Source organism: Protopterus annectens, chromosome 8.part1 (genome assembly GCF_019279795.1).
Source record: "Protopterus annectens isolate FY-2018-M chromosome 8.part1, PAN1.0, whole genome shotgun sequence".
Lineage (NCBI taxonomy): Eukaryota > Metazoa > Chordata > Ceratodontiformes > Protopteridae > Protopterus > Protopterus annectens.
The window spans coordinates 60539191-60683369 of NC_056742.1; positions in this window are offsets into that span (position 1 = coordinate 60539191).

Consider the following 144179-nt stretch of genomic DNA (forward strand, 5'->3'; position numbering starts at 1 on the left):
ATATTTGATTGAGGAAATTAAGAATTGTACTGCATTATTCCATAGAAACTGCTCAAACTAAGTTGGTTTATTTGAGAAATAATGAGTTCCAGTATGATATCCTAATTATAGCCCTCAAATTCTTAGTGCAAGAAATCTGGAGAAAGCCTTACAAAATAGAGGGAAAAAAACCTAAAATAGGGGCAGATTTTAAATATTGCTCTTATAAACTTAGAAAGTTACTAGAGGAACAGGGATTATGTTAACATATGTTTTTTGAAGAATTTGAAGTCAACCTTAAAAAATGTGTGTCATCATTTGGTAACTTCAGTCCTGAGATCAGTACAATGATTGGATCTATATTACATTATCAAGAATCTAAAATGTCGAATAGCACAACAGAGAAAGTGCCGGAATGTCAAAGGTCTGTTTTTGAGACCACAGTACAGTGAAGATTGGGATATTTGCCCTTTCCACACTGTAGTGCAATCTCAGATTTGGAATATATATTTAGTGAGGGGTGTGGGAGGCACAGCCTCCCCACAATACTGAATTCAAGTTTTGGCATTTTCGATCTTGTGAGCATTCAACATTTTGTGTCTTTGATGTTATAATATAGATGCCAATGATTTGCCAGAAAACCACAAATTTTATGTGGAACACAACAAAAATATGGGACAAAAATCTGGACATTCTGCAAAAATCTGGAAAGTTAGGAGATATGATCCTAATTAACAGATATCCTAGTCCAAATGTTGAAGTAGTTATGTGCTCAGTGGATATGATTTCATTACGAGGGATGAACTCATATAGTCACTTAAAAGAGATTATCATAACAGTGGCTGACTGTGTCAAGTCCAGGGTATTCCAATAATTTACTGACTCACTTTCCCTATCCTCTCCCAATTCCTGTATTTTTCTTAATCTCCTGTCAACTCCTTTTTCTTTCTCTAAACTTTTCCACAACCAGGTGTACATTATATTCTTTGTCATCTCAGTATAAGTGTCTTATTTATATTTTCTGATAATTACTTTCATTTATTTATTTACTTTAACAGGTTCTTTTCATGTAAATATCATGTACATATGTTTTGATAACAACTTTCTTTACTTGTTTACTTAATCTCTATATAATAGAATAATAATTTCTAATATGATAGTTGGATTTTTAACTTGTATGGGTCTCTCAATTTCTATTGTTTTCTCCAGGTACCGCTCTGAAAAATGAGCTAGCCCAGTGGGGCTAATCCAGTTAATAAAATGTAACTAAAGAAAGAGAATCCTAATGACAGATGACTTACGTGAGCAAGTCCAAACAAATTAAGTTTGAAGGAAAATCAGAAAGCTCCAATCACTTTGTGTATAGGTTTGTAAGAATAGTGAGGTCATTTATTATATTATTAAGTAGCCATTGCTTGGTATCTTCTGCAAAGATACAGTCAAGTTCAGGATGGGTGTCGACACTGATAACATGGAGCGTCCTAGTGCTTCTTTCCCTTATAGCTATTATAGGCTCATTTACATTGACTGAAGGGAGATAAATAGTACACAATCTACAGGTGAGGTGATGTGAGGAACAGGAAGTTAATTATGTTCTTTATAAGTACAGGCATACTGGAAGAGGTCTTCAGAAGATTCAGTTCACTTGAAATATGTAGCTTAAGTAGTAATTTTGAAATTACTATTGCATATTGAATTTTAGGAACTTATCTAGTCTTCTTTAATGTAGTAACATTTAATATACACTTTTATGAATACTATTTTGGTTATCCATATTTTAATCACAGACATTAACACCTGAAAGACATGGAGTAGGGAAAACATCTCTGCCACATAATAGAATGGTCAATATTGTATGCCACATGTTGGTCATAGTTAATACAGAGAGATACAGGATGGAGAAAATACTAAGAAAATCAGGTACGTTATTCAAAACTAAAGACATTCACCTGATTTTTGATTTGTTTCCTCCATTCTGTCTCTCTCTCTCTCTCCTACCCTAAACTGTACAAAACTTTTTTTTTATTTAAAAAAAAAAAAAAGAAAAGAAAAACGGAGCAACAGAGACTGTCTTTTCTCCATTGTTTCTTTTCCAAATCACTGATGTACTGTGTATGCATGCGAAAGCAAGTCCCATACGCATATGCAGTACATCAATAAAGGCAACAAGATATTACCAACCTCGGAAGGACAGCATGGCACCATTATACAAAGACATTCTTTAAAAAAGTATTTTTTTTTTAAATAATGTCATTGTCATTATATAATAGCAATAACCAACTCCATGGTGTGGTATATTAAGATTTACCCATGGTTGGCTTTATTTAATCACTCGGGTTACACCCACATGAATAAACCACACCAGCCATGGGTAAATCTTAATATACCACACCAACATAATCGGCTATTGCTTAAATAATCATAAACAAAAAAAACCAAAAGTTAGAAATAAGTGAGTGAGTCAAACAAATGACTAAAAGCACAGCAAACCAGAGTTTTTTTTTTTCAAACTCCAGGTTCAGCCTAACAGCTCTTCAAAACAAAATGGAATCCTTCATCATTCACAAAGAGTTTTATGAAGAATGTAGCTTATACTTTGAAGGTATTGCATTAAAATGAAATCAGCAACTCCCTGAATCGTGACACTAAAGGTATTGCTTCATTCAGGCTGCAGGTAGTAAATGCATTTAAATGAATTGATGCCTTTTGAGCTTCGGGTCATATGGTTGTTTCACAGTGGATGAAATACATTTCAAATGTGTCCACTAAGGTGACCCTACAGTGGTATGGTCTATGTCAATTTTATCAAGATGTACCACTAAATCTATTTTTTCTAATGTATTCTCTACTGTTCAACACAAATTTCCCAGTACATCAATGTACCAATGTATTTGAGCATATAAGGTATGGATACTGCAGTACTTGAGCAAGCAGTTTACTTGGTTTTATAGTTAGATAGCAAAAGTAGACTCTATAATGGGCATTTCTTTGAAATAAACACGTCAGCTATTACATACATCTCACCACACAGACATTGAAAATACATGCATATCTGCACATGAATACATGCATATACTCACAAATTTAGTGCCATTCATCAGCCTCGCACCCAGAAACACACCAAAAAAGTGAACTTTTTATGTATGGGACAAATCCTCCAGACTGCCTTTAGTGATGACTATTACCATATGTGAGACTAGAATAAGTTCCATTTAAAACACTGAGTCATAGAATCATCCAGCTGCTACCACTCTTACAATACTCACAGCTTTTAATCTCTCATTACACACACACACACACACACACACACACACACACACACACACACGCACACATAAACTTCTAATCACTGGCTCATACACACACACTGACACCAGGGCGCACACTCATGCTCCTGAAATGTGTCCTATATATATATATATATATATATATATATATATATATATATATATAAGTAAAACATTTTCTTTATAGAGCAGCATTTACTTATCAGTAAGCACACATGCTCATACACACATTTTTGGTGAACATGTGTACTTGACTAGTACACATACTCAGTGATTCTTTACTCTCAAGCAGTGGATTTCAATCAGCCAGCACTAAACCATCAAGGATAAAACAAAGAATTGCACCCATTCATTCCTGCAAACAAGCAACACTCTTAATTCAAAGTATGTTCTTGCAGGGGTCTAACCTCATGGATTACTAGTGCAGACAGATTCCGTCTCATGTTGTTACTTTAATAATCTTTCTTCAAAGCCATCCCAGCTCACATAAAGAGAAACACTGTACTAGCAATTTTTAAAACATTTCTTTCTTTGAGATATCATGACCTTGAGGAAACAATAGCACAAAGTGATTGAAATAAAACACATTGCTACATTTTGTAGGAAAAAGTCAAAAAATGAGTAAACAAACTTAAACAAAATGAGAACAAGCATAGTACTTTTGTGGAAACTGAATGAATGACATGCATACCTATATTATGGATGGACACTGGAGTAACCATGCTAGTTGAAGAGTAATTTTCAGTAGAAGTATCCCTTTTGACACTACAACATTCCTATCTCTTTTTACCAAGTTCCTCAGTGGAATTCCTTTTTCACGTTGTCACTAATATTCTGCTCACTCTTTTCCAGAATCATCACAGACCAAGGAATAAGCTATGCAACAGATATTACCATAAGACTTCACTGTATACATCCATACTGAAATTTGTTAACAAAGTTTGTATTACTACCTGTTCTCCAAAGTACTAATGAGTTTCTTACTGACTTGAGGTTAGAAAACTTTGAATTTACTCATTGGGCTTTCTCAAGTTATCTGCCTAAGAGAAAAAAACGTTAAATGGGAATGTTTATAATTCTCTTTTTCTGCTGTCTATTCTGGAGTGTGCAAGGAGCCTGCACTCATCCTAACTATTTTAAGTATTTGTAATTGAAATTTGGTGGATGTGTGGTAAATCCATCCTGATGTGATACGTAACTAATTAATTTACACGAGTAACAATGAGAAAGGCCGTGTTATTTTATGCAGGCAGTTCTAGAGCCGATCCCATAACTAAATACCATATGCTGCTGCCCTTGGAATGCCTCATTAGCATTTAGCATGGCTGCAAGGACAGCTCATCATGATGCTACATGTCTTCATAATGCAGCACCATGGTAGGGCTGTCTGTGAATCAAATATAATGATGCTGCATGTCTTCATGTTGCAGCACCATGGTATGGTTGTCTCTGAATCAAATATAGTGATGCTGCATGCCTTCCTATTGCAATACCATAGTAGGGCTGTCTCTGAAAAAATTATAGTGATGCTGCATGTCTTCCTGTTGTAGCACCATGGTAGGGCTGTCTCTGAATCAAATATAGTGATGCTGCATGTCTTCCTGTTGTAGCACCATGGTAGGGCTGTCTCTGAATCAAATATAGTGATACTGCATGCCTTCCTGTTGCAACACCATAGTAGGGCTGTCTCTGAAAAAATTATAGTGATGCTGCATGTCTTCCTGTTGTAGCACCATGGTAGGGCTGTCTCTGAATCAGATATAGTGATGCTGCATGTCTTCATGTTGTAGCACCGTGGTAGGGCTGTCTCTTAATTAAATATAGTGATGCTGCATGTCTTCATGTTGCAGCACCATAATAGGTCTGTCTCTGAATCAAATATAGTGATGCTGCATGTCTTCCTGTTGTAGCACCATGGTAGGGCTGTCTCTGAATCAAATATAGTGATGCTGCATGCCTTCATGTTGCAGCACTATGGTAGGGCTGTCTCTGAATCAAATATAGTGATGCTGCATGTCTTCATGTTGTAGCACCGTGGTAGGGCTGTCTCTGAATCAAATATAGTGATGCTACATGTCTTCATGTTGCGGCACCGTGGTAGGGCTGTCTCTTATTTAAATATAGTGATGCTGCATGTCTTCATGTTGCAGCACTATGGTAGGGCTGTCTCTTAATTAAATATAGTGATGCTGCATGTCTTTATGTTGCGGCACCGTGCTAGGGCTGTCTCTTAATTAAATATAGTGATGCTGCATGTCTTCATGTTGCGGCACCACGGTAGGGCTGTCTCTTAATTAAATATAGTGATGCTGCATGTCTTCATGTTGTAGCACCACGGTAGGGCTGTCTCTTAATTAAATATAGTGATGCTGCATGTCTTCATGTTGCAGCACCATGGTAGGTCTGTCTCTTAATTAAATATAGTGATGCTGCATGTCTTCATGTTGCAGCACCATGGTAGGGCTGTCTCTGAATCAGAAATACTCACCATGAGGTGTACACCTTATGTACTAGTTGTAGCAGCAATTCTGAATAGGGCCCTTAATCTTTTCAAAAATGTTTAGACTGTATGTAGTTTTTACCTTTGTATTTATTTGTTATTAAGGTTACCCTCCTTGGGCCTTCACAGGAACTGCAATACCTTAAAGTGGACTACCCTTTTCAGCTGGCTACCATTGTGGCCCTTACAAAGGCAAGCAGATTAGAAAATGGCTGAAGATGTTTGCATATTACTCCCATAAAACTGAATAAGTCCTCAATGAAAAATATTATTAAGAGGGCTTTGATCTTCAAATTTGTAAAATAATTTACCTATGCCATCTCATCTTAAGATAATCCTTTCCTTTATCTATGTGTTCACTAACCTAACACTTTTTCATAGGCCAGTCTGTATTTCTACATTTATTTTCATTTTCTTTGTGACTCTATATTTTAGCTGAGCCATGTAAATGTCAATTTCTTTCAATGCACTGCCAAAATCTGTGGTGCAGACATCAAAAGTGGTTGCAAAGTGTCCTAAAAGTAAGACAGAGTAGTTTTTCATTGAGAGGTCATAGTGTATTCCTTTGAATTTATTTTCATTACTACCAGTATCTAAATAAAAAGCTGTTTGTTATATGGAATGTAAATGAAAAGTCCCCTATATACCCCCATATGGGCAGAACATCCTCCACATAACCAAAACTTATATATACCCACTCCATGATCACACAATGTGGAGAAACTCTCAAAAATGGCACACACCAGTCTAGAGGAATTAGTTGTTTACCTCTAACATGAGTGAACATGTGACATACATGCTTTGCATATCACTGAGACATATAGACAAAATGATTAGCAAAACTCGGGGTGTACCTAATGACCTCTGCCTTTTAGAAATTCATCCTTTCTGATTTCACTTTTAAATATCTCATCTTTTTCTAGGCAGATGATGTATCTTTAAGAGCTGTACTGCTGCTGACTGCAAAACTTTTTTTTGGCCTTCTTATTTCAACAGAAAGGCGAGTAAGCTGCCCTAATAAATAGTTACAAGGGAGGTTTATTAACAACACTATTCATTATCAGTTCTGACAGTGCAGATACCCTAAGGAACAAAAGGGCCACATACAGTAAGAAGGACCTTAGAAGAATCAACAAAAATCAATGAAGTAGAGAGGCCTACTGTGGCTAAATGAAGCCATAACTATGCAAAGATAATCATGAAAAAGAATGACTGTTTAATAAATTACTTCTCATACAATGTAGTTGAAACAAAGCAAGATTTATCATAATTCTTTAAGATGTGGCCTATGCTTTTTTCCTTAGGTTTACCATCAGTGAATGCTAACAAAAAAGCTGGCAGTATTGTCAGTGAGATGAGAGACAGAGCAGGGCAGCTTGAGTAGAAATCACCCAAGGGAAAATTACAACTAGATAAAGTTTTCAACAATAAGATTCCAGAGACTGCTGACTGGATGGAGGGTCGATATTTAAGTCTCAGTACAAATTTGCTTCTGTTTTATACAAGTCCCATGCAGCGGCTTCCACAGCTGCATGCTGTAAACAAGAAACAAATCTATTTCTCTCCATGATGCTGATGCTGTGATAAAGGTGCCCAAACATAAGTCGAGCACAGATGTAGAGTCTCACCTGAGCATAGTGGTGCCCTCCATTTGGCCTCGCTAACTTAATATCATAACAGTGAAACTACTGGTCTCCTGGTAGTTTACTGGCTAAATACAGAGGCTGTTCTTCCAGCAGATCTGACAACTCAGATCGAAGATGTATCAGGGGCCCAATTAAGAAGACACATCTTATCAAGGAGCTTATTTCACATACCATAATACAAATAGCAAATAAAAATTTAATGTTTTAATAACTCTGAAACAAAGAAGGCTGTTGATATAGGATGCCTAGAATTTTCATAACTGCTATCAGGGCTGTGATAGAACTGCTACAGTAAAACTCAGCAAAACATCACATAAGCTCTAAGCAATGATGCATACATATTATTAAATTTAATTTTTGATGGGCATTTAATTGTGATATAGGGATTCAGCTAGGCCAAGTTTCTCTTTATTAAATAACACATAAGAATTTTTAGCAAATATTCAACTGAATGAGCACTTATATTTGTGATATGTTTATGTGATTGCTAGGTTTCAGAAATTGTAATAATCTCTGCATTGATAGTGAACTCCCAAGCTGCAACCTTGAGCATAATACATTATATACAAACAAATGCAAGTCTGTGAAACTTAGAACCATTGATTTAGTTAAACTAAAGGTGATCAAACCCTCTTAAAAAGACTTCATTGCTTCACTGCTGCTTTAACAATAATCCATGACTGAGTGCTGGGATTACTCATGTTTGGCATGGTATATATTGCTAACATTTAAAAATGAACGTTTTTTTTTTTTTTTTTTTTTTACTAACGACATTGAGAGTTGAGTATGCATGCAAGTGTGTGGTGTGGAAGAACTACTGCGGCAGGGCTAGCCACTCAGCAGTGAAAACCTTGGCTCTAGATTACTGTCAGTGTTGAGCAGACACCCTGACTCTATGTGCAGAAATGGGAAAAAGGGGTGATGGATGGATGGATTGCATCTATAAACTTGGTTTTTGGCTTGCTTGCTTCAACAGACTTTTGCATCTGTGGATAGTTCCTTAATACATTATGCATGTGTAAGGCATATACTTTCCAAGTATTTCACTTTGTTTTTGTTCTACTTTTCCTGTGTGCTGCAATATGCACTTCAAACTAATGCAAAGTACAGACAGTCCCTAATGCACCCAAACCTCCAGTGATACAAAGATGCTTTACATTGTTGGTGGTTCTCTTTAAATATGAGGATTTCTGTTACCTACATTCCTGTGTATCACTATAGCACCTGTATTTATTCTGGGGAGTAATGCTGGTTTGTAATAGGCAAACTGGCACCTCTGTCCAATCAACAAATGTGTTTAATATTAATCACCCAACATTGTATAATGTGCATTATTTAAGGATGTTATTACAGAGTTTACATTTGTATCTTTCTGTCTAAAGGCATTCCAGTGCAATCTTACATTAAAACATGTGTAAATGCAAAAATGAAACTTCCTGATAAACCACGTACAATAAAATTCTGGACCAGATAGACGCACTATTATATTATGAAGAAAAGACTGATAAACTAGTCAACTGTCATTGGTGTATTGAATGTACATACATCTAGGAAATGTCTAATTTAGATGGAAAATTAAATCCGAGGTTTACTGTTCCATTATGCATTATGTGTGGTATTTTACAATTTTTTTTCTTTATACTGCAGCTTTGGAAGTCCAGCTACATTCAGAAGACTCCTTTTTTAATATTCAGGGAAATGTAAAAGAGTTGTATAATTGTACGCACTTATGTCCATAAGAAGCCATAGAAAGTATGAGTATTTAAAGTGAGAAAAAGGAATCTATCTTCAAAACAGAAGGCTATGACAGATAATACCTGTTTTAACAATTTAGAAAAAATTGGAAAATAAAGTCTGATGAAAAGATAGAAAGATGACTTGGTAAGCAAAGACTGATGCTATAGAAATTGGTAAGAACATGTTTTGCATTAAGGTTTTGTTTTATTTATAAAACAGGAGTAAATAACAGTAGTCTAATAATAATTATAAAGATGTAACTGCAGGAATGGTGTTAACAAGTATAATAAAACTAGAGTTGCTCAAAAGTAGTGCAAACAATGTAAGCTACAAGATAAAGCAATTATTGCCATTTGTTGTGGCAGCCAGTCAGCTATAGCATGCAAGATGTTAAACAGCAAATGTGATTATTTCTACCCACTGGAATTTATGGACAATATATTTTTTTTAAAAAGAAAAGGCAAAATAAATTAAAAATATAGTAGAAATTAAGGAACACGTGCAGGACATTGATGTGTAAAGAGACAAACTTGGTTATTTATAAAAGAGAGAAGTCCACTTTCTTTAATGTGAGAATTGAAAGGAAAGAAATAAAACAAAATTAGACTGAAACACTAGAACATTTCTATTTTTCTGTTATATGATTCCAAGCATGTTATATAGGTGTATTCACAAGTAACTGTGAAACTAATTACAGAGCTATGACCCTAAAGAGTTAAAATAAAAGACACTTAAAAATGACAAATGAAGACTTTAAAATACTAAAGAGATGAATGTAAAAAGGATTGCTTGAGTGTTTGGTATATAAGAAAACATTTGTGAGAAAGATTAGGCATACTCCACTGAGAAAAAACAGAGAAAGAGATTACAGTAACTGGCGCTTTCATAATCTACAAAATGGCATGATCTTAGTTAAATAAAGGGCCAAAAAAGACATCAAACATTTACCTGAAAAGACTATTAGACCCAAACTTAAATACGTTTAAAATCCAGTTGTGGATAGTCAAATGTGTTAATATAGCATGCAACTAATGCTACATAGGCAAACAACACAGCGTGACAAAATAGAAATGAATAAAGAAATAATGACACATGAGTGGACAGATAGCTGCCCTTTTATGAGGTAGGAAAGGTGAAATGGAAACTTCATAAATGGAGCCAGACATGCACATAGCTGAGAGTCAAAGCATAAGTGCTGAGCTGTGAATTCAAGATGTGTTTTGTGAAGCATGCTAGAGTACTAATGTCAAGCAGAGCAGGTAGCCTGAGCTGTTACCTGTATTGGCAAGCTGCCGGTGTTCGCAGCAAAGGAAAAACGGTATCAGCACGGGAAAGGCAGTGAATGGTGGAGACCATACGTGGTTCTTTAAAAGGCATCTAAAGGGGAGAGTAGTAAAACAGAAAAGGAAGATACTAAGCAGAACACCACATAATGGGAACATTGTAAGGTAAAGCAGGATGGGGGAGGATCAGCTGTGTTTCTGTTCAGCAAAGAACCCACATGTGCATATAAATATGTGTGAATAAAGAGAAAGAAAAGGGGGATGGACAGTGAATACAGACATCAGGCCTCACAGACACACGCATAATAACTTAGACAAGCTGAGGCAGATGAGGGCACACAAGGAGAAAGACATGAGATCCATCCACAGACATATAAAGGGCACATAAATAGCTGCAGATAGGAGCTGAGACAAGCAACCTGCCAAATGGCCCTAACAGATATTAATGGAACACATCTGGTGATGGTACTAGTTAAGCTTGTCTGGTAGCAGGGGCAAAACTCGTGCTTTGTGGTCTGAAGAGATAGGTCAGGTCATCTGCTACTCATTGCAGAAGGGGTAATTGGATATCAACCAGTGGCTCATCACAGTGTTGAAACACAGCTTTCACCACATGCTTCAGCTCTATAGCAGACATAGCTGATGACAGTGATGGGCTACCTACCAAGAATGAACAAGTGCACTCCTTGGAAAGCCTCAGTAGAAATCAGGGCTGAGGTCACAGTTGGCCATGGCTGACATTTCTTATATTCAGCTGAATCACGAGTCCTATACAATCGAGACAAATTAGAAAAATCTGACAATAGTGAGAATTACCCAGAGGTGTAATGGCAGATATTGGCCAAGAGAGGGCATAGATGCCACAAATTCTTCTGACTGAAATCTCTGCTGCCTCCTGCAGCAGCTGTCAGCACTCTCTGCCTCTACAGAAAGGCAAAAGGGATAGGTAAACAATTGCTTAACACATATAGTATGAGAATGGGCAAATGTCAGTCCAGCAGTGCATCTCCACAGATACAGGCAGGGAAGGAGAAACCTGAAACCATTCTCATGGCCTAATACAGGATTAAAGCATGTTGGCCATGTGCAAAGAAGCAACAAGCAGCCAGGTTTCCACTTTGCAGGACTTTATTGTATACTATTATAATTAACTAATAAGCAAAGGTGACTATGCTAATTTGAATAGTTGCTGTGAAGCAGACACTGCTACGTTAAACCCTCATGTGTGCAGTGATACATAAGCATGAAGGGGTGCCTATTAAGCCGCAGAGTCACCGCAATATGACCAGTCCAGGAAAACAAGGCTAAGATACCTATCACCATCAGCACACACAGCAGACAAAGTCTCCCAGATTAGCCCACCTGGAATCTCTTGGGATCCTTCAGATAAAAAAAAACACCAAATAAGGAATACACCTGCCACAACCAAAAAACATCGATCTATATATATAAAATTTAGTATAGTATATAGTATACATAAAATACTTAATATACAATTTAAGTTGTCCTTGCCTAACCTCTGTTTCTCACAAAGGGACATCTCCTGACCAATAGCAATGCAAACCAACATATTAGTGCCTGTACTGTCCACTGGTACTTGGAGTTCTGGTTGCTGAGGACAGCAGTTGTCCTCGATTTCACTACACCTCTGTCTTCCTGAATAGACCTGCTAAAGGCTGCACCAACCATACCCTGAACTGTCTGTAGAAGAGACAGGGCATTACTTTTGTTGTCCAATGCATTCCACGGGTGTTCTCTGTGTGGCACTAATATAAGCAGCTAACTCCATGAATGTATAGTAAACAGATATGGAAGTATGAGACTCATGGCTTACACAGTACTTCGTCCTGGCCACTTGTAGATGCACAAAATAAGCATGTTACATGAAGACACAGGTGTACACAGCATGCTGATGACAACATAGCTATACTTTATTTTACTGGTACTCTTCTGCAAAATTTAGCTATTCATAAACAAAGGCAGAATATATCCTCAGTGGCAAAAATAAGGTACAAACCAGTAGCAGAGATAATGGGAGAGACACCATTTTGTATTGCAGAATGTGTGTTAATGAAAAACAAGCAGCAGACTTAGTTTAGCACCTCAAAAACACTAATAACACAGAAGCAGTGAGTAGGAGCACATTTTTAGTGAAGACCTGAGGAGAAAAGCTCCAAAGTGTTACAAAATATTAGAACAATAATGTTACACTCTTTAGTTTTTCTTTTTTTGTTTATTTTATTTTTAAAGTTTAAATAATTATAACAAAGTATGCATAATATGAAAACAGGGGTTAATGCAAGTTATATGACATTGTTTTAATATTTACAGGAATGTTAGCCATTTTTTAGAGAACATAAAGGTAAGTTTGTATAAGGCAAACAGGAATTGCAAAGTAAAGTGTGAGAAAAGCAGGTCTATGATATATTTTGAAGGTATGCCGTGGAGAGAAAATGATAGATGTAAGGAAGTGAGTGAAGGATTAAGAATTAGGAGATGTAAGGTATGAATAGGTATCTGTTCGGATCTACTTTACCTTACCGACAGCACACTTCACCGACACACAAAACACCGAACCCTAATGACCGAAACCACAAAACACTGACAATACACAAAACCGGACACAAGCACACCGACACTAACAACGTAAACTACACATCATACACAACCACATATCCACTAACCCTGACCCAAACCCTAACCCTAAGGTCCGACACTACCGCACAGTTACCCTACCCGCACCCTAACCCTAACTCACTTAACCCACCCCTACACCTAAAGACTGTCACTATCGCACACTTAACCTACCTGCACCCTAACCCTAACTCACTTAACCCACCACTAAACCCACAGTCCATCACTATCGCACACACACCCTACCCGCACCCTAACACTAACTCACTTAACCAGCCCCTAAAATTACGGTCCCTCACTATCGCACACTTACCTGTCTGCTCCCGAACACAAAATCCCTCATTCTATCGCACACTTACCGAGTCCGTCGGGTTCTCGTCTTGTCAGTCATCTGCGTTGTCGGTGATTTCGGCCCGTCAGATTCCTCGTCGGTGAAGTGAGATGTTGGCGATCTGAAGGTGATCCATCTGTTCACATTTAGGGATATAATTATCCTGGTGCTGAGCAACAAGAAAGTCAATTTTTGGCTGTGAAGTCTTTCAGAATGGTTTTGAAGGAAGGGAATGTGGGTATTCACCTGATGGATACAGATAAGGACTTCCAGAACTTAGCAACATGGTATTAGTACAGACGATGCCCAGCAGATCTGATAGGTTTGTAGACAGTAGTCTTTGGTCATTGGATGGTAATAACTGACTGGGACACAGTATAATAGAATGCTATTTAGTGTTGGACAAGCATCTGAATTCTAGATAATTTTATAAGTGGTAAAAGCTGTTATTTTTTAGATGATAGTGCAGCTGTAATCAACTTAGGCTTTTTAGTGCTATACAGTGGTGGATTCTGAAAGGGGTATTTGCTGCACATTTAGCATTTTTTCTCATAGTTTTCATTTTTGGGATGCCTGAGGATGGGAACATCTTTAAGTAGTGTGGGGAGGAGATAAGTAGTGGCAAGTGTAGCTTTAATTGAGTTGGTGAGAAAGTTTTTGGCTCTAAAAAGCATCCCTAGTTTTTGATGATTTTTATTCTTATGAAATTTTGTATATGTGGGTCAAATTTAACATTACCATCCACTATCATCCATAATAATTTGCTGTGAAAAGTGACTTCAATGTTTGTATTATTGAGAGAAGACTTATTTTTTTTTCATGAGAGTTGAATTTAGGGAAAAGGTACTAGTATTATTATTTTTTTTAGGGTTGAGCATGAGCTGAGTTACAACACCATATTTCAGTTGCTGTTAAAGCTTCCTTAGTAATTGTTTTGGAGGTGCGTCATATTACCAGATGTAAAGATGAGCTTTGAGTCATCTGCATACTTTATTTGGGAGGAATGCTGTGTGGATATGTTGAGGGTGTTGATGAGAATCTTAGTGAGAAGAAGAGCAATAATAGAACCATGTGGTACACCAGTTGGGAATGGGAATTATGGAGAGAGGGTGGAGTCCCATTTTACTGACTGATACCTACTGGAGAGGTAACTTTAGAACCATAAAAGGGTAGGTTAAAGAGAACTAATGAGGACATTTGAAGTAAAGTGTTTGTGATAAACTGTGTCGAAGGCTTTAGATAAGTCTAGAATTAAGGAAGATACTAGTTTGCCATTATATCTAGCTTTTTTGGCAGTATCTATATAGTGTAGAAGTACTATGGAAGGATGAAAGCCATGCTGTTTTTGAACACATTTTTCAAGTATTTTGGAGAGAGGGGCAGAAATTGTTAAAGGTCTACAGTTAGTAATGTCTGTTGAATTTCTTCCTTTTACAGAGAGATGATGTATAACTTTTTTCCAGAGAGAAGAATCGTTGGATTCCTGGACAGACCTATTTATAAGGATTGAGACAGGGTAGGCAATGCTGTCAGCTGCTGTTTTAAGGTACTCACTTGGAAAGCCATTAAATAAATAAGAGCATGGTTTGAGTTTGTTTAATAGCAGTTTTATATAGGATTTGGGCACACGTTTGAAGTTCCACCCTTGGGTCAAATTATCACTCAAAGTAATAGGTTTGTAGCCAATACAAAGCAATGAACAGAGTGTTACAAAGTAGAACAGATGTTCTTACATTTCTTGAATCCAGAAAACTGTCAGCCAGGGAGACTATGCAATGTGCATAGACAGTGTAATCTATTGGCCAAGAAAAAGGACAGTAGCCAACTTAGTAAGTGGTCCTTAGAAGGCAAGGACTACTCTTTCAGAGGGGGGCATGCTAAAGCCAATTTCCAGCACAGGCAGACAAGTATTTGACTAGCTGAAATAATTACATCGCAATGTTCATCAAGCTGAATTTGTTTACAGTGTACAAAGGCAAAATTCACAGTGAAAATGTTTGGGAATTAGCCATCGTGCAGAGGTCCTACAGTATTGGAGTCAGATATAATGACCACAGGCTCTGAAAGGAAAGAAAAGAGAAGAAAACTACTAAACTGTCATATATGAGGCAATAAAGTTAGTTACATGTTGTTATAAATTAACAAATATACAACATAAACCCCATCATTTGCACAGATGTCTACATGATTTTTGTAAGATACATGTATGATATCACACATATTTTCATATAGAATGCTACTTGTAACCAAATGCAGTGAATGTAACATTAAAGAGAAGGTGTACTCATGTTAAAACTGGTATTTATAGCTGTATGTTTCTGCTCTCATGTACATGCTCCCATAAAACTTAGCATGGGTCTGGCAGCTCACTATTATTAGACAACAAACTCCCTACTACAGACAGCCCTAGCATGCATAGCCTCCCCATTTGGAACCCATGGCACTTGTGCTTCTGTTTACATACACTCAGCACAGAATGTTATTGGCTCACTTATACGTGACAAATCACGCTTACCCTGACATGCAGCTCTAAACAGCATGTAGATCATATGAGTCCCCCACATTATACCAGTTGTAGTATACCCCATCTTGTCGCAATCTGCCTGCCTCCATTCATTGGTAATGGAACTGTCTCTGTATACCCATAAGTCTTTCCAATCTATTTGTCCTACCCCTGTAAGTGTACACAGATGCTGGACAAGTTCACCCCTGGAGTGAATGACCTCTTGCTAAAGGCACTAAGGATACACAATGGCTGTTTGGATGAAGGGTGCCTAACAGCCTCTTTGTGACTGTGTGTGGTAAATAGGGATGCATGGTATTAGTGCATTTGTAGGAACTGCACATATGTCTGTATCAACTGCAATTGCATTACATAGTATGAAGGATTAAATAGAAAATAAGTGAACTAGCAGCAGAATAGAAGGACAGAGAGAGGATTGTCCACTATGAAACTCTACACTCAAAGGAAAAATAATTTCTGGACACATTTGAAAGGAAAAGCCCAAGTATGGCTTCAATATATGCTACACAATATGATAAAAAGGAATAACATAAAATAGGGCAAATCACTGCTACCCCTTACTATTAACTCTGAAGTGGCAATACCTCAGAATAATGGAGAAATGTTTTGTTTCTTGACTGATTTGTATTGTCATCTGAAAGTTAGCATTGTTTTTGTTTCTTCTTTATTATAAATTATTTAGTTACCTCCAAATTATGGTATTATTAAGAGGCATGTGCAGAGTGCAGAGAGATTATCTTCTATTGTGGGAACTGGTGGGATTGTTTTCCCTGCAAAAGCATATTTTCATTTTTTCACCAAGATTTTAAGTTTCAGCCTTAACTGCACTGCCCAACTTCTGTTCAGCTTTTTGAGACACAGCAGTCATGAAGAGATAGTTGATGAGGTATAATGTAAATAAATAATGTAGACGTACCTACATATTCACATCATTGCTAGATAATTTTATTAAGTGTTTCGGCTTGTGTTAGTGTGTACGCAAAAGATATATCATATACACAGACTAAACACTCCTTTTCACGCAGAGTCAGGTGGCCCCAGGCAGTGAAACATTCTTGCCACAGTTATATAAAGCAAGCATGTTGTTTTATTAAACATTACTTTGAAGGGAGCAAAATTGTACTTCTGTTATCTGACACACATCACTGTATGACAAATACGTAGTCAGAGATCTTAGAATACACACTAAAGCTAAAAAAGGCAAACACTGTGTGTGTGTGTGTGTGTGTGTGTGTGTGTGTGTGTGTGTGTGTGTGTGTGTGTGTGTGTGTGTGTGTGTGTGTGTGCGCGCGCACGTGTGTGGGTGCATGTGTGTGCTTGGCATGTTTTTTAGGAAAAATTGTAACGTATAAAGAAAAATAGACACTGCCTATGCACTGGAGGTACACTGATGAATCCTCTGAATGACAACAGAGGTAGAGAAGGAAAACTATTACATTCACAGGAGGAGGGAACATTAAGTGCACACACTGCTAACACATTCACACTTTTACAAGCATTAAACCTTCTGCAAAAATATCCATGTACATACATTTGCAGAATCATACCCCGCACATACAAACCCGAATACAGCCAATAAAACAGACATAGCCTGCATCATCATATGCCTCGATATGGTATAACCACATACTCACAAAGATTATAATCTATCTTAGAATGATAAATTTAATGTAATTGAAGGTCCAAACCAGTTGCATACAATGAACAAAAAAAAAACTCCATTGAGGAACAAATTAGTGCAGAGAGTCCAACTAGAAAGGAATTTCTCTGGATAAATAGGATAATGGCAGTCAGGCATATGAGCAGTGCCAAGCTGGCAGGGAAGAGTCATATAGAGGTGGGTGATGCACACAAAGGCAGATATGTGCATTTGTTACCAAGGCTACATGACATTGTTTAATGTGGATAACTAACCTCAGCATTGGCTACTACCATGAAGCAGAACCTCACCATCTTATAACGCAGACAGGTGCACTATATGGGCAGTATATCCTGGTAGACAGCAGTGCACGGAAGCATATTCCTGTCAACCCCTGAACTATGACAGTAATTTGTGTGCTATTATTGTATATGCTGGTCGAGGAAGAGTTATGTTTAGAAACTAGCTGCTTTGCTACTTTTTTTTTCTGACATTGTGAGCCCAAAACAATGCACTGCAGATATGCCTTTGCTAAGAAAGATGGTTGTCATTCATATCACTATGCCTGCCATACGGTACTCAATGCTCACCAAACTACTGTACCTGCAAATTCATGAAGCATGACCTTCTTATTGCAGGCAGATATGCATCTCATTACAGAGCTGTATTCCTGAGAAACTGAGCAGAAATCTCTAGTTTAAAATATATTTTTTGATAAATCCTTGACTAATGCAGACCTGCCATCTCCATGTGCTGTGGTTCCATCCTTTTTCCTGTCAATGGTAAGGGGTATTTTTGTCAAATTATGTTGTACATCTGTTTGGCATGATTGCCCCTTGCCACTATACTACTATTAGTCATAGTCAAATGGTGGTAGCTTTTCATCCACATGGTAGATTTGTGCCTCATACAGCAAGTGGAGCAACAGCAGGGTATTGTCTGAATAGCCACTAGTGTCTTGTAAGCCACTAAAGTCTCAAAGTCCTTCTGTACACAGCTAGATCAGCAAAGTAGTAACTGCATTTGTGAATGAGTTGCTACAGCAATGTCATTCCATGTTACTCATGTCTTCCTCTGCATTATTTCTCATTTGGAAATGAATAACTGTACTGTATGACACTGGATATCCCAGATGTTTTCTAAAGTAATTCTTATATGAATGTTGTACATTAACATCTGGCTGTATTTTTCCTAATGGCATGCAACTAAGAGCAACCTCAAACCAGCCAAAGCTGTTTGTTTAAACTGAAAAACATTTTTTTTTTTTTTTTTTTTGGAATAAGAACTCCACCCTCGCAAATCCTTTATAGTAGATATTTTGATCTACATTTTACCTTGTTTAAACATACTATGGTTGCACATCTGTCAGGGGAAGGGAAAGACCTTGCAGGGAGGAAGCAGAATTCCCACATAGCCATGCAGTAGGTCATCTAATAGAAAACAGACGAGACAACTCACGTCAGGGAAAAATAGGGAGATTTCACTTGAGTAGAAAGGTTATTATTTGACAAAAACTTCTTCCTGAACAATGCACTGCATGGACTTCATCAGTTGATCCTTTGTTAGTCACTCATTTCTCATACCAGCCTCATAGAAAATAGTACTAAGAGCAGAAAGAGAATTCAGAGTTATATAATTTGCAAACAGTTTAATGTGGCTTCTTTAGTGCGCATTCATTGATCAGGTTTCACAAGACACATTTATAAAACAAGGGCTTTTATTTTCATTTTACGTGTGTACACAGTGTACCATCCTTCAGGGAAGCATCCTCAGCTCCACTGTTCACTTGAGAAACCATTATGAAAAGTGCTACAGAGGAGAAGCTGAGACACAAGGCTATTGCCACAGTGATGCAGAGGTAGCATTGTTGCCTCACAGCAAGAGGTTCTCTCGTTCGATTCTTGACTGGAGTACGGGGAATGCCTTCTGTGTGGAATCTGCATGTCCTCCCCGCAGTTGGGTGGCATTCGAAAGACATGCGTAAATGGGTGTGCCTTCGTTGAAGGTTGGACATTGAGCTGGCACTTCGGTGTTCGTGAAAATCTTCTGCCAATCATTAGTGGACCGGAGTTCCGCTGTGGCGACCCCTAACCAGGAAAAGCTGAAAGACAAACAGCAAAGTGTACCCAAGGCTAATGGTAACAGAATAATGTCAAAAGTGGGACTGCTGTGCAGACATATAGATTATGAAATTATACTACCAGGTGTGTCCATACAAAGGTACCTGTTTTGATCACTGTAAATTAGATTTTTAAATGAAGGATGAATACATGATGCATTTGCATAACATAAGCCATTAAATCTACTTTATACCTAACCTGTCAGTTCCAGCTGAGGGTAATTTAACAAATTGATCAGTAGAACCCCTTTTTATTTTTATTTATTTATTTTACATTTGTTAACCAGGAAAGTCCGACTGGATACATATCCATTTTCAGCAGAGGCCCGAGGAGAAAAGCTCCAATATTATCAAAAACATTTAGTAACAAAAACATGTAAGAACAGATGTTAAATAGAAATAATAGTGTAGGTAATAAGATGTTTAAAATATAGGAATGTATTATTTAATAAAGATAAAAATATAGGTAACAAAATGTTTAAAAATATAGAAATAGAGCTGTTACAAGGTTTAGATAACAAATTGAGGAGGGGGAAGCATATTGAAAAGCGTTCTGAAAGTTAGCAATGGCTCAGAGATAGAAGACAGTTATAGGTTACTAAAAGGTATGATAGAAAGGAAAATTCTTTGAAGAATTGAAGTCAGAGAGGACTTTCTATTGGTAGGGGTAAGACTGAGCGATAGGAAAATTCAGATAGAAAGCAGGGGGAAAGGAGTAGAAGGGTATAAGGAAGGGGTTGTTTAGTGGAGGAGGTTGTTGAGGGAGGAGTTGGTATACACTTCAGTGAAGGAGGAAAAAAAGTTGGTTATTTTGTTTATGGTTAGTTTTAGTTTCAAAGGGCTTAATTAGTTAGTTACTGTGTTTTTGGGTTAGTTTGAGTTTTGAAGGGAGTGTAAATATTGTTACTTTTTCAGTATTATTTGTGTTTATTTCAATCTGGGTTTAAGCATGGACATAGCCAGAGTTTGAGCATGTGTGTCTTTAGTGCCTTTTTGAACTGAGGCAGGGAGCTGTTAGAGGTTATTTCTGGAGGAAGGGAGTTCCATTTTTTTCCAGCAGAGTTGGAGAAAAGAGAGTCTCCAGCTGAGTTGTATGACTTGGTAGTTTGTACTAGCATTCTGCTGGAAGAGCGGAGGGATGTTAAGTTGTTATAGGGGGTGATGATTTTAGTTAGAATCGGAGTACTGGTGGGTTAGTAGAGGATTTTATGAACAAGTATGAGTTGGTTATAGTATATTAGATTTGGTAGTTCTAGCCAGCCTAGTTTTTGAAGATTATTACAATGATGGGTTCTGTATGTGGAGCCTATGGCGAATCTAGCAATATTGTTATAGCAGCTGGTGATTTTGTTGAGATTTGATTTGGAAAGATTAGTAAGGATGGGTGAGGCATAGAGAAGGGAGGAGAGAAGATGTGTGCGAGCTATGGCGGTTCTGGCAGTTGGGGTTAGAAATTTCTTTATCCTATACATGGATCCCTTCTTCTGGTATCACATGCGTTTGTTTTACCATATCATCATTACTGATGATGGGCTTCTCTGGCACTGAACATTTTACCAGGCTTGCCCATCCTGTTAGACATTATCATGTAGGAGTTTTGCATGGTATAAGTTGTATTGCCATACCAGAAGGACCAGTAATGGACATTGAGAGAATACTGACTACTCTGGTTTGAGAAGTCTAAGTAAGTGGACCACAGCAGGAGGGGTTCCAGTTTTATGCCACAAAAAAGGGGGAAACCTTAGCACCACACAAAGGAAATACCTGCAGCATTTTACTCAGTGAAGGGACTGAGTACCCACTCAGCAAAGAAACCCACCTTGGCTGTGAAAGGAATATTGATTTCCTACATTTTAGCTCACTTGAAATACTCTCTCTCTCTATATATATATATATATATATACATATATATATTTATATATACATATATATATATATATATACATATATATATATATATATATATATATATATATATATATATATATATATATACACACATACATATATATACATACACACACATACATATATATACATACACACACATACATATATATATATGTACACACACATGCAAAGAAAATCCGTACAGCCGTACTTAATGTCTGGATGATGGAAATAGAATTATACATGAAATGCAACATCATTGTAAGACTAACACTTTCCTTAGATGCAACCAGCATACAATAGCATAACAGTGTGAAACAGGCTAGTAAAGGAGAAAAGGGCTCTAGTGGAAATTACAATAAGAGCAAGTGCCATAATATTCTCAACTGAATGTTTGACAGAGAAAACATCCTTCTTTTTCAGAGAACAATCCTCACTGCATCTGCCAATGTTGAAGGCAGGAAACGCCAACCTCATCTATGTCCACTCTAAGGCCACACCATCTCCAGAAAAGGAAATTACACACACCATTATTTTATTCCAGTGCTTGGAGTTTTATATTTGATTAAGACAGTTATAATAGTTCATTTACAATTGTCAGAGTGTGCCCGAGAACAATGGGGAAAAAGCATTGTGCTTTAAATGAAGGCTAATTTCCTGTGTGCTCTTTACTTCAATGCCTGCTATTAAGTCTTCCACTGCTGGTGCTTAGGCAATTCATTGCCCCATGCTGGTGTCATCTTTTTAGTGGGGTCCTTTATCCACATAACCATAGAGGTAGTTTATGCCATTTCTGGTATCCTACCAATGATAGCATTTCTACTGAGACCCAAATTCCACTTCTTGTGGCTGCCGTGAGCACATATGTTATAATGTGGGCATAATAAGCACCTCCTTATGTCTGTGTGCGTTTGTACATGCACTTCTACTTGGTAGTGAGGGCTGTCATCAGCATCCTGGGGCTGCCAGAGTTATGACCATTTTTGTGCTGAAAAAATCTTAACTTTTATGATGGGAGTGAGGACATGTGGGTCAGCATTGGCCATTTATTCCCGCACTCCACTGTCTGGCTCTTCCTTTGCCACATCTGACATTCAAACACATATTGTCTTGGCCAGAGGCAGGACTACATCCCTACATAACACAAAACCAGACTTCAGTACATGATCAGAACTGTTGAATGTACATAGGCTGATGAATACAAAATAAATAATAAGCTATATAAAACAGTTCTAACACTACACTGCAGATTTAACGTATAAGAAATCACTCCACATGTATATATGATGTAATATTCTACTATGAAAGTCAATGCTAGCAGAAAGAATGAGAAAAGCTTGAAAAAGAAAACCCAGGGATACACATCAATGGGATACACAAACACCGTCCCATCAGTCCTACTGAATGTCCCACAAAACAAAACAGAATGCAAAACACCTGTTATATCTGAGTAGGTATTATTAAACAGCAATATGAGAAATGTGAAGTTGGCAGTGGACTAGTGACTGAACAAGAACTAATAAACGAACAGAACTTTGTCAAAGGATAGATGGCTCATTACAAGCTGAAACATGCAAATAAAAAACATTGAGAAGAGTAAATCAAAAAAGGGACAGGGAATTGTTTTCAATGATGGTGCATTTACAGTTGTGTGTCTCTGTAATAAGCATAGAACCTGAGTAAGTTACTAGATTTGTAGCTCTTGCTCAAGCTGTTTGAATGCACTATTTAAAGTATTCTTGGGTATTTTAGGATAATGAAAACTTGAGATGGTGATGACAATTAAGGAGCCCAGTGTGCTCTTTGGTCTAATGTGTCACCTGACCAGTGTTGATTTCCACTAGGATTTCTTACAGTAGCTTGAAAACTTGCATCAACAGGGCATTCAGGCATCCAATTAAGACTTAATCTTTATATAATGAAATGTACTCAGCCCTTTCAATTTTGGGGCGTCTTTTAGCCAAACCATTAAATGTGTCACAAAACTCTAGAAGCGGCTTTTGTGCTAGGGTTAGCTACTGCAGACTCTGCGTACATGCATAGATGATGAATTCAGCTCTAACACAAGGTGCAGGGAAACTTGAGATTCCATATTAATAATGTGCCAAAATGCTGTGCAGATTGCACAAAGCATCAAACCTACTGTGCCAGGTGAATGCTATGCGGCACAGGAAAGACACGTTGGGATCCATGTAGCATTTCCTTTTCAAAGCCTGACATCATCATTGGGAAACACAGTTTGTTCTAGCCAGTGCCACAGTCCTAAAACAATTTCAGTGTCATCTTATATGTGCATCAGTTACAGATCAAGGATTGAGAAGAAGAGCGGGGCTATCGCATTTAATTCTGAAATAGTTTCTTGGTGCTGGAGGGAACAGAAAAATGGGGTAATTCTTAAAGCAGATATACATTGAAATGTGAAGTATTTGCATATGGTAAATTGTTTAGCACTTTTGAAAATATGCAACTACTTGTTATAAAACCCGTAATCAGTTTTTTACCATAAAATAATAGCATAAGTACCCCATGGAAGACAGATGTGAAATCAGGCAAAGCTGCATCTTAATCTGACTTAATCATAAGCAATCAATTTTCATTGGACTTCAGCCTCTCATAACCTTGATTCTGTCAGTCACTTTGTGTATAATCTGCTCAGGATACTAGTTTGAATGTTTTTTCTGTCTGTCTCTGCTTCTCTCTCTCGCTCTTGCTCTCACACTCCATTTATTTGATTTGTACATTTTATTTTAATTTGTTAATTTTTTTACTTCAGGTACTGTCACGCTATCACTTACTCAAAGACTGGCATGCATGCATGCATATACAAACACACACACATACACACACACACACACACACACACACACACACACACACACACACACACACACACACACACACACACACAGAGCAGAGAGTATGCCTGTTTGTTGATTGGAAATTAAGAAGCATAATTTAAAATTAATTAATTTAAAGGGGTGTGTATGACACTCATCCTCTCTCCTAAGACCTTTTTCTCAAAAAATCATTTAAAGCAATTCTGGGAAATACTTTGCTTGGTAATAGGTTAAGGCCTGCCCTAGAAGTGTAGCATCATTCTTGAAGAAATATGCATATGAAGTCATACTTCCTGAAGTCAGACTTTAGTTAATATCGTATTTATATTTTTTGATTCAGTTTTAATTTAATTTACATCGACATTTAAGTAATCTTGGTCTGTATGTGACCTACTGATATTTTCAAAAAAGACTAAATATCCACCTTCGATAACTGATTTACTGTAGCACTTTTATAGAAAAATGTTCTGCTAAAGACCATTATCAACAGTTATATATTTGGCAGTATTTTTAAAAGTCTTCATAGCAGTTCCTAATTTCAAGCTGTTACAAGAGGGTCCTTGGGGATGCACCACAGTTAATCTAGGTACTAAATTATGAATTAAATTATGAAAAGTAGTTCTGTCTTTTGTTACAGGGTATATTTTTAAACTGTTTTATGGTGAATTAAGAAGTGGATAGTTGTTACAGTGTTACCATATGAATAATTAATAGCAGTCTTTTCTGACAAGTAAAAAAGTAAATGTTTATGAATTGCATTAAATATTTCTGCCAAAAAGGTACCATTAAAACAGACTGCATTTTCTCTGTTAAAATAAATAAAAACTAGTGTGCAGAAAAGCAGCTGTAACAAATCCATCAAATATTTCATATATTTAGAACTATATGGGCAATTTTTTTTTTTTTTTTTTTTTTGTATTTTGTAGCTGGTGACCTAGAGTATCTCATCAGCTTTTAGTATCTGCTGCAGCCTTTCAATGTTAGAACTGTTTCCTCTTCAGCTAACTTGAATATTTTTTTAAACTCCTCTTGGCAGTGTTACTAAAGGGTCACCTTTACAGTAAACAACCTATTCTTTACAAATGTAATATTACTTTATTTAATTATTTATGTATTTTGATTTATTTACTTTTTTAAGAAATATTATTTTTTTAAATAGGTTGTTTTTAAACTCCTCTTGGCAGTGTTACTAAAGGGTCACCTTTACAGTAAACAACCTATTCTTTGCAAATGTAATATTACTTTATTTAATTATTTATGTATTTTGATTTATTTACTTTTTTAAGAAATAGTTTTTTTTTTAAATAGGTTGTGTGAACGGTCACGTGCTATGAATTTCACCACTGTCCTTAACAAGACGCATTGTAACTTCCATACTTATGTCCAGTTTTGTCAGAATCTACCACATATCTACCATTTTGCTCTTCTAGTTTTTGCTAAGTACAAGCTTTTTCACAGAGATTTCACTCACTCATGTATACAGTATAGTCTTCCATATACCCAACCCTTCCTTAAGCTTTTTTTTAGATTCCTCATACCTATTGGACATTTATAACAAGATAGCATGAATGGAATCGCATAACCACATGCTTGGAGAAGTGAGAAAGAAAAAAAAAGCATAGTTCTTGTTTTACCACACTTAGACTTCCTGGACCAAGCACTAATCTGACCCTCGGCTATGAGCAGCAGAAAAGGAATCATTGTGTTTATATACGAAGGCAAAATTTTGACCCATACTTAATGCATTCAGATATTTAATTTCTTTATTGCTCTGTTTGCATAGCAAACTGCAACATATTAGGCAGAATTTAAATATTATAAAATATATATTTTTTCAAGTTCAAAAAGAAATTCGAACTTCAGGAGAAACCTCATAGTATTGAAATCAATGTTCCTGCTTCTATGTATAACAAACATCTTAATGAAACTCTCTAGATGTAGCTAAGCCTCTTAGCTTGTGGAGCACTCATAACAAACTTAATGGAAAAATCACAGAGGAAAGCCCTCAACTGGACAAACTACACAAATTACAGTCTTATACAAACTCATTTATTTATTTTATTTATTTATTTGCATTTGTTTACCGGGATAGTCCACTAGGCCATAATGAGCCCATTTTAAGTAGAGGCCAGGGGAGAAAAGATCCACAATTAACAAGAAGCAATACATACAGTGAATACATAACAAAAAATACATAAAGTGGCTACAAATGCAATGAATACATTAAAAGAGTAAATACAGCAGAGGTAACATTTATTAAGTGATTGTATTGCAGGAATAATAACAGAATATCATGAGATTTAACAAAGGTAAAGGAAAAAGACACTGAATAGAAGATTACTGAATGGAGACATAGTGAGGGTTACACCTAGCATTAAATATATACTACATTTTAAACATCATTGTCAGCATTAGGTATTAATGTCAGTATGGAACATAACTGACAGTAAAAAGTAGAGAAGCTACACCTGGAATTAAATATAGTACATTTTAAACATGAATGTCAGCATTATGTAGAGGCAGTCAGGTTTTAAAGGAAGGAGACAAGGTGCGTGTGCAATTCCAGGTGGAAGGTAAGAAGTTCCAAAGGGAAGTTTTGAAAGTTTCAGGATTTTGAATAGTTCTAATAATCAAAGGTAGGGCATTCGAAGTTTTGGCTACTGAATATGAATATAGAAGCTGGCTAGCTGGTAGGTTTGTTTTTTGTATCAGCAAGAGGTGCTGATTCTTGGATCTGAGAGAGATATTTGCCTGGTAGAAACCGAATATCTGGATAAGAGCAGGACAGTCTGATGGTTTAAAGATTATTTTGTGTGCAGTTGTTAGTTGTAGGTAGGAGAGGTAGTGTCATAGTTCTAGCCAGTTGAGAGAGTGAAGACCAATACAGTGATGGGTAAAGTATTTGGAGTTAGTGGCATACTTTACAATAATGGTATAACATGACTTGAGTTTAGTTTTAGGGATGATTGGAGATTAGTAACTAGTGGTGCATTATATAGTAGGGATGGTAGTAGGTAAGTGGAAGCTAGAACATGTTTTGTGGAAGGAGTAAGAAGGTCTTTATACCTATAAAGAAAGCCTAGTTTTTGGTGAGTTTTGCTAATGCTATGGTGTACATGTAAGTCAAATTTCAGGTGTGATCACTCCTAATAGTTCTGTATGGGTAACAACCTCGATAACTGTGTTATTCTGTGAAAGTATACAGAATTGGGTTTTGTTTAGGGGTGTCAACTTCTGAGGGGTGAAGACCATGAGCTTGTTTTTTCTAGGATTAAGAGAAAGGTGATCATTCTACATCCAGGACTCAGAGTTAAAGGCCAGTTGTGTTATTTGCTGTAGATCAACTATGGAATTGGAGGTGCTTATAATGGTCGAGTCATCTACATATTGAATAAGCGTTCTTTGATCAAGTGATAAGTGAAGACTATTAAGAGAAATGCTGACAAACAGGGGTCCTAATATTGTACTTGGGGGATCTCTGGTAGAGGTGTTTAGAAATGGGGAGAAGGGATTTTGTCATTTAATAGCCTGTTGTCTATCAACTAAGTAGCTTGAGAACCAGTTAAGAGAAGAGGGGGAAAGGCCAGCTTTAAAGAGTTGGGTTAGAAGTAGTGAGTGAGATTCAGTACCAAAAGTTTTTGATAGATCTAGGAATAGGGAGGAGGCAAAATTTTACCAGAGTCATGGGCTCTGTTGATTGTTTCCATAAAAGATAAAAGGGCAGTTATGGTGTCATGTTCTGGCCTAAATCCATGATGAGTAGGAGATATGATTTGGTTGTGAAGAAGAAAATTTAAAATTCAAATATGTATACATTTTTCCAAAATTTTAGAGATGTGAAAGAGAATGACAAGAGGTCTGAAGTTAGATATATCAGTATTATAGCTGCCTTTATGAAGAGGGAGAATATATGCTTTTTTCCAGATTTTAGGGAAATAAGATTCTTGGATAGATCTATTTAGAAGAATGGAAGTAGGGTAGCTAATAGTTTCAGCTGCTAGGTTTAGGATTTGTGTGGGCAGATTGTCAGGAGCATTAGAGCAAGGTTTGTGTTTGAGAAGTCTTTTTACTGTGGAGTTTGGAATGGGTGTAAAAGTGAACATAGGTGAACAGTGAGAAGAATCGGAGAGTGTAATGGAAGTGGAGCTGGACGATAGTTTTGATGGAGTTGCCATGTTAGAGCTTCTATGAGCTTGTGGAAAAGAGGCAGTGATATGTACAATGGCATTGATAAAATGAGGATTAAAGACAGTGGCTATTTCTTGAGATATTTTATCAGGATGAGGACCTGGGTTGCTCTTTGTGCCAAGATGTAGTAGTGTTGAATAGAATTCCAGAATTTTATAGGGTTTAACTTATAATTTTTCTGAATTTGACATAGTAATATTTTTTGTCTTTGTTGACTAGTTTTTTACTTGCTTTCGAAGTTGTTTAAATTTCAATAGGTCTGGAGGGTTTTTACTTGTTAACCATTGCTTCTAGCTCATGTCTCAGGCTTTCATTAGTTCTTTAGTGACTTTAGTCAGCCATGGGGCATGATTTACTTTAATATGCTTTAGACTGATAGGAGCAATGCTATTTAGAGTTTGTAGAAATATTGATTTGAAGTAGTCAACTGTATTCTAAAGGAAGAGTTTTTAGCATGTACCAGTTAATCTTTTTCTGAATATCTATAAAGCTTAATGGGTTGATTTTTGTTAGGTTCTTTATTTGTTTGTTCTGATGTTTTGTATTTTTTTGTTAAATGAGGGGGCAGTATGGTAGCAAAGGCTGGGAGGGGGTTGCTGCAGGTGTTTGGAAGAGTTCCAGCAGAGGATTTTTTTTGGGGGGGGGTCATTGACTAGAATCCAATGTAAAATGGAGCTACATTATCATTATTACTGGGTCTGGTTAGGGAAGTGATAAGCTGTGTAAAAATTAAAGAGATTGATGTTTAAAGATGGGGTGTCAGGGCATCGGTCTAGCCAGCTGATACTTACATCACCTAAGATAATAGTTTGATTGCAGATATTGTTGGAAATCCAGGCAAAATTTTCCTCCAGTAGGGGTATGTAGTTACCTTCTGGGTATATACATGCAGGGCTATGCTACATAATTTTTATAGTTTGTTATTTTCCTGAAGGAAATAAGAATTTTGGTAGTGGCAAACTGAGGAATAGAGTTTTTTTTAATATATGGAACTATTATCGGAGTTAGGAAAGAGTAGTGCTATACCACCTCCCTTTTTGTGTGGTCTGTCAGGTCTTATAGTTGCAAATTTTGGAGAGAGAAATTTGCAGTCCTTAATGTGTGGTTTTAGCTAGGTTTCAGTAGCAGAAATGATATCAGGTTGATTATGGGAAATGCATTCCTGAAAGCCTGGGATTTTATTACAAATGCTTTGTAAGATTAAATTGACCATATATAATGATTTGTGGGAATTACTGCTTTGAGGTTGTGCAGTGGTGATGACTGAAGGGGGCCCAGGTTTGGGGGGTGGACATCTCCATATAATGGTAAGTTGTTAGCTAGAAGGAGTAATGCTGTAGGTGGAGTCCTCTGAAGTGTTTGGTAAAATAAATTTGTAACTTTTTGGTAATAGTTGTAGTAGAAGTAATGGCAGTAGCAGTAGTACAATGTCTTGGCTATGTTTCTGTGGGAGTATTTTTATTTTGTGCAGGAGCATAGGTTTTCTTTGATAGAAGCTGGGAGATACGTCTGAGTATCCTTCAGAAAGGTACGATAGGTTAGATAATGGAATTGTGGTTGCTGTTAATTTGGAGGGCAAGGAAGTAAGGCTAAGAGCTGTTAAGGATTGTAGGGAGTGGAAAAGTTTAAAGAGAAGTGAGGAAGGAGGTGCCACAATGCTATTTGAAGGCATTGTCGGAAGGTAAGCAAATTTAGAAGAATTGTAGTAGAAAGGGTCGGGGAGGTGAAATAAGAGTAAGTTGTGTAAACAGAGTGAAGAGAGTTATAGTAGAGAGCTGGGAAGGGGAGGAATGGTGAGTGGGATAAGGAGTAGATATTTTATTTATTTATTTATTTATTTATTTATTTATTTATTTATGTATTTATTTATTTATTCATGTATTTGTTTGGAAAATCTCACTTTATCTTCTCTGTTTTATAACCACATGCCTTGGTTCTGAAGAGGTTGACCTATTTCAGTCTAATTATCCTTAATTTTGTATACAGAGTTGTGATTGATTCTACTTTAGTTTTCTAACTCCACTTCAAAACCCCAGAGTTTGAGAACACCAAATTCTTATTTCTAATATACGATTTATAAAACTGAGGTACTCCCTGAATCTTGAAATATTTGGCACATGCAAAATCTCTGATTAAATAACATTCATTTGGAAAACATAAACTTTACACCTAATTTTTTCATGGGTAATCATTCATAAGTGGCAAGATGTTCAGGTATTGTTTTATGGTTTCATTGCCAGTTTTTAACTGAGAGGATGCAGGAAGACTAATAGGACATCAGTGAAAGCAGAGTGCATTTTTGGTCATTTTGTGGACAAATGATTTCACAACTATTTAATTGTCTCTCAGCTGAATCAAGCAGCTACCTTTCAAAAGTGGAATATATAGACTGGGTGGTAATCGGCATGTCTCTCAGCTGAAGCAAGCAGGTACCTTTCATAATTGGAATATATAGACTGGGTGGTAATCGGCATGTCTCTCAGCTGAACCAAGCAGGTACCTTTCTTAAGTGGAATATATAGACTGGGTGGTAATCGGCATGTCTCTCAGCTGAAGCAAGCAGGTACCTTTCATAAATGGAATATATAGACGGGGTGGTAATCGGCATGTCTCTCAGCTGAATCAAGCATGTACCTTTCATAAGTGGAATATATAGACTAGGTGGTAATCGGCATGTCTCTCAACTGAAGCAAGCAGGTACCTTTCATAAGCAGAATATATAGACTGGGTGGTAATCGGCATGTTTCTCAGCTGAATCAAGCAGGTACCTTTCATAAGTGGAATATATAGACTGGGTGGTAATCGGCATGTCTCTCAGCTGAAGCAAGCAGGTACCTTTTATAAATGGAATATATAGACTGGGTGGTAATCAGCATGTCTCTCAGCTGAAGCAAGCAGATACCTTTCATAAGTGGAATATATAGACTGGGTGGTAATCGGCATGTCTCTCAGCTGAATGAAGCAGGTACCTTTCATAAGTGGAATATATAGACTGGGTGGTAATCGGCATGTCTCTCAGCTGAATCAAGCAGGTACCTTTCATAAGTGGAATATATAGACTGGGTGGTAATCGGCATGTCTCTCAGCTGAAGCAAGCAGGTACCTTTCATAAGTGGAATATATAGACTGGGTGGTAATCGGCATGTCTCTCAGCTGAATCAAGCAGGTAGCTTTCATAAGTGGAATATATAGACTGGGTGGTAATCGGCATGTCTCTCAGCTGAAGCAAGCAGGTACCTTTTATAAATGGAATATATAGACTGGGTGGTAATCAGCATGTCTCTCAGCTGAAGCAAGCAGATACCTTTCATAAGTGGAATATATAGACTGGGTGGTAATCGGCATGTCTCTCAGCTGAATGAAGCAGGTACCTTTCATAAGTGGAATATATAGACTGGGTGGTAATCGGCATGTCTCTCAGCTGAATCAAGCAGGTACCTTTCATAAGTGGAATATATAGACTGGGTGGTAATCGGCATGTCTCTCAGCTGAAGCAAGCAGGTACCTTTCATAAGTGGAATATATAGACTGGGTGGTAATCGGCATGTCTCTCAGCTGAATCAAGCAGGTAGCTTTCATAAGTGGAATATATAGACTGGGTGGTAATCGGCATGTCTCTCAGCTGAAGCAAGCAGGTACCTTTCATAAGTGGAATATATAGAATGGGTGGTAATCGGCATGTCTCTCAGCTGAATCAAGCAGGTACCTTTCATAATTGGAATATATAGACTGGTTGGTAATCGGCATGTCTCTCAGCTGAAGCAAGCAGGTACCTTTCATAAGTGGAATATATAGACTGGGTGGTAATCGGCATGTCTCTCAGCTGAATCAAGCAGGTACCTTTCATAAGTGGAATATATAGACTGGGTGGTAATCGGCATGTCTCTCAGCTGAAGCAAGCAGGTACCTTTCTTAAGTGGAATATATAGACTGCATAGTAATCGACATGTCTCTCAGCTGAATCAAGCAGGTACCTTTCATAAGTGGAATATATAGACTGGGTGGTAATCGGCATGTCTCTCAGCTGAATCAAGCAGGTACCTTTCATAAGTGGAATATATAGACTGGGTGGTAATCGGCATGTCTCTCAGCTGAAGCAAACAGGTACCTTTCATAAGTGGAATATATAGACTGGGTGGTAATCAGCATGTCTCTCAGCTGAATCAAGCAGGTACCTTTCATAAGTGGAATATATAGACTGGGTGGTAATCAGCATGTCTCTCAGCTGAAGCAAGCAGGTACCTTTCATAATTGGAATATATAGACTGGGTGGTAATCGGCATGTCTCTCAACTGAATCAAGCAGGTACCTTTCATAAGTGGAATATATAGACTGGGTGGTAATCGGCATGTCTCTCAGCTGAATCAAGCAGGTACCTTTCATAAGTGGAATATATAGACTGGGTGGTAATCGGCATGTCTCTCAGCTGAATGAAGCAGGTACCCTTCATAGGTTCATAGGTTCATAGGTTCATACTAGGCTATCTGCCTAGCCCATAGTTTTCCCTTTAGTATGGGGAACTATACCCATTATTTTGCTGTGCCTCTGTTGAGCAGTGACACTGAGGTAATCCCTGGGGTATATCTGCGATCTCCCATCCATTGGTCAAGATTTCTCTTGAACAAGGCCAGCGAGGTGCTCTGCCTCACATATACCGATTTTATTCCACAGCATAAGTCTTGGTGATGAATCTATCCTCCAGGGATCTAGATTTTTGAGGTGAAGCATATTCATCAAATCTGGGTTTGACATGGCCTTGTATGTTAGGCAAAGGTCACCTCTGAGCAAGTGTGACTGAATAGAGCTGGAGTTCTTTCAGTCGGGCAGCATAGGACAGATGTTTGAGACCCTTTATCCTTTTGGTGAGGAACTTTGTGGCCTCTCCAGCTGCTGCAAGTGTCGGGTCAGATACATTCGAATGGGGCATTGTACTCAATCATTGGTCTGATGAGTGATGAGTATAGGAGACTATGACCTCCCTTGATCTAGATGAGAATCCCTTCATGATAAGGTGGGCAATGTAGAAGGTCTTCCTAACTACTTTAGCTACATGGGTGTCGAATGACAGACTACTATCAACCTGGGTCCCCAGGTCCCTGATAACTTCTTCTGTACTCAGTGGATTGCCACCTATTTGGTAGCTAATGACTATGCATTTTTGGCATTTAACTTTAGGCCATGGCTCTGGCACCAGTTATCCGTTTCTGTGAGACCCTTCTGAAGGATATCTGTGTCAGATGTGCAGTCATCTGCAAACTTTGTCAGCCATAACCTCCCTGTGTTGCTTTGTACTTAGAAAGTAAATGCAAACAAAAGTGAGCCCAGGACTGAGCCCTGTGGTACACCACCACTTGTGACAGGCTTTGGGTCAGACGCCAGCAAACTCTGACCCTGTGGGTTCTGTCACTCAGCCAGTTTGCAACCCATCTTGTGATGTATGGATTAACATTTAAGTTCAATGATAATCAATGGCTTTGGTGACTGTTTCAAAAAGTCAACCAAGTTTAGAAGGCATGATCTGCCTTTGACAAAGCCAAACTGGGATGGATCCAAAGTCTGCAAATTCCCTATGTCTTTATTTATGAGGTCCATTATGATCCTCTCCATGGCTTTGCAGATAAGGCTTGTCAAGCTAATGGGCGGTAATTTCCAGGGTGGACCACAGTTGCAGTGCGCCACTCCTGGAGGCCAGAGGTAAGACTATGATTAAACAGCTGTCCTAGCTGTGGGTTTAATTGACACCATCAGGTCCCATGGATGCTGTGTTTTTGCTTTGGAGAGAGCAGTTCTCACTTGAGATGTTTTGGTATAGATATCTCTCCTTTGTTTGCACTGAACCTGTCAGCCAGTATGTTGGCAATGTCTGTAGGATCAGTAATCTTCTCATTCATTTGAACTAGTTCTGAGCATATCTGGGAGTTTCCTCCCAGGTTTCTAACATAGCTAAAGAAGGCCTTATGATTGTCTTTTGAGTCTTTAGCTATTTTTCTCTCAAAATTTGCTTTGGATGATTTTTGAGCTCTTAGTTTTTTACTTATAGTGATCAGCGGTGTCTTACCTTTTTTTTTTTTTTTTGCTCTATCTTGTAGTAGCTTCCTCCTTTTGTTGTAGAGTTTGTTTATGGCTGGGGTAATATATAGACTGGGTGGTAATCGGCATGTCTCTCAGCTGAATCAAGCAGGTACCTTTCATAAGTGGAATATATAGAGTGGGTGGTAATCGGCATGTCTCTCAGCTGAATCAAGCAGGTACCTTTCATAAGTGGAATATATAGACTGGGTGGTAATCGGCATGTCTCTCAGCTGAATCAAGCAGGTACCTTTCATAAGTGGAATATATAGACTGGGTGGTAATCGCATGTCTCTCAGCTGAATCAAGCGGGTACCTTTCATACGTGGAATATATAGACTGGGTGGTAATCGGCATGTCTCTCAGCTGAATCAAGCAGTTACCTTTCATAAGTGGAATATATAGACTGGGTGGTAATCAGCATGTCTCTCAGCTGAATCAAGTAGGTACCTTTCATAAGTGGAATATATAGACTGGGTAGTAATCGGCATGTCTCTCAGCTGAAGCAAGCAGATACCTTTCATAAGTGGAATATATAGACTTGGTGGTAATCGGCATGTCTCTCAGCTAAAGCAAGCAGGTACCTTTCATAAGTGGAATATATAGACTGGTAGGTAATCAGCATGTCTCTCAGCTGAAGCAAGCAGACACCTTTCATAAGTGGAATATATAGACTGGTTGGTAATCGGCATGTCTCTCAGCTGAAGCAAGCAGGTACCTTTCATAAGTGGAATATATAGACTGGGTGGTAATCGGCATGTCTCTCAGCTGAAGCAAGCAGGTACCTTTCATAAGTGAAATATATAGACTGGGTGGTAATCGGCATGTCTCTCAGCTGAAGCAAGCAGGTAGCTTTCATAAGTGGAATATATAGACTGGGTGGTAATCGACATGTCTCTCAGCTGAAGCAAGCAGGTACCTTTCATAAGTGGAATATATAGACTGGGTGGTAATCGCCAAACCTGTGGCAGTGCTATTCTTTTCTTCATTCACAACATGTTTGCATAGCATTTTTCAGAGGTTTACATACGCCGTATGAGGCATAGGTGCAATCTTGTCATTTGCATCTCCCACACTTCATTAAATTACCTCTGGTATTGAACATATGGTAACATGCATTACTGAAAGCATGGTATAACTTTGTTTTAGGGCCTTGTAGCAGTTCTGATTCTGTGCAGCCTTCTGTGATTTGATCAGCATGTACCTTTGCACAGAAACAAAACAATATATGACATAGGTCATGAACTAACTCTTTGCTTAAATACATTCTAATATGATTTTCATAGTTTATTGAAAAATAAACATAATAAGCATTTTGGTGGTCCTTACAGATTACATTTCATTTTGTGTGGGTCTTCGTTGGGTACAGAGGTTTCGTCTCATATTCTAAATACATACAGTAGGTTGATTGGACACACTAAATTTCTTGTACGTGTGTGTGTGTGTGTGTGTGTGTGTGTGTGTGTGTGTGTGTGTGTGTGTGCGCGCGCGTGTGGGTGTGTGTGTGTATGTGTGTTTGTGTGTGTGTGGCATACCTTTCAATCTGTATACACTGAAAACAGGAACAGAGGCTGTTGAAAAGTAGGAATATCTGGCTGAAAATATGGGTATCAAATTAGTGTGACATTTGAATACCCAGCAGCACATAACTCTTCTAGCTTCCCCTAGGAATGTAGGATACTACCCAGAAACATATGTACAAATCTGAGAGAAATAAAAGTACTTTATCAATGAGACAGGGTAAAAACTATAGAAGTTAGGAAAAAACTATTGGAAAACATTTCTGCAAATAACTCCTCATGACAGTTTTCCAGATCATTAAAATAAAACAACTCCCTGAAGTGAGTTACCAAACCAGTTTTACAAGTGATATAGTAGATGTGTTTAGCATTTTCACCCAAATGAAACTCCCTCCTAGTGTAAAAAAAATAAAATTAAAGAAGTATATAATACTCACTTTTCTCTTCAAGACCATATTTTTCGCAAAAGAATTAAATGGCAGAGACACACAAAAGATATTCTAAAGTTTGACATTGTAAAATAGTAACATGGCAATAGTCAAAATCTGTTGGCAGAAATGGAGCAAAGAAAATTAAAAATCATCTCCACTTTCTAACAGGAGTTATAGGCTGGATAGACTTGTACTGATATTTAGATTTTCAAATATTCATTAAAGCTTCTTTCTCCAGTTTCTTGGACTTTCACTAGACGCCTGCTAACAACTATTGACAGACTCTGTAGGAACTTTACTGGTGTGCTGTCATACTCTTGAAAATAGGAACCAAAGAAATTGGAACTTGTTAATTCAGGGCCTTGACAGCACCCATAGAGGCAGATCCATGTTTCAGCATGGAATAAAGGAAGTTTGCCAGCAAGCTATTTAAACAAGTTTCCCTCCAACCAAACTGGACTTTTGCCTACAAAGGAGCCAGCATGTATGTGCATGGAAATATGTTTATTTTATTTTTCTCCCTCAGACAGTGGATACAGAATGTATGACTATTTCTCACTGCTTGTTAGGGAGAAAAGACTCTGATACAAGGAAAAGTTGTTCCCTTGAGATTACTGATAAATGTAAAAGGAACTCTATGTAACATTTGGACTTACCAGTGTTATAACACATGCCTGACTACAGTACTTAGAAATAGTGTGTGATTTTGCTGACTTGTCACTACTGTAAAGAAATTTCATTTGTATTCATTAATGCCTACTCCATCACTAAATTAACTCATTTCTAATATTGTGATAAATTATATCTTTATACAAAATCCAACCTGTTGAATGCAAACTTTTTTTAATTTTTAGCTTGAGTGGAACCAAGACCAATATACTTGGAAAGGGGGCAAATAAGTATTGAACCAGCTGATTCTCACCCATAGGAATATGTTTAGCTTATAATATAAAACTAATCCCTTTCGGCTTTTCCCAGTTAGGGGTCACCACAGCAGAACTCCATTCTGCTAATGATCGGCAGTGGATTTTTATGGTGCCAAGGTGCCAGCCCAACACCCAACCTTCAAAGAAGGCACACTCATTCATGCACGCACCTACCTGCATGTCTTTAACATCACTCGACCGTGGGGATCATATGCAGACTCCACACAGAAGGTGCTCCAGCTGAGAATTGAACCAGAGAACCTCTTGCTGTGAGGCGACAATGGTAGCTGCTGCACCACCGTGGCCTACATTATAATATAAACTATTATATTGCAGGTTAATTGTTCTCTGACACCTACTTCACAAAGATATGGTATAGATGAATTTTCAGTCCTCTAAGCTATCCATGGGGGGGTGTATGTGTGTGTGTGCGTGTGTGTCTGTCTTACTGTGTGCACCCATCCAGCAAATGACAGACATCCTATGCAAAATTGCTTTGCTGTCTTGGTTCTTTTGAGTTCTGGCATAGTTTCAAGCTCTTCATTCACCCTGGATGAATAAATTAAGTATCAGAGAATGAGCAAATTAAACCTCCATTTATTTTATTTACCCAGAGCATACACCATAGGTTCTTATTAATAACTAGAATTTTATATCAATATAAGAAGTGAAGTGAGTGTTTTGCTTTGCCTGACTGGTAAAACAATCTACATCCAAATTAATGTCAGTCCATTTACTTTGGTAAAGTCACTCAGGAAGAACGTTTACCCAGAGCAGCTTTGCTTCCTGTGAGATACCAGCACATACATAACATAAACTTTGTCAGATATTTTTTGTTCTTGCATCTTGTTTGTCAGGTTATTTTTATGAATCATTATACTGGAATTCCATTAGTTGTGTCTGGTCATGGAAGCAATGTATTAACAACAGATAGCCAATTACTTAATATAAAACTTTGCAACTTAGTAGCATTCTTGTTACCACCATGCATTTCACTGCCAAATCTTGCTCCCGCACCCTGTGCACTACAGTCAGCAACATACCACTATGCCATATAAGCTGTGCATCCATCTTGCAAGTGAATATCAGAATTATATTTTATAGATATCCAAAAGCACTGCAGTTTGTTTCGTATAATTTGCGGTCATTTGATATGTAGGAATGGGAAGAACCTAGGGTATTGGTAAGAAAAACTGCAGTATAAATTTATGCTAAATCACCATCTGTGAAATACTGCGACAACAAAATATGCACCAGCATTATTCTCCACTATTAAGTAAGAGTGTCTTGCAATGTTCTGCTGCCAGCTGCTTCATACAGTGCTGCTGCATTACATGGCTGTTATTGAAAATAATAGAAAACGATGGTGATATTTTTAGCTGTGATGAATGTTTTCAATATATCCCTAGCAAAATACTTTGCAGATCATTATGGACATGTATCCACAGATTTGTCAGTTGTTGTTGGCATCTTTAGAATATTTCTTCTTCATTTCCTTTATATCACAGTACATTTTTGCTGCTGGACCATTTTGTGTGTTGACAAGAGCTCCAGTGAAAAAATGCTTTAAAACATCTAGGTGGTATATATACCTCAGACTACAATTACATTACTTTGTGTGTTTACAAATATGTGTTTCTAAACCACATTTTGTGAACTACAGTGACTTATGTCACCACACATTCAACAGAAGTAGTATATAAGCTCATAACAAGGTAAATTACTTTGCTTTACATTTCTTTGTGATAAAAAATAATGAGAGAAAATTTATAGATTTGTATATAGTCATATACAGATTTTCCCCCACAAAATGAACAACAAAAAAATATCACATATAAAGAAACTTATAATGTGATGTACACATCACAGTAACTTTTCTGGCTTCAGAAACCACCCTAACATTGTGCTTCATAATGCTCTAGCATGAACATGTTCACCGTCACATAGGTCTCGCCCCTCAGCTATGCTGAATGCTAACGAGACATTCCAGGGGAGAGACATGCTAATTAGCCATGTGCTGTCTCCTCGGAACCCCCTCTAGGAAGGCATCTGCACAACTGAGCAGTTCAAAAAATCGTTAGCACATATATATAAGCACGGCCATTCAAACATGTTGTGTTACACTGCCTGCTATTACCATGATATGGGAATCCATTGTTGGATGGAGTTGCTAGACATCAGAAATACCATATACTGAAGTGCCTTAACACCTCTGATAGCATAGTGGGGATCAGGATGGGGGAGATCACTAGATCTCAAAGATAAAATGGAGATAAAAGTACCTTAACTGCACAATGCAGATCAGGGATATGGGAGAGGGGCACCATTAGACACCAGAGCATACTAGACAGGTGCCTTAATGGCACTTCTACTATGATGGGGGGGGTTTGGAGGATCCATGGAAGGACAGACAGTCCAAAATCAGGTATGGGGACTGTGTCTTGTGTGTCTGTGTGTGTGTGCTTGTGTGTGTGTGTGTGTGTGTGTGTGTGTGTGTGTGTGTGTGTGTGTGTGTGTGTGTGTGTGTGTGTGTGTGTGTGTGTGTGTATGCACGCACGGGCGCGCGCGGAAGAGTGACTGAGGTAACGACCATCCATGTGAGCATCAGGATACTACTGCAACATACAGATCAGCAATGATCTGCAAGTCATGGTAAAAAATGTGATTCAGAGATGCAAATTAGCTGTTAATGTGGTCTTACTTTATAGCAGTTAATGTGTCTCTGAATTGTAATATGACATACAGTGGGAACAGAACCTTTTTAGCCATGTGGCTCATGCTAGGTCCTTTAATGAATCCTCAGGCCTGTTTCATAAAAAGGTCATGTAATACAGCAAAACAAGTCTAAAACTAAAATAAATTAAAAAGTAGGAAGATGCCTTCAGCATTTCTAATTTGTTAGTATTTGAAATTTTATGTGCCAAAAAAAATAAGCTCATATTTTAAAGTATGCTATACAAAAGCATTAAGCATATCAAGAGATGATAGATATTTCCTCTGTGAAGACACTGATTGTATGACAGACATAATGCCCTTTGAAGGATAGTATGACAATTACTCTGTGCCCAAGGCAAATTTAGGGTTTTTCATTTATTCTTTCTTTCAGAAACCAGCTACTTAATTAATCCACTTCAGGATCATAGTGAGGTGGAGCCTGTCTCAGTATTCAGGAGATAAAAATGTTAAGTAACTAATCTTGAACAAGTTGACAACCTACACACACACATACACACACACCAACACCAACACACACACACACACACACACACACACACGCACACACACGCACACACACACACACACACACACACACACACACACACACACGCACACACACACACACAATCATATCCCACTCACAAAGTTGAAGACTGTAACACAGGACAAAATAATTGAAAATGAAAATGCAGGCAATCCAGAAAAACAGCAGTATGCATATATGAACAGATAAGTGTATGTGGTAACTGACACAGGGACATCAGTTTACATATTAATGTATAAAATATAGACGTTAAGGCCAAAGACAGAAATTCAGAAAGCAAGACAATAGCATCTGCATACAATTAAAATACAGCGCTACCTATTAAATGATTTGAAAAAGAAATGAGAGTGGACTGAGTCTGTGCAATATCTTGTCTCATTAGTAAGTTATCTGTCTCAACTCCACAGGGTCCATAGTTCCTTATTGACTTGCAGTCATTTCCTCTGTTTGCATGTTCTTCTGGGGCCTGTAAGGATATCCTCTTGCTACTCCACATTCCTCCACCCTCTTTAATTTAAAGTTCAAAATTTTATAAAAATTAATTGCATTTAACCTTGTGTTTGTGTCCTTGATTATGGTGTTAAAAGGTCTTAGGGCCATCAAGCTTATACAGTTAACAAACGTTAAGTAAATATACATGGAAATAAAAGGTAGAGCAAAAAAAAAAAATACTCTTATACCAGAGGGAAAAGACTCCAGTCTGTTCTGTTGCACTGCATCTCAGCAAAGAATATCGGCCTGAAAAAGTGATGATTTGATTCTACAGAGAAAAGATGAAAGTGGGGAAAAAAAGATAAAGTACCATAAGAGCATGAACATGCTAGATGGTACAAAGCAGGAAGGATGAGTGGACAAGAGCAGAAGGGGGGAACAAAACAAAGAATAGGATCGGGATAGGTAGTTACTAGGCTAACTGCCCTTGTGAACCATTTAAGCCTATCCAATTTCCCTTCAATAGGTGAGAATCAAACATTGTACCCTGTGACTGTGAGATAAACACTTTAACCATTATACCAACCACCAAATTCCAGTATGGATGGAAGAGATTAGCAAAAATACAGCAGATAGATGATGACACTAGGAGCCAGGAAAGATGCATACTGTATACAATTCAGCATTCCTTAATGTTCTACTTTTCCAACATAGAGGGAAGAAGATCCTTTGATCCATCAGTCACCCAAGGGATTAGGTTGACTGGAAGCATTTGGGGATTATCAGTAGGGTCTCTTTCCTAATTATGTATGAAATTGTGAAGGGTGAGAATAGGTAGGCACAAAGGAGGAAAGGTAGATATGTTGTGTAGTATGTGGGATACAGTGAGGTTACAATGGAATGAAATTATCGTGGAAAGAGGGTTTAGTAAAAAAGTGGCATCTGGCAAGAACATGAGTTATATTATAGCATTTTTTGAGGATCTTTCTGTTCCAGTTATTAGCAGGCAAAATGCATCTACTAGCTAAGGAGCTGGACATAAGTGCATATAAAATGGCTAGTAGTAAGCTGGGTGGAGTAATGGCAAAGAGAAGGCTTTATGGCTACAGCAACCTGTCTCAGGCAGAAAGGCATATCAGAAGAGAAAACAAAGCCAAAGGCAAGGTAAGAGAAGGGCAGATGGTGCTGATACCAAAGTCATTTCATTGCATGGGTATATACATATATATATAGTTCTGTCCTACATCTGGGGGAATATTCCCTTTCACCTGGATATTGTACAATCTTGGAGTAAATATATAATATTAGTAGGGTATTTGTGGGGTGCAGGGAGACTTGCACTTAGTAATCCCTGCTGCATGCATAGAACATGTCAATGTTTGTAGTTTTAACTTTCCTGTGTTGATATAGTTGTTGTCGGCTTATAGTGGTCAATAGATGTGTCAATTGTATGATATTATTCCCAGTTGTGGTTCCTGGCATTGACTGACATCAATGTAGTTGTATGTGGTTACAGATGTTAAAGACCTATACACACACACACACACACACACACACACACACATATGTATATATATATATATATATATATATATATATATATATATATATATATATATATATATATATATATATATCAAGTATGTGTGCATGATTTTTTTTTATTGTATCTCGTTTTATTTTATATGTCACCCTAGAGCACTCTGTCTTTTTCTCTGCTAAATCTGTAAGTTATTACATCTCATTTTTTATGCTTTGTTTCTTCATTTGGGGGGTTGCTGTTACTTGTGTCTCCATGAGCATTCATGGTGTTCTCACATTTCCTCCTACATCACCAAAACAGTGTCAACATTTAGTTCTGTTTTGTACCTTATGCTCATATAGAGATGCCATATCTGCAAACTACCCTGCTCCTCTTCTTCCAACATCACAAAAAGATATTGTATGAAAGAAGAAGAAGGAAAGATTTAGATAAGATCATGATGCTGTAGAACGTTTACAGTATTTAGAGCATTAATAAAGTCTCCATTGCTGCACTATTCTGAAGAAGGTTGCTTTCTAAAGAAAAAAAATCGCCAATACATAGTAACATGAGAAATTTTACTGGGATATAGAACTGCTCTCTACCACTTCAATTTATTGAATGGCAAATAAAAATGGATGTGCATGTGTTCTATTTACATACATTCACTGTGCACTTCCATAAACATACATATCAAATTTCTCAAAACAATCCCAGTAGATGCAACGTCATTACATACTGTTTATTTCCATGGTAGTGATGTCAGAAGGCATTGGCCTTTTTTGCCATAGTTTCTAGTTAAAGTTCTGCTTAAACCTGAACTGGAGAAATATGGTAAGCACTACTACCTTAAAAGTGAGCTGGGACATAACATATAGACAGGATAGGTTTCATAATGAAGGAATATTCAGCAGGAACTGGCAAGGATGGTAGGCTATAGTAGTAAATGGCAGGAGCTTGGTGAATAAGATGGAGGAAATGAAAAACATTTTAAGGAGCAAGATAGGCACAGCAGGGATAAACGGGTCCTGAGTAAGTGAAAACACGGGCAAGGCCATGTAATACGTGTGCTACAAGCAGTACAGAAATAAAAGGGCTTAAAGAGGAAAGGGAGCCTAAATGAGTCCTTGGCCAGGAAAGATTCCTGCAGCTGTGGGAAGAGCTATCTAGATGCAGTAAACTTGCAGTAGCAGTTTGGGACAGGACAGATTAGACAGAGTAAGTAGAGGTTGTAACACCTCTCATTTAGCACAACCATTCACATATATGGTTCTGTATGAAATGAAACACAATCAGAAAAAAAGGAAAAATATAAGTCTGGCAATAGATGGGACTGATTATAGAAAATAAAAGAGAAAGTCCTGTATGAAAGTAGAAAAGCATTGGTGCAGGAAATTGTGGAGAAAGCTAAGAGATGGCTCCCACTGAGACCATTGCGGATGACTAAGGTCAGGGAACAGTGAGGTCTCTGTCATCCATTAATGGGTGCACATGACTGGAAATGCCCTGAACAATAGTATGAGACCCACTTCTATTCTTATTTCTGTAATACAGACATCTTTATTTTAAATAACACCGGCAATGTTATTGTAAAGAAATATATAGTCACCAATTAATGATATTTAGAATTAATTCTGCAAGTAGCTAATCTCAAACACACACCCAGTTTAATCTTTTCCTTGCAACCATCATGCTATAAATAGATTCATTGTTATTGCACATTATTTGTTTATTCAGTAATTAACCAATTTAAATTTTATCTCTTTTTTTTTTGTTAAATACTGTGCTCATGTAAAAATTTAAAAATATTTAAAAATCATGTAAATAAACTCATGTATATTTTACGATGAATTTATAAATGTATATCATCTATAACTTAAGTGTGGAGCTTTTCTTCCTTGACCTCTGCTGAAAATGCATTTTAACCAGTCAGACTTTTCCCGATCAACAAGACAAATAAATGAATGAATTAATTAATAAAAATGAATCTATGTCTGTTCTTTCCTCTCCCCTCATCTTTAGAAACCAAACTACAGTTATTGCATACCCAAGACAGAGTAAACTCTGGGCAAATGCCACGAAATTCATGTAGCTCTTAAGTACTGTGCCTCAGTTCCTAATTCGCATTGTTCACTAACTGGACTGACTTACGCAAGAGTGTTTCAGCCTTGGAAGAACAGAAAAACAGCCAGTCACTCAATCTCCTCAAATAGAGTTTAGTTTGATTATATGGGTTCTCCCTTTTTAATTTCTCCAAATCTTTTGGGTTTCTAATACCATCACGGGAATAGACCCCATACCTAAGTCAAAGTACAATTAAAGTTTGTGAAATTAGTATTGTTTCACTCGTTGATGTCAGCCAAAAGTGCTCTTCGCAGCACCCACAATGTGCCCAGTAATGACAACTTCTGCAATTCGTATGGAGTTACATGTATTGGTAGCAGTTCTAAATATGACTATAGCTATATGTTTTTCAGGATGTGCTGTGCTCTAATTTGTCCTGACTCCTTAGGATTACAACAATCAACTGCAAGAAGAAATAGTGAAAGCCTCCACATTCATCATTCAGTAAAATAGTTGGTCTATCCATACCCCTTCCAGATTTTTATACATACTACTACAACCTTTTGGATAACAGTTAAAATAAATCAGATTACATCTGAGAAAGAAGCTTCTGAATTTTCACAATTTGTCAGACATAGCTAATGCATGCTTCCAACTATGAAACTAGTAATAATAAGGAAATTAGAAAATTAAAACAAAAGTAACAAAAAATTGCCAAAAGTAAACAGAAGCAAGATTACCATTTTTCTCACATTATGTTTGGAGTTGTAATAATCTGTCTGTCTCCAGTGTAGACCCACTCCTTTGCCTTCTCTCCACTCATGCTTACTCTGCTCTCCTACCCTACTCCCAATTCACACTAAACCCCACATCCTCTATATTTATATTATTGAAAACTCCTCCGAAAACCGCATCACCCTAGCAGATGACCATTCACCATTCCTCCAATTCCCAGTCTCAAATATAATTTCTTCCTAGGTAAAGCCCACTCTCAAATATCACTTTCTCCTAGCTTAATCCCACTCTCAAATATCACTTTCTCCCAGGTAAAGCCCATTCTCAAATATCACTTCGTCCAGTACTCACACTCTCAAATATCACTTCTTCCTCGGTAAAGCCCTGCAGATATCTACTCCTATGTGCTCCTAGTACATAACCAATTATTTCTCCAGTACTCTATACACCTCGAGTGCACCTCACTCTTCATTCTACTCCAGGAACAAACACATAATCATGTCACTCCTATACCTCGCCATAATCATAGTGTTAATAATATTTTCACACATCACATCATATCCCATAAAACTAATGACCTGCAACTCGATCTCCATCAACAATCAAACTTCCACCCACTATTATGCAATGCATTCTTTATCTCTTCTAACTTGTTCAGCATCTTCTATTTCCACATCTTTAAATACAGCAGCTCCCATTGCAGCTAACATATCCCAAGATCACAAACAAAATAAAAGAATAAATCCAAATTTCAACTCCCTGAAATGCACATTTCTCCAACTATAAAGTTATCTGGCAACATGTAACTCAAAAAAAAAAAAAAACCTAACATTCTACAATATCAACATGCAAAGTTTTTGCAACAAACTCACAGATATACATGCTTGGATGTCTATGCAGTCTTCTGATATTTTAATAGCCACAGAAACTTGGACTGAACCAGCCATTAACGATGAATGTGTACTACCACAGGCTACAATGTCATGAAGCCAGCAGATTAAAGACAAAAAGCAGTTAGAGTTGCAGCAATATATAAAAAAAACACCTTAGAGACAGCCCCTCAGGATTTTATATACTCCATTTTCAAAAAACAAAGAACTAATTGCCACCTCCCTCAAAATTAACAGCCAAAAGTCACTAATCATGGGTGGCTTTTACATTCTCTCAGAAAACAATATCCTATCTTTCAAAGACATATTATATTCAACAATATTCAACAAAAGACCAGCATTATGGGAAACATAAATATAGACTCACTCCCTTCACAAATAGTCCATCTAAAATACAACTGTACAAATTCACACTAATGATCAACTCCCCAATGAGAATGAATAAAAGCACTTCAAGGGAAACTATATTAGAGTGGGTCCTAACATTCTTATCCAAAAACATAGCCTGCACAGGTACCTTGCCTCAATCAATAATTGACCACCTCCCACTTATGCCATCAGGCACAGTAAACATAGCCCCCACAAACACCACAATGGCAAAGTCAGAAACCTCCATACTGAGACTTTCAAAAATATTCTGACCTCCTAAAACTGGAACATATTAAATTCTTCCACTTGACAAGGCTGTCTAAAGATTCAGTGCAACATTCCTAAATTAGTTATGCCCCCATCAGATCAAAAAGGGTAAAAGCCAAACATGTCCCATAGCTAAGCAAAAACACCAGGACAGCTATGAAATCAAGAGACATCTTGGAACAGTTGTGTCTATAACAACCCCCCCCAAAACTAGCAACATTACAGATAACTAAGGAATCTCTCTAAAAACAAAACAAAAATAACAAAAATGTACTATAGCAGATTTGAGGATTATAGTGAACATAGCCCTACGTTTTTCTATAGTTCTATCAATAATCTTTTAAACCCAGGCAAAGTTAGCCAGCCTACTCCAAAAACTTCCCAAAACAATGAAAGCACAGCCACTCTGTTCAGCAAGCATTTCATTGAATCTGTTGCTACACTGGTTAAACACCCAGAATCCACCTCTCTCCATCTTACCACCCAATCCAATCCTCAACCCCCTGCTTCACCCTCAAATCAATACATAATTCAGTTATTAAGAAACATTTAACAAAATTAAAATCTACCATTATAGCCCCAGATAATCTCCCTGTAGAATATTTTAAAATTACAACTGGATCCATTGCATATCCAGTATCTATCCTTATCAATCACGCCATTAAAGAAAATAATTGTCTTCATTTGTGGAAAGCATGCTTTATCATGCCCCTTCACAAAGGCAGCCCATGCACTGATCTAACTAACTACTGACCTACAGCCATACTCTCAACCTTATCCATAATCCTATAGAAATGCATTATAGACAGCTAGTAGAATACATCTCTAACAATAGCATCTCAATATCCCAGCACAGCTTTCAGCCAACCATAGCACTACCATTGCTAAAACACTATAGAATCTCAGATAACTTTGTTGCCACTCTGTTTGTATATACACCAAAATCTTTGTCACCATCTGTCACCAGCTGTTAGACAAGTTATCCAGCACACATTAAAGTGGTTCCACATGCTACCTACTTTACAGAGGGCAAGTTATTAAATGGCAACAATAATTCACCCTTTTTATTCTCATCTTCACAGGTGTCCCACAGGGTTCCATTCTAGGCCCCTTTATCTTCAACCTATTTATTAATGGCCTGCCCTAAGCCACCAACAATTCTATAACTATAAATTACACAGATGACTCCACATTAATCTGCTCTGCAAAAATGCTATCTTTTCTCAAAGAATGAACTCAACAACCTTACAGTCCATAGAAAACTGGCTTGAAGACTCCAGTCTCCTTTAAAATAAAAACAGCTAAGTTAATGCTATTCACTCCTAAGCAGTTCTCCCTCCAAAAGCCACATCATCAGAAAACTACACCAGAATCAAACTGATGCCCTACACCAAGCTCTTGGGTATCACAATAGATGAACACATCACACTCAACTAACACATTCATCAAACAACACAAAACCACACCAGACATTAGGGCCTTTGTATAGAGTCAAACTACCTGTTAGATTCAGCAAGAGAAGATATTGCTAGAATGTATGTACTGCCTACCCTTCTGTATGCTACCCCCTAGTTACTAACCTATACTACACTTAGGCCACTATACGTTAGCAGTGTTACAAAAAATCACCAAATTTGCTCTGGATCAGTCTTGCAGAGCCCAGCATCACACTGCTACTAAACAACTACAATGGCTAGAACTGCAGGATGTACTCACCCATACCCATCTAATAACTACCCATAACCTGGTATACTCACCAGACACACACCTAAACTTATGTCATATCATACAACAATACCCCCCAATAGGGCTTTTCCCTTCATCAATAAAGTCCAACTCACCATATCCAAATCTACAAACAAAGCAGGCAACTCCTTGTACTCCAGCTTAATATTGAAAAATAGCCTTCCCCGCCTAATAAGACAAACTGACAACTTAACAACCTTCAAAGAAAAAAAAAAAAACTTTAACCAACAATAGGCTATGTCCATGTCCCTTCTATCTACCTTCACACAATCATGGCAGTACATACAATGTCTGCCCTTCGATCTCTGCATATCAAGTCAGCATTTTTTCTGCAGTTATACTTGAAAAACTGCATTAGTTGAACTAGTAAGACTGCGCATCCAATCTATATATACTATGTTGAAATGTGTCATTTTCTTCCATATGAACATTGCCAAATCAGTTTTATTCATATAATAATGCACTTGCACAATTAAACTCACTGTTGAGCCTAAACTACTATTTATATTTCCCTATGTCACTTGAACATTCATTGCTATATCTTGCCTAGTCTTCTGCTATGTTATACTTTCTTTTTCATATTACATTTAACTATATTTTGGAGCTTTTCTCCCTAGGCCTCCAAGGAAAAGGACCAAAGATGCCAAAACAAACTTTCTTATTAATCAAATGCTAATTAAATAAGTAGATCTAGGCTGAGAAGGTCATAGTGGTAGTCAGAAGGCTTCTTTGCTGCATTCTATGAGAAGCTTGGTCCCAACTTCCAAACACTATAGTATCACTTTAAAAAGCAGTACAGATACCCCAGTATGAGCAATATATGCAGTTTTGAAGACAATACAAGACAAGGACGTTTCTGGAGGGGGTACTGGGAAAGTTACCAAAAGTCTTAAGTAGACTGTGTGGTTTATATTATGAGGAAAGACTATGAATATTAGTAGTCTATGGTCTGTAAACAAAAAGGGATGGATGGGAAATATGATTTATAAGATTTCATTAAGGGCATGTCTAACAGTGGAGCTGAAGAGGAGCAAGTGGGATCCTCAGGTACAGACTGAAACAGTCAGTTTTTTGCTGAACCTGATGATGTGAGGAGGAAGTTTTTCACAGAAAGTATGGTTAACTCAGGCAATGATTTATTTGATTGGATGGTGGCCTCATCAATAGATTAAGCAGTAATGTATGATGCAGAGGGGAGGAGATCATCAGCGGCACAGTCCGAGATATGGAGAATGAGGAAAATGTCTCCTTGTCACAAGGGTAAGACCCATAACTGTGGTATCAATTATAAAGAATGCATTTCGACAATAAAACAGGGAATTTTGAAAATCTTTATTAAACTATTAAAATGTTTTTGAAATGGGACTTCAACCCCGTATGCTCCACCCCCATTCCCGAAAACCTACTACTTCTAACTTCTAACTTCATAATCACTGTACATTGGATGAGGTGAAATATTCTAGCACATAAAGAGTTTACGTATCTTTCACTAAACTCATACTTGCAGTCTGCTGTTCCAGTGATCACATATATGGCTCCCCAAAATATTAGCATGAAAAATGGATGGACAAATCGTTAATTTCTGATCAGTGTATGTATGTATGCATCTGTTGCACCAACCCACAGGATATTAGAGAGGGGAGCATTGTTAAGGGCAAGCTAAAAAGTTCTTTACCTAGACATTGCAACTAGTGATGACACTGTGGATACAGAAAGCGTAACAGATACCGCTGATGATAGTGCACACTTACACATACTCACATTCATAACACACATACTCACTCTCTCACACACTCACACTCTCTCACACACACACACACACACGCGCACGCACACACACAGCACTGTCAACACCAACCTCAGGTTTATGCAGTCCTGGAAAAGTTCTAACAGTAAACTGCCTATAAAGAAACAGCAGCTTATGGTTGGTAGAATGTTAGATTAAACTTTAGTAGGACTGAACAATGTAATAGTGTAAATTTCTAACAGTTTAATATGCATACTATGATTGAAGTGATACAAATGGTGTTATATAGCATAATAGTTGCTTATTATTGCCCATTCAATATCATCCCAGTGTAAAAAAAAAAAAAAACTCTAGCAGAACTTTGCTACGGTTTATACATGAAACTATTTAAAATTCAAATTTAGCAAATGTGTCAGAAAGAAGCATCAAAGGATTTTGTTGTTCCGTAATAAAAAAAAAGACAGAGAATGATTAAAAAATGCTGTTGTTATGGATGTAAACTTTGTTGCTACTTAGATTTAAGTTTGTTATTTGTTGGAAAAATTAAATACTGCTTAAAAATAATTAAAGATTCTAATAATGCTAGTATCTGCTTAATTAGAGGTTAATAAGTGCCATTTGTTTTTCCTAAGAAGAATAGCAGTCAATTAAGTAATACATTTAAAGGGAGCATTTTGTTTAAGTAGCCAGTTATACTTTTACTTACCCAGTGGGTAGTTTAATTTTCAGCTGCCTGCTCAAAAAGGGGATGTAGGAGATCAACTATGATGTATAAAATTAATGCAAGAAGGTTTCAAATAGTGGAGTTTTAAAATTAGAGATGTTCAGGCAAACAGAAAAAACTACATGAAAAAGATCTCTGTGGGAGGCATAAAAGAACATGATGATATATTCATCATCAGTGTTTTGTTCCTCATCTTAGAAGTATATTTTAAAATATGGGACATATGACAAGGACATATCATATGGCAGGAGACTAGTCAGAGCCAATGTATGGATGCTTCATGCGTCATATTCATTTGAAGCCTAGTTTTTCCTTACCATCGTCTTTACCTCCAAACATCCATATAAAGAAGTTATTTGTATGTTTTTTTATATGTTAAGGCTTCATAAAATGGACAGAGTTACTATTTTAATGATAAGGTTAGCACTTGTTCAGCTTTCTATCACTGCATGTATTTTGATGTGTTTAATTTGTATGTAATATGACTGAATACTTTTAGCTGTGATAAAAAATATTTTTTTAAGAGTAAGATGTATGCCATTTATGACTGATTGGGAGAGTGATAACCATCTAATTGAGATGGAATGTTGGAGATACGGGGGAGGACAAAATGAATGCTGTGGATAGTACCTGCAGCTCCATTAATCACTGCTGAAGAAAGCTAAATTCTGCTTCTGTACAGAGGCTGAAAGATGCTGCACCCTCTTGAACTCGATGGAAAAAAAAAAAGAAAAAAAAGGGTGCTACGCACAAAAAGCTCTTCAGCACTGTACAACAGATTTTTTATAATATTTTTATTTATTTACTTTAGTCCTTCCCTGGCAGCTGCAATGAGAGTCTTCACAACACCAGTTTGAATCCCCTGAACAGGTGTGAGGTGCTATGGGGTACAATGAGGAGATGATAGCAGCTGCCAGCAAAGGTAAAAAAATAAATACATAAATAGATAATGCAAGTGCTGTTTACAGTGTTTCGTACATACAACCATTTTTAGTATTCAGTAAAAGGAACAGCTTGATCCAAGCGTTAGCAGGAGCTGATACTTCAAAAATGTAAGTCCAACAAAAACGATGTAAGGCAGATATATTAAAAGCCACTGTTTATTCCAAGAGATAAGCGCTTTCGCATTGCTGCTTCATCAGATCTCATACAAATGTACATAGTATGCTTCACATTAAATACTCTAAAAATCAAATCAACACTTCTACATCTATTAGCATTTAAAAGGGAAATGCTCTCATTAACTCTTCTGAAACCAAGAAACTATCAGAGATAACTAGTGAATATATAATCCACACAACAAGGAAATGTTGGTTAAACATGATTTGATTTTTAGAGTATTTAATGTGAAGCATACTATGTACATTTGTATGAGATCTGATGAAGCAGCAATGCGAAAGCACTTATCTCTTGGAATAAACAGTGGCTTTTAATATATCTGCCTTACATCGTTTTTGTTGGACTTACATTTTTGAAGTATCAGCTCCTGCTAACGCTTGGATCAAGCTGTTCCTTTTACTGATTATTTTTTCATTTACAGATCCGAGCGCTAACCTGCAACAAGATAGGATTTTTTACTCAGTGTGCATTTTTAGTATTCGTCTGCAGGAGTTGAGCAGGGTGCTGCTTCTTTCAGCTTCTCTACTGAATTTGACTTTGCCTTTCTTCAGCACCGACTATTGTAGGAGTTGCTTGTGTGCGTTGCAGGCATTTTGTATGTAACCTTTGCATAACATTCTGCTGCTGGCATCTATTTTATATGTCTGATTTTATTCCTAGATAATGTTGTGGTATGGCAACCTTAAAGGTATGAGCTGGGAAGTGGGATGGTGGATTTCCTGCATCATTCTCACAAATGGCCTTATGTAGTCTGTTATTAGAAAAGCTCACACTGTTTTTGCAATTGATTGGGGGGGGTGCTGGATAAAATGTTCAATGTGACTTTCAATTTATGTTTAAAATAACCATATTATCATTTGAAGAACATAAAAAGAGTGTGATATCCAAACTGTCTATTTACTACAATTTTATGCGTAATGTATCGTGTGATTTATTACTATTCTTCCAACACTCTGTGACTATTGACTGTTGAAATACAGACAAATAAAACCAGATCAAAGAGAAAGATTGTTAAAGATGCTGTTTTTATTACCGTTTCTCACATAATGTGGATTCATAACTTATGATATTTTTTGTGTATATTTAGTAAGCATTTTAATGGATCTTTCTGAATCTTCACTCTCACCATTACATTTATAAGAAAAAACTAGCCTTGAAAATAGTTTAATTTATCCTTCTATTTACTAAAGAACTAAGCAGATGTTTTCGTCACTTTAAACTTTAAAATCTCCATGGATAATTCTTTCAAAACCAGATGTTTGTTTTTAATTCTTACAGAATACATTTGAACGTTTCTTCAAGTGGGTCACATGTTACTGTTTTTATAGTTTTCTCGATCTCTTTTTTTGATCCCCTTTTTCTGATTTTTATGTGGCTTTCTTTCTTTATCTTCCAGTGTTTTCCTCTTTTGCTCACATTGGGCTATATAAGGTCTTGCTTCCAACTTCATCCAGTTTTCTCCTCCCATCTGGTTACTTTCAGCACTACTTCTGGTAAACCTTATATGTCCTGCTATATATATTTTTTTCACACTGGAATTTCAAAATGGCAAATAAAACTTCCAGCCACATTACCAACAATAGCTTTTGTCTTCTGTATCACCATACTCCTTTTGTCATTGGTCAGGTGTCATTTCAGTTTATAACACCTTTGTTTAGTAAGCTACAATCATAATTAAAAGGGAAGATTTCTCTGTTTGCTTTCCCTTTCTTCACTCATTCAGTTTTGATGCACTTTATTCAAAACTAATGGTGAAAACTTGGATCAGAGCAAATAGTCAGCTCTCACATTAGTAAAGAAAAAGAAACAAGAGGTGAGTAACAAAAAAAAAAAAAAATTCAAAAGTGTACATATATGGCTTCACTATGTTAAAATATGTACTCAAATGCTGACACTTCTCTTGGTCCAAGTACCGCTTAAAACAATGATACCTAACTTGTAAAACTAACATAAACACATTCCTTTGTTTAATTTGCTGGCTTATAAATTTACTACCTGATTTTTTTTCAGTCTTCATTTTTAAAGATGCTTATTAAAATTCATTGTTAAGAAAGTGCCATAGTTAAATTTAATAGGTTCTACACTTTCAAGAAAAGAGCTGGATGGCACTATGAGGTACATGCCCAAAAGAAAATAAAGGTTTAAATCAAAATTTGGCATACATCATTGAAGTACTTATCATCATGTACCACTTAAGACATGTTTTAGAACATAAATCTTGGGCATAGCCAAATAGAAGGTCTACACTGCCGTGACTAACTTGCTTGTTTTCTACCTACAATCACTGTACTGCTATTCTTTGTATCCTGTCTGGACTATATGGTTGTATCAGTGAAATGTGAAGCATGTATTTTCATTTTGCACTTGTACCTGAGATTGAATCAATATTTGTGTCTGTACATTGTACGCTTATCTTACAGTTATTTATATATGTGGAGGTTTACTCCGTGGGCCTCTGCTGAAAAAGGACATTTTCTCCAGTCAGACTTTTCCTGTAAACAAATGTAAAATAAATAAAAATGCATTTCAAGTCCCAGTGTTAGCCCTTTCTTTGGTTATTTCAAACATTTAGTATTTTGATTACTCAGGGCACTCTTGTGAATTACATGTGGTACCACTGTATTGCACAAAAAGTCCCTCTGACACTTCTATAATTCAACATCTGCATTCATTTATTTTATTTGTCCTTCATTGATTAGGTTAGTGTCACTAAGCTAGAGAAATTTGGCCAGGCTATCAAGGAACTTTAGATGTTGTGAGGTATTTCACATCCTCCCGAACTATCAACCTCAGCAGTGAGACACCCCTCTTAGTGTCAGCAAAGGAAGCCACACTTGGAAGGGCAGCACACACACCCCGACCCCCCACCATGATGTACTGCAGTGTCAGTAATCCATTGACCTGGTAGTGGAATAGAACTCACAGCCTTCTGCACCAAAAGTGAGTGTGCTACTTGTTGTGCCACTGATACTATATCATTTGTGTTGATCATAAGAAACAGATTATATCCGTTGATCAGTTTGCAAATGCCTGAATTTGCTAAAAGAAAAAAAATAATATTAAATCAGATATATTCTAGATTTAATAATGAAAATTATTTTTTTTAGTACACCTCATGTATTCAGAATGCAGTGAGTAATGCAGCTGAACAACAAAAAGCATAACTGATTCTGCTTTTAAGAGGTACATTTTTGCTGCATAAAGTACTTGTAATATACCTCATAAAGCTTTTACTAGAAAGGCTCACCCTGACTCTGCTACAGTTTGCTGTGAGGGAAAGGTTAGTTTGCTTTTTATTTGTTTTATTCCTTTATTGCCTTTTTCTATTTTGAATACTGTGATTTGTTTTATTTACCTTGTGTTTTACTTGTATGCTGCTTTTAACTGCATATTAAAACTTGAAAAGAGACCACAGCTCTGTCTCTTGTGAGTCATGCAGAAATTGTTTTCCGCACCCTCCCACCTGGTTACTGTAGTGTTCTTAAACACCACTGTCTTTCTAGTTGCCTTCCCCTTATGTTAATTTGACCATATATCTCATTTCCCCTCTGCTTTTACTGGCTTATGTGAGTAAGTTCAAAATTATCATTTTGTGAAATCACTCCTCTTCAACTATTTAAATGTATTAGCCATCCTACTGTATTTCATAGTACCAGAATGCAAAAGTGACCACCCCCTTTCAATCTATCTTGCTGTTTTAAAAATACTGATTCTCCACTAAAACTTAACTTTTTAGACAGGTAAAACTTAAGTTACCTACTTTCACATCTAACTCCTCTAGTGCACACTGCGGTGCTTAGGATAAACCATTTTTTTCATAGGTTCATAGGTTCATACTAGGCTATCTGCCCAAGGGCATTTATAAGCCTAGCCCATAGTTATGTGGCTTTCGCCACCCCTTTAGTTTGAATAAAACTATGCCTATTATTTTGCTGTGCCTCTGTCAAGCAGTGACACTGAAGTAATCCCTGGGGTATATCTGTGATCTCCCATCCATTGGTCAAGATTTCTCTTGAACAAGGCCAGCGAGGTGCTCTGCCTCACATGTACCGGGATTTTGTTCCACAGCATAGGGAGTCTCTGGGTGATGAATCTGTCCCTCCAGCACGCTCTATTAATAACCGTGTCAAGGTTTAAGTCTCCCGCCCTTGTGGTTCTGAGGGATCTAGATTTTTTGAGGTGAAGCATATTCATCAAATCTGGGTTTGACATGGCCTTATATGTCAGGCACAGGTCACCTCTGAGCAAGCGGTATGAGACTGAAAAGAGCTGGAGTTCTTTCAGTCGGGCAGCATAAGACATATTTTTGAGACCCTTTATCCTTTTGGTGAGGAACTTTTGGGGCCTTTCCAGCTGCTGCAGGTGTCGGGTCAGATACATTCTGAATGGGGCATTGTACTCAATCATAGGTCTAATGAGTGATGAGTACAGGGGCCGATGACCTCCCTTGATCTAGATGTGAATCCTTTCATGATCAGGTGGGCAATGTAGAAGGTTTTCCTAACTACTTTAGCAACATGAGTGTCAAGCGAAGGCTACTGTCAACCTGGGTCCCCAGATCCCTGATGACTTCTTCTGTGCTCAGTGGATTGCCACCTATATGGTAGCTAGGGGTAACCTTGTTTTTCCCGAAGGGTATGACTATGCATTTCTTGGCGTTTAACTTTAGGCCATGGCTCTGGCACCAGTTATCCATTTCTGTGAGGCCCTTCTGAAGGATATCTGTGTCAGATGTGTTTTCGACTATGGCGCCCAGTTTGCAGTCATCTGCAAACTTTGTCAGCCATAACCCTCCTGTGTTTGCTTGTACTTCAGAAAAGTAGATGCCGAACAAGAGTGGACCCAGGACTGAGCCCTGTGCGACACCACTTGTGACAGTCTTACCTTTAAGCATCCCTGTGCCTAGCACTTGTTTTAATACCTGCTGGAAAGCACTAGGAAGTCTTAAACTGATACAAGCACTCAACTCTCCTTGTTAATAAGGAGAAATTAATTGTAGACACTAAACAGCCTATAATTGCAAAGTACCTTGCTAAGGTAAGGGAAAACAGCTCTTGTACTTTACAAAAACAAAGCACCAAACCAGGCATGTCCAAGGGTCAGCTTCCGGTGATTTCTCCTGTCCACCTGGTGAATCTGAGCATACTTGGGCAATACAGCAATTGCCACATGTACACAGACAACCCTCTCCTCCTACCACCCAACACTACAACCTGCAAAAGATGCACTTACATAGCCAAACTGGAAGCAAAGCTCTCTCCACCCAAGATTGTGCTAGACAGTCAAGAGGAGAAGGTTAACATTCACACTACACCTCAAGCAACACATAGCCCTTCTAATCCCACACTACCAACACCCACACATAGCAACACTAAACCCACATATGTGGAGGCCATTAACGGTAACCTGCCCAAGCAACATGGACCTCCGAAGCTGAAACGCAATCACAACCAAAGTGTCACAACTCCAGTGTGCCACCCAACAACAGCCCCTAAGGCAAGACAATGTACCCAACACTTTAGTCATAGGTGACTCTATAGTCAGGCACACTGATGTCCCACTCACCAGGCTGAACAAGGAGAAAATTACAGTCAGCTGCCTGTCGGGTGCCAGGATCCACCACATAATGCATGCACTCAAGTCACTCCACAACAAGTACAAATATGACTCTGTCATTGTCTATGTTGGAGTGAATGACTTGAGACATACCTCCCTGTACATGAAAAGAGACATGGAAGTGCTCTCGGATCATGTGGCCCAGGCATGTATGACCCTAGCCCTGAGTAGCATCCTGCCTTCACCCAGAATGATACCACAGTATAAGAACAAAATGATTGACTTCAACAGCTAGCTAAGCTTTTGGTGTCATTCAAAGGGGATTCAGAATCTGTCTGCCTGGGATGACATTAGCGACAGACCACGATGATTTGCCAGAGATGGCCTGCACCTGTTGCCCCTGGGATTCAGGTTACTGGCTAAGGCTCTTGCCACCCCTATAGTGCAAAGGACAAAACAATCATCATAACAGGTACAAGCATGCAAAATCTGAGGGTAATGCTACTCAGTGCTAGAAATCTAAACATCAAAATGCACTCTGTCAAGGCACTCCTAAAAATGGAGACCATCGATATCTGTGCAGTAACTGAGACCTGGTTCAAGGCTCCAAAGAGAACCCCTGCAATACCAGGCTACAACTCTTACTACACTTTTCGGCCACCAAACCAGGACCGAAACACTAAAGGTGGAGGAGGAGTGTCCATATTCACCAAGGATATTCACACCACCAGGCTAGTTGCCCAACACAATGTGTCTGAAATTCTCCAGGTGCAACTAACACTAGGTAAGACTACAATCCAAATTGTAGCTTGCTATAGATCCTCCACTATGCCCCAAGATTCTCACTACACCTTTCTAAACATACTGGAAAATATTAAGATACAACCAAACACCTTAATAATGGGTGATTTCAACTACCCTGCCATTAACTGGGCAAACTACTGATGTACCAACACCTTTGCCCAACGGTTCTTGGAATTCATAAATTCCAATGCCCTGGATCAGCTAATCCATAGTCCCACCAGGGGCTCCAATATCCTAGACCTGGTCATTACCAACATGGGAAATCAATGCTCCACACCTATGGTCACCTCCTCATTGGTCAGGTCTAACCATAACCTAATCACCCTTGACATCCACATCCCACCCCCAAACCCCAGTAAGGAAACCTCCATAAAAAAACTTCTCCAAAGTCAACTTCATGCTACTCAAGTCAGAAGTGACAAACTTCATGACACCTATGCAGACAGGAACTGAAAGTTTGACTGCTGAATCCTACACTAAGGCACTATAGAAGCACATCCACTCATGCATGAATCGTGCCATCCCCAATAGAACCAAGGTGGTCTCCTCCAAAAAAAGGAAGCCAGTCTGGTGGTCCCTTGCCATAAACAAACTTTACAACAAAAGGAAGAAACTGTTGCAGAAAAGAGGAAAATCCTAGGATGCAAAAAACTCCCTTACCAGCCTCATTAAGAAGCTGAGATCCCTCATAAAATCCTCCAAAGCTAGTTACAAAAATAAAATTGCCAAATATTCCAAACACAACCACAAGGCATTCTATAGCTATGTCAAAAATCTAAATGGCAATGCTCAGATCTGCTCTGAGCTACAACAGAATGGCATTAAATATACTGATCCCAAGGATATTGCCAATATCCTGGCAGATCAATTCAGTGCAAACTTCACCCCCCTTTCACCCCCTAAAGGGCCCATCTCAATACCGAAAGATTGCCAAATTCCAGTAATAATGGCCACATAGGTAAAAAACGCACTCTCCAAAACTAAGAATACAGCATCCATGGGACCAGATGACATCCCAGGCTGTGTACTACATGAACTACAAAATGAACTGCACCTCACCTAAGTGTCATGTTTAATCATAGCCTCACGTCAGGCTTCGTGCCCACTGAGTGGCGCACAGCTACAGTTATCTCACTCCAAAAGGGGTGATCCACCTTGGATCTCGGGAACTACGCGCTATCAGTCTGATGAGCCTGATCTGCAAGGCCATGGGACATATTATCAATGAACTTATAAAGAAAGACATTGGCAACCTTCAAACACTGGACAGCACACACTTTGGGTTCATGAAGGGCCAATCTTGTCTCCTGAACCTGATTGACTTCTTCAAATCAGTCTCCAGAGCCGTGTACAAGGGTAAGGTGGTCCACACAGCCTATCTGGACCTCACCAAGGCCTTTGACACCATCCCCCACTCTGGAATCATAGATAAACTTACTAAGCTGGGCATTAATCCCTACATCACTTGATGGGTTGCCAACTGGCTTACTGACAGAACCTACACTGTAAAAGTAGCCGACTCCAAATCCAGCTCCAGACAAGTGACAAGTGGAGTACCTCAGGGTTCAGTCCCGGGACCGCTCTTGTTTGGCATCTACTTCTCTGAAGTACAAACCAACACTACGGGACTCTGGCTAACAAAGTTCGCAGATGACTGCAAACTGGGAGCCATTATTGAATCCCCAAATTATGTGGATATTCTACAAAAGGGCCTTACAGAAACAGATGATTGGTGCCACAGCCATGGGCTCAAGCTCAATGCCAAGAAATGTATAGTTATCCCCTTTGGGAAAAAACACGTACCCATGAATTACCACATAGGTGGCAGTATACTAAACACCGAAAGTGTGATAAGAGACTTAGGGACACAGGTGGACAGTGGTCTCACCTTCGATAACCACATAGCCACAACAGTCAGGAAATACTTTTATGTGGCACACTTCATCACTAAGGGCTTTTTATCCAGAAAAATGGAGGTCATTGGCCCACTGCACTCATCCCTCATTAGACTCATTATAGAATACAATGCCCCATTTGGTATGTACCTCTCAAGACATCTGCATCAAGTGGAAAGGCCTCAGAAATACTTCACTAAAAGAATCACAGGCCTAAAGCAGATGCCCTATGCTGACCATCTAAAAAAACTCCACCTATACTATGTACATATTGTCTACTCAGAGGTGATCTCTGCTTAACATACAAGGCCATGTCAAACCCAGAGCTGTTGGACATGCTACACTTAAAGAAATCCCAATCCCTCAGAGACACACGTTACAGGGATCTAAACCTTGTTATCACAATGAACAAAACATGCTGGAGGGATAGGTTTCTGACCCAGAGACTCCACAGCCTCTGGAATAGACTGCCCATACATGTCAAGCAGAGCACCTCTTTGGCCCTCTTCAAAAGGAACCTTGATAATTGGATGGAAGATAGGAAATTCACCCCGGGGATCATGTCAGTCACCCTGATAGACAGGAGTCCAGGGAAGTAAATACTGTAGGAAGAAATATCCAGGGAATTGTTATGGCTAGGCATTGTATAGGCCCTAGGGCTGATAGCCTAGTACCAAACTATGAGCCTATGAACCTATAAACTCAGTAGGTTTTCATAAATAATTTTATTTTCATATTTTTTTGTTCCATTGCAAATAAATATGAATTCAAAATTAATAAAATGCTAACTTGTTTGAAGTGTTTGTGCACACATGAGAAGGAGAATCTGAAACAAACAATTCTTAAATCATTAACTTTAACCACCGTATATTACCATTACTTATAAGGATCACTCCTCTTTAGGAACATTTTAGTTTTCTTATGCTTTGTTTAACTCATCTTCTGTTAATACACAGTACTACAATAACATAGAAATGTATCTTGCAGGACCTTATTTCAATAACCCACAAAAAGAATGTTCTTAGTGGCTCCAGTTTAACTTCTTGTACTATATCTAAGACTAATAGTAACTATGATTTGTCAGTGTGTGTGATGGAAAAAAAGACAAAACATGACCTACTTAATTTTTTGCTTCTAATGTTGAGCTTGTTATTTTGAATAGCAAAGAAAAGCTTGTAACAACAGTGCTTTTTGAATCATTGAAAGAAAGTGCACAAAGTAGTAAAAGACTTTTTGTTGTTTACTCATTTTTATTTAGATGTAAATCAGATTCTTCTCATTTTCACTTCCTAATGTTTCCGCCCTCTCAGTAGTGAAAACATCCAACTCTACAAACAATGAAATAGTAACATGTAGTCTGCCAGACATTGATTCATTAAAAAAGGGCATAGCTCCATTTACTCATAATGCATATGTTCTTTTAAAATGTGTTCATTGAGCTTGGGATAGCTTATCACTATTTCTAATTTTACAAGCTAAAATCAACTTTGGTATATAGTACTTAGCCCCTCAATTGTGGCTTGACAACAGAGCAGTTGCAATGAGGTATCTTTATTTACAGTGCATAAGTTAAGATCAAAGAGGTCATTCACAATTAGACTGGGGCAAAATGTTTCATTTAGCACTGTTTTCCCTGATATGTTTATTAAAAAGTACTTTAGGCTGGGCTGTTAAAGATAATTTGGGGCATTTCTTTCTGTAAATAAATCTGAAGAATAAGTGGTTACGTTTTCAACTTACTCTTAACTAAAATGAGTTCTCAAGTTAAATTATTTGTGCTGCTTCAGATTTTAACATTGCAATCAGTAAAGCTTTAATATGGACATTTTGTAAAACTATGAAATTCAAAACTAGAAAAAACAATTCAGCATCAATTTGTAGCCAACGAAAGGATAGATATAGTAATAAACCTCATAAAATTCAAGTTTTATTTGGTGTCATGAGTGAAAGTGCCTTTTCAGACATTTGCCATTTTTTTCCTTAGCATCCAGATTTTCAACCCTTACTAAACACAAGGATCATTTGGCCACCAGAGGCCACCTCTACAATTAAACAGCTGAGTTCTACAGTAGAAACAAGGGCATGTCAAAAATAGAAATGTCTGTTATTAATTTTAAAAGTCCATAAAGAGAAGCTATGACCCTGTCATATTGATGGACTGGCAGTCTAATGTATTATAAACTGTTAAATCCAGAAGGAAAAAAAAAGAACACAATGCACCAATGTCTAAGCTTCAACAAATGCTAATCATGGCTGATTAATCAGCTTCTAATTCAACTGATCCAAAAAGGTTACAGAGTCAATTGTATAAAATTAGCTCTTTCTCGTGCGTCCCTTTGCATTTGGAAAATATGTCTGTTCATTTGCATCTTTTGCCACTGTTTACTAAGTAATTTAGTTCAGTAGCTCATGGGTATGCAGATCTTAAATGTGTGCAGGTAATGGACAGGTTCTCTTTCTGCTGAAGATACAAAGGTTTTAATATAAGAATGGATATTTTAATTTATGAGGTTCACACCATTTGCAAAGACAAAAAATGTCTAAAATGTTATGCCATAGCAGGATATTATTTGCATGTGGAATTATTTCAAATATATAATTACATTCAGACTTCATGTCCCATAAAATTATCAAAACATAAGTCATACAATGTCCGAGTTTGACTTTAAGACATATTAGTTGGAATCTTTACTGATTTAAGACATTAATCAATGTTTCTACTATGACTTGATATTTAAGTACCATTTTCTTAAATATAGTCTGTCTACGGTGATTTGATCAGAAATGTCATTGACATTTCTAGGAAGGAAGAGACAGCTGCTTTTGAGCTGCCATTAAGCTTGAGTTTGCCACATGTTCTTAATTTGAAACTGTATGCATCGTATGCATTAACTGAGTGAAAGCTAAGTGATCTATCAATAATGGACAGGTGTAGCAGGAGTTTTGACTTTATCTCTGTAATGATTCTGAAACATTACTCTTGTAAATATGCAGAAATAATGCCTAAAATGTAATGAGCATTACTTTTCTGAGCATGCGGAATATTCTGACATGTCTGAATAAATGGGATAGTCAGACAAGGACAATATTCAACAAAGTAGCTGTTTGTGCTCAAATGAGATGAAAAAACTATGTGAGGGTAAAAACATACACAGACATCTAAAAAGTAGATAGAGATATTGACTGTTTTTGTTAATGTATATAGTGTAAAATGAAAATATATTCTTCTAAATGCATTCTTCATTGCTTAAAATATAAAATTGTTTTTGCTTTAATAAAAATCCAAGTACCATATTATTAAAAGTAAGCACATTTCTAGAGCTAAAAAGCTATGCAAACTAGGATTAGTCAAAAGGTAAGAAAGACTTCATCCACCAAAATTCCAGATTGTCTATACATATATTAATACTGAGAATTTTATTTTGTTTCTGGCACGTGACCCACCATTGAGAGATTTTCTGTTCATTTTTGATTACCTGGTAATTTAGTCCTCATTTGATACCTGCTTTCTTGATCTTTATCCTAGCCTGCTTAGTGCAGCACCTATTATCACCCCATAAGAGTCTCTGATTTCTAAGGGAGGGCTTAATGGAAACAACTGCTAACACAGAAATCAGTCAGAATTAAAAAAAAATGGCCTTTTGTCTTCTGAGATTTTTACACCTCCTGGACTTTTTTCCTTTGTCCGTAATAACCTTGTCCATTTTTAATATGGGTCACTTTGTAACATATACTGTGCTAGTTCTTACAAGAGCAACAAGTTTGCCTCCACAGTTACACTTGTACTTCGTTCTGCACTTATCTGAGACCCCTAAATTCCAAGAACCTTTTTCTACGATGTCCACAATGAGCCATGCCAGATGTGATTGTTCCTGTTCTTGCCTCACTTCAGGTGTGTGCACACTTCTCAGTAGAACCACAGCAATGAGTGTTATGACACCTGTGCCTGTACTTACACATAGGAAGCAGGCATTTTAGTTAGGACCCTATCATTCTATAAATTTTATCTACAAATTCCAGCTGAATTTTAGCCATTACATATGGCATTGTTTTTTTCATGTCACAAACACATACAAATGCACATTTTTCATTCATAGTGCTCAAGTAGAGTTTACTGCATTTCAAAAACAGTTTTGTATAAAAATCACATGTGCCTTTACTTATGTTTCTGTTAAAGGTGTATACCTGGTCATATTTCCTAACAAACTATACTGCCAAAGAACAATACTGTACTGCCTTAGAACAAGCACTGTTACTGACATTTCACTGTTATGTTTTGCAATTTTTGCTCATTTCCCATTTCTGGTAATTGCATATATTTTATAGTCCAAACACAGTGTTTCACTTAAGAACCTGTCCAACCACCCCCCAGTATATGCACATATTATGATTCTCTGGTTTGCAGTATTCCATGGTTCTCATACTTAAATGTTTATTCAGATGGTGACCCATACTTGTTATTGCTGATGATGGTATGTCTATCCTGTTTGAACTAAACTGTAAGGTTCTTTACCTTTACTAAGAAATATTTTATATAGTATGTCACATAATTTTTTACCACTTTTTCTTTACTATTCTCAGGTAAGTAAATAAGTAAAAAAAATCCAGGGGCGGACCAAGATGGTGGCTGAACTTCAAGCACCGCACTAACTCTGCTCCATGCTACATAACTCATCCTACAACCTTTACAAACAAAACACAGCTTTCCTGGCACTAAAAAACTATAGTTTAAACTCTCCTTACCTTAAGGCTGGTCACTTTTCTTTCAGAAGATCCCTGCAAATAAGTGAGCAATTATTGCTAAAGCTTACCGGAGGGTAGCAACTTGAGCCACACAAGTGTAAGTCTGTACTTCTGGACTGTAAGTGAAGAACAGAATGAGTTTTACTATGAAAATTTTATGTTGCTGTTGCTATACAAGTCAATAAAGGATTTGAAATCCAAAACACAGTAATCAAATGAAATTGACTCCTTTAACAAAAATGTTAAGTTATAAAGCTGTCTCAGGTTTCAACTTTCTGTTACCTAAGAAGCTCAGTTGTGAGTGGTCTGCCATTTTACACTGAGCTAATTGAAGGAAGGACACTCAGCAAACTCGGAGCTATAATATATAACATTAAGTATCCTGTTTTTTGTTTATTTTGTTCTTTATTTCTTTGTTATTTATAGCACTTTGTGTACTGTGTATTTTTTCTAGCTAGTTTCACTGTGTGTGAGGTATTAACTGGAAATTGTCCACTCTTATTAAGCATCTGTTGGGTTGTTTGTTTATGATAACTTGTTGCAGTTAAACTCTTTTTTCTAGTGGCTCCTGTAGTTGTTTAAAACTTTCATTTAAAGGCTCATTGCTGCTTTTCAGCTGTGAGTAACATTTCTGCAGTTTGTTCTAAGTAGTGGGGATATTTGTAGCATTTCCATATTCAGGCTTGTATTTGGGCCTAGTGTTTGTGGAGGCCTTGTGTCTGAGCACATAATTCAGGGACATCTTGTTTTAGCCAAAGCCATCAGGCATTTCAGTGAGAGAGAATTGTTTGAGGTCATTGGCTGACTGAGGTCTCCTGGACTACAGCTTAGACTAAGCACCTCATTGGTTCTTTTGAGATTTCTTTCTTAAAAGCTGTCTCAGGTTTCAACTTTCTGTTACCTAAGAAGCTCAGTTGTGAGTGTTCTGCCATTTTACACTGAGCTAATCGAAGGAAGGACACTTAGCAAACTCTGAGCTATAATACATAACATTAAGTATCCTGTTTTTTGTTTATTTTGTTCTTTATTTCTTTGTTATTTATAGCACTTTGTGTACTGTGTATTTTTTCTAGCTAGTTTCACTGTGTGTGAGGTATTAACTGGAAATTGTCCACTCTTATTAAGCATCTGTTGGGTTGTTTGTTTATGATAACTTGTTGCAGTTAAACTCTTTTTTCTAGTGGCTCCTTTAGCTGTTTAAAACTTTCATTTAAAGGCTCACTGCTGCTTTTCAGCTGTGAGTAACATTTCTGCAGTTTGTTTCCCACCGTCCCTACCTGTTGGTACAGTGTTTTTATAGTCAGTGTCTTTGCAGTTGCCCGCCCCTAGTGTAAATTTGATCTGGGACCCTCCTTCCAGTCTAGTGTCATTACCTCATTCTACCCAGTACAGGGAGAACATTTGAAAAGGCCAATCAGCTTAGTTTCTGCTACTCCTTTCTCTCTTTCCACAAAAAAAAAAAAAAAAAAATGTATCTGCTTTTACTGTATTTGTGTTTTTTCCTACTTTATTTTGCTTTTGCATCATCTTAAAAGTACTCAATTGTATTTATTTCTGCTTGGTGTAACTCATTCTAAGCCTTTTAGTTTAAGCACCTGGGCTTCAGACCAGTTTTACATTAAGAAGGTTTGTGGTCTGCACTGTAGTGGCAGAACAGGTAGCTTACATCCTTCTAAGTTGGGAAATGATGATTGAGGGCTCAGTGTCTGTTATTCTAAAAGTGTATTAATTCTGGTTTAAGCACTTGGGCTTGAGGCCAGTTATTTTACATTAAGAGGGTTCGTGTTCTGCACTCTTGTGGGAGGAGAGGCTGGACTCTGTCCTTCTGAGCTGGGAATTTCTGGTTAAAGGCTTATAGTGCCTGCATATTTGAACTGATTCTTACTGAAATTGGTACATCTTATTTGCTGTAGCATAGACTAGATCCAGGCCTGCTGAATCTAGCTTTGTTTGTATAACTTGAGCACTAATCCAGGCATTCTTTAAAGTATTCAGTTGTATTTATTACTGCTTGGTAGTAACTTGGTTAAAGTGTAGCTATCATTTCTAAGTATTTTGGATTAAGCACTTGGGCTTCAGACCAGTTGTTTTACATCAGGAAGGTTTGTGGCCTGCACTGTGGTGGCAGGACAGGTAGCTTACATCCTTCTAAGTTGGAAATGCTGATTGAGGGCTCAGTGTCTGTTATTCTAAAAGTGTATTAGTTCTGGTTTAAGCACTTGGGCTTCAGGCCAGTTATTTTACATTAAGAAGGATCGTGGTCTGCACTCTTGTGGGAGGAGAGGCTGGACTCTGCCCTTCTGAGCTGGGAATTTCTGGTTAAAGGCTTATAGTGCCTGCATATTCTAACTGTTTCTTACTGAAATTGGTACACCTTGTTTGCTGTAGCATAGACTAGATCCAGGCCTGCTGAATCTAGCTTTGTTTGTATGCTTGTTGTTTGTTTATTTCCCTGAAAAGTTAATTCCACCTAAAACACGGCCTTTTAGCACTTCTGTGGATCCCTAGTGATATGTGCATTGCTTACTGTACTTATTTCTTTGTTTCACTTGAAAGAAAGTTACTTTTTGTTGTTTTTGCATTTAAGTTACCTGTAACACATTGCATTTAAGTTACCTGGCACTTGCTCACTAAAGCAATTATATAAGTAAGCTCTAAAAAATTAAAAGCACTACACCCTCACAAATTCCCCTTGAGTACCTTGTTCCCCATTGGCCCTTTTTTCAATTATAAAGGAATTCCCAATACTATTCTAACATGTCCAAAGGTCAGTTGTCAATCTTCTCTCTGGTCCAGCTGGTGAATCTGGGAATCTTGAGGCAATGTTACAACTGCCTCATGTACACAGACAACCCTCTCCTCCTCCCAACAAATTCCAACACATGTGAGAGATGCAACCATATAGCCAAACTGGAGGCTAAGCTCTCTCAACTCAGTACTGGCGTAACCAGTCAGGAGGAGAAGGAAACCACACTCACTACAATTCCAGTCTCACATAGACCTACCACGACAACAAACCAAACACATAAACACACAAAAACATACTGAGGCTCTAAATAAAAATCTGCCTAAGCAGCAGAGACCTCCAAAGCAGACACCCAAGCAACTGCTACCCCAAAACAAAACACATGCAACACATAGCTCACAAAGCCAGTGTGCCGAACAGTGACTGCCCTTAAGGCTAAACAACACACCTGATACACTTGTAATAGGTGACTCTATTGTCAGGCACACTGACGTCCCGCTCACCAGGCTGAACAAGGAGAAGGTCACGGTGAGCTGCCTGTCAGGCGCTAGGATCCGCCACATAACACAAGCACTCAGGTCACTCCAAGGCAAGTACAAATATGACTCAGTCATTGTCCATGCTGGTGTGAATGACCTGAGACGTACCTCCCTGGACTACATGAAAAGAGACATAGAGGAGCTCTCTGAGAATTAGCCCAGGCCGGTATGACCCTGACCTTGAGTAGCATCTTACCCTCACCAAGAATGATGCCACAATATGAAGACAAGATGATCAATTTCAACAATTGGCTTAAGTATTGGTGTCATTCAAAGGGGATCCAATGCCTGTCAGCCTGGGATGACATGCTCGACAAGCCATGATGCTTCGCTAGGGAAGGCTTGCACCTGTCACCCCTGGGCTTTCGGATATTGGCAAAGGCTCTTGCTACCCCCATAGTGCCTTTTTTAGGCAAGGCTCAAAAGACAAACCCACCTCCATAGGTATCACAAGGGATAAGAAACTAAGAGTAATGCTACTCAACACCAGAAGTCTAAACCTCAAGATGCACGCACTCGAAACTCTCCTTAGCATGGAGAACATCGATATCTGTGCAGTAACAGAAACCTGGTTCAAGGCTCCTGAGAGCACCCCAGCACTACCAGGTTATACCTCATACCATGCTTTTTGGCCCCAAAACTTGGACTGAACCACAAAAGGAGGGGGAGTATCAATATTCGTCAAAGATGCCCACACCTCCAGGTTGGTGGTACAGCACGAAGTATCAGAGACTATCCATGTGCAACTAACAGTGGGTAAAACTGCTGCAGACCACCCTCTCAAACACAGGAACCCCACTCGGCCTTCCTGAGAATACTAGAAAATATGAAGGTCTCTCCAAACACCATTATATTGGGCGACTTCAACTACCCAAACATAGAATGGGAGCATTACTCTAGCTCCAACACCCTAGCCCAAAGGTTCCTAGAATTTATAAACTCAAATGCTATGGAACAACTTGTTACCACTCCCACAAGAGGGGAAAACATACTGGACCTGATAATCACCAACATGGGGACACTATGCTCCAGACCAGAAGTGTATCCCTCACTGGTAAGATCAGACCATAAACTAATCTCACTGGATATTCACATCCCGACCCCACACCCTGCCCAGAAAACCACAGTGAAAAACTTCTCTAAAGCAAATTTCACATGCCTCAAAACCGAGGCGGAATTCTTCAAAGCCCCCGGGCCTGTGGAAAATACGGCCAATACTGCAGAATCCTTTATAAATGCATTCTATGAACACCTTCAGGAATGCATGGATCATGCAATCCCAAATAAAACTAAGACCCAATCCTCCAAAGGCAGACGTCCTGTCTGGTGGACCCCAGCCTTAAACAAACTATACAATAGAAGGAGGAAGCTACTACTTGATAGAGCAAAATCCCAAAAAGGGAAGGCATCTCTGATCAGTATTAGCAAAAAGCTTCTAAGGAAAAATTGCACAGGACACTAAGGATAATCACAAGGCTTTCTTTAGTTATGTTAGGAACGTGGGTGGGAATTCCCAGATATGTTCAGAATTAGTCCAAAATGACAAAAAATACACCGAGCCCACAGACATTGCCAACATCCTAGCTGACAGGTTCAGTGCAAACTTCTCCCTCCCCACCAAAGGGCAAATATCTATCCCAGCAGAGTGCTGCCCCTGACATCTCAGATGCTCAGGTAAGAGCTGCCCTCTCCAAAGCAAAAACACAGCATCAATGGGACCAGATGGTGTCCCGGGCTGCATCCTACATGAACTCCAAGAAGAGCTAAACTCAAACATAAAACTACTGTTCAATCTTAGCCTTACTACAGGATATGTACCCAAAGAGTGGCGTACAGCAACAGTGGTCCCTCTCCACAAAGGTGGTGCCTCAACGGATCCTGGAAACTATCGCCCCATAAGCCTGACTAGCTTGGTCTGCAAAGCCATGGAAAGGATCATCATGGACCTCATAAATAAAGATATTGGGGACCTACAGACACTGGATCCTACCCAGTTTGGCTTTGTTAAGGGCAGATCCTGCCTCTTAAACCTGGTTGATTTCTTTGAAACAGTCACCAAGGCCATTGACGAGGGGAAGGTGGTCCACACAGCCTACCTGGACCTCGCAAAAGCCTTCGATACAATACCCCACTCGGGCATTATAGATAAGCTCACCAGCTTAAATATAAACCCCTATGTCACTAGATGGATTGCAAACTGGCTCAAGGACAGAACCCACATGGTTAGAATTGCTGGAGCCATGTCAGACTCCAAACCAGTTACAAGTGGCTTCCCACAAGGCTCAGTCCTGGGACCTCTCTTGTTTGGTATATATTTCTCGGCGGTACAGGCCAACACGGAAGGACTGTGGCTGACCAAGTTCGCAGATGACTGCAAACTGGGCGCCATAATCAACTCTCCAGCCGACACAAGCATCCTCCAAAAGGGCCTCATAGAAACAGACAACTGGTGCCAGAGCCATGGCCTCAAGCTAAACGCCAAAAGTGTATAGTCATCCCTTTGGCAAAAACAAAGTGCCCACAAATTACCACATAGGTGGTAATCCATTAAGTACAGAAGAAGTCATTAGGGACCTGGGGACCCAAGTTGATAGCAATCTCTCATTTGACAACCACATGGCCAAAGTGGTTAGAAAAACATTTTATATAGCCCACCTAATCATGAAGGGATTCACATCTAGATCAGGGAGGTCATAGTGCCTCTTTACTCATCCCTCATCAGGCCCATAATTGAGTACAATGCCCTTTTGGGATGTACCTTACCAGACACCTGCAGCAACTGGAAAGACCCCAAAAGTACCTCACCAAGAGGATCAAAGGGCTCAAACAGATGCCATATGCTGCCCGGTTAAAGAAACTCCAGCTCTACTCAGTGGCATACCGCCTGCTCAGAGGCGATCTGTGCCTGATGTATAAAGCCATGTCCAACCCGGAATTAATGGACATGCTGCACCTCAGAAAATCCAAATCCCATCGAGCTACGCACTCGAGAGACTTGAACCTCAGCACTGAAATAAATAGGACATGCTGGAGGGACAGATTCATAACCCAGAGGCTCCCTTCACTCTGGAATAAAATCCCAGTCCAGGTTAGGCAGAGTCCCACATTGACTCTCTTCAAGAGGAATCTTGATGAGTGGATGGGAGATCGTAGGTTTACCCCGGCTATCACTTCTGTGTCACTGTTAGACAGAGGCACAGTATACTAACCTCAAAAAAAGGCATAGCAAAATTAATTTAAAATGGGTGGCAAAAGCCAAACACACTCTGGCTAGGCTTATAAATGCCCTAGGGCAGATAGCCTAGTATGAACCTATGAACCTATAAAGAACAAACAGATACGCAAACTACTAAAACCAAATTCTCAACAGTTTCGACTATAAACAGCAAGAAGGCAAAAAACATACAAGTAAAATTAAGGCTGAACTTTTCTTTTTTTCCATAGATTACTTAAAGGAAACACTTAACCACTAAAGTTGACAGTTCAACAGCTTTCTGACCAAGTGAAGGATGTTGGTGCCACAATAAATCAAATTGCTACCAGACCTGAAGCTACAGAAGCAAAAAACATAGAAAATGAAATAAAGATAATAAACCTTCAAAAAGACTGCTAATCTAATGACCAAAGTATCCATGACATACAAAATAAATTAGTGGATTTTGAAGTAAAGCAATAATATACTGGTCCATAGACGATCGGAAAAATATGAACAACCAAAACTAATGGAAATTCTACATCAAATCTTCGGGTGCCTCTTGTAAAATCAAGTTGAAGCCAACCATATTATTATTAAAAGATCCCAATGAGCAGCTCAGATGGCTTCCACCTCATTTAGACCACAATAGATTTATTTTAAACATCTAAACTATCAAGACTTTTATAAAATACGTGTTGCAGCTAAGAAGAACGGTATTCTCAACTGGAATAATAATAAAATCACCTTTGCTTAAGATCTACCTAGCCAAATTAAACAAGACCAAAAAAAGCTGGCAGCATTTTGTTCATACTTAATCTCTAATAAATCAAATTCAAAATTAAATATCCAACAACTTTGACTTTTCAACATAAAAGGATTAAATATACTATTGGATCATTCAAAGAAGCCAAGCAGATCTTTACAAGTGTCTTTAATTACTCCCCTGGTATAAATGGGCAAACGAGGTATGCTTTGATCAAGAATACATGTATACCACTTTGTCAATGAACTTATATAATAAGTATATTAGAAGTTCAGATATTGGGCCATACAAACTTAAATAACTGTTTGGCATTATGTGAAAAACTGTAAGATTGATTGGGTCTTTGTCTAATATATAAGCAACATAGCAACATATTAGGATTCTTTTTTCCCTTTGGTTCTGTTGTTTAGTACGGGGCAGCTTGCTCATGGAAATGATAATTCAGGTCACTTCTTGCTTCCTGGTTAAAGGAGTTTTTCCATGATGGTTTGCAATTTAGTCTCCTAAGGTTGTGAGATGAAGTGAATATGCATATTATGGTAGCAGAGTGTTGTAAAGTGTAGTGATATATTTGTTTATTTTATTTATTTTACATTTGTTGACCAGGTAGAGTCCGGCTGGGCAAGTAGCCAATTTCAGCAGAGACCCAGGGAGAAAAGCTCCACAACTACAGTACAAAGAGATTACAACATTTTTAAAAAGATTTACAAACAATATACAAAAAAGTTTAACAGCTGCCAATAATCACAATTTACAAAAAGGGAAAGTAAAAACAGAAAACATTACATTTTCTAAGCTTTACTGCAGACAGTAATATAAAACACATTAGATATATAACTAAAATAAACCATTGTGGCATTTTAATTTTGTAGAAGTAAGACAAGGAGACAACAGCAGAAAATAAATATTTGATTGATGGCATGAGAAACTAACCAGGAGTATTACAGGAGCACAGCCATTGTTGGATAAAATATTCCTTTAGGAGCTGTTTGAAGCAATGACTAACTATGTTTTCTAGAATATTCTGGGGTAATAGGTCGCACTATTTTGGCTACTTTGAAGGAGAAGAGAGAGTCACCAAAGTAATTATGGGACTTAGTTATCTTAAGTATAATGTTTTACTTATCCCATGTGAAAGTATTTTTTATCATGACCTTTATTATAAATATGTTTGTGTGTAATGGCTATATACTAGTTCAATGTTATATTCTAATGTCTACATTTTGTTCTTTATACAATCTTGTTCTTGCCTCTTCCTGATTTTAGATAGTTGTGGTTAGGTACTTTTTTGACAGGAAGAGTTAAATGCCATTTGCCTACACTGTTAAATCTAATATAATGTAACCATTTAAGGTTTATGATAAAACTATTTCTAGTGTCTTATTACCTAATAGCATTAAAATGCAAGTATGGATAATTGATTCATGTAATGTTAAGACACCCCAAACAAGTAAAAAAAAGGTATTTAGTTTTTCATTTATTTTGTAAATCAAAAGAAGAAGTTTTGTTCACACAAGAAACACATATGATTTCCAAGCAATGGGCTCAAATTACCAAGAAAAAATGGATTAGTGTTATTGTAAAATCAGGTAACAAATCAAACAGCTCATGTAGCCATTATAATCAAAAAATCCTTTAAGGATTCCATAATGCATTATAATTCAGATTCTGAAGGAAGGTAGTATTATTTAATTGTAAAAAAAATTCTTTGGACAAACCAGTACTTTTACTAAATATTTACTCATCCTGTACAAATAAGTACCAACTTGTAATGACAATATATAAAATATTAAGCAGTTTTCCGAATCATCATTATATTGTTGGAGGGAATTGGAATGCAGTTGCAGGTCCTAGTGAGGACAGAACCAGTAAAAGTAAACCATGTAATTATTATGCTTGCACAGCAATTGCATATTTAAAATCAGACTTTACTTTATTCGATCCATTTAATTTTCAAAGAAACAATTCCCCATTATTAAAATGTATATGTTACTTACATTGCCATAAATCCTGGGCTAGGTTAGACTTTTTTGATATTTAAAGTCTTACTAAAAACTGAATATACTTCTAATATAGAAGCCAATTACTTTTCTGATCACTCTAAAATTACTCTGACTATTAATTGGTTTATTAGCAATAAAACAAGTAATATTGCCTACTGTGAAGGCTGCCAGCCTAGCTAGATAGAATTTTTTAGATAATTCCACGTTATTGTAAATAGTAATATAATCCATAGGCTTGTTTTTTAAATGTAAAGAAAACTAAATGCAAGAAAACTGTGTTATATGTTCTGAGCTTCAAAAATGTAACCACAGTGCACCCTGCTGGAAGAAGCTGATATGTGCAGCATTTTGTGACTGGTTGATCTCAAGCTCAGAGTCAAGATGTCTGGACTAAGAAATTATTTTTATTGTCTTAGGACAAGAGTTAATTACTATGTTTTATATATAAAGTGTCATTTATTGATGTGGTTTCCTGGGAGGTGCAAGATTACAAACAAATGTTAAATTCTGAGTTCTGTGAGCCTGGGAAACTTAAGCAATGGTGTCAAAAATGATGTAATGTGAAATGACTCAGCAGCAATGAATATATCAATTTAAGACTATCTCAGAGAGAAAGATTTTAGCATTTTGGATTTTGTCTGAAGCTGACATCAGTTCATCAGCACTTGCTTGCTCTGTACGTAAGTGATATTTAGATTGTAGTATTTTTCTTAGAGATAGATAGAAATAGTAAGATTAGTCTAGCTGTTTTTTATATTTATGTCAAACTATCCTACAATATTATTTTAAAGTTTCCTGTGATTTCTGAACTCTTGATTAGCACTGTGTTGAATTAATGAGATTTGTCTTGTGATTTTATTATTTATTATTAAATGTTTTAAAACTTTGAACTGTGGCTGTTTTGTGTAGAGATAATTTAAGCTCTTAGAGTACTTTGCATGTATTTAGTGATACTGTCTATGCCACTCCAAAAGTCTTGCTGCTCAGTCATACTTACTATTTGGATAACAGTAATATTACACAGTAAAATTGGTAACCCCTTTGGGAAGGGTCTTATTAGTAGCTGATAAGCATAGTTGGTGGCAGTGATTACTACCTTAGAGCCTGGCAGGAGGGGGCATAGCTGGAGAACCTGTGCCAGCCTTCCTCAGGAGTGGCTGTGTATTTGTATATAAACCAAATCAAGATTGGGGAAATCACTAGATCTCAGAGATAAAATGGAGATAAAAGTACCTTAACTGCACAATGCAGATCAGGAATATGGGGGGGCACCATTAGACACCACAGCATACTAGATAGGTGCCTTAATGGCACTTCGACTATGACGGGAGGGTTCAGAGGAGCCATGGAAAGACAGACAGGTCAAAAGCAGGTATAGGGACTATGTCTTGTGTGTGTGTGTGTGTGTGTGTGTGTGTGTGTGTGTGTGTGTGTGTGTGTGTGTGTGTGTGTGTGTGTGTATGTGTGTGTGTGTGTGTGTGTGTGTGTGTGTGTGTGTGTGTGTGTGTGTGTGTGAGCTACGTGGGCAGGGACATGAAGCACTGGTTGGACAGAGAGGGTGCTGGAGGTTTTGGCTTGACTACTCAGCTGAGATCTTAACCCTATAGCTGTGCCAGTGGGGAGTCTTATTGAGGATCTGGAGAGAAAGGGAGACACCTGCCCCAGACTGACTGTGATCTCTGTGTGCTCTTAAGGGAAAATGTACTTTATTGTGTGTGTACATGTTATACTTCCCAATGTGCATGCCCCTTACTGGCCCTAGTGGTGAGGATTGTGACTCCTTGATTACTGAGCCAGTGCATTGCCATCACACCTGCAACTAAGCATTAAATCCTAGTCTACTTCAAAAAGAGGACATTAAAATTAAATTAACCATTTACTGGCTAATTTCCTAGATAATGCCTCTAACTCTCAAATTTCACTCGATGTGCAATGTGCTGCTCTGAAAACCCATGATTGGAGGCACTTTTAAAAGTAAAGTGACTTACTATAAAAAAAATTAATCTAAGGGAACTGATTTTAAAAAGTTAGAACATGATCTAAACCTAAATTGTATGGGTGATAAAGAACTCCATCTTTTAAAATATAAAGCCATATTCATTTTATGAAATGAAAACATTATTAAGATATTTGGACTGGGTGCAAATCCCTCCAAATTTCTAGCAAGACTCATACAAATAAAACTACTCATTTAATAACTGAAATTATACAACAGGATAAATATTATAAAAGTAGACTGGAGGTTATGAAGATTTTTGTTCAAATGTTTTCAAATGTATATGGTGAACACAATCTTACCTACTGTGTACAAGAGTTAGATCAATGGCTAACATTTCTGAAAATTATGCAAGATCAATAGAATATGCTGTCTACACAGTTTAATCAACAAGAAATTTTCTGAATAATCAAAAATCTTAAAAATGGTAAATTATCTGGAGCACATGATCTTACAGTGAATTTCTATAAACTATGCACAGATTATCTAAACATTTTATTGTGTGTATTTAATTATATATGTGATAATGGTATATCTAACATTTATCTTAAAACTCTAAAACTATTTTTATCCCAAAACCAAGCTCAGACCTCAAAAATCCTTTAAATTATTGGCCGATATCCCTTATAAATGTTGACATTAAAACATTTGCTATGATACTAGCTAACAGATTAAAAATCATTCTATCAAATATAGTTTTGCCTTACTAATCTGGATTTATGCAAGCTATACAAAACAGTGATAACACATTAACATTAACAATAGATATTCTAATTACACTTTTTAAACATTATAATCTATTATTTTTTTCGCTAATGTTTGATCGAGTGAATCTAGATTTCCTATTCACAATCATGTTGCACTTTGAACATCCAATCTCTTTTATTAACTTAATTAAAATTCTTTATTCCAATTCCACACATCTTTATATATTAATAAAATTCTCTCCTCTCCAATTAGAAATATTAATGGTATGAGACAGGGCTGTCCTATTCCACCAAATTTATTTAACCTCTATATAGAACCACTGTTTCTTTTCTATAGCACAAAAATCCTAACACCTTAAACCAGTAATCTGCAATACTCCCATACTTTTAATGTCTTTACCAATGATCTAAATCTGTATTTTACCTTACTAGATGGATCTGCCAAAAATTCTATAAAATATAGATATTTTTCAAAATAAAAATAGACTATTTTTCCTCATGATGCCAACTATAAATTCCCCAGTATCTTTCCTAAATCCAAAATTAAGATAAATAACTCTTTAAAATACCTAGGTATCACTTTATTTTTAAACATCTTTATTAAATAATAAAGGTAATCTTACATTTATATAAATGAAAAACATGCAAAATGATACCACTTTAACTGCAAACAGGTTATATCACAGACACCACTGAAACAACTGTAGTTGCAAACATCATACATTGCTTATAAACCATCCAGTCACTAACAGTTAAGCATTATATGCGCATTCAATTCTTGCATCTTAAACATCACTCCTGCTCTGCATATAATTTAATATATTGTTCCTACAATTCTCATTTTTTCCCATGTAGTTTCCTTCTTTCCTTTTCTAAAGATCCCTATTTCAGTTGTTTTATCTCTGCTACTATATTCAGTAAAGTTGGTCTAAACTTTGATTACCATTTTCTTGCAATTGTTTTTTTGGCAGCCACCATAATGAGATTCAGCAAGGTTTTACTATGTCTAGGCAATTCTGATTCTGTAGCATAACTCAAAAAAAATCATCTCTCCAGTCAGTCCAATCTGTTCACTCTGCATCTCTGACAGTGCCATCTGCAGGGAATCCTTAAAGTCTGCCAGCTCATTACACTCAGAAAAAACATGCTCCCAGCTATCTCTTTCTTACCCGTCATACCTCCAACATATATATGAGAGAGAGAGAGAGATATAGCTATATAGGTATAGCTATAATATACTACAAGCACACACAAACACACACACAACCACACACACAGAGTGATAGATATTTGTAAACAAATATATGTGGCAACATGTAATTTAGTCTAATGTTTGGTTAAGTTGCGACAAACTGACCATACTTCATCTAGTCTTGATTTGTTCACCGCACAGAATAGGCGACACCCACTCCTAATTTATGGGAACCATGGTTGAGTTTGTTCTGGTGATTTGAGAATATTTGAAACACTGTTACAGGTTCACTAAAAGTAAGTTGATTCTACAGATCAATTTAAATTGATATACTCATATAAAGTAGACATAGGTAGATATAAACATAGAAGAACCAGTCAAGCACAAAATGGTTTTTGACTGTTGCATTAAAAACAGAGTTCTTTCTAAAAACAATATATGAAATAATGAATATTTTTATAAATAAAAACATGATAGACCACAAGTCTTTGACAACAGTTGCCCATAAAGTTTTCAAAAAATTATAATTTAATTATGAAGACAAATGTAAACATTTTATTTTAGGTACTATGTGTAATATATATTTTAAAAAGTTGTTTTTTTGTTTAAATAATTTGTTTAACTGTTGTAGGCTATGCACTAAAGTATGACAGCCTTTTCTGATCGTTTGTAGTCGTTTAAAGCTGTTTTAAATGTATTTTTACTGTTTTTGCCTTATCTTTTCAAAAAACAAAAAAAATCCTTGTTTCCCTCCTTTCCAAGCTAGTATAGTCCAGTTTTTAGACTAGTGCTGAATTCAGGACTGTGATACTACTTTCTGAGTTGCCCATACCTTACTTGGATAGAAGGAAGTTTTTCTGTTCACCTGTGAGAGAGGGGAGCTTTGAGCAACATATCTGTCCCTGGATGAGTGGTTCCAGCTCAGAAGTTAGTAGTTTATTGGCCATTTTGGGCTAATTTCTATCTCTTTCATTTCCCTACCATAAAAACCGGGTTTGCACGGTTTTGTGCACTGGTTAGCTACGGTTAAATTATTCCCAGTTCCACTAAGTCTCCTCTTCAGTTTTTCCCTTGAAACTAGTCTAACTCTCAACCTAAGCACTCAGAAAGCATCTTACAGCCCAGCACTTGCTCAGACCTAATAGCAAGCACTAATATACCCTGACACTGATTGTCTAGCAGGGCAAGGCTCTAGTCATCCTTCACCAACCAAGCGACTAAGCAGCTCACCCTACTCTTTAGGCATGACCAAAGGGCAAAAAGGATAACTTCAGGTGCACTCTCCAGTCCAGCTGGTGAATCTGAGTATCCTGAGGCAATGTTACAACTGCCTCATGTACACAGACAACCCTCTCCTCCTACCACAAAACACTAACATATGCGAGAGATGCAATTATACAGCCAAACTGGAAGCTAAGCTGTCTCCACCCAAGACTGGAACACACAGTCAAGAGGAGAAGGTTAACACTTGTACCACAACTCCAGCTGCATACAGACCTACTAAAACAGCACTGGCAAAAAATACACATATATACACAAAATCATACTCGGAGGCTCTAAATAAAAACCTACAAAAGCATCAGAGACCTCCAAAGCAGACACCCACAGAACCTGCACTTCCTGTCATAAACCAGACAACAAATAAAACACAAAATCAGTGTGCCGCACAATCACAGCCCTTAAGGTGAAATAACATACCTAACACACTAGTTATAGGTGACTCTATAGTCAGGCATGCTGACGTCTCACTCACTAGCCTGGACAAGCAGAAGGTTACTGTTAGCTGCCTGTCGGGAGGCAGAATCCATCACATAACACAAGCACTCAGGTCACTCCAGAACAAGAACAAATATGACTCTGTCATTGTTCATGTTGGTGTGAATGACCTGAGATGTACCTCCCGGGACTACATGAAAAGAGACATGGAAGAGCTCTCTAAACATGTAGCCCAGGCTGGTATGACCCTGACCCTGAGTAGCATCCTGCCCTCACCAAGAATGATACCTCAGTATAAAGAAAAAATTATCAGTTTCAAGAATTGGCTAAGCTTCTGGTGTCATTCAAAGAGGATTCAAAGAGGATCCAGTGTCTATCAGCCTGGGACGACATGCTCGACAAGCCACGTTGCTTCGCAAAAGACAGCTTTCACCTGTCACCCCTAGGCTTTCGAATACTGACCAAGGGTCTTGCTGCCCCATAGTGCCTTTTTTTAGGCAAGGCTCAAAAGTCAAACCCACCTCCGTAAAAAGCACAATTAACAAAAAACTAAGGGTTATGCTACCCAGTGCCAAGAGTTTAAATCTCAAAATGCACATGCTCGAAGCACTCCTCAGTATGGAAAATGTCAGCATCTGTGCAGTAACTGAAACCTGGTTCAAGGCTCAAGAGATTACCCCAGCACTACCGGTCTACAACTCATACCACACGTTTTGGCCACAGAACATGGACTGAAACACAAAAGGACGGGGTTTATCCATATTCATCAAGGATACCTACACCTCCAGGTTAGTGGCGCAGCATGATACCTGTGAGATCAATCATGTGCAAATAACATCGGGCAAATCTGCAATGCAAATTGTGGCCTGCTACAGATCACCCTCCATGACCCAGGGCCACCAGTCCACCTTTCTGGAGACACTGAAAAACATGAAGGTCCTACCAAACACCTTGATACTGGGCAATTTCAATTACCCTACCATTCACTGAGAAAACTACTCGAGTACAAATTCCCAGGCCCAGCTCTTCCTGGAATTCATCAACTCAAATGCCCTGGATCAGCTGGTAAACTCCCCTACCAGAGGTGAAAACATATTGGACCTGATCATCACCAACATGGGCAACAGGTGTTACACATCGGAGGTCAACCCATCACTGGTTAGATCAGACCCATAAACTCATCACTCTAGATGTCCACACCCCACCACCACCCCCAACTAAGGAAACCATAGTAAAAAACTTTTCTAAAGCAAACTTCACATTACTTAAGACAGAGGTGGTAAGTTTCACAGTCCCCACGCTAAAGGATACCGCTGCCCAAGATGCAGAAAACTACAAATACACTCTATGAGCACCTACAAGGATGCATGGATCATGCCATCCCTAGCAAAACCAAGAATCACTCTTCTAAGAGAAGGAAACCAGTTTGGTGGACCCCTGCAATAAACATGCTATACAATAGAAGGAGGAAACTAGGTCAGAAAAAAAAGCAAATCCCAAGAAGGAAAGACATCCCAGGCTAACTTCGAAAGAAAAATAACCAAGGATTCAAAAGATAACCACAAAGCCTTCTTTAGCTATGCTAAGAATCTAAGTGGCAACTCGCAGATATGCACTGAACTAGTGCAAAATAGCACAAAATATACTGAACCTACTGATATTGCCAACATCCTGGCAGATAGATTCAGTGCAAACTTCACCCCCTCTCACCTCCAAAAGGGCCCACAACAATACCAGAAAAGTGTAGTGTCCCAAAAATCACAGACACACAGGTTAAAACAGTCCTATCAAAAGCCAAAAACACAGCATCAATGGGACCAGATGGTGTCTCAGGCTGTGTCTTGCACAAACTACAGAATGAACTAACCCCCCACCTAAACACGCTGCTCAACCTCAGCCTCTCCACAGGCTATGTGCCCATAGAATGGCACACAGCAATGGTTATTCCTCTCCACAAAGGAGGGGCCACAACTGACCTTGGTAACTATCACCTGGTAACTCTCCGTAACTATTGCCCCATAAGCCTGTCTAGCCTGGTCTGCAAGGCTATGGAGCACATCATCATGGAACTCATTAATAAAGACATTGGGAACCTCCAAACACTTGACCTGACCCATTTCAGCTTTGTTAAGGGCAGATCATGTCTACTAAACCTGGTTGACTTCTTTGAGACAGTCACCAAGACCATAGATGAGAGAAAGGTGGTTCACACAGCCTACCTTGACCTTATCAAGGCTTTCAACACCATTCCCCACTCGGGTATTACAGAAAAACTCACCAGCCTAAACATAAATCCCTACATCATGAGATGGGTTGCCAACTGGCTTACAGACAGAACTCACACGCTAAGAATAGTGGGCTCCAGGTCCGACTCTAAACCAGTCACAAGTGGTGTCCAGCAAGGCTCTGTCCTGGGACCCCTACTGTTTTGCATATACTTCTCAGAAGTACAGGCAAACACAGGAGGACTATGGCTAACCAAGTTTGCCGATGACTGCAAACTGGGAGCCATAATTGACTCTCCGGCTGACATGGACATCCTCCAAAAGGGCCTTACTGAGACAGACACCTGGTGTCAAAGTCATGGCCTCAAGCTAAATGCCAAAAAATGCATAGTCATCCCATTTGGTAAAAACAAAACACCCACAAATTACCACATAGGTGTCAGCTCCCTTAATACAGAAGAGGTAATAAGAGATCCAGGGACCCAGGTAGATAGTAATCTCTCATTTGGCAATCATATTGCCAAAGTAGTTAGGAAATCCTTCTATGTGGCCCATCTAATTACTAAAGGGTTCCCATCTAGAAATAAAGAGGTTATAGTGCCCCTCTACTCGTCACTCATTAGACCTATCATAGAGTACAATGCCCCATTTGGGATGTACCTCACAAGACACTTCCAACAGCTGGAAAGATCACAAAAGTACCTCACCCAGAGGATTACTGGTCTCAAACATATGTTCTATGCAGCCCGACCAAAAAAACTCCGGCTGTACTCAGTGGCATATCGCTTACTCAGAGGTGATCTTTGCCTGACTTACAAAACCATGTTCAACTCAGAATTGATGGAAATGCTCCACCGAAAGAAATCCACATCACTGCAAGCCAAGCACTCTAGTGAGCTAAACCTCACCACAACAATAAATAGAACATGCTGGAGGGATAGATTCCTGTCACAGAGACTCCCCATGTTTTGGAACAAAATTCCAAATTACATCAGGCAGAGCCCCTCACTAACAGTCTTCAAAAGAAACCTTGATGAGTTGATGGGTAACAGAAAATACACCCCTGGGATCAGTTCATTGGTTCTGCTTGACAGAGAATCAGTGAATTAATCAATGGGGCGGTGAAAGTCGACACACTCTGGCTACATTCATAAGTTGGTACTAGGCTATCTGCCCAAAGGCAATTTGTAATCCTAGCCAGAATGTGTTGGCTTTCGCCACCCCATTAGATTAGTTCCCTGTGCCTCTGTCAAGCAGAGCCACTGAAGTGATCCCCAAAGTAAACTTTCTGTTTCCCATCCACTTGTCAAGGTTTCTTAGATTGGGGTCTTGTTCCAAAGCATGGGAAGTCTCTGGGACAGGAATCTATCCCTCCAGCACATCCCATTTATTGATGTGGTGAGGTTTATATCCCTACAGCGTGTTGCTCGAGGGGATAAGGTTTTCTTTAGGTGGAGCATGTCCATAAATTCTGGGTTGGACATGGCTTTGTATGTCAGGCAGAGATCACCTCTGAGTAAGCGGTATGCAACCGAGTAGAACTGGAGTTTCTTCAGTCGAGCTGCATAGGGCATCTGTTTGAGGCCAGTGATCCTCTTGGTGAGGTACTTCTGTGGTTTTTCCAGCTGTTGCAGGTGTCTTGTAAGGTACATCCCAAATGGGGCATTGTACTCTATAATGGGTCTGATGAGTGATGAGTAGAGGGGCACAGTGACCTCTTTTGATCTGGATGCAAACCCTTTTGTGATTAGGTGGGCCATGTAGAAGGATTTATAAACCACTTTGGCAATGTGATTATCAAAGGTGAAACTACTATCTACTTGGGTCCCCAGATCCCTTATTACATCTTCCATATTTAGGGGACTACCACCTATGTGGTAGTTTGTGTGTACTTTGTTTTTACCAAAGGGGATGACTATGCACTTTTTGGCATTTAGCTTGAGGCCATGATTTTGACAACAGGTATCCATCTCAGGTTGACCCTTTTGGAGTATGTCTGTGTCAGCTGAAGAGTCAATTATAGCCCCTAGTTTGCCATCGTCTGTGAACTTGGTCAGCCATAGTGCTCCTGTGCTTTCCTGTACCTCTGAGAAGTATATGCCAAACAGGAGGGGTCCTAGGACTGAGCCCTGGGGAATGACACTTGTAACTGGTTTAGAGTTGGACCTAGATCCAGCAACTCTCACCATGTGGGTTCTGTCCATGAGCCAGGTGGCAACCCATCTTGTGACGTAGGGGTTTATGTTCAGGCTGGTGAGCTTGTCTATAATACCAGAATGGGGAATGGTGTCAAAGGCCTTAGCAAGATCTAGGTAAGCTGTGTGCACCACCTATCCCTCGTCTATAGCCTTGGTAACTGTCTCAAAGAAGTCCACCAGGTTTAGGTGGCATGATCTGCCCTTAAGAAAGACAAACTGAGTAGGGTCCAGTGTTTGGAGGTTCCCAATGTCTCTGTTAATGAGTTCCATGATGATGTGCTCCTTAGCCTTGCAGAACAAGCTAGTCAGGCTTATAGGGTGATAGTTCCTGGGGTCTGTTGTGGCCCCACCTTTGTGGAGCGGAATAACCATTGCTGTGCACTACTCTATGGGTATGTAGCCTGTGGAGAGGCTGAGTTTGAACAGTGTGTTTAGGTGAGGGGTTAGTTTGTCTTTGAGCTCATGTAGGACACAGCCTGGGACACCATCCGGTCCCATTGATGCTGTGTTTTTGGCTTTGGATAGGGCTGTTTTAACCTGAGTGTCTGTGATTTCTGGGACTCTACATTCTTCTGGTATGGTTATGGGCCCTTTTGGGGGTGAGAGGGGGGTGAAGTTTGCGCTGAACCTGTCTGCCAGGATGTTGATGATATCAGTTGGTTCAGTGTATTTTGTGCCATTCTGCACTAACTCTGAGCAGATCTGAGCATTGCCAATTAGATTCTTGACATAGCTAAAGAATGCCTTGTGGTTATCTTTGGAGTCCTTGGCAATTTTTCTTTCAAAGCTCGCCTTGGATGATTTTATGAGGGATCGTAGTTTCTTCCTGATGCTGATCAGGGATGTCTTCCCTTCTTGGGATTTTACTCTTTTCTGTACTAGTTTCCTCCTTCTATTATATAGCTTGTTTATGGCAGGAGTCCACCAGACTGGTTTCCTTTTCTTGGAGGAGTGTGTCTTGGTTTTGCTTGGGATGGCACGATCCATGCATTCTTTTAGCTGCACGTAGAATGCATTAGTAAAGGATTTTGCATCTTGGACAGTGTTATCCTTCAGCATAGAATATGGATATCCAAAGTGATTTGTTTATGGTCAGATCTAACCAGTGATGAGTTTATAAATTTAGGAAAAGTTGGGCAAGGGAGTTATTACTTGTAGTTCTTTTCATAGTTTCATTTTAGTACTAGGCTATCTGCCCTGGGGCATTTGCAAAGCTAGCCCTGGAGATGTGGGCTTTGGCAATCAGTGGTAGTGGTACTAAGGTGTATAGAATAAATTTAGAATACTGTGCCTTTGTCTAGTAGTGACACATTGAAGATCCCCTTACTTATTATAGTTTCATAGTTTAGTACTAGGCTATCTGCCCTGGTTGGTAGGACCTTAGCTACAATTCAGAGGTTTTAAAGGCGGGAAGAATATATGTATATATATTTTGTTTTTTTTTTTTTTTTTTTTTTTTTTCAGAAGTAGAAAGAAACACAAATACAGTAAAAGCAGATGAATAAAGTGCAATTTATATATATATATATATATATATATATATATATATATATATATATATATATATATATATATATATAAATAACAATAGAAAATGAACAAAACTGACTTAAACAAGTTACCCAATTAACCAGAAAAAAGCTCAAAACTGAGTCCTGTTCCAGCAGTTTTCAATCATATAAGTTCTAACTGCACACCCCTGCTTACTAGGGTGCAGGGGAACCTTCTCCAAAACAAAGATGGCCTGGACCAGTGCTCAAGTTATACAAATAAAGCTAGATTCAGCAGGCCTGAATCTAGTCTATGCTACAGCAACAAGGCACACCAATTTCAGAAAGAAACAGTTCAGATAAGCAGTCACGATAATCCTGTGACCAGAAATTCCCAGCTCAGAAGGGCAGAATCCAGCCTCTCCTCCCACAAGAGTGCAGACCTCTCCTCCCACAAGAGTGCAGACCACAAACCTTCTTAATGTAGAATAACTGGCCTGAAGCCCAAGTGCTTAAGCCAGAACTAATACACTGTTAAAGTTCTAGGTAGCAATGGCAGAAATAAATTCCAGATATTTTTATATCCTCCAGGAATTCAAATATGTTGTTCTAAAGTGGATTAAGGTGGAGGATGTACTGCAGATATCTTGTGAAGATGGAATAGAGGTTCTAATTACATAATGAAACTACAAGAGGACCATAACAAGGGATAGACATTTAATACAATGTCTAGACTGTGGAATAAGATAGCAGTAATGTTTAAACCATCAAATTCATTAGCTATGTTAAATAATAGACTGGATGAGGATTTGGGTGGCAATATATACACATTTCTAATAGAGAAGACTGCAGTTTTGAAGACATTAGAAGACCATATGCATTAAGGCAAAAGTATGAAAATAACATTTTAGAGAAACAGAGAAAGTAGCAAAAGCAGAAAATGATGTTCTTGAAAGATGAGGTGTAAATAAAGGGGTCAAAAGGGTGATGAATTAGGGAGAAATTAAGTACAAAACAACAAGTAATTTAGTGTGTTGAAAGAATGAAATGAATAGGTGATTATGTATAAAAATAGGAGAGGAAAGGAAACATTAGGCCATAACAAGGGTAGAGAGAGGTAGATAAAATAAAGGAAGCCATGGCAGAGTGGCATGTAGTGATGCACTGGAGATGGTGGAGATGTTAAAAGTATCAGTGCAAGTGAGAGATCAATATATGAGACTGCTGCATGGTTGGTATATAAACCCAGACAGATCAAGAGAGGAAACACCAGTAAGAATGTCCAGAGTGCTGAAGACAGGGACAAAACTATACATAATATACATATATGCTAGGGAGGTAAGAAAGAACCCTATATGGAGTAAACTGTAAAAAAGAGCTTTAAAAGTGGGATGGGAGTTAAAGTTTATTTGGAATGAAGGAGATAAGGGAGATATGAGGAAGAGAAGAATAGACAAAATGTCACTAGTGAAAGGTTGGTTAAAAAAGAAATTTTCAAACTCAGGGAAACGTGAGGCATTAATAGTGATAAGGAAGAAAAGCATGGTGAGTGAAGCAAATCGAAGTTGGGTGAAAAGACTGAAGGAAGATGGGATATCATATGGGGTGGTTAGCAGAATGGTGGAAGGTCAGAGGTGAAAAGTAGAAGGGGTAAACACCATAACATAAGATGCCAAGTTTTGCAATGAGCAAGAAAGGAATTATAGGGAAACTACATTAAAAATATTATGATTTATGTCAGACATTATTGTTATATGTATATGGTATTTTCCACTAACAAAATAAATATCAGATTTGTTTATATGGTTATACTGATGTAAACAATATAATTTGATAACTTCAGGCATGCTGAGCAAATGTATTTTTTATGAGGTGTGTAACTTCAATAAAAGAAGTTAAGAGAAAAATATTTTGAATTATGTTTTGTTTTCTATCTAAATGTCACACAAGGGAGTAAATGGATATTTTTAATTTTTAGTCAGGAAATCAAACTAAAATTACATTTGTAAGTTTGCATTTTATATATAATTGCTTATACACACACACACACACACACACACACACACACACACACACACACACACACACACACACACACACACACACACACAAAATCACATTGAAGATCCAAATGAAGAGATGATAAATCAGCAAGCAAAGGAAAGTTGAAATTCATCTTCAAGTCTTGTCGACTACCTTCACAAAGTTTACCCTAATTTTCACAAAATCTCATGACAGCACTGATATAGTGATTGTAATTTATATAACATATATCATGGACAGAGGTAGATTAAAAAATACAAAAAGATGGGTGCAGAACACCCAAAACAAAAAAGTGCCCAATCCTTGTAGGTGCACTGGTAAAAATGACAGTGTAGAATGCTTACCACATGGAAACATACCTACATTGGGGCTAGGTCATTCCCAGGGGGAGGATATTGTAGAAGGAAGTAGTAGTCCACAAAAATCACAAAAACTGATAGACCAAAAAAAGAGCCATAAAGATGATAGAGTGGATTATTGAGGATAAGAAATAAATTATGCATTGTTGCTATTATGCAATAAGTCCAGAATTTCCAGACAGAAGATATACAAAATGATTAAAAGAGAAATTACAGGAAATAAAAATAATTGCACAAGAAAAACTGTCAAAACATCAAATAAAATATGTGTTCATTAATACAACAGATTTATGAAAAACATTATAAAGACCAAGAAAATAGGCCATTTGGAAATATAAGTGACTGAGGAAGTGCAACAAAATCAAGAGGTTTCTGAAAGGTATACAAAAGAAATATGGACATGGGAAACAAAGAGAGATCTGACATGGTGCAATTTTTATTATACAAATGAGAAAGCCAAATTAACCAATACAAAAAAGCAGCCTCAGCGATATAAAAACAGGTATACAGGTATACAGGCAAAGGCATCAGGATATGGAAAATGTCACAATACAAAAATAAGATCACAAAGAGGGAATGTAGAACAGAAGATTAGTGAAGTAGAAGTTAAAAAAAAATAAAAGATGAAGTTATGAATATCTGTGAAGTGAAAGACTTAGTGTAGAAAGCCTAATACAGGTTATATCACAGCATGATGTAATAAGCCCCACAAGTAAGGAGAAACAGGAGGAGCAGGAGACATCCAAAGAAATATGGACATGGGAAAGAAAAAGAGATTTAATGTGATGCAATATTTACACAAAGGAGAAAGCAAAACTGATCAATACAAAAAGAGCAGCACCAAAGATATTTGAAGAAAAATACAGGCAAAGGCTTCTAGATATGGACAATTTTATACTACAAAAAATAAGAAAACAAAGAGGAAAAGTAGAAAAGAGGATTAGTAATGGAAAAGTTAAAGAAACAGAAAATTAGGTTATGGATTACTTGCAAAGTGAAGGATTTAGTGTAGAAATTCTAACTCTGATAACATCACAGCAAGATATAGTAATGGATCTCCAGATTAAAGAGAAACCAGTGGAGCAGGAAATATCTGTTCAGTTGCCATATGAAGATACTTTGGAGCCTTCCACAGGAAACCAGTACAAAAGTTCAGTTTGTGTTACACACCAAGGGACGGAACAGGAAACTGTGGCAACTCTGACACAGTTAATGTTGTGGAGAGATAGACCAGGGAGCTCCAATATGAAAGAGCAACGGATGACACAGGATAAAACTAAAAAGAATGTGACAAAGGAATATGCTCTGGGACTTTCTACAGACTGCCTGCAGGAAATGGAGAACAAAGAATGTGCACTCAGCTAAGAAAATTATCTAAGAGAAGAGTTTCTTGTTTTAATAGAGGTGGACAGATATTTGGATCATTGAAAGATTGCAGAAAGTCAATAAAACCCAAAAAGTTAGAAGTTTGATAAAACAAATGAGCACAGTAATTAGGACTGTTCATAGAGATGCATGCGATATAACAGAAGTAAATAGGATATATTACTGTGCAGCTAAACTAATAACAGATAAAGTCTTACCACAAAAACATAGGGCAGTAAGGGAAAGGAAGGGGAGAAATCAAAATCCCATCATGGAATTATCAAATAGAAAAAAAAAACTATGAAGCAATTAAGACAAGACATGTTACTGTTAGAAGAGTATAGAAGTGGGAACAGATCAACAGAAATACTCAAAAAGACATGATAAAAGCAATGCGTAATGCACAGTACCAGAACAGATGAGATCTATTGTGCAATATCACAAATAAACTGAAAAAATCAGCACAGGCAGAAAAACTTAAAAGATATGGAGATAAATATAAAGGAAAAGTACAAAATTAGCAATTTATTGATGAACCAAAAAGTTTTAGAGAGAATTGGGAAAGAAGACAAAAAGAAATTGAAAAGCCACCAAAAAAGAAGAAACAGATATGTTTTGGAGAAATATTTATGAAGATCCTGTGGAACATAAAAAAGATGTTAAATGGGATGAAGTAACGGCCAGAGAAAATTAAACAAGAAAATATCCTAATTGGAAAACCCCAGGCCCAGACTAAGGACTAACTTCTTGCTAAAACTATTAACATCATTATATGAAGATTTAGCCATGAGTAAGAACTATTCATATGCATAACCCAAACAGACACCAACCTGGTTAGCAACAAGAAAAACAATACTACTACTTAAGACCGAATTTGCAAGCTGTTCTAGAAACTATAGACCAATAACTTTACTTCCAACGATGTATAAACTATACACTGGAATTGATGCCAACAGAGTTTATAGTCATTTAGAAAACTCAGTCATGGCAATAGAACAAATGGGCAACAAATGAAAGCCATATCAAACAAATGATCATCTGTTGTTAAATAAAGTCACAATGAAGAACTGTAAAAAAGGGTCAGAATCTAAGTATGGCATAGCTAGACTACAAAAAAGCATTTGACAGTATCCCACATTCACCGATAAAAGAGTGCTTAAAAATGTATAAGATACACCATAAACTGATCAATTACATTAAAGTGATTATGAAATAGTGGCAAACCACTCTGCAGTTAAGCCATGATAAAGGATAAATTATTATTTCAAGAATAAAATTCAAAGGGCAGTATTACAGGATGACTCTTTGTCACAGCTGTTCTTTTTTCTTGCCCTAAACCCATTAAACTGGCTGTGTAACAGATTAGGTCAGGGCAACAATCTGACTCCCAGAAAACAGTAAATTGTAAAGACTTCTCATCCTTTGTTTTATGGATGATTTAAAATTATATAGTTCATGAGTTGAGGAACTGAAAGCAAAACTGCAAGTGGTCAAAAGCTTTTCAGATAATAATGTCATTTGGTCTTGATTAATGTGCAAAAGCAACTTTCAAAGCAGGAAAGCTGCAGCAATAAGAAAACATCAGTTTGGGACCGAAAATGTGGTGCAACTCAACTGGAGCAAGGGGAGTATATAAATATTTGAGAAATGATTAACCATCAACAATAAAACATGAACAGATATTTAAAAAACTTGGTAAGAAATATTTTAGAAGACTAAAATTAACACTGAAAACAGTGTTGACATCTAGGAACAAAGTCAAAGCTATAAATGAATTTGCTCTTCCTGTCCTAACTTGCAGTTTGAAGTGACTGATTCATCCCAAAGGTGTTGGATTGGTTGGAGAGAAAAACAAGAAGGATATTTCATGCAGTTATTTATTAAAATCAGTGCATACCAAGAGACTATATATTCCCCATTCTTAAGGCAGCACGGGCCCATAGCCAGCTTTAGGCACCAGGGAACCCTGCAGTTGCTGGGGGCCCCCTATTCCCTCGGGGACCCAACCACAGCAAGTTATCTTATCCTGATGTTTTGTAACATGTCTGTCAAACCAACAAAAGCTAGTACAGCATACTTGTATACATAATATACCACATGGGTAATAACTCTTATTTATACTCCCTTTAAAATACAAAGATATTTCTGGTTGTATTAATAGTGTTTTCTCAACTAATAGGCATCAGAATTCCATTAAATATTTTACTACTGACATAGTGCCCCTGGCTTAGTTAACCCCTGCTGCTGGAAATTTTCTCCACTAAAACTAACTACATAGTCAGCTTTAGGTCCTTGCTATACCCGTGGCTGCAGGGGCCCCCTTAATCATCCTTGACTGTCTGGGGGCCCCACAAAAGCTGCTGCTGGTTGGGAAATATGAGGAAGAAAAAATGTATTAATTTCCTAATTATGCTCTTTAACCTGAACAGAGCTGTGATATGACCCTGTCAGGATGAAGTTGATAATGAACATGAGCAAGGTAAGCCCTAGAGAGATCAGCAGCCCAGAGTGACTTATCTCAGTGTCAACTTTGGATTTTAAGAAGAGCTGATGCTTCCGATCATCAAGGATGATGTTCTGTTTCAGGGAGTTTTATAACTACAAGCAGAACACCAGATACTACAACTCTCAATTTCATTGCTTAAGAATTCAGTGCAGTCCTAAAAATAATAGAATAAAGGCTCAGAATCAGGACTACATTTTAAATATTTCTCTAATTTGCTTAAAAAGTTAATAGAATAACACCATTTGCATCAACATGTATTATTGGACAATAATTATAAAACTCAGATGTCAGGATTGATTGACTGTTTGTAATCCTTAATGATTTACCAGAAAATCAAACTTTTTGTGAAGGAGAAAGCAAAAGTATGAACAAAATCAGGGAAGGTTTGTGAAATCAGGGACAGTGACAGGTATGTGAAATCAGGGACAGTGTCAGGTATATGAAACCAGGGACAGTGACAGGAATGGGAAATCAGGGACAGTGACAGGTCTGTGAAATCAGGGACAGTGACAGGTATGTGAAATCAGGAACAGTGACAGGTCTGTGAAATCAGGGACACTGACAAGTATGTGAAACCAGGGACAGTGATAGGAATGTGAAATCAGGGACAGTGACAGGTCTGTGAAATCAGGGACAGTGACAGGTCTGTGAAATCAGGGACAGTGACAGGTATGCATTACTGCTCAGTGAGGTAAATAAGTGACTTACCCCTGCTGCTGTTTGACGATTGCTAAACAGCAGTCACTTATCTGGTGTGGCAGTACCAGTATTGCACAATGTATTGCTATTTGCTGAAATAAGTACAAAACTAGTATGGCTTATGCCTGTGTGTGTCTATGTGTGTATGTAAAAAATATCACTGATTTTTATAAGTGTACACACGTAACAATGCCAGGACACAGACATTATTCTTCTGGGTATTAGTAGAAAATGTACCTGACAAGTGATTATATTTCAAAAGTAAGATATAAAATATATCACAGAACAGTCAGACAATTAGATCCTCTTGGAATATGATGGCCCCAGTCACCAGACTCTGTGACTCTTTGACTCTGTGGGGACCCTCATAAAAGCTGTTGCTGGTTGAAGAAAAATTAGGAGAAAAAATGTATCATTTTTCTGATTGAGCTGTTTAACCTGAACAGTGCTGAGATCTGACCATTTTAGGATAAAGGTGATAATAGCCTTTGGTTTCAACCACACCCATCCTAAAACCAGCCCTGCTGAAATTTGTGTGTAGAGAAAGCTGCTGTAGGTTATGGGGGGCTGGGGATTGCTTGGTTATTAAACTTTAATTTTCATCACAGTCAAACCTTAGAGTTGTGCACATGAATTCATTACAGCTTGTGTTTGAGCTGAGGATAGTGTGGTCATTGTTTATTTATTTTTCTCACAGACCTCAGAAGTGTAAAAAAAAAGTTACTATAGCTTGTGTAGGGGTGGTATACTGCCTAGGACCAACAAATTTGAATATATTACTGAAATCATTCTTGCAGTCACACATCTGGCACATATACACGGGGCTGACTTTGAGGGTTAGGGCTGAGGAAGCATGCTATGTATATGTATATCAGCAGTCACTTGGAATATAAGACTAAGGCAAGTTAAAGAAAAAATAAGATTGGAATTCTTTTCTTTTTCATGATTTTTCTTTAGGCCACCATTGGAGTAAAATGCTCAAAAATATGCTCTAAAGTGCATCCCAGACCATCTATGTAACCCTACGGTTTTTGGGCCCTGCTTATTTGAGTTATTTCCTAAATGATTATTACTGTGTTGTCTTGTTCAGGAAAGGAGTGTTGAAAGGATGCAAGGAAAACTAAAGCTGAACAGCAACAGTGAATTTCTTTCCTTAATCATAATTTCTGTTCAAGCCATTATTGGATGAAAAGGTTTTGTAAAAAGGAAAAAAAAACTTTAAAAGGCACTTCAGAGCATATAGAAAATTATGACTTCTTGAAAAAGCTAAGAGTAAGGCAAAATGTGAGAAAAGGAAAAAAAAACTAATGTGCATGGTATGGGGAGCCCAAAAAGGTGTGATTAGAGGAGAGAACTGTGGGGTGTGCGGGGGGGGGGGGGGTGTTGAAACAGTAGGCCTAGTCATCAGTTCATTTAAGTCCAGACCTGTACATAGAATTGTTGCAATGTATCATTGTTGCAACTAAATGCCAGTAACTGTAAGTGTCCCTTTGTTAGACAGGTCACTATAGTGTGGTGTATAGGCCTGTTGTAATGTAAGAGCTTGTGGATACAAGTCTTTCTGTATGTACTACTCCTAAAAGTTTGCAGCACAAACTAAAAGCTTTCTTATGAGGGGTGGCACTGACAGAATGGTACTTATACTGGAAGTGCCTAGGGGGCATACTTGATTACATGCATAGATCTGCAGTCGTGGGACTGCATACATATCTGTTGACCTCACAAGACCCAAATGTAGTGAAAGTTAAAAACATGAGGAGAATAAGTCTTAAGATGACTTCCCTTCTAAGTTTAGCAGATGTGTATCATTGTCAAGAAGGAATGGAAATTAAACTAGAAGTAGATAAAAATCAGGCAGCAACTGAATGTGGCAAAAAACAAAAGAAATAAAATAAAGTGAAGAAGCAAATGTAGGGCAAGAAATGTGGAAAATGCATAAATATAGTTGCAAGTATAAACACAGGAATGGTTAAGGAGAGGTGAATTTAAACCAAAAGACGAAAGGCTAATATTAGTGGCCCCAGATAGTGGACCACATACATGTTGGTTTACAAAGTCTGTTAAACGTGTGGGAGAAACAGACAAATGTAGGCTTTGTAAAACAGAACTGAAAACAGTCTCACATCTTGTTGCTGCTTGCGATAAACTAATGGTAGAAAGACTGTATACTGAAAGGCATAATTGCATTGAAGATTGTGCAAACATTGTAATACTAAAGTAGTTGAGAAGCACTGGAAACATGATCCACAAAGCATTTAGAGAATGATGAAGTTTATATCACAAGGGATCCCCTGTTACCAACCATTTAAAAATAGATGTGAGAAAACCAGATATAGTAGTCCATGAAAAAAAGACAAAAATAACATTAATCATTGAAATTGCTACACCCAGTGACTACAGTGTCTCATGTACAGAAAAAACACAAGGTCATAAAATACCAGTATTTGCAGATAGTCTGGAAGAAGGATACCCAGACAGTTCCAATAGTAGTAGCAGAAATGGATCTTAAAAAAAGAATTTACAATTGTACTTAGATATGTTACCGATACATGCAACTCTATTTGAATTGCAGGAGTAATTTCTGGGCATATTGTGGGTGCTGCAAAGAGCACTTCTGAATAACATCAAAGACTGAAACAATACTAATTTCATGAGGTTTAATCATACTTTGAGTTAGGAATGGGGTCCATTCCTGTCATGGTATTAAAAACCCAAAAGACTTGAAGAAATTAAAAAAAGGTCTATTCTCATATGGACAAATCAGTGAAACAAATTGTTAAAGGTCACTATCAGAGACAATGATTTTTATTTATTTGTTTGTTTTTGTATGGGGCAAGCCCTACTGCACCCCCATGTAACAGGTGACATCCCCACCCCCACTATATATATTAGAGCACTACGGTCACACAACAGTGGAGGAAAGTTCAATAGCACATGCTCTCTGAAAGGCTTTTGACAATAAAGACATCATGCTGTTGTAAGTAAACAAACAGTTTTCAGCAAAATCACACATTTCCCATTTTCAGTAGTGTTATCAATGCCGGCCATCATGCTGAGGGATAGATAAGGGAGTATGATGACTGGCCATGGTATAGCCAAGGAACGCTAGAAAAGGCCAAGAGAAATATGACTCCAAAGGTAAATGGTCCACTCAACAGTTCAAAAGTAACAAAAAATGCAAAGAGTGAGACCAACGAACATTCCAGGTCTAAAAATTATTTAATAAACTAGAATATAAAAATAATAAAAGTTGGTGAGCGCTTTCACAACATAAACAGTTGCTTCATCAGACTGATTTAATGTTACACTTTAGTGAAACATTTAAATAAGACAGTGTCACCAATCATAGGAGGCATAACAAAGCACTATAACCAATCATATTACATGTTTACTATCCATCTGATGACCATTCAAATTTCACTAGATGTAAATATAAGATCAATTAGAGAAAACATAAAATAAAACATTATCACCAATGATAGGTGGCTTAATATAACATTGTAACCAGTCACATTGCACAATTGTTAACCATTCAGTGGCTTAAAATATAATAATACAGCCACTCAGATTCCACTTAGTATAGTATTATAACCAATTGTATTGGTTCCGTACAATGAATTGTATAACATAATTGGTCTGATGAAGCAAGAGGTACTGAATATTCTATGACCCATATGCCATATCGTAATGTGTAGCATTTCAGCCAAGTCATTTGCTTTCTGTCAATAATAAGAGTCCAAAAAACTTTAATTAACAGTCATTCACAAAAACAGATGAATGACAGTTCCTTACTGATATAAACACACTTACCTGATACAATACCTTCCAACCCACTGTTTTAGTTCAGAATAGCCTTTACTGAACATGCACCTACTTTTAAACCTGCAAACTAATTGGAATATTAATCTCGTTTTTAAATTCATTCCTATATACACACCCCATTTTAATTATCTGCTTTCTCATCCATACTTGACATACTTTGCAGCCACGTTTTCTAAAATCTAAAGTTAAAACAAAGTGGAGTCCCATAAATTAAATGCAATAAAGCCAATTTCAAAATAAATAACTCAGACTAAATGGAAAGGCTGTCCAGTGTCTCTTTAGAATGCATAAGTATTCAAAGTACCAGTACCCATGTGACTTACTCTTCAAATAAGGTCCAATAGTGATCATGTGAACAGACATCCAGTAAAATCATTAACATTTTAAATATGTAAAAAGATGCAGTACAGATCTATAAAGATAGCCATCATGCAACCATTTGGCTGCATATGTAAAAATGAATTGTCAACCACATGATTACATGAATAAATAAGTACAGATAGGTATAAACCAGAGGACATAAAAACGCATGCAAATGTGCTCGAGCATAACCATCTTCACCCATTCAAATGTAGAAACACTGATGAGTATAAAATCTGAGTCATCAAAAGTCTTGCAGTCTTACTAACTTCTTAGCAATCATGTTGTATCTGTGTACAACTGTTGTATGATGTCTGGAGTGTCACTGTCTTGAGTATAGATATTTCACTGTAATGAATGTCATGTTGATTAAATGACATGCAATTAAACACAATGGATTCAGCTTAATAAGTGATCCCAAAACAGGTTTGCTAGTATTATCACTGATAAACATAAACAATTTTCAACCATTTCCTCCTTTTTTCTTTATTTCAGAGCTGCAGATTTCTTTCTGATTGCAATTGTAATTTCAGAAACTATCACCTCTCTACCACTGCCATATTCTAAATCACCCACCTCCAACTGATAGAAACATAGTTTGTGCACTTTTACAAATTTTCTTCTGCATCATTTTACTGTATTGGTCCATTACTTTGCAGTACATCAATTGCAGCATCCTTTTTTCTTAGAAACACTATTACTACTAACATGTTTTTGAATTTTGATACAGTCCCTTTGATAGCCCATACTGTTTCAAAACAAACATCTTTACCATATTCTTCAGCTTGCTGTTTTTATTCATCTATTCAAAGATATATTCATCAATGCCATACAAATTACCCCTTAACATCTTGGAAATCATTTTTCTTAAGAATATCTTCTGCACAATGAACATCCGAACAGTCACTTTTGACATAATAGTATATTGTATAGTAGATGTAGGACTTAGACTAAAATGGAGTAAAGTTTGCTTTTGTCAGAACCAAAACATAAATCCTGGGATCATGCTGCACCACAGCTCTCCCTTCATTTTTAGTTTCAATTTTATCAAGAGGAAACCAATCAGAGAAATATGGCACCACACCAATGCCTTTATTACATAAAAAAAATCAACCATAAAAATAATCCAAACCAAGATATTCCATGCAGTTACACAGCAAAGGAAGTACACTATATGAAAGCTAGCCTGTAGCTTGGAATTTAACTATTGATATTTGGTGCAGCACTTTAAATGAATTGGATGGGATGATTTTGATTTAATTCATGTCCTTTTTCCTGTAATGTTACATTCCAGATTTCAGCAGCCATGAGGCTTTGTTCAAGGAGACTTATAAATTCATTGACTGTGTACAACTTAATTGGTTCTGATGAAGCCGTACTGATGTTCCTGGATGAAAAAACTTAACCACTTGGTTTGGATTGTTCTTTTTATGGTGGATTTTTTATGCAATGAAGGCAATTGTGTGGTGACATATTTCTCTGCTTGGTTTCCTCCTGATATAATCCTTTGCTTGTGTGCCGTGGTTGTATATCTAAGTTATTTTATCACATGTTCACCTGGGTATTTTTGGTTAGTTTCAATAATAATTACCTGTATATGGCCTGTTTTTTTCAGAATGTTACTTAAGACCAACAAGCAGATCTTAGCATTGGCAACTACTTAGCTTCTTAAAAAAGTTACTTGCTTCATCACTTTGATAAATAAAGCAAATCTGAAATTCTTTTCAGAAGAATCCTCAGCATTAAAAATTGCTAAGGTTCAGCTTTCATGAACAATTGGCTTTATCACATCCATAACATAGGAAGAGCAATTTTAATATATCTTAGAATTGTTGAGACCCTGGCAGATTACTAGGGAGGCTTTTCTGCCATGAAGGGTGATTATTATTGTACATGTTTTATGATGAGATTAATGCCAACAAGAGCACATGTCTTACATTGATGACATCCTTGATATTCTACAGTAATAGCTTTGTGACCAGCCTTTTACTGCCCACCTTACTGGAATCTGATAATCCCAGAATAACACTTTTAACATTCAAGTCCCTATATAGTCTATTCCTGAGACTAGATCAATCAACATTTTTGATAAAGATGTTACAGTGAAGGGATCTCTCCCTATTATTGGAGTCAAAGGTTCAAAGGTTCGTGGGTGTAGTTAGCATTATAAATACCATAGCACATGGTCCTACATGGAGACATTATGTTGCATAATTGTATGGGATCACTCTGTGGCTTACTGACTCTTCCATCAAGTGCTGACCAGGCCACATTGGATGTAAATATGTTATTGTTTTCTGGAAATAGCTTGAGGTGGTGGAATGTTCCCACTTATTTATTTTGAGAAAGGCAGTTTAAAAGGGGTTAGAAAGGCTATCAAGCAGGTCATGAAATGGAAGTAAGAGTAATTCTTAATTCTACCACTGTTGTGGAAAACCTTAACCAGCAGTATTATTTGCAAGATTAAAAACATTGGCCATTAATCATAAGAGGTCAATGAATGGGCAAATTATCACTAGAAGCTTCAACCATGTGGGTCAAGAACATGTTGAAAATTTATTAGAACAGTAATGCAGTGGATTCCGGGAATGAAATATGTTAGTTTCCATGGTAGCTTGGAGAATGAATGCCAAAAATTGCTCAGTTGTACAGGGTCATTCAGGAGTTTGGCACTTTCTGTCAGGCTCGAAACTTTATAAAGTCAAGAATGATAGTTAATGTAGCTGATTTGTTTCAAATAGATTTGTGGGATGTAGATGATTTAGGGCAGTCTAAGAAAGTCGCAGAAATTAAAAAAAAATGCCTGTTTCAGATGGAAAAATTCTAAAAGCTCTCTGTAAAGCTTAATTCTTCCAACTCCTTCACTAAATCACAATCAAACCAAAATAACAAAGTAAAACTATTAGAAAAGAAACTTATATTATAAATTAACCAAGATGGTCTGACTTATATAATCAATTTACTGTTTCAGCAAGTTGATTCCATACACATTTTCAGATGGTAGAATGCTGCTCAAATTTGTAGGTCAGCTTGCAAACCATTAAACATTTATTCACTATTTCAGAAAATATAGTAAAAGAAACTTCCTTTAAACATAACCAGCATGTAGTGATAAAAAGATTTTACAAGCACAATAGCATTACTAGAAGGAAGGTGTTAACTTTTTTTTACTTCCAAGTCTAAAGACCAATTACAAAACAATTATCAACTAAGCAAGGTACAATTTGGTTTATCTACTTTAGGTTTATAGTGTGACATTTTTTGCTTTAAATGAGTTGGCTACAAATCTCTTAGAATGTCTTTTGTGAAGTAGAACTCACGATTATCTGCAAAATATGGAACATGTAGTAGTAAGCTAGAATTGTAGGAAAATTTTGGGAAAATTAATATAAGAATTTGTCACATACTAAATGAAAAAAGAGGTTCTATGTATAATATAAAATCTGGAAAAGAAAACATGGTAAATAAATAGAAACTTTGTAAATATAAACAAGGAAACTTTGTCCTAAAAAAAAAAAAGCCTAGTGCTAACGTTTGGTTTAAGATCTATTTAAGATCTATTTGGATATATAACCTGACTAGTTCTTATTTTAAGTAAAGTTACTTATAATGCTTGTTTGCAATTTTAAGTCAGTAAATTAAGTTTACAGAATGATGATTTACTAGTACAGTAACATCAGTATTTGGACTGAGGATAAAACTAGCTTTGGGCTTAATTAGTTATAACTAAGTTGCATGACAAAGCTGAATAAGACTGAACAGCTTCAGTAGAATGCTACATAATCTAGCAAGGGTCTAAATCTAAACTAAAGGGTCTAAACCCAGTGCATATGTTGTTGCTTGCCCCTTATGATAATTTGACAACATAAATCCCTTCCTCTCCCTGTTTATTGGCTGTTGACAATAAGGACATAAGTATCATATTGCAAATTATACCATGACCTCCCATTAATATTCCAAAACGTGCACGCTGATTGGCCAGCGTGCACGTTGTAAATTGACTTATACTAATGGACAAATGTCCGGTCCCCCGACTTTTTCCATTAGTACAAGTCTCTTTTAAAACACTGTCTCGCTATGTTAAAAGAGTTTAACATAGCGACACAGGTTTAAAAAAAGCAACGGAGATCTTGCTTTCTCCATTGTTTTTTTTTTAAACCTGTCTCGCTATGTTAAATGGGTTTAACATAGCGAGACAGCTTTAAAATAAGCAACGGAGATCTCCGTTGCTTATTTTAAAGCTGACTCCCTATGTTAAATCCATTTAACATATCGAAACAGTAAAAAGCAACGGAGATCTTGCTTTCTCCGTTGCTTTTGGCCACAGCTCTGATGTACTGCGTAGGCATACGCAGTACATCAGAACTGCCACGGATACCAGACAGCTGCGGAAGGGCAGCAAAGAGGCATTATACAATGCCATTATTTAAGAAAAGTAATTATTTCTTTTCTTAAATAATGTCATAGTATAATAGCAATAACCCACTTCTGGGTGTGGGTAATGCGGGATTTACCCACGATTGTCTTTGTTTAGTCCCTCGGGCTTCGCCCTCGGGACCAAACCCCACCAACCATGGGTAAATCCCGCATTACCCACACCCAGGCGTGGGTTATTGCTATATTATCTCCCCTTAAACTACTTACCAGGCTAAAAGTACTGATACTGCTTGAACTGATTTCACTTACAAACAAGTGATATATATGTGTATATAAATATATATATATATATATATATATATATATATATATATGTATGCACAACTTCTCTAGCTAGTCTAATTGAGACCTGGTAAGAACTACCTTATGCTGTCTGATGATCTCACAGTAAACTGAGACACGAAAATTATCAGCAGTGCATCACACATCACACCTCTCCAAGTCCATCCCAATGCACACAATCCATCATAAGACAAAGTTCTCAAGATTAACTTGCCTAAACCTCAAAGATCTCTAAAATGCAACACAGGCACATGCACTCTGCAATTTAAGCTTACTTCCTCACCTAGCATAAGGAATCCCTAAGTAACAGATGCTGAGCCTGTAAGGCAGATATCGTCCCAACCAAATATTCTTGTTATAGGTGACTCCATTATAAGACATACAGATGCGCCACTTACAAGGCTCTGCAAGGAGCAAGTGATGGTTAGTTGCTTGTCTGGTGCCAAGATCCATTAAATCACACATGCACTCAAGTCTGTGAACAACAAGTATCAGTATGACTCTTATATTTCATGATGGTATCAATGACTTAAGGTGCACCTCCCCAGACTATATGAAGAGAGACATAATGGAGATCTCAGACTTGTGTGTCCAAGGCAGATATGAGCATAGCATTAAGCAGTGTTCTACCTTCCCCAAGGATGATTCATAATGTTGTTGTTGTTGTCTTTCGGCTTTTCCCAGTTAGGGATCGCCACAGCGGAACTGTTAATGTTTGGCAGTAGATTTTGATGAACGCCGAGGTGCCAGCTCAACGTTCAACCTTCAATGAAGGCACTCCCATTTACGCATATCTTTCGAATGCCCACCCAACCGCTGGGAGGACATGCAGACTCCACACAGAAGCCATTCCCTGCACTCCAGCTGAGAATCGAATGGGAGAACCTCTTACTGTGAGGCAACAATGTTACCACTACACCACCGCGGAATCCCAAGGATGATTCATAATATGAGCAAAAAATAATTTACACTAATAATTGGCTTAGTTTTTGGTGTCCTTCGAAGGTAATCTAATATTTGCCAGCCTGGGAAGATATGATCAACAGACCATGCTGCTTCACCAGTAATGGTCTGCATCTGTCCCCTCTAGGGTTTTCATTATTAGCAAAGACATTGTCTCCTCCATAGTGAATTTTCTTGGCAATGCCAACCTGATAAACCTACTAAAATAATGAAACGAGCAAAGGAAAAATTGAAGGTGTTAGTGATAAATGCTAGGAGCCTAAACAGGAAACTCCAGTCCCTATAAGCCCTTTTCATCCTGGAAGGACATTGACATATGTGTGGTAACTGAAACATGGTTTAAAATAGCAGAGAGTACTTAGGTTATAATGCCTTCCACACATTAGACCATTTGCTGTGCAGTGCTCCCTCTGTGACACATGAAACCTACAAAGCCTATGCACAGTAACCAGAATCACAAACTATTAAACCCAATTCCATTTACCTAGACTGTCCAGCTATAGAATGGGAAACCTACACTACCACTAGTGCACAAGCATAGAGATCCCTGAACTTTATCAATACAAATACCCTGGAACAATTAGTCAGAGTACCCACAAGGGAGACGAACATCTTAAATGTTGCTCTTACTAATATGGGAGCATCTTGCACCATCCCTTGCTTATCTTCTTCACCACTTGTTAGGTCTGACCAAAAAGCAATGCCCTTTGAAAGAAAACTGAATCCAGAGATTCCTTCCATCCAAGGTACCTTTAGAATTTTTTCAAAGACAAACTACCTACCCCTTAGTCATACATTGGCAGACTTCAAATCCCCAGCAAACCCAATTAACTCTACTAAATATGCACTAAATATGCAGAAACATGCACCACCAAATTATACCAGCATGTAAACATCTGCATAGATGTAGCTATACCCTACAGGAACAAGTGCCGTCTGTTTGGATTCATAAAGGGCATGTCATGCTTACTCCACCTGGTGAATTTTTTTGAAAAGGTCACTAAATGTATGAAGACAAAATGGTACACATCACATACCTTGACCTAGCCAAAGCATTTGACACAATTCTCCACTCAGGCATAGCAGAAAAGTTAAATATCCTGGTAATAAACCTCTACGCCACCCTCTGGATTGTCAACTGGCTCACAGATAAAGTGCAGATAATCAAAATATAAGAAGATATTTCCACAAAGAGAGTTAACTGGTATAATCCTCCAGGGTTCTATGCTGGGGCCTCTCCTGTTTGATATCTACTTATTATAAAGTAAAATCGATTACCAAACTATCTTTCTCCCTCCTATACTCCCTTGCACTATATGCATTTGTAATCACAACCCTCCCAAAAAGTAACTATGCATTTTGTTTGGTATTTTTTTTCCCATATAAACCAGCATTTCTTCTTATTTTGGCTATATCTTTATATGTTAGCCTTTAATACCCCTCTATTCCTTACATTCCAGAAAAAATATCAGGACAACCTATCTCTCTTTTTTTATAGAAAATACCTATCCGCTTCCAGGTCTCAGATTCCACCATCACTGAATCTCCTGCTGTCCTATAACTTCTTGTTTCCTTCTTCATTGCTTCTTCCCCAATACCTGGCATCTATAAAATACAGACTCCTGCTATTCACCTTATCCGCTATTCTTCTCCTCCTACTGAGGCATCAGTCATCCCACCACGACTCAATAATATATCGCAACATCTCTTCAAATCTGTCCCAACCACTTATCCATACCTCCTCTTTACACTCTTCAAACATTGCATCAAACCTATTTAATAATGCCCCTCACATTTATTCCAAATATAGGCTGATTAACTGCACTTCAGATCAAACCAAAACAAAATTAAGTGCAACAGTCCTCTCCAAAAACAAGTATGCATAATTCCCTTATATATACTAAACTCCTTCTAGATGGAGATATACATCCTCATCCTGGCCCTGCCTGACACAGTAATTCTCTCCCACACACTTTTTTAACTCAGAAATAGCCAGTCCTCAACTCTGCTGATCTATTTTTTTTGCTGGAAATAAATGTTAGATGTATAAGAAATAAAACTGTTGAACTACATGTCTGGCTTTCCCAACATAAGCCTAATGTTCTCACTGTTACTGAAACTTAGCTCAAACCCAGCATAAATGATTCTGAATTGTAAACCTACTGGCTATAATATCATCTGTAATGAACATATAAAGAGGAAAGGTGGTGGTGTTGCTTTAATATTTCACATTATTTACCACATTTCCCCTTACAGCAAACCAGCACCAAAATTCAGTTCAGCAGAGCTTCATATTGCTTCCTCAAAATAAGCAATTATAAACAAATATGTATTACTGTCCTTTATATCCCTCCTAGTGACAATACAGCTATGCTGGAAGAGATCCTACATTGGATATCTATAACATTTCCACAAGAAATAATTTTACTAGGTGGTGTGAATGTCAATTGGTTGGACATAAACTCTAACTCCCCTACATCTAGCATGAACTTAAATTAATAAACTAATCAATAGCCTCACACATTACAGCAGTATATCAAATTTTCTGTTGGACTGGATCCTAGTATCAGATCCCAGCCAATGTATTTATTTTATTTATTTATCATTTGTTAACTGGGAATGTCCGACTTGGAATGAAGCCAATTTTCAGTGGAAGCACTGGGAGAAATGCTCCAGATGCATGTCTTTGTAATGTGGGAGGAAACCGGAGCACCCAGAGGAAACCCACACGAATGCAGGGAGGGCATACAGACTCCACACAAAAGGCACTCCAGCCAAAAATTGAACCAGAGAACCTCTTGCTGTGAGGAGACAACGCAACCGCTGCACCACTGCGCCATCCATCACATCTTCAAATACTCCATCACAGTTACAACATCACTCAGTGATCATCTCCCAATCTATATGAATAGACATCTCACACATCCAGTTAACAGCATATTTATAAAACAGCACATGACCTTTCCAAGTTTAACCCAGAAATATGTATTACTACACTACCATCTATTAACTGGAACTTCCTAAAAATCCTTTATTTCTTAAAATGTTCTGCAATACTTTGAAGCTTTTCTTCCCGGGCCTCTGCTGAAAATGGGTTTCTATCCAGTCAGACTTTCCTAGTAATCAAATGTCAATAAATAAATAAATTAAATAAATACATAAATAATGTGGACTTTGATGATACAACTTGTATGGGCTATAACAAAGAAACTATTAGGAATAGTATTCCCATGAGTTACACATAATACTTGACTTTTCAATGTAGGTACCAGGAAGTGTTCAGTTGCAGGATTTAAAGGATATTTTAAAATGCTTTCAAATAAGATAGCAATGGTATATAAGAAAAAAAAAAAAAAAAAAAAAAAAAGCATTAGTTGGTTTTAAAAACGATCTGTTTAGAAATATTAGGAAATAAGTGCTGCAAAGTGGTTCCAAGAAATGTCACAAAGTACTAACTCTTCTTAGTGTTGATACAATGTTTAAAATAAACTTTTTACTGCTAAGGATAAAACTGTAGAAAGGAATGTAGGACTTTTTTAAAAAGGAAATCAATAAAAAATATGATGTTGAAGAAATCCTTAGGGTAGTGTCAAACTACTTTGTTCTGTGCTTCAAACACTGAAGATAGTAAGTTTGTCAGAAATGTAATACTGAAAAACATGCTTTAGCTAGAATAATTCCTATGGTATATAACACACTACAAGTAGGATAACTGAACCAGTGTTGGCAATGGGTTAATCTAAAGTTACCTAAATGTACTATATTTTAAGAATGAAGGGTGGTCCAGATGCTCCTTTCGTCTGCAAGTATAATCCCAATTGGGCTTTCCATAGTGTGTACTTACAAAATTAGTAACATATAACATTAGGAAAAGGCTGCCCTATTTTAAAGTGCTGTAGAAAATATAGGAGGAGGGAGGACCTATAGAGAGAGTGAAATTCTGATACTCACATTCTGTGGAAAAATGGAAGGGAGATCAAGAATGTATCTCTGACTGAGCATCAACATTATACTCAAGAGAAGAGAGTTGACATATGAATTATAAAAGGTGGTTAGAGTGTGAAGTATTAGAAGACTGCCCCAGTGATAGCAGAATAGAAATTTCCTTTCCACACTACATCATTTAACTTTGTTGTGACTTACAGACCACAGGGATTTTTGGATCAGTTAAAAATAAGGACATGCAAAATGTTATAACTTCATGGGCCTGTCTGAGTCAGATTTTGCTTAATCATCCATTTTGTTTAATTTATCATTTGGTTGTTACTATTTTCATTAAAATCCTTGTTGGATAAACTCCAGAGTAACTGATAGAAAACATGCAACTAAACATTTTGAAATACAAAAACATATAACATCCATTAATTATAGCCAGTCCAGAGTTGTTCCTCTTTAAAGTTCCATAATATAGGTAAATACTCACAAAGTACTCAACATCTGTACTCCATGGTGTTAACAATAAAAATAAATGTGAAAGTATTTTTGTAATATGAGGGTCATCTAAATGAAGTGAATTTTGCATGCATATATATATGTTTGTGATTTGTGAGGCTATTTTTTTAGAAGGTAAAGAAGGTGGTAAATGTGGACTTCATATGATATCAAATGCTATTAGGTTGAGTTGTTTGAGGATTTGCTCTTTAGTCTGTGGTATGTTAAGAGACATAAGTACTTGAGGATTTAAAGATGATGGTGGTTGCTTTTGTTAGTCTGTTAGGGAGAAATAACTGCTGGTGTAGGTTTTGACTGAGGCCAAACAGCACTTTATTCTTGATATGGTGTTTCTTCTTTATGTATTTCTGCAATTGTACGGCTGACGTGCAGTCTCTCTTTCTCTCATTATTTATATGTATATATTCATATTTAGATAAATATATATAAAGAGAGGTTAATATAGATATGCAGATGTGCGAGATGTGTGTGTATGTATGCATGTGTCTGTGTGTGTGTGTGTGTGTGTGTGTGTGTGTGTGTGTGTGTGTGTGTGTGTGTGTGTGTGTGTGTGTGTATATATATATATATATATATATATACATATATATATATATATGTGTGTGTGTGTGTGTGTGTATGTATGTACAGATACAGAGAAAGAGAGAGATGATTATTAAATTGATGATTATGATTTTTGGCCAATTCCAAACTGCTTACTGTCTTAGAAAGACAATACCCCATATTACTAGTACTTTTGAAACCACTGTTTAAATTAATAAACTGCCACCAGTGGCAGTATTATAGTTATTTATTTAGGGAATGAGTTTACACATATGAGTGTAGTATCACTGGAACTGAATTCATCCTTAAAACTCGGTGAGTACCTCTAAATGATTGTCCAATAAGGCACTGATATATAAATAAGAAATATGTAGACTGTTATCTTGTAAAGCATAAGTCATGAAGAAAGGTAGGTTAAAAATTAAAAGACAACTGGGTGCACAGGTCCCAGGATAACAAAATAAAGTGTTCAGTCCTAGAGTATGCACTGGTGCCAGCATGGAAAAAAGTGGCAGTGTAGAATCTTCTAGAATGACCCCTTGTTATAGAAGGAAGTGGTAGTCTACAAAAACTGACAGGCCATAAAGATGACACAGTGGACTATTGAAGATAAGGAAAAAAAATTATGTATTGCTACTATTATGCAAGAAGCCAAGAATTTCCAGATATAATATATTCAGAAAGATTAAAAAGAAATTAGATGAAAGAAACATATTTGCAAAGAAAAATTATCGAAAGCTTCAAATAAAAATTAATGTCCATGAAAACAACAGAGCAATGAAAAAAGATTACATAGATGAAGAACCTTTGGGCCACCTGGGAAAAGGAGCAATAGAGGAAGCATAATATATATATATATATATATATATATATATATATATATATATATATATATATATATATATATATATATATATATGTATATATATGTATATATAAATAAGTAATAAGGCCCAGTTATTTGTGAAAAGTATAAAAAAAGAGTCATGGATATGGAAAAGAAAGAGATATCTGTTTCCAAACTAATCAATACAAAAAGAGCTTGAAAATTATTTGAAGAGAGATGCAGGCAAAGGCACCCAAATATGTAAAATGTCATAATACAAAAAATAAGAAAATGAAAGGAGAGTATTCTAAAGAGGATTAGTAAGGTAATAATTAAACAACTAGAACTTGAAATCATGGATTATCTGCAAAGTAAAGGATTTAGTGTAGAAAATCCAGCACGGGCAATGTCATAACATAATGGAAGAATGCGTCCCGAGAATAAGGAAAGGCACACTGAGTGAGAGGCCGAGGCATCAGAAGACTTGCCACATTGTGATGCTCTGGAGACTTCTGTAGGAGAGTGATTGCAGAACAAGAACAGGAGCAAGAAACTATGACAACTTTGTGGCAGAATGTTGCAGGGTGATCAGCCAATGAGCTCTCATATGAAGGAGCAGTAGATGAAGCAAGGTACATCTAAAGAGGATATGCACCAGGAAGATGTTCTGGAACTTTCCATAGAATGTCCACAGAAAATGAACATCAAAAAGGTACTCTCAATCTTAAAGAAAATGATCTAATTGGAAGAGCTATTTGATTCAATAAAGACATATTAAGATCAATGAATAGATTACAGAAAGAAAATAAGACCCAAAATGTTAGACACTTGATAAAACAGATGATGAATTTAATTAAGAATTAAGAGATATGCTTGTGATATAACCGAAATAAATAGGATATATTACCATGCAACTAAATTAATAATAGATTTACCACATAAATGTAAAGCAATAAGGCAAAGGAAGGGAATAAAAAAAATGCCACCATGGAAACATGAAATGCAGAAAACTATAAAGCAATTAATACAAGAAGTATCAATGTTAGAAGAATATAGAAGAGGTAACAGATCATCAAAAATATTTAGATAGACATGGTAAAAACAATGCACAATATCAAACCAGACCAGCATCTATCATACAGTATTGCAAATAAGAAATTAAAATATCAGCACACTTAGAAATATTTAAAAGATATGCAGTAAATATAAAAGAAAATTAGAAACAGCAGTTCATAAATGGCCACAATTTTTTTATAGAGAAGTGGAATAAAAGCAAAATTAATAAAAACATAATCAAAAAAGGAGAAATATTTATGAAGACCCTGTGGAACATAAAAATGCTCAATGCCAACAAATATTAAAAGAAATATTAAGGAGTTCTCTAATGTGAAAGATATAAAATGGGATGAAGTAAAAGCCAGAGAAATTGAAACAAAATTAAGAAAAACTCCTAAATGGAAAACCCCAAGCCTTATAGCCATTTTGGTTAGAAGTATTAACTTTGTTATACAACGATTAACATCTGAGTAAGAATTACTGCTATGTGTATCCCTAATGGCAAAAAAAACTAGTTAACAACAGGAAAAATTATACTCCTCCTTAAGAATGAACATGCGAGCCATCCTAAAAATTATAGGACAATAATTTACTTTCAAATGACTTGTAAATTATATACCAGAACTGATGAAGACAGACAAAACATTCCTCATACGTTCACAAATAGTCAGAATAACCTTTAGCATATAAGTCTGACAATTCAAAATTCTGAGAGACTAAGAAATCTCAGCATTCTCCCACTGAAAGAAATGGCATTTTCTGGAAACAGTCTCAGAGAAAGAGAAACCCCCATATGGAGAATCAGAAATGGAGCTTTCCTCTGAGTCTGAATCAGGAAACTGAGGGGAACATTCTATATCTGTCCTATCATCTTCCTGTCCAGATTTAGAATATTGAATATCTTCAGGAAAAGGGGCATCCTCCTTTCTTTTATCAGAGATCTCCTTATAAGAAGGCACAAGATCATAACTTAAACCCTAAGTCATATTCAGTAAAGTACTGCTGTCTACAGAAATTAGAGAAGTTGAAGATGCATGTTTACTTTTCTGTTTGTTTTTGACAGGAAAAATAGAACCAGCAGTGCTATAAATGGCAACAGTAGTTTCTCCACAATATTCAGACCAGACAGGGAAGTCTTCATTGTTTCTCTCACAGGACCAATAAGAGTATCTCTCTCTCTGTCTCACCCCATTAAAGGGACCCCATCAGCCACAAAGGATGTAGATAACCTTTGGTCCATATTGGATGTACAGTGGATATAAAAAGTTTACATACCCTTATTAAAATGCCAGGTTTTTGTGATATAAAAAATGAGACCACAATAAATCATTTCAAAACATTTCCCACCTTTAATGTGACCTATAGCCTAAACAATTCAATTGAAAAACAAACAAATTAGTAAGGGTGAAAAATATAAAAAATGAAAAATGTACAATAAGCTGGTTGCATAAGTGTGCACACCCTTAAACTAATACTTTGTTGAAGCACCTTTTGATTTAATTACAGCTTTCAGTCTTCTTGGGTACACACCTGCCATCAATTAAAGATACTCTAATTAACCCCAAATAAAGTTCAGCTGTCCTAGTAGGATTTTCCTGATATTTTCTCAGTTGCCTGCTAAAGCAAAAGCCATGGTTCGCAGAGAGCTTACAAAGCATCAAAGGGATTTCATTGCTGAAAGGTAACAGTCAGGAGAAGGGTATAAAAACATTTCCACAGCATTGGATAAACCATGGAACACAGTGAAGACAGTCATCAAAAAGTGGAGAAAGTATGGGACAACAGGGACATTGTACAGAACTGGACATCTCTGCAAAATTAATAAAAAGACAAGACAGAAACTGGTCAGGCAGGCTGCTAACAGACCTACAGCAACACTGAAGGAGCTGCAGGAATTTCTGGTAAGTATTGGTTGTGTACTACATGTGACAACAATCTCTTGTATTCTCCATATGTCTGGACTATGGGGTAGTGTTGCAAGGCAGAAGCCTTTTCTTACACAGAAAAACATCCAGGCCCCGTTAAAATTTGCAAAACAATACATCAAGGTTCCCAAAAGCATGTGGAAAAATGTGTTATCGTCTGAAGAGACCAAGGTTGAACTTTTTGGCCACAATTCCAAAAAGTATGTTTGGTGCAAAAACAACACTTTGCTTTACCAAAAGAATACCATCCCCTCAGTGAAGCATGGTGGTGGCAGTATCATGCTTTGGGGTTGGTTTTCTTAAGCTGGAACTGGGCTTTAGTCAAGGTGGAGGGAATTATGAACAGTTCCAAATACCAGTCACTTTTGGCCCCAAACCTTCAGATGTCTGCTAGAAAGCTGAACATGAAGAGGAATTTCACCTTTCAACATGACAATGACCCCAAGCATACATCCAAATCAACAAAATAATGGCTTCAACAGAAGAAAATTAATGTTTTGGAATGAGCCAACCAGAGCCCAGACCTAAATCCAAGAGAAAATCTGAGGTGTGACCTGAAGGGGGATGTGCACAAGAGATTCCCTCACAATCTGACAGATTTGGAACTCTTTTGCAAGGAAGAGTGGGCAAATATTGCCAAGTCATGATGTGCCATGCTGATAGACTCCTACCCAAGAAGACTGAATGCTGTAATTAAATCAAAAGGTTATTCAACAAAGTATTAGTTTAAAGGTGTGCACACTTATGCAACCAGCTTACTGTACTTTTTTTATTTTTTATATGTTTTCCCCTAACAGATTTGGTTTGTTTTTTAATTGAGTTGTATAGTTTATAGGTCACATTAAAGGTTGGAAAAGTTTTGAAATTATTTATTGTAATCTCATTTTTTATATCACAAAAACCTGTCATTTTAACAGGGGTATGTAAACTTTTTATATCCACTGTTAATGCTACACCAGAGGGATCCAAGGTAAAAAAATGAGTGATTAGAAGAACTAGTTTTGATCACAGCAGTATCCCCTACCTTTTTATGGAGCAAATTGATTGCATGCTCTGGTGCCAAAGGCTGTTTCCTTAACTTTTTCTTTTTATGGCCAGGAAGAGGACAGACAATGGGACCAGTATGGTTTCCATGGTTAAGCTGAAAATAATGCCTCTTTCCCATGAAAAAACAAGTAGCATAAGCCAGTAAAAATGTATTTATTTATTTATTTATGTATTGCATTTGCTGACCGGGAAAGTCCACTGGGCCTGGAGGAGCCCATTTTCAGTGGAGGTCCAGGGAGAAAAGCTCCATATTATTACATACAATTAAATTAAAACATTGTAGATACATGAATAAAATAGATGCATTACTACATACAGTTAGTTAAAACAATTGTTGATACATAAAAATGGACAGACAGTAGAAAGGATAAGACAATTGGTAGAGATGACATTTCAATAATATATAAAAAAGACAACATTTATAAGTAAGAGCATAAATGGAAACAGAAGTAAAAAAGTCATAGTAGAAGAAGAAAGTAACTTAGCAGTACATGTGAGTAGAAAAGACAGTAGTATATGCATGTGAGTGTATAGGATTCGAAGTAGAGGGGTGTAGAGTACAGGGTGAAGCAGGTGAACGGACTGTATCAGGATGAAAAGCTAGAGAGAGGAGGTGTGAGAAGGTACAGAGAAAAGAGTGGGAAAGATTTGAGGATAGAAACAGGGAGAGATTCCTTAGTGGGAAATTAGGTGTTGGGATTTTTTTGTGGGGTACAGGAGCATTGCCTGTTAGAGAATAAATGTAATTTTAGGGATTTTTTTTTTTAAAAGCAGACTTACAGGTTGATCTGAGGGAAGGAGGAAGATTATTCCATAAATTAGAGACAGCTTAGGAGTACAGCATTTGGCCAGCTGACAGTTTGGGAGTCTTTATAGACAGCAACATTTTGTTTTCTGACCTGAGGTGGTGATTGGGCTGGTACATGGTCAGTATGGATGAAAGGGAAGGGCAATGTTCAGGTTGGTAGATTATTTTGTGGGGCTGTCGTTAGTTGAAGGTAAGTAAGATGATAAGCAAGATTTAAAGTCATAAAGTTAATGTTGTCATACAAAAATGCAGTAAAAAGTATGTTAAAATACTTTGCAAGTCCCAAAAAGTAAAATAAACACAATTTGCCCACTGAAAAAAATAGTTTTCAAGTACTTTAAACAACTTTTAAATTAACAGGAAAAAAGTATGCTCCTGTTTAAAAAGTACACTTAAATCTTGTGATAGTCTATTAAAATGGGTCTGTATCATATTGTCGAATACTTTCTTCATCGGATCACTATTGATCTAACCCACTTTGTCAAAACCTCTATTCATCGAATGACCATTTTATCAAAATTTTGCATAGGGAAAAGGAACAGATGGCCAACCTAGTGCCCATCACTAAATTCTAAAAATTGAAAACCCACCAAGTGGGGTACTTTGCCCCCACACCCCCAATGTGGGCCCCCCAACTAAATATACCAACTCTGAGATAGCACTACAGTGGGGAAAAGGGAAAATCCATGATGATAGCTAGCCATTGTTTTTCCTTTTGAAAAATTTGGATGAAACGGACGTTTGATGAAGCCAGCGAAGTTTCATCAAAGTAGTGATTCAATGAAGTAAGTATTTGACAATATGATATAGACCCCCATTAAAAGACATACTCCTAATTTTAAAAGAATTTTCCAAGGCAGGAAAGTTCAATGAAACAATACATTTTTAATGTAAAAGTTTTTTTTTTCCAAGGGAAGCTTACTTCCCAGCAAAGGAACAGCACAAGCTGACCATCGATCATAGAAAGCCCACAGAGAATTGCTTTCATCAAAGTCAGAAAAGCTCTGAAAGACTTTGCACACAAACCTGTCTTTTTAGTCAGCTCATCTCAAGCTGACTAATGGTTTGGGCACATGGAAGATGCCATGAAGCTTTGGAAGCTGGCTTGCGATTATATCTTTGGCAGCATAAAACTCACATAGTTAAGGCTACTGAAGCATTGATCATTATAATGAACATAGAGAAGTACTGCCTTGTGAGATCATCAGCTAATAATTGTAGCTTAAGTTTTTTGATAATATCTATTTGGGTACATTCAAAATTAATCAGTCTGTTGTTGTAAGTATTCAGGATGGTCATAGGATATTTTATGAGAGAATGACCTGTTGGACAACTGGGTATGTGTTTTTGGTAATAATCACACTCTAAATGACTACCACTTTCATTTGTCAGCACAAGTACTGACATATTTTCTTTTTGTAAGGAATGTAATAATATTCTTTCACTCAAACTGAAAGTATTATCATCACCTTTAAACAGGAAGTTCTGATTTAAATGAAATGTGGAAAGCATTTGTTGGAATAACGTCACTGTTGGCTGATAGACTAGTAAGATTAGATTTTCTAAAAGTACAATTATAAGCATCATCACAGACATAATTCCCTTCATTTGGACCATGGGTCACACACCAATACTTAAGACTGTGAGTTCTACAAAATTGCTGAAGATCAGTAACAGCATCTAAAAAAATATATCAAAAAGAAAGAAATTAATGAAAGACTTTTATTTAGCACAGAAAGTTCATCATCAGACAACCTAAAGACAGAAATATTTACAAGATCGGTGGGACTCCTGTCCCCACTTTCATCAGTTAACTTAGACTGTTTTGGATTTGCTCCCTAATATTTTCTTCTATACTTATGTTATCTTTTGAGCAGATAGTGCGAAGGTTAGAAGTAACATTAGACCCTTTAGGAGTACACTCACATATTATTCTCTGCATCAGTGTTAGAGGAGTATTCAAAAGACACTTCAAACAGGCCCACTCTCTTGAGCCTGATTGCCTATTTACTCACTTATGATTATTGTAAGCCTTGGTTTTAGATCTAAATGGGTTATTTTTTTTAGAGATTTTTTTACAAAACAGGACCATCCTTTTAGCTTTCTTTCATGCAAATGCAATTTTTTTCTCTTACTTTCCCAAACAACGTTTAAATTTTTTCATCTTTCTAGTGGAACGCAGAGGATCAGACTCCTTTATTTTTTTTTTAAATAGTTAAGTTCATTGTATGCAGGATCCATGGAAAAAGTATGAACTAAAACTAGGCTAGAATGCACCTTGCCATTAAGCTGGAGTAAAAATTTATGATACCCTAGCAAGCAATCTAAAAACATCTTGTAAGCAACTTGCTGAATACTACACCTTTTATGAATGAATTTGGAGTCGACGAGTCATAGTCCAGTTCAAGACAAACCCTTAATCCATGTGGCACCATGTTATAAGAATCCAGTTCAGCTGCATCTTCAGTATTGTCTTCCAGTCACAACAAATGTCTATCATGCAAGCATTTGTGACCTTAAAGTAGGACATAAAAAGGTATGTGGAAATGCTTTAAAAAATATTTTATTATTTATTATTTATTTATTTTACATTTGTTGACCGGGATAGTCCAACTAGATACATGTCCATTTTCAGCGGAAGCCCAGGAAGTAAAGCTCCAGAGTATACACAATAAAACATAGTAATAAGGACAATATAACAGAAACAGAGGTGAACATATCAATGCAGACAAATACAAGTAAGCTATTACCGTTAATACTTTGACAGTCAAAAGTAGACAGTTTCACGACATTTGTAAGCACTAGTTATAGTGAGGAGAAATGAAAACACATTAGCATTGACATCTAGTAGATTTTTGGACACTTATTAAAGCTGGCTAGCCAGGTTTGTTACAGTGGCAAAGACAGTTTAGTGCCAGATGTTGTTCACTTGGGGAGGAGAGCATAGTAATGTCAGCAGGGAGTTGATTCCATGTTCTACCTGCAGGGTTTGCCAAGAGTGCTACTCCTGCTGTATTGTTGGTTTTGATTGTAAGAATTTGAAGTTTATTAGAGGATCGTAGCAGTCTCTGATTAGTTTGGGCGATGATAATATTTCTAAGAGCTGGTGTGTTATCTGCATTATAGAGAATCTTGTTAGCTATGATCAGAAGGTTATATTGTATGAGATTGGGGAATTCTAGCCACACAAGTTGTTTGAAGTTGATGCAGTGGTGGGTTCTGCATGGTTGGTTAGTGACAAATCTGGCAATGTGATTGTAACAGATAGACAGTCTGTTTAGTAGTGACTTGTTTAGATTAGACAGAAGGGGGAAGCATATGTAAGTGTTGAAATTAGGTGAGAGCGGGCAATGGCAATCTTAGCTGGAGGGGTTAGAAAGGCTTTAATTCTATACAATGATCCAAGTTTTTTATTGGTGTTCTTTATTATTTGATTAACATGAAGTTCAAATTTTAGGTTATTGTCAATAATGACACCGAGCAGTTTTGTAGAGGGGTCTGGGGAGATAACAGTACCATATTTTGCATTAATGGTGAAAGAGAAAGTTGTAGACCTTTGAGTAGGTGAGAATAGCAACATTTTTGTGTTTTTTTGGATTTAATAATAGCCGGCGACTAGTGAGCCAGTTTTGTACAATACTAAAGGTGGACTGGGTAGCAGACTTCAAATCTGAGGAAGATGTGGCTGAGCAAACTAGAGTGGAGTCGTCAGCGTATTGGATACAGTTGACATTTGGGATGACAGTAGCCCTGCAACTCTCTTTTTGCATGGTTTTGCGCACAGAGCAGCATCGGGCAGCGTCACTTAAACAGGTTTAAACTATTCCCAGCTCTACAGAGTCTGCTCTTCACTTTTTCCCTTAGAACTGCTCTAAATCTCTAATTAAGCACTCTATTTTAATTCTAAAGCCATGCACTTGCTCGTATAAGTAATCTCATAGGCAAACACAAACTAAAGCACTACATCCTCTTATACTCCTTCTAAGCACTTGCTCCCTATTGGTTCTTTCTGATCAGTCAATAGTATTTCCCTATTTTTTTCAGGCATGTCCAAAAGTCAGTTTCGAGTTTACTCTCCAGTCCAGCTGGTGAATCTGGGAATCTTGAGGCAATGTTACAACTGCCTTATGTATACAGACCACCCTCTCCTCCTCCCAACAAGCTCAAATATATGTGAGAGATGCAAGTATATAGCCAAACTGGAGGCTAAGCTCTCTCAACCCAGTACTGGCACAGCCTGTCAGGAGGAGAAGGTAACCACACACACCACAAATCCAGTCTCACATAGACCTATCGCATCAGCAAACCAAACACATAAACACACAAAAACATACTCAGAGGCTCTAAATAAAAATCTGCCTAAGCAGCAGAGACCTCCAAAGCAGACATCCAAGCACACCTACCACAAAACAATATCCACGTAGCACATAGCTCACAAAGTCAGTGTGCCACACAGTCACAGCCCTTAAGGCTAAACAACACACCTAATACACTTGTAATAGGTGACTCTATTGTCAGACACACTGATGTCCCACTCACCAGGCTGAACAAGGAGAAGGTTACTGTAAGCTGCCTGTTGGGTGCCAGGATCTGCCACATAACACAAGCACTCAGGTCACTCCAAAGCAAGTACAAATATGACTCCGTCATTGTGCATGCTGGTGTGAATGACCTGAGACATACTCCCCTGGACTACATGAAAAAAGATGTACAGGAGCTCTTTGATCATGTAGCCCAGGCCGGTATGACCTTGACCTTGAGTAGCATCTTACCCTCACCAAGAATGATGCCACAGTATAAAGACAAAATGATCAATTTTAACAATTGGCTATAGTATTGGTGTCATTCAAAGGGGATCCAGTGTCTGTCAGCCTGGGATGACATGCTCGACAAGCCACATTGCTTCGCTAGGGACGGCTTGCATCTGTCACCCCTAGGTTTTCAAATACTGGCAAAGGCTCTTGCCTCCCCCATAGTGCCTTTTTAAGCAAGGCTCAAAAGACAAACCCACCCCCATAGACAGCACAAAGAAAAAAAACTAAAGGTAATGCTGCTCAATGCCAGAAGTCTAAACCTCAAGATGCACACACTCGAGACTCTCCTCAGTATGGAGAATATTGATATCTGTGCAGTAACAGAAACCTGGTTCAAGGCTCCTGAGAGCACCTCAGCACTAACAGGTTATACTTCATACCATGCTTTCTGGCCCCAAAACTCGGACCGACCACAAAAGGAGGGGGAGTATCTATATTTATCAAAGATACCCACACCTCCATGTTAGTGGCACTGCACGAAGCATCAGAGATCATCCATGTGCATCTAACAGTGGGCAAAACTGCCTTTCAGTTTGTAGCCTGCTACAGACCACCCTCCCAAACACAGGAACCTCACTCGGCTTTCCTGAGAACACTGGAGAATATGAAGGTCTCTCCAAACACTATTATATTGGGTGACTTCAACTACCCAAACATTGATTGGGAAAACTACTCAAGCCCAAACACCCTCACACAACGGTTCCTAGAATTTATAAACTCAAATGCTATGGAACAACTGGTCACCACTCCCACAAGAGGGGAAAACATTTTGGATCTGGTCATCACCAACATGGGGTCTCTATTTTCCACACCAGAAGTATACCCCTCATTGGTAAGATCAGACCATAAACAAATCTCACTGGGCATCCATATTCTGTCCCCACCCCTAGCCAAGGAATCCACGGTGAAGAACTTCTCAAAAGCAAACTTCACACTTCTCAAAACTGAGGTGGAATCCTTCAAAGCCTCCGGGCCAGTGGAAAATATGGCCCAAAATGCAGAATCCTTTACAAAAGCATTCTATGGACACCTGCAGGAATGCATGGAGCATGCTATCCCAAATAAAACCAAGACTCACTCCTCCAAAGGCAGGAGACCTGTCTGGTGGACCCCGGCCATAAATAAGCTATACAGCAGAAGGAGAAAGCTACTACATGACAGAGCAAAATCCCAAAAAGGGAAAGCATCACTGATCAGTACTAGCAAGAAACTACGATCCCTCATAAAATCATCTAAGGCCAACTTTGAAAGAAAAATTGCACAAGACACTAAAGATAATCACAAGGCCTTCTTTAGTTATGTCAGAAACCTGGGAGGCAACTCCCAGATATGCTCTGAGTTAGTGCAAAATGACGAAAAATACACAGAACCCACAGACATTGCCAACATCCTGGCAGAAAGGTTCAGTGCAAACTTCTCCCTCCCTTCCCCCCCAAAAGAGCAAATGTCTATCCCAACAGAGTGTAGCCTTCCTGAGATCACAGATGCACAGGTGAGAGCTGCCCTCTCCAAAGCAAAACCACAGCATCAGTGGGACCAGACGGTGTCCCAGGCTGCATCTTACACGAGCTCCAAGAAGAACTAAACCCTCATATAAAGTCACTGTTTAATCTCAGCCTTACTACAGGATATGTGCCCAAGGAATGGCATACAGCAACAGTAGTCCCACTCCACAAAGGTGGTGCCACAACAGACCCTGGAAACTATCTCCCTATAAGCCTGACTAGTCTGTCTGCAAAGCTATGGAGCGTATCATCATGGAAATCATAAACAAAGATATTGGGAACCTCCAGACACTGGATCTTACCCAATTCGGCTTTGTTAAGGGCAGATCTTGCCTCTTGAACCTGGTCAACTTCTTTGAAACAGTTACCAAAGCCATAGATGAAGGGAAGGTAGTCCACACAGCCTACCTGGACCTCGCAAAAGCCTTCGACACAATACTCCACTCGGGCATCATAAATAATCTCACCAGCTTAAATATCAACCCCTATGTCACAAGATGGATTGCAAGCTGGCTCAGGGATAGAACCCACATGGTCAGAATAGCAGGTGCCATGTCAGACTTTAAATCAGTTACAAGTGGTGTCCCATTAGGCTCAGTCCTGGGACCTCTCTTGTACGGTATATATTTCTCCTAGGTACAGGCTAACACAGGTGGACTGTGGCTGACCAAGTTCGCAGATGACTGCAAACTGGGTGCTGTAATCGACTCTCTGGCTGACACTAGCATCCTCCAAAAGGGTCTCACAGAGATGGATAACTGGTGCCAGAGCCATGGCCTAAAGCTAAATGCCAAAAAGTGCATAGTCATCCCCTTTGGGAAAAACAAAGTGCCCACAAATTACCACATAGGTGGTAATCCATTAAGTATGGAAGACGTAATTAGGGACTTGGGGACCCAAGTAGATAGCAATCTCTCCTTTAACAATCACGTTGCCAAAGTGGTTAGAAAGACCTTCTATATAGCCCACCTTATCATGAAAGTGTTCACATCTAGATCAAGAGAGGTCATTGTGCTCCTCTACTCATCACTTATCAGGCCCATAATTGAGTACAATGCCCTGTTTGGGATGTTTCTTAACCGACACCTTCAGCAAGTGGAAAGACCCCAAAACTATCTCACCAAGAGGATCAAGGGGCTCAAACAGATGCCCTATGCAGTTTGGCTAAAGAAACTCCAGCTCTACTGAATTGCGTACCACCTACTCAGAGGCGATCTGTGTCTGAAGTTTAAAGCCATGTCCAACCCAGAATTAATGGACATGTTTCACCTCAGGAAATCCAAATCCCTTAGAGCTACACGCTCCAGGGACTTGAACCTCAGCACAGAAATAAATAGGACATGCTGGAGGGACAGATTCATATCCCAGAGGCTCTCCTCACTCTGGAACAAAATCCCAATCCATGTTAGGCAGAGCCCCTCACTGACCCTCTTCAAGAGAAATCTTGACGAGTGGATGGGAGATCATAAGTTTACCCCTGGGATCTCTTCTGTGTCCCTGCTTGACAGAGGTACAGTAAACTAACCTTAAAAGGGCTACCTTTTGTGACCTACTATACAGAGGCACAGTCAACTAATCTAAAAGGGTGGTGAAAGCCAAACACACTCTGGCTAGGCTTATAAATGCCCTAGGGCAGATAGCCTAGTATCAACCTATGAACCTATGAACCTATAAGTCATTAATGAAAATTGAGAACAGTAGGGGCCCTAATATGGAGCCTTGTGGTACTCCAAGGGTATTTGGTAGTAGTATAGAAAGCTTGTTCTACCACAGAACAGCCTGTTGCCTCCTAGTCAGGTAGGAATTGAACCATAAAAGGGCATTAGAGTCTAGATTGAATGTTTGCATAGTGTGTAACAAAAGTTGGTGATCTACCATGTCAAATGCCTTGGAGAGATCCAAGAAGAGGGATGAGGAGATGTGATTATTATCACAGTAGCTGTTTATTGTGTTGGTAAAGGCAAGTAGGGCTGAGGTAGTACTGTGGTAAGGTCGAAAGCCATGTTGGTTATCAGGCAGGACGTGATTTTGGATTAGGTGGTGCATGAGTTGTTTGTGTATACATTTTTCCAATATTTTTGCAAGTGGTGAAAGTATAGCTATGGGTCTGTAATTGGAGAATTCAGTGGAGGAGCCTCCTTTATGTAGTGGGATAAAATAGGATGTTTTCCAAATGGTGGGAATTTTTGCTTCTGCTATGGTACAGTTAATTAATATTGATACTGGATAAGCTATAGCATCCGCTGATTTTTGAAGGTATTCAGTGGGTAGTTGGTCAGCAGATAGAGTGGTGGGTTTTAATATTTTGATAAGGGTACGGATAAGTGATGTGGGAACTTGTTGGAAGCTAAATGAGAGTTCATCTAAAGGGGTGGTATTGTCAGGGCTAGGGAGCTAGGAGGAAGCTGGCTAGCTAGGGTTTGAACTGTTTAAGTAAAGAAGTGGTTGAAATTGTCTGAGACCTCTTCAGGAGATTTGTCAATGAAACCATTGGGAATGGGAGTGGATGTTTTTCCTGGGTGGAGTAGGTTATTTTGACTTGCCCAAAACATTTGAGGATTGTTTTGGTTTTCAGTCTGGATTTTACAGTAGTATTGATTTTTGTCATTTAGAATTGATTTTTTGGTATAATTTCTGACTTGCCTGTATTTAACATGGTCTAGGGATCTTTAGTGAACCGCCAATGAGCCCATAATTTGTTTCTAATATGGATTTTTTGCCTGGACTCTTTGGTAAGCTATGGTGCTGTAGTTGCTTTCATTCGCTTTGAGCGAACAGGTGCATGCAGATTAATGATTTCTAGAAATTTATTGTTAAAATGAAGTACTGCCTTCTCTAGGGGGAGGTATTTTAGTACAGACCAGTTGCAGGAGATACGTTTCTGTTAGAATTTGGCCTAATCAAAGTGTTTTATGTGCCTGACTTTCCTGAGTATGGGTGGTTGTGAGTTAATAACTTTTTGCTTAACTACATAAGTGAGGAGGTGATCACTTAGACCATTAGGAAAGGTCCCCACAGTGTATAGTTGGGGATTACTATTTACAAGCACCCAGTCAAGTATACTTTATTTTTGGTTGGGTTTACCTAGCCTGGTAGGGGTAGTTATAGCTTGTGTGAAAGCATGCAGATTGATGTGGGTACAGGGGGGGATTCAGAGGAACAGGTTCCCCAATCTATATTAAGGTCTCCCAGCAATAGGGTTTCTTGAGGGTAATGACAAGATAGCCAGTGAAGAGTTTCTTCCAGTGTGGCTATGTTATTGCCTGGAGGGATATACATGCAAATTATGTTAATGCATTTACTTTTGTAAAGCTGCAGTTTAGTGGCAAGAATCTCGGAGTTGTTAATCTGAGGTGGTTGGTTGACATCTCTGGTCAGGTTCAACTCAGATTTATACAGTATGGCTACCCCACCTCCTTTCCTGGAAGCAGGATCTAGCCTGTGTATATTACAGCCAGGATGTAACACCTCATTGTCAGTAGTGTTAGGCTTTAGCCAGGTCTCAGATAGACAGAGTATATTAGGAGAGTGGACAGCCAGGAGAGAATGTAGTCCATGTACCTTGTTATTAATACTCCTAATATTGAGATGACAGGTCAGGAGAGAGTTAGCTGGTTTACTGATTCTAGGTGGTTGGCTTAGGTTGCAGTTAGTGGTGGTGTATATTTCAGAGGTGGAAGGGCCTGGGTTGGGGTGAATGTCGCCACTGAGAATGATATTGGGTCTATATTTAACTATAAGCCTTAATAGTTTATATAGGAGTTTATAGTATTGTCTAGGTTTGGAGATAGTGTGTCTGGGGTTGGTAGGCTGGAAGAGTGTATAATGGCGTGAGTTGTTTTCTTTGTCATAGATATGGTTTAAAGTGTGATGCTTTATTGTTGGGGAGGAAGTATGCCCTTTAGGGTATTGATGATCTGTAAGCATCTAATTTTCGTACTGGGTGAGTACATAGGTGATTAGCAAAATGGGTAGTATATAGTAGTGGAACATGATGGTTAATTGTTGGACAGACACTAAAGTAGAAGGAGTTACTATCAATATGAGGTGTCAGAGTGAGAGGGGAGAGTATGTAGACAGAAGTGATAGGGTAGAGGAACAGGTAGGAAAGGGAGTAGAAGTAATGGCCGATAGGATAGTTGAGTAGGGGGTGTGATCAAGTACCTATAAATGTAGAGATACTGAGGGCAGGTGAGATTTGGGGGAAAGAAGGGAAGCGTAGCGGGGCTCAAACAACAGTCTCCAAAATGTTAACTATCTCCAATTGTTATCTAAGGTATTGGTAACTATATGGTGTTATTATAAGCTGAGTTTAGACAGTATTTAACTTCTGCTGTCGGTATAGTTGTATTGTATTCTTTTGTATGAACTGAGTGTAGATTATAAATGGTATACTTGGAGGGCTTTTCTTAGCTTGCTAATCTAACTCCAAGTTATGGGTTCAGAGTATGAATTACAGGGCTGGGAGAGGAAGATGGAAGAAAGTATTACAATATCCAGGGACTGGTTACAGGCTAAGGACTACTGCCAGGGGCTGACTAACTGAGTTAAAGACAGGAGAGAGCCAAGTTAGTATGGGACAGACTACAGGTGCTTTTAGACCCAGGTAAGCAGCTTATAGGAAATAGCAGAGCAGTAAAGTACAAGTTTTAACCTTATCAATTGAAGGACTGGTGGATTATTTGTGGGGTACAAGTTTTCAGGAGTGCTTTCTTCATACAGGTGATACTTTTTGTTGGTATTTAGTGGGGGTCTCCCTATAATAAAACATAGATTAATGGTGAGAACCTTCCTAGTATAAGCATCTAGGCACCAAACAAGCAAGCATTACACATTCGCTTCAATTTTAGAGAATACGGTAAAAAAACAGCTCCGGTTTACTCTGTAAAACTTACAAACAGTAATTAACTTCCTATCTGTATTATCAGACAACAGACAAGGTAAACAAATGCTAGACCATGATTTTTGTTAGTAATATGCTTTTTGGCAGGTTCTTATGCTTAATTACACATTATATTGATAAATTTTAGTATAAACACGCTACCGTTTCAGGCACAACAGGTTAGATACAGGGAATAAAGTCGTATCTAGCTAAAGATCCTAAAACAGATGAAACAAGATAAATGCAAGTTCTAACTACTGTATCCCACTAACAACAGCGACTATTAATACAGCACAAAAAGACTCAGTATAAGTGAACATTTTACATTTAGAGCCACTAGTGCTATGCACAGTTTCCCAAACACGTTACACATGCACATCAGTCAAAAACACATGGAGAGTAACTTTAGCCGCTTTTATTAAACACTAGTCGCAGCTAAAAATGGCTAGAATATCCTAAAAAAGTCTGTTCACCTTTAGCATACGCAGTTACCAAAACACCTTGCCCATGCCTAGCAGCCAAAACAAATGTAGAGTTTCTTTCGCTGTTTACTTTATTTACATTTAAAAATGCATGTTTCATATTTTTAATGAAGCCATCATGCTATACGTGTTGCAGTCTTCAGTATGATGTGATTGCCGTTTTCTTTTTAATTTTGTAATGTAGATATTTCTTTTTGGGAATGTTTTATCTGATCATAATAATTGCGTCATTTTATTGTAAAGCTACTTTAGCATCATTTTGTATTGAATGACATACCTCTCAACCTCTTAGAGCAAGAAATCTGGGCAAAGCCATAAATAAATGTGGGACATAGGATCAAAAATAGGGAGAATTTTTAAGTATTGCTCTTACAAACTTGGAAAGTTAATTGAATAACAGGCTTTGTGTTTGCATGAATTTTCTGAAGGGTATAAAGTCTGGAACTCAAATGTGTGTCATTATTTTCTAACATCAGTCTTTAATGATTTGCCACTAATTTGCCAGAAAATCACAATTTTATGAAAAAATGGACTAAAAATATGAGGCAAAAATCTGGACATTCTGTGAAAATCTGTACAGTAGAGAGATATGTTGACTGAATCAGTAGTTGGCAGTGGGGTTATATTTTTTATTATGCATCTATATTATTTTCTTTTATGAATATTACATGATTCTCTTATGTTACCTGCACATTTCAGATGAACAATGTACCATGGGCTTGTTTATGTGGGACTTAGGCTGTAGCCTCCACACTTCACTATATCTGCTATAGTTTCTGTGTTCACTAAGTGCAAATGACAGTGATTATTAATTGTTAAATCCTCCATCCATCCAACCACAGCCCATTTTACCATTTTTGCACATGGGGTATGGGTGTCTCTTCAACAATGACAATCATCTAGAGCCAATGTTTACACCACTGGGTGGCTAGCCTTACCACAGTAATTCTTCCACATCACACACTCACATCTATGGCCAATTTAGAGTGTCCAATCCACCCAATGTGTGTCTTTGTGATGTGGGAGAAAACTAGAGCACCAAGAGGAAACCCACGTGAACACAGGCAGGACATGCAGATACTGCACAGAAGGCACCGTAGCCAATAATCGAACTGGGAAACCTCTTGCTGAGAGGAAACATTGCTATCCCCTTTAACATCATTAAATAATGCACATTTACTGCCCAATTAGTTGTTTCATATGTGCTTTGCTCTGTGATAGAGTCTTCTGTTTCACTAGAATCAGTTGCTGACAAGATTATACATGTTTTTGGGTTGCTTTCTAAGGTAAAGTTTCTCTAGTACATTTCTTTATTCATAGACTCTTTTTTCATACTATTTTTGAAGTTATTTTTTCTGCTTACTTTTTAAAAATATATGGACGTTGAATGTGACATTTTCTTCCATTGCAGGTCAGAGTTATTGGTGAGAGAAAAATTGGATACTAGTCATATGTTAAAGGACTCTGGTGGAGAAGAGATCTGTGATTAAATTTGAGGGTTAGGTGGCCTGTGCTACTTTTTCAAGGAGCCCCCAGTCAGATGGATGGACTGTATTCTGGCCCTTTGAGCTTGGTCTCAGTTTTCTGAAACCATGTACCTCTCTGAAGCTAATAAGTAAACTTCAGCATATAACTCTGTCCCAAGATTCTTCAGTGGTGTACTAGGCCTTTAGATCTTTAGAAAATAGAGGTCTGGCATGAGTTTCATGTGCTGTTGAAAGCTGAGGAGGAACTGGTCATTGGGTTCATATTTTTCTAAGAGGCTGAGCAAATGCAGGCTATACTCCCTTTTTAAAAGCTAAGCATTGGCCAGTGTTACAACTCTTTTGGAGAACCATATTAAAGTTCATTAAGGCCTTGGTTTCAATTTTGGACAAGACACAGCAGCAACCATTTTAATAGTCAAACACACATTTGGATCCATGTAGACATTTAACCAGTACAAAAAAATGTGCCTATAGTTTCTTCAAGACAATCCCTTTCACTGCCATGTACATTATTTTCCGGATTAAATTCTCAAATGGACAAAAGGATTTGTAACATTTCATCAAAACAACAATTTTGCTATCAAGATGATCCTATCAAATAAAAACAAATCACTGCATGGGAAAAAGTATATCCACTATTCTTCAGAAGGCTTATTTCTGTTTAGTATTATGTTAGTAAATAAGATTTCAAATCAGCAGGGCTTGAATTCTCTTTTGCAATGAGGAAAATGTATTCAGATAGCTTAAAAGTGTGTAGCAATGGCCTCTATACCTCCATAGGTCCAGCCTCTCTTATACAGTATGCTGATGATTCTATGTTTATTTAATAACTTGCCTCAACTCCTTCATACTAGTCAATAAACGTATTCCTTAGGAGAAATGGCTACTCAACCCTACAAAAACAAAGTTACTGCTATGTTTCCCCAAATCACACACTCTCAAGTCTTAATTTATATTTTCTAAACAGAATTTCAAAATCTGCTTTCTAAACAAAATTGAAATTGAAGTAGTATCCCATACAAAACTGCTTGGAGTGATTGTGGATGATAACCTTAAATTTGACCTGCATTTTCAACATACTGTAAAAGACTCATCAAAAATTAGGAATGCTGTACAGGTATAAAAACATCCTTAGCAACATCACCAAACCCACTCCTGCCACTACCTACCCTCTCCCATCTCTTTTATATAGTGCACCCTTCCTAACCAACCTTCAGGCTACAATTTAAAAAAGCTGGAGGCATGCTGTAATAATGTTGCAAAATTTGCCAGCAACAAACCATAGCCATCACTGTATTACCCTTAAGGCTTTGAATTGGTTTGAACTTCTTCACCACTTATATTACATACAACTTATCTCCACACAAATCATTATTCACAAAGCCAATGACTGCCCTGGTTTTTGTCCTATTGTCCATTCCTATCACCCTAACAAACTACTTTGATCTAATGAACATTATCTCAGCATACATAAACCCTGCATATCCCCTGGCCAAAGTCTCTACTTGTACTCTTTCACTAGAAACTAAAACTCTATCCCTATGCAAATTAGATTGTTATCTAATCTCTCCAATTTCAAACTACTACTTAAAAGTCTACCTAAATAAAACTTGTTCAGCCTAGAGTAGTGCAGGAGCAGAGCCTAGCCCCTCCCTCCTTCCGCCACCAGCATACTTTGACCATGTTCTGAGATAATGAATTAGTGAAATTCACTTCTTAAAGAACAAATATATTTTGCCAAGGCTGAATTATCTAGTAACCTCTGTTCTTAAAAGTGTACTCAATATGTTTAATGTCACCTCTATGAATATCAACTTGTGAATATTTATCTATTGACAATGTTTCTTTTTCAGCTTGTTATAGCTGTCCAAATATTTGCACAGTGTATGAATAAGTTCACACACTGTATGAACTGAAGTTGATTTTTTTAATTGGTTAATACATCACTCTTGTGTGTTAGTCTTTGTAATTTAACTGTAACCACATTATAACAATGTGAAGCATTTCTTCTTGGGCCTCTGCTGAAAATGGGATATTATCTCAGTTGGACTTTCCTGATAAACAGATGTCAAATGAATAAATAATATTTTTTACTGTCTGCTACAGCAGCATTTGTAGAATTTATGAGGGTCTGCAGTTACAGAAATTGTCTCTGTTTCCAGTTATCCAGTTTTTAAGTGAGGTTTTACTTACAAAGACAATGAAAGCAGTTCACTCCTTGCAACAAATGTGGGTCATAACAGGAAAACAGAATCCGTCTGTTTACAGCAAGGTCTTATCACTGACGTTGTGCCAGGAGTTTTCCTTCTTACTAAATATATTGGTTTTCACCTCACAGTTGGCCAGAACAAACCAGCACTTGCAGGGAAGTGTCAAAACATTTCAGTCACTTACAAGAAATGATCTGCCTGCCTGCTAAGTGCAACTCCTTCCATCTCTCTATAAGAAACAGTACAGTAGCTTTTAAACTTTCCAAGTTTCAGGGATGCTTTGTAGACTGTATGCATAGCTAACTTAAAAGACCACTCCAAGAAGTGTGCTCGGCCACCCAAGTTGTACCAAAGTGACATCCAAGGCTATTGGCCAGTTTCTGCTATGAAGGTACTAGCAGTTAAGTTCAGGAAAGATAAGCTTGGAAGGTTTGTTGTGACAGAGGCTTTAGACTTTATTTTAATATTTTTATGCTGAATTGTTATTGATTTTAGGAAAAACACGAGTGATGGGGTGTTAGTGTTAGTATGGAAGTGTCTGTACAAATTTGTGGCATGAATGAGGCTGTATGAGTGTGTGCATGCAAGCTCACATCAGAATGGTTACAAAAGCAGAGTTAAGTAGAAAATTAGGAATCTGGATTTGTGCTTGTAAATGGTTGTTTTTGTGAGTCTGACCTAGTGTGTGTGTGTGTGGGGGGGGGCTTGATTTCTGCTGAGTGATGTTTGAGTGTGTGTGTATGTGTGCATGTGTGTGGGTGGGCAAGAAGTGGGATGTATCTGCTAATTCAATGCACAGGCTGCTAGGGAGAATATTATCATGGTCAGAATTATCAGCACAGTGCTTATTTCAGAGATATGGCAATGAATCAATAATTAGGTCTCCACACTGCAGCTATATCTGTTTCCGAAACACATTTTCTCATCATCAATCTAAGTGAGCAACCTGCAATGGGAATTATCATGAGCAGTGAGGCTTTTATTTAATCCTAGGCAATATCTTAAAAACATAAATTGCCATTACAATGGTCCAATGAAAACAGACTGATTAAATACTTTTAAACATAATACCTGCAATATAGTCTTTTTTGCCTTCATAAAGCAGATTTGTTAAACAGTGATACAAATTTAAGGAATTCTAATCAATGATACAGAGACACTTTGTTTAAATTATTAGACAGTCACGATTTTCCTAAAAAATCTAGATGTAGTTAAAATTTAGTATGATTCTTTGATGCATTACAACTGAATAGTATTTATACCAATCTGTTGAGTTTAGAAAAAGGTTATCACCATTAGTAACGCTTGTTGGTTGATAAATATCTTCCTCACAGTTTTTTTCAAATGCTTGAAGAATCGGATGGTTGGGGGTAATATGTTTTCCTTGTAAAAGTGTTTAATGTATTAGTAACTTCACTATTGAAATTAATGCTGTCAGTATACAAGGCTAATTTAAATTATCTATTGTATACTTTTAGCCCCATCAAGATATTCTTAATATATAAAGGCTCAAAAGGAATAATTTAAACCCTTTCTTGAACAATGAAAAATGATCCAATGTGTTTGTTACTAGCTAATTATTCAGAAAAGTGCTTGTTTTGTAAGAAATTCTATTTTGGTATATTACAGGGGGTTGAAACCAATCCACGGGGGGGGGGGGAGCTAAATATGAATATAGAGAGTTGCTTTAGCAACTTCGGCTTAATGCCATCACGTTCTGGTATTAATGAATCTGTTTCACTTCATCCTGTTTTGAGGTTAAGAGCTATGAGGCTTTAAAGGAAATGCGATGTGCCATTTCAGGATATTTAGGATGAATTAGTTTCAACAACAAGCTGGCACTGTAAACTTGGGTTATAGTATGGTTAATTAAGGCAGGATACATACATGAAACTGTCTTAGATCTACTTTCTCAGATTTCTAAGCTCACAGTTAGATAGTTAGTCAAGCATATTGTTTGGGGCTATTTGGCTATATTTCTTTTTAGAACAAGATCATAATGCTCATTGTTAACAAAGTTTGAGTGGTCTGTGATTGGTGCAGATTGGAGAAAAAGCAAAACAGGCACTGTATTACCTTGCAGTGATAGCTCTGTGACATGCAATGACTTTGGAGTTAGATAATAAATCAAAAGGATGTTGGGGGTTTGTTTGTTCCTATTTGGGGATACAGTGGTAGATTCACCTCTGCAAAAAAAAAATGTGTTGCCATTACACTTTATGTAAAATAAGCATATTGAGCACATATGTTATGAGTGTGTACGTACTCAAGCTATTACTTAGGAAGTCTTTGAGATGGGCTTGCGTGAAGTGAAGAAGTAGAAATTGAGCAGAAGCATACACATTTGATCCTATGAAATTAGAAACTAGCAAGGACATGTCTGATAAACATGTGAAAGGGTGAAGTTTGAAGAGCTGGACTCAAAAATTAACTGGAAGGAGAGGAAGAGATAGGATCATTAGAATGTCAGCTATATGATGCTGGATGTGAAGCTGTATATGTGTCAGTGATCCGAACAGTTTAAAGAATTTTTATCCCAAGATAGTTGTTTGGAGAGTTCGCCTTGAGTAACTGGATACATGGCAGAGCGGGTATTTGTCTCAACCAGACTGTCTTGAACCAGGCTGGTAACTATTAATTGTAGAGCTGTCTGACAGATACTTTGTTTTAAGTGTCTAGATATGAGGATATGATGGGAAGCAATGGGAAAGGTTTGACAGATCTGGGAAAAGGGATCTCACTGTCTCTCATGTTATGTTTACTGTAAATAGCCTGTAAAAGCTGAAACTGTGATTTCAGTAATATGTCCTTTATGAAAACAACAGAGAATTTCTGAGTTGTAAGTAGGAATGGCATGTGAATGTCCTCAGACATTTTTAAAATGGAAGTAGTAGCTATCTATCTCCATATGGATACCTCGTTTGTGCAATGCTATTACAAATGGCAATGTAGAGAAGTTTGAAATGTATGCTTCTTGTGTGTGTGTTTTTATGTGCATATATATATATATATATATATATATATATATATATATATATATATATATATATATATATTTACACACATACACACACACACTCATATATATATATATATATATATATATATATATATATATATATATATATATATATATATATATATATATATATATATATATATATATATATATATATATATGAAATTATCTATATTGAGTAGACACGCTTTCAGCTGCTATGGCATATTATGTGGAGATTGACAGCAGCTAGATTTATTATTTCAAATTCATGTAGAAGTTTTGGGATTGACGCTGTGGACACAGGTAAGAATTTGACACTACAGAATGGGTAGTCGAGATTGAGAAATGCAAAACATTTAGTGACCTTTAAGATAATACTCAGAAAATTTTGAAATTGTGTCATAGTTAATTTTTATAACTTGGTTTTAAGAGTTGAGAAGTGTTTGACCAGAAATCTTAGGGGTTTCTCTTTTTACATCTGGTTGCATGAGACAGAAGTCTAGATTTATGTTCTGAGTAACTTTTTCTATTTGGTTATGATGTTTATGTTAATGAAGTTGATTTTGTTGAGTTTTTTTTTCTGATATTTTTCCATGAAATTCTCATCCATAGTTAACCATGGGGATTACTTTTTATTTGACTTCTTTTGTCAGGGTATAACTAGAGAGTTAAGTATTCAGGTAGAGTTAAATGAAATATTGTACAACTTTATCAAGGACTAGCCCATTTACTATGTAGAACTATATTAACTAATTAAATGGCATTCACATCTTTTTTATTCACAATATACTTTATACTTTTAGTGATCTGAGTGGTTTGAGACTGCAGATATGATGTTATAATCACAAGTCATATCTGACATTATAATTTTGTGAGTAATGTTTTAAGGGAAAGAGGCTAAGGTTCATTTTAGGATACTAGACTTACTTTTGATTAATGAATCGTGTGAACTCAGGTATTTTAGCAGAGAGGTGGGAAGCTGGATTTCTATAGAAAAACTAATCTATATTGTTGTCACGTAATGCTGTTTTTCACTTCAGGTACACTCTTCACATGAAGTATGACACACAGTACCCAATGAAGGACCTTTTAACTGCTAGCAATATGCTGACAGTGCTGTTGGATAGATGGTAGGACCTTGCAGTGAAGGGTACCATACCATTTGAGTAGATATTGGCTACAGATATGTACAACTTATAAACAAAGGTATAGATCTAATTCAAAGGAAGTCATTGTTCTGCTATATTCAGCATTCATCAGACCTATCATTGAGTACTATGCACCCTTTGGTATGTATCTAACCAGGCATATCCAATGACTGGAATGTCCACAGAAGTTCCTCACTAAAAGAATACAGGGCATAAGTAATATGTCCTATTCAGACCGCCTCAAGGCCCTATCCCTATATTCTGTCTCCTACAGGCTTTTAAGGGGAGATCTATGCCTGGCATACAGGGCATTGTCAGACCCCACTCTGATGGACCTCCTGCATATCCATAAAGCAAACAGTAGCAGAATTACCCATTCTAAAGACTTAAACCTTACCCGTGATATAAATAGGACCTGCTGAAGAGATAGGTATGTATCCCAAAGACTACCCAGTCTATGCAACAGGCTTCACATGCATGTGAAGCAGAGTTCCTCCCTAACCCAATTCATGTGCAACTTGGACAATTGGATGGGAAACCAAAAATCCGTCCCTGGTTTGACACCTATGTCTGCAATGGACACAGGTAACCCATAAATGGTTCATCTCCCTAACCCCTGTTTACACTTTTCAAGGGTATCAGAACTTGTTAGAGATTTGGGATGCATGGCTAGGCTTAAAAAGGTCCTTGTGGTTATTAGACTAGTAAGCACCCATGAACCTATAAACCTATGAACTAACTAATTTTTTTGTCTAGAACAGAGAAACTATATGTTTAATGGCTTATTGCAGTATAATAAAACAGTATACCATTTTATTCATACAAAAAAGGAACATGGCCTGTATTCCACATTTAATTTTTTAATGAACTTCAATTAGTCACATTTATAAATTGCTGCTCTGTATGATTATTTTTAGTTTGCTGCAGTAGTTAGGTTTGCGCAGGATCTGTAGTCCAGGTATATATAGGAACTGGGTCCTCTTAAAATGCACTGTGGTAATGACAGTTTGTGCTACAGAGGCTTCCATAAACCAGACAAGCAGCTGATGATAGCTCTTATTTATAACCTCACAGAAAGTAATAAAGATTTTATCAAGGTGGTATGTGCTCCTTCTGTGCACCTTTGTGGCTGTATTACCGGATATGCACAGTATTGGAAGTTCTTGTTTATGCCCACTGATTTTTAATGGATAGCATTTAAATTTTACTGTGATGTATCCAGATTTTGTATACTTTCCATGGAATCCAGGTAACTGACACTCAAATTAAAATAGGTATTACAATTAATATACTGAAAGGGCAAGTTAAGATAAAACTGCTAAAAAAAAAAAAAAAAAAAAAAAAAAAAAGAAAAAAAATTACAGTTGCCATATCTGTCCAACTACCCTTCGAAGTTCAGCACATCTAAAATTGTGAAATGCATAACAGAGGGCAACTTATAACTGATAGAAAATGTCAAAAAAAAAAAAAAAAACGCAAGGTAACTTAAGGAAAGAAAAAAAAATCGAAGCACCCACAAACATTGTATCATTGTTTTGATTTTTTGAAGTCTGTGTGATAAAGCTGTTCACATCTTACTGCAAGCTGAACTCTTCTTTCCTTTCTACTCAATCAATACGATCATAAGTCACTTCATCAAGTAGTCGTGTTATCTTTTTATCTAAACGTGATACTGTATTCAGCTCTGTTTTGCCACACTGGCTTACTTTGTACTGCATCCACTATATGAAAGGTAGGCAAATGAATCAACAGAATGAGAAACTACAAGGCAGGTCACCCACAAGCAATACATAAAGGTAAACAAAACTACTGTCAGTATGCTTATATGTGACATGCATCAGAGAGTAAAAGAATAAATTAAAATTCACTGAGCATTTGCTATACCTGTTTTATGCTGTGTCTTAAAAATAATAGGCTTCAGCTTCTAGTAGAGACAGTATCTAATCTCAAGGCCTTTTAGTTCTGGGCAGACTTGTTAAATATACCATTTCAAAAAGTTTGCTCCCTGTTTCTACAATGATAGGATATTAGGTGATGTTTTGTTATTTATGGGGGTAGTGGGGGGGGTCTAATCTCCCATTTGATGGGCTTGGAATGCACAAAAATTGCATTTCCTGGTATTATTTCTATGAGGCAAGCTAGATAAAACAGTAAACTGATGAGCTTGTCCTCAGTAATCAGAATGTTACCTCTGAGGGGAATCTCTGTAACACGTACGGTTATCATGTTTTAGTATGAACTGTAGAAGACTGTTTAGTTCAAATGTTATGATTGGAACTGTAAAAGTGGCATAGTTTGTTAGTAAATGTAACAGATTAAGTTAAATTAATGCACTCAGGTAATTTGCCATTCAACAACTAAATGCAAATGGTTTTCACTTGTCAGCATCTTCTTTGCAAGGGCCATTGATTTTAACTAAATTTGTCTGCACACTATCTTGAATGACTAAGAGGTTTACTAAAGACTAAGGAGGGGTTTGAGTCAAGTGACTTGTTGGGATTTTATTTTCTATAGTATAATGGTCATGGTGGTGTAAATCTTGCCTCTAGATGATTGTCACTGTTGAAGTGACACCCGACACAATGTGCAAAAATGGGAAAATGGTGTTGTGGATGGACGGAATGATGGATTGAAATGACTGAGGTATTCCCTATAGCCGAAGCTTTGTGCTGTATTCTGTGGGGCTCTCTGTTCTGTTGCAAAGGGGTTATCACAGTAGATATAATATGACAGTATCTACACTTTGTTTTCTGCTCAAACTGAAAGTGCAATGTGAGATGCAGTGGATTCCTTTTACAGATATTATGCCTGCTTTTGGAGTGGAAAGACTCTTTATTTGCATAAGTTATTTAAATACAGGTGGCAGTATCAACATTACTTAACTGCATTTAATTACTAATTTGACTACTATATGGCCATGTAATATTTTCAGTTTTTCATTCTGCTGGAAAAGAGTGCTACTCTCTTTATAAACCATTCAAAGCACTAGGGACTCCAGGGAGTATAGCACAACAGTCTTTCAGCTACTAATGAGTTTTCAGGTATATAGATGCCCTTTCTTATCACTGTTGTGGTATTTTTTACTTTTGGGTTATCCTGCCAAGGATAAACTAACATTCAGCCAGTATATCAAAGCCTTTACACCTTCCAGGCAATGTACATAAGACACATGTCCTGTATGCATGGCATAAGGTACATATGTGACACATGGATGCCTAATCCTGAGAACTTCTTTGCTGCCATTCGGAAAGCTACCTCAGAATTCCATCCGCTGAGTGGCTTCATCTACTGAGCCTTTTACAGATAAATACCCTGTTGGGATTTCTTCCTTTCTTTTTCTTCATTTGTTTTTATGTCATCAGGAAGGGAACATGTGAGTGTGGGAGGCAGCTTTCCCATAAAAGTAGACACAAAAAGTACCTTTTTCTGGGTGCTATGCACGACCATACATGGTGTGATATTTGTCAGATGTTTGTCCCTAAGACACTCCACAGCCATGTAGCAGCCCTTTCAATTTATTTGGTAAACCACCTTCTAAAGCTTTTGACTCAGGGTGCCATGGCTGTTTCTGCCCACCCTGAAGTTCAGCTGACAATTAAAAAAAGAATGCGAAAAAAGCACCTGTCAAGCCTCCACCAGGTGTCTCCCTTGGGTAAGATGAAGAACCTGAGGATAATGCAGTGCTGGCACCATTTCTGTTGGTCACAACCCAGTCGTAGGCTGACATGGAACTGTCTACTTGGATCAAGGCTACAAGGCTATGTATATACCTGGTAAAGATGTGGAGGAGAAACAACAGCTTATTATATTGAATGGCATAGGGGAATTCCCCAAATTATGTTAAAAAAGATGTGCCTGCTATCCTCATTGAATCTAGGCAGGGGTCTGAACTTCCTAGATTTATTAAAACAGGTGTTTCTTTAAAAAAGACACAACAAAAAGTATGTGGCTTCTGTGGTTCTGGATTCTCACAAAGAGTGGCAGGACTTTACTCAAGCGCTGTTTAATACCCCTGTGGCCCTAAACTTCCCCACAAGAGTAGTCCGTCCCTGATTTTTCTCCTTGTTTTCCACCCCTTCTAAGAGACCTAGGGATTATGATTCTTCTGATGAAGAGTTAGATTCTGGTAAAAATTCCTTAGCATATTATTCCCAACCTCACTCTCCTCTAGCCCTGTGGTCTGATGAAGAAAATTCTTTGTCACCTGACTCTCATTTTGAAGAATTATCCTTTGAGGTACAGCATGATGGAACACTTTAAGTGGGACTGTTCCTAGGTTTCTGAGGTTCAAAAGAGATTATATGAATTCTTGCAAATGGACTAACCCAGATCCTCTGCAGTCCCTCCTGTCTTAGCTGCCCCTTTGGATACATTTACAACAGCTTTTCAGTCTCCTACCTCTCAATCTCTGGGCCCTAAGAAGCCAGACAGATTTTATAAAGTTCCTGCATATCATAAATACTGTATAAAAGTCCTTCATCTGATCCTACTGTTGTTTATATATCCACAGATGAGATATCCAAACTGTTTTCTTCCATGCTTTTACCCTCTGGTAAGGACAGCCTTGCTATGGAGAGGTATGGGAAAAAAGTGGATACTTCTGCTACTTTGGCTTTTAGGAGTATTAATTATCAGACCCACATGACTAGGTATGTTCTGGCTCTTCTATACCAGTTTGGAGTAGGAGGTTTAACTGATATGCCTGATTTGGACAGTAAGACTTCTGCTCTTTCTTTTCTGAGCTCTGTCACTCAGTTAGCTTGCCATTCCATCAAATGCAGCTGTGGGTTAGCTGATGCCTCTTCTAGGGCAGCTGTATCTGGTTCTGTCATGAGGTCATACGCTTGGTTTTACCTTCAAGCCTTACCTGAGGACATTAAGTCCAGACTTTTAGATTCTCCCTTAAATAGCCAGCATGTTTTTGGCACTGCTGCTGCTGCACAGTTGTGTAAGGGCGGGATTATTTAAGACCCAAAGCAAATTTTAGTTTCCCCTGACATAAAATGCTAGAGGAACTATCAATCTAATTTTTTTTTTGTCCATAGGCAGCCTACACAACCTGCTATGAACAGAAGAGTTACTAAGTGGATTTTCCCAGAAATTCCATCTGTAGGTCAAAAACCTTGTTTTCTTGACAAATCGGTCACTGTCATTCATCTATCCTCCCCTTCCTCTCAGCAAGATTCCTCTATCCCTCAAGCTAATTCTTTTCATTTCTATTTAGCAACAGATAACTGCAGACACCTGGGAATCTATCCATCATTCAGCTTGGTTATTTTAGGGTTTTTAAGTCCCTTCCTCTATTTTCCAGCCTTTCCCAGCCTCCTCCTTGCCAGATTCCCCATTTTTCTTTTAATCAGTCCTTTCATCTTCCTTCTTTTTTCCCTTCTCCACAGACCTCTAGTGAGAGGGCACTGCACACCTTGTGTTAGCATTGACAGCTTAGATATTGCCCAGAAAAAATCAAAACTCATCAGAAAATTTGAGCAACTTTTTGTTCTTTTCATGCCAAGTAGTTTTCTTCTTCTGTTCATGCTCATTCTATCAAGTCAGTTACCTCTTGTGGTGCTTTTTTTCTAGGGTTTGGATGCCAGATCCATCTTGGAAGTTGCTCCTCCATTTCCTGTTCACACTTTTACCAAACATTCCAAGTTGGATGTCATTTCCAGGACTAGGTTGAGATTTGACAGGGACATCTTTCATGGGTTAGTGGAGGGCTCTTCTCTGTCTTCCTCCTCCATACTTTCCAGTAGCATTTGTAATCTCACAAAAGTAAAGAATACTACAACAGAAGTGCATAGCTGTGTAAGATCTAACCATAACAGTAGATGTCCTACTTCTCACTATTGCAGTGTTCTGTCCCTTCCTCTTGCCTCCTATTATTTGCTGTTGCCCTACTTCTGGCCAGGAGGGTCTCTCTTCTAGCCTTATCTCCTCCTTCTTCCTTTCTGGATGCATATGTTGTCACTTTCCCTGAAGTTGCTTTGGTTCTCACGGGCCATTTCAGGTCTGGAGATTAGGCGTCCTTACATCACATATGTATGTTATGCCTTGCACATAGGACATATACCCAATGTGTGATGCTTGGAATGAGTAAAGGCTGTGGTATACTTCTGGAAGTTAGGCTGCCTTTGACAGGATATCCCAAGTGTAAAGAATACTGTAACAGAGAGAAGTAGGACATCTACTGTTATGGTAAGATCTTATACAACAATACTTTCATAGCATCTTTTTAGTAAGTTTCACTTCCATACAGTATTGTTATAAATTATTTCAACTGACAATTTCTTCCAGGTTATCATTGAGAGGGGGGTTGACTATTGGGCCTTAGTACCACATTTTTATATATGTCATTCCTGAAATGATATGTGTCTAATGGGTTTGAGGTGCTGCAACTTATTGTTTTATCTGTCATGATATGATAATTGCATTGTCTCTTAAACCAACAGCAATGAAAGATATGCTTCACATTAGCAAACAGAAAAAGGCTTTATTTCAGCAGATATCAATTGTTTTCTGCTAATCAGGTCTGTGAAAATAATGCAGTTTGCGTAAACACATGTTGTTTAGTGTTACTTTCGCAGAAGTTGATTTTTACTCCATATTCAGTTTCTTCATATATTCTAGTTAACATCATTAAGACACATATTTACTCACCATAGTCTCTCTTCCTGGTCTGTTTCTGTTTCAGTGAATTCTCCTGAGTAATTTTTTGTCCATAGGCAATCCTGTTCTTGTTTCCCCTAAGTTGTTACTCTCTCTCTCTCTGTCAACCATATCTGGATGACCCATGCTCCACTTTACTTAAAGGACATGTCCGGCAGTGTCTTTATTGCAGAACAGTAATACAACAGCACTGTTTCTCTTTCTTGGGGAATTTATAAGCAGGATTTTCTTAAAAACACCTGATTCCAGTAGAATGGGTCCTCCCACAAGCAACTTTACCTTTTCACTGTTACAGTGTCGGTATACAAATGTACATCCATCCCTACATTCCTGCAGTGACTTTGTTTTTTTTTTTTTTTTGGCAAGTATCCTACCAATTCTATACGTACTTAGCATTATCTTAGCACAGGAATTATGGACAAAGCCAAAAATAATGGGATGACAAACGTCCAAAATCAGGGACAAATTTTAAATATTACTCTTATAAACTTAGACAATTGCTAGATTTTGAGTCAGCATGCATTCTCTGAAGGATATGAAGTATGAATCTCAAAAATATTGCCAGGAAGCCACACATTTAATGAAAATAGGAACATATCAAATGTATTGGGTAAAAATCCGTATATTCTGTAAAAGTCTGGACAGTTGAAAAGTATCATCTTATCACAGTTGCTCCCACTTAATATTTTAGCTATAACTACTATATTTTGCTGTTGCATACATATGACTTTGCACTGTTATTCTGTCATCTTTATGCGCCTTTATTAGTTGCATTTAATTGAACTAGGGAAAGTATGTCTCAACTATATCTGCAAATATCATTCACTAGCGTTTTTGCTGCTTCATGCACTGGAGCTCAGATTTCTCCACTTACTATGTATGCTATGTAAGTGTGTTTCTGTCCTCCATGCATTGTCACTGATCTGTTGCTCTCATTGAACCTTTAAGACCACCGCGTGCATGCCTTCCTTCCTTATATAGGATGATCGTGAAGTCATTAATGCTGTATCTTAGTCTAAGTTACGGTGGTAGTGTATTCATGTTACTAAATATGCAGAATGGTGAGCTGTGGTCAGTGGCATCCCTGGACACAAACAGTTAGGGTCAATGTTGGGTGTTTAAGTGCAAGTGCTCTCTGATTACAGTTCTGTCCTTGCAGTAGCACTGCATATATTGTGATCAGTAGTTGTGAATGTAGCTGTTTAAAAGAAGTAGACATTCCAGCTTGACTGGATAATTGTTTTGGAACTTTAGTAGGCACCAAATGCAGCTCTGTCGAATTTTGTTTGCTACCACAACTAGTATGCTTTGTTACTGACATTTAAGTTTTAATTGCAGATTTAATTTCATACCTCATTCTCATACACAGCCTTTCTGAAGAGCGTAGTCTCTACTGTGTATTGGTCATTTTGATTAAAGTGCAGCTGTGTATCCAAGACTTTCAAAATGCATTACATGTAAAACAAACCTGCAGCACCAGGTTGTTTACATGACTTTATGTCTTTATCTTTTATCTTACATTTGTGATTTTCTGATGTTTCTCAAATCAGGGGATAATTCTATTAATTTTGCAAATCTGCATCGCATCTTCCACATAATGTAAAATGTGTAACATGGTTTTCGTTAAACAAAAGTTTTGAAATCTGCTTAAAGATGCATTGTGGTAATCTCTTTCAAGAGAATTGTGAAAATTTATCAGAATGACAGTTCCATAACATTATTAATGTCCCATAATTCTCTGTAACTCTCAGCTGTGAATGTAGACTGTTCAGTTGGTTTTCTCTTTAAATGCTGTTCAGTTTTTAAAGCTGCTTTGAAAGAACGCTCTCCAGTGGACTGCAGCCTGTCACTGCTCCCTGTCATGTGTCCGATAATTAAAATCTGACTGATTTATTGACTGGCATCAACCATTGCAGCTCAGGAGTTAGATGATGTTCATCCTTCCCAAGGCTAAATTTACTTGGCAAAAAGGGGCCGTTTGCTTCCAGCCTGAGCTGTCATTCAGCTGCCTCGGAGACCATAAAGACAGCTAACAGAGCCCCAGCCAGCAGACTTTAGTTTATTTTATTCTAATATTTATTGCTAGCCTGAAAATGAACATAATACAGACAAGTTACTGACTGCACTGCACCAATGATTTGTGACATGTGAGTTGAGAGACTGAAACAGGACTGCAGTATTTAAAAAAAAATACTGGTGTTTCCCAAATGATCTCCAGGGTTATAGCAATGTTTATGTTAACGCAAATAGCAAGGAATTTATTATTACATGTTATTTGATATATGCTGTATTTCTTAAACCTAGCTTGTTAGTAATTTTTATAGGTATGTTCTCTGGCTGCCAAAACAGATTTTTTTTAAAGTTATTTATTGTGTGTAGCAAATCAACAATGTGTCATTTTATTTACAGCAGGGTCCTGCTTTTTATCAGTTCTGAAAAAGAAAAACAGCTGTCATTAGTGAACAGCACTTGATTGGAAAAAGTTTTTTCTTCTCCTTTACCTAATTGTGTTATATATTTAAATAGTGTGTATGCACATTCTATAGCTGCATCTGCAAGAACAGAGAAAGAATAACAATTGGATGTAGACATAGTAATTTTATTGAAAATAAACCGTTGCTAAGGGTATTTGGCACTGGCAGTTTTAGGATGATATCTCACACATGAGCTCTAGCTAAGGCTGTTATCCATTACACTTATAACCTGTTGTATAAACAAATTAGGGAAAGAGTTTTAATGCATTATTTTCCACACAAACTTATTAAGAACATCAATATAACTGCTACATGCAAGTCCTCGACAGGTTGCTTATTTCTGTGATGAGTTCATGCTCTTCTTTGGCTTCAAGACATTTTCATACAAAAATAAATGGGTCAATAATATGTATAAAAACATAACTTATATAAATGAACTACTGCAAGATGGAAAGCTATCTCTTGAAACTTTGGGATATGAGTCCTTGCTTTTGTCATGTACTGCACCATAGTTTATGAAAAGAAAACACATCAGAAAATGTTGCTGAAGATATTCTGTTTGGAAATGGCCTCACGTGTAGGTTCTAAGTAATAATTCTTAAACCCCTTTCAGTCTTTTGTCTTACTCACTCACCTGGGATCTTTCCATGAGTTTTCAAGGTATGCCATATTTTTATGATGTATAGCAGCTTCCCTTCTCGGCTGAACTATTATTTTATGTTGTTAGCATCTGTGCTGTTTTGTTTGAGACTGTTTGGCAAAAATTTCTGTATACAATTGTTTGAAACTATGGTAAAATAGTTCACTGTTTACTTCTTGCTTCTGTTGCTGGTACACTGGAATATCTCTTACTATTTTTCCACTATCGGTGTATGAGTTGCAGGTGTAAAACATTCATAGGTAATTACTAGGCATGCAGTCCAAGATTCCATTGAGGAGACTAGTCCAGTTTCCCAAAGCAATGTCCGAGTGATTTAATGACTTTCTCAAAGACACACAGTAAGCCAATGAAGACTGAGGGAATCAAACTTTGTATCACAAGAAGCAGCTTGCTAGTAGCTCACAGCCTTATTCCTCTGTGCTGACTGCCAGAGTGTAAACAGACTGTAAACAGAGTGTAAACAGTTTTAGACAAACTATTCTGAAGGAACATTGTTAAGTGTGGCATATTGGGTTTTATTCAAGAATATATATGTGCATATGATGTAAACATTATTTCTGAGCTGTTTAAGTGCATCTTTGCACAGTTTTTTCAATGTTCAATCTTTTGAGAGGCATTTTTGGCTGATGCTTAAATGCAGATATTTACTATATAGACATTACTTGAATATTTATGTTCATTACATTTATAACTCTAAAAGTTTGAAATTGTTTGCAAAATGTTGAGAGGTACTTTGGAGAATGGTTAGATGGCAGTACTGAAAATAAATACAATTGTTTTATAATGTCAGCTGTTAACATTACTCTCTGTAAACATATCTGCACACTGTTTGAGAGGACTTTTTGATACTGCTTAGATGCAATTACTGACAGCATACAGTAACTGAAAGATTAGCAGCAACTGACTGTTAGTCTAATTGTCTACATCTATTCTCAAGTACCTTACTTTTTTGTTATGTTTTATCTTTGTTTTACTTTCCTTGTGTGGATTGACTGTTGGACAATACTTATCTACACAATTGTTTAAATCTAAGCCTTACTTTTCTGTTTTCTTTTGCCTTAGACAACCCAACTCAGTTTTGTATACGTTTTGTCATTTAGGACATATTCACAAAGTGGGAAAACAACCCATAACTCCTGTACTGCTATGCCCTGCCCCCCTTCAATTAAG